Consider the following 117,936-nt stretch of genomic DNA (forward strand, 5'->3'; position numbering starts at 1 on the left):
ATTTGGGGAGGGTTCATGTTTTATTTCACTCCATTTTGTGGAGAACTGTTATTTATTTGCTTCTGTGAGGAAATCTCTAGAAACATAGACTGATTGGCTGAGTTCACAATTAAGTAAAAAAAAAATGTTTTTCTGTCACTCTGGCAAGTGTGAAATGGAATTGCTGTGTTTCTGAGTTTGAGGGCTGGGTGTAGTCAAACCGCTGTCACAACTCATTTCAAAGGACAATGCACACAAAGAGGTTAGGGCAAGAGAAAGCATTCAAGAGCATGCACATTGCAACATATAGCACAAAAGCTTTTAAGACAACTTAGTATTGACAATCTGAATAGCAATAAATACTATCGTATCATTATAGTTATCACAGCATCCAATGGTTTCATCTCTGATTAAAAAGCCAAGTAATGCAGAAATCCAACACTGAATGACTGACAGCTGCAAACAGCAAGAAAGGGGGCAAACAATTTTAGTTTTAAACTACCATTTAATAGACAAGTGAATAAAATAAAGTTTAGATTTTTAAAAATCTTGTTTTGCATAATTTTGCATAATTTTCATATTAAATGCATACTCTATAGAATTGCAGAAGGTTTCATTCTGTATGTAACAGCCCATGTTTCCACAAATTTACTAATGTGGTGCTACACTAACCGTACTTTACATCATAATTTCTCCTCTTGTTGTATTGGTCAAATACATAGATATGTGAAGGTAAGTAGATTCTTAAGGAACATATTATACATGCTACAGACAACTGATTTGTACAAGAGTATGTGTGATGCATAGTCTATGGTGTGACAGAGTTAGTAATACAAGAGATAAAACAAATCCCACAACCTCATATTACCTCTGTGGTTGAGCTTCTAATTCTGGATGGACATACAGTTTGCAGCCATGTGCAGAAGAAATTTCAAGTTAAAACAAGTGACAAAAAGTCCTGTGAAACATAAAGTGCAAATTATTGTAGATAATGACAAATTTTTGTTGGTTCTGCTGGGTGCTCAGTAAGATGCCAAATGTCCATAATGAAAAATAGTTATCCTGTGACTAAGCTCACAGTTCCACAGGCATTCACTCATTCCAAAGGGAATGTGCTGTTCAGCAAAGACCAAGAGACTGTTTTCTTATGACTCAGAGAAACCACTCACATTGGGAGAACATTTGGGCATGTGAGGATTTTCACGTTTTTCTCTATGGGAAAGAATCCTTGATGATCACCTATCACAAGACATTAGAGACTATTCACCTGAAATGTAAGGCATCCATCAGAATCGATAGATGGGCACAGAGGTTACAGCTCTACACATTTTGGATACACTACAAGCTACATTTGCTGAACCTAACCAATTCAACACGTCGGTTGATAATTAGACATTCGCTTCTTATCTTCTTTATTCAGTAAAGTGTGTGTGTACTTGAGAAGCATACAGTCCCTCTACCAAAATCAGCTCTCAATGCTTTTTCAGTCACAATGAGAAAATGTGTTCTGTGAAGTGAATGGAGTTCATACAGCATGGAGGTCATACCATAAAGGAGTAAGTGCTCCTGTCTTTATTATCTTATTTTAAGAGGTAACCACATTATAGTGCCACAAGCAGCTCAGCAAAAACTTTGAAATGAACTCACAGATGTTAGTTCACAGAGGTACTGGGCAAGAGGGTATTACTAAAGCAAACTTTCGACTGTGTACAAAGATATTGTGGCCAAGCATTGAGAGGAGGAGGCGGAGCAGCTGGTCAGGTTTTACTGTTAATGTGACTTGCATGAATGGCGCATCCAAACAGTTCAAAATAAACTGCAAGCTGAGCCTTGGCAATATATTGTTGATGTAGTCTTCTTTGTAGGCCTTTTCTACATAGTACATTCTCTTTGTCAAGATGGAAGCAGCAAGAACAAGCTGGCATTTGTTTTGGAGTTAGGAAATCTGGTTATTCTTGAGAAAGATGGTAAGAAGTGTGTGTGACACAGGTCATCTATATGTGTCATAACAAGTGAATCTCACCATGCACAGTACATGGGAAGCAGAGAGGACTCAGAGACTGGAGTCAGAGCTGGTATCCTAACTGGGAGCTCAGGAGAAGCACTGGGGAAGCGAAGCAGTCTATCATGGGATTACACCCCAGTATAACAGCAGACATCATGTTAACGGTTCAAAGACTATGTTAAAGAGAGAGAGGCCATAAAGAGTTTGTAACAGGGCAGTGCTGTGGCTAACATTTTGGCCAAAAAAAGGTTTTCAAATCAGTGAAATTTCATTGTTACAATTTTGTGTATGCGCCTCCACCTATTGCTGCCTATTGTATAGTTCAGTGATGTACTCATGAAATATAATAGACATCTCATCTAAGATATAAAGTATGTCTTAAAAGAATAAAAGTTTAAAGCATATTTTGAACTTATTAGTCTCAGCCATTATTAGTCTCAGTGTTCTGACATTGTTGTATGTCCACCTTGGTTATGGGTAATTAATTTGTTTTTATGACATAAATTGTTACTTTCCTTATTGACAGTATTCAAGGTCAGATTAAGAGCTATAGTTGATTTTATACAGAATGTCTAGTTTTTGCTATTAAGTTACTATTACTATTAGATTTAAGGTTCTAGTTAAGTAATGTTTATGTGTATATGTATGTTTTCCTCGAACACGCTCACGTTCTCTCTCTCTCTCTCTCTCTTTCTCTCTCTCTCTCTCTCTCTCTCTCTCTCTCTCTCTATCCCTCCCTCTCTCTCTCTCTCTCTGTCTCTTTCTCTCCCTCTCTCACTCTCTCGCTCTCTTTCTCCCTCTCTCTGATACCCCTCCAGTTACCATCTCTGCGACGTGTTCACTGTTCTGCCATACATCATATGCATCAATGCCCTCTGATAGAACATGACAAGTACAATAATGTCTCAATGTGAATCACATCCCAAAGCACAAGACAACAAGAGCAACATTACGGAAAAATAACATTGAACATTTACTGCCTCCTGAAAGCACAGTATAATATGATTCAACATGGACTGGGGTCTGTCTGGGCTCTGACAAGTTTTTTTGTGAAGACATGTTAGTCTTCAAAGGAAGCTTCAAAAGCTTCTTTACTGTCATCCACAACCTTTAAGAAGCTTTTACACCACAGAAAACAATATTCCAAGGTTCCAAGATCATGGAGCATAAAGCAATATAATGACAAAGCAGCTAAGTTGTGTGATTTTGACTTAAACGTCTTTTCTGCAAACTCACTCTTTGAAATCAAAATTGTGGCTTGCTCTGTAACTTTCATTATTACCTGATAAAGTCTTAAATTTTCATTTCAGAATCTTTGATATCCACAGTTTACCAGTGTATAATGGATCTTGATTCCATGTGATGGTTTTATGCTTGAGAAAATAATTTTCCTCAGAAGAAAAAAGATTCCTCCTTTCTCTCAAAAAAGTCTCTGTACCCTCACAAACAGACTTGTTTTCTGCAGAGTGCACCTGTTCTCATTTTAAAACTATTTAGCCCATTAACTAAATAAACCTGTCATTTACCTATAAATGTTCTTATTTTCACGAATTTGATCATTTAATTTAATATTCCTGAACTTACCACTGTATATCTGACCATGCTGAATAAGCAGTGGTAATGAGTGTCTATGAGCATCTATGTAAAGTTGACATTTGACTTGGACAGCAGTGCCTTGTGGGAGAGAGGAAATAAGATGTCAGGTTGTGATTAAGCATTCTGATTTGAATGCATTAGGGAAACTCAAGTTGAGTTATTCAGAAATGAGGCCACTTAAACACTTAAAATTCAAGTGGATAAGATGATACATAACCAAACAACACTCTGAAATTTTGCAATTGTCTCTTGTATTTTCTGTGATAACCAGCGATACATATTTTTGAAGAATGATTTAATGACCTTTATGCTGACATTCCCACATACTCTGAAGTGCTGACATTGTCCTTTTTGGTGTCTGGTTCTGGTCAACACTATGAATGTCACTTTTTTCTTGTTGTGAATACAGAGGCAGTTACTTGTTAGGGAAAACAGATGTCATTAACAACTATGCCATATCTGGGAGCCAAACTAAATAAACAAATGAACAAAGGCTTTTAACCATTTCAGATCTTATCCGTGAAACATTTTTAATTCAGAGTACATTTTTTTATCATTAATTGTTGTTTATTTTTTTAGGTTCGGGAAAGGGAGGTTAGCACACACTCCTTACTTAAAAGAGAGTTGTGGAGCTTGATTCCAGTTCATAGCTTTATATTTGACTCTGCTCACAAAAAGAGTCCTCCCCTCTCTGATAGAAGGAAGGGAGGAAATGCAATATTGATGTGATATGCATTGTAATTCCAGTTACAGAATAATTTAGAATTTTCGTAAGGATTTTTTAGGTTGTATGTTTGTAGTGTAGTGTACAGCAGACAATATGCATCTGGGGGAAAGTGAGTGAGAGAGAGAGAGAGAGAGAGAGAGAGAGAGAGAGAGAGAGCATGCAAGTAATGCAAAATATTGTAAGGCCGTAACCTTGTGACTACAGTGATTCAAGTGATTACTGTACACTCAAACCCCCTTAGCTTTTCGTGTACTTCAAAGTGAGAGGGCTCCTCTTTTGACTGAAACACTGACTGCAAATTGCAGCTGAAACTGTACTAAAGACCATCCTAAAGAAAAAAGAAACACCAGTATTTAGGGAGTGCTTACTGAACATCTTCACCGTATCAGTTTATTTTAATGAGTAGATTCTGTAGCTCATCAAATGCATGACTGCATGGATGAAAGAGAATGTGTAACTGATAGTTGCTCTGTAATTGCTAGCAGACATTCTTTTTCATTTGAAGACGAAATGATTACGGGTTGTGTCAAAACTGAAGGTCAGATTCCTACATATTTAATGAAAAATCCAAGGAAGCAGCGAGATCATGGGGAATCTCTCCATACATACTCCTTGGAGGTCCTGTCGACAACAAAAAACCTAAACAAGACACCATCTACTGCCTCTTTAAAGCAGCACAAAGTAGACAGACTGTCTATATTTCAAGGCCAGTGACAGAACGTACTGAGCACTATTGATAGGCATTTTTAATTTTTGTCTAACACTGTGTCATTGCGTGTTAGTTCATTTGTAAAACACTGTGTCTAGGCCTTAACTTCACAGATATTTTAAATTAAAAACTGCAATCCATATGTCCAATTTTTGGCATTAGGAGATACTGTGTTGGAAATCCCATTCAGACACTGCAAAGAACTTCAAACAGATCAGCTTCTTCATGTACTGAAACTCACCCCCCTCTGTGAATCCACACCAGTTGTCATGGGTGAATTTTTGAAATCTTAACAACACAACACTTTGCATATTAAATGGAATAACAACCGGTATTAGAAAAATACGGTGTTGCAGCTATTGCAGTGAATATTTACTTCAAAAATGATGTTTCACTGACAGAAAAATTAGAGACCAACCTGTTTGGGCCCCCTGTTTGCCTTTTACAAATGTTAGATGTAACAAATTTTTTGACAGATTTTTAAATGTGCAAGTGAAGGCTAACCATTCCTTGGCTTGTAGTAATAACTGTGCATTGTTAGTCTCAAAGGACAGGGAGCCATTCATACCGTTTCATGATTGAAAAGAAAATTGAATCCCTTTTGATGTTAGAAATATTTCTATTACAGCATTTGTTCACAAAATGTTTCCACAGAAATTATAGTGGAAAGGAACGATTCTTAGCGGGGGAAAAAAAAGAAAAAAGAAGAAAAAGCTTTGGTGATGACATACTGAAGGCTATTTGAGAACTGAATATAAATATACTGTATGGTGGCAGAAATAAAGTCCAGGCTTACATTATTTCTCATAGGACAGTGTGGAATAAAAGATTCTGAGGAACGTTGATTCCAGGACTGTACAAAAAGGTAAACCGTGCCTGTCTTTCCTCTTCTAAAAAGTGTTTCATTATGGACAACCTATGCTGTTTGCCTGGAGAGATTAAATATGATCCTGTCTTTTCTCTAAGGGCCATGCTGCCTGACCGCTGTCTGTTTAGTGGTCTGCTAGCTTAGTTAGTCTCAACAGCAGCTCTGTGTAGCCCTATAACAATTAAACCATTCAAATGATGACTGATTCATTTTGTTTTCTCTCAGAAGAGCCACCTTTTATTTTATCAAGAGTAGCTTTATCTCAATGTTGGGCACTTGCAAATATTTCAGTTACTCTTTAAAAGTGTAGCAAGAGGCCTGTCAGTCAAGAAACAGCAATCACCAGTAATGGATTTCAACACAAGCAATAAATAACATGCCTGGGCATCTATGACTGTACTGAGATGTGAATATTTTCTCAGTGGTTTAATAAATAAATAAATTTAAATCTTTGACTCTAAATTTTAATCTATTTTGTACTTTGAAAGGCTTGAACAGACAAAGTAAGAATACAACCTAAAGCTTTTTCAGAGGTCGACAGGACCTGCATGCCTCAGTTTAGAACTACCAAAAACCCCCTTTAAACGTCACGTTATTAACAGTCACCTCTAAAAGTGCTTAGCACAGCCTTTCTGTAAGAAAAATGGACATCATATTCACATGGCCCTCTTCCCTATCACAGGTTTTGTGTATTTTCTTATTAATGATTAAATGATTTTGAACAAGGGGACCTAAAAGCCCCACAAGGTCTTAAAAGCAGAGGGAAGAAAAGGGGAGAGGAGAGGCATTGCCTAATCATGTGAAGTATTTACAAGCAGCAGTCATTTGAGATATAAAATACATAAATAAATAAATAAATAAATAAATAAATAAATAAATAAATGTTTTGTCCTCTGAAGGACCTTCAGTCCTAACTTTGGAACAATTATACAGAGACTTTATCTTTCTCCCATCTGATGCAAAACAAACGTCTGTGAGAGAATATTAATTTGAAAAGCAAGTCTATCTCTCACAATGTTCACATTTTCTGTAGACCTATCCCTCACCTTCACTTACGAATTTTATCCAGTGAGAGTTTGCGTGATACAATGCTGTGATATAACACAGCATGAGCTTAAACAATTAGAAAAAAGTAAATACATTGCCAATGCATTATTACTGTGTTATTAATAATCATTGTGTTACTAAACACACAGGCTTTAAATTGTGTTTCAATTAATTTATCCAGAGAAATAGCGTCAATGTGACATAAATGTGACACAGCTCCACATTCAATCAAATCACCTATTTGCCATGAGAAATGATATGTTTTATGATTATCAATAACTATTTAGGATGTTACTACTACGTCTACTACTACTACTACTACTTTTGTAAATACATATGTCATAAAACTATTTAATATCCAAGATTTTGATTTTGAAAGCAGATACCACATTGGGTTGTTTGAATCTGTGCTGAAGTATTTGTATAATCTTGGATATTTGAAAGGAATACTAATTGTAAGCATAATGAGTAAATTATGAGTTCCGCTGCAACACTCAAATGCTCTCTGAAGAGCAGCAATACTACTAATTACTACTAATTGTTTTATCAAATATCCAGATCCTCCACGTATTGTTTATTTTAATCTATATGAATCATGAAGGCTGTGGGAATGCGTTAGATATTTCTACACCTTGTTTTGAACATGGGGGTTAATGTGTAACCTTCTGTATGCACATGTGCAGCGTAGAAGATGTCCAAATGAACATTGCACTTTGATAAGCCTGAAGGCTTGCTGACTCACTGGACACATAGATGGACAGGACACAAGAGATCAAAGGTACGCGATCAAAAAGATGCCACAGATAGTTCCAAAGTCATCTTGATGACCTGTTCTATAAAAAAACAAAAAACCTCAACAGAACAGGTAGCTACAGATGGGTATAACCTGCATCTGAATAAAGCAGAGCTGATTTGTTGATGAGAAGATATGGAAACTCACTCTGAGGTTCAGGGGAACAAACATCTGCACCTGGATGTGTGTGTTGCGGATAAGCCCCCCCACCATGGAGTCACGGAGCTCCTGAGAAGACTCAGACCCCAGTGGCGACCAGAGGACATCCAAATGAAGGCAAGTTAGACAGACGCAGTTAGACACAGACATATATTTTTTACGCTTTGAAAAAGACTTTAAATGATCGCTCTACGCTTAACGTTCTCTGTTTCCCCTGTCCTAAAAACCCCTCTTGAATGCCCTGTAATGAAACCCTCTATTAAAAAATCTATGGACCTTCGGTAGAGTACTTGTGAGGCTGGAGCATAAATGTCATTTCTCCTTGAATCTGTTACTACTAGATCAGTGACAGTGGTTTTGAAACCGGCCATAAAATATCCATTAATTCAGTTTGAAGTTACCTCTTAATCATATTGTGCACATTATGTGACTCAACTATATACAGCACTGGCTCCAGGGATGTGTATGAGTAGCACTGGCTCCATGCTGTGTAAGCCAAGAGGCATTTTAAAGCAGGTTAAAATGTCACCCCTGCACTGTTGATCATCATGTTTGCAAACAAGCTGTGTTGTATTCCAGAGGCAGTGGTGGTTGTATAATGTAAGGCCACCTTGCACACTGTTCGTATGATGACACACGGATACACGGATGACGTCTTAAATCATTTTGACATGCTTTGACCGTTTGCATCTTGCTGCTGAGAGATCATTTTAGAATGTGATGATTAGTTTTGTCTCTATTCAAAGCTTCAATCTGTATGGGTTCCTGTACGAGGCACTTTTACACAGAGGAAAAACTGGCAAGTCATAAGAATTTTAACAGGGTTAGTTAAATTTTGGCATTATTGTTAATTTCTTTAAATACTGTTTTGGCGCCTGCTTTGACTGGTTTTACCCAGTCTTGAATACAGTTCTTCTCTTCACTGGAAAGATAAACACACTGTGACACCAGGTTCAGTAGGGGTCTAGTGTGTGTAATGCAACTCCTGTCAACCAGTAACTTTGACAAATGATAGACAAATGATAAGCGAAGTTGGAACTGTGGTAATGATGCAGAAAACCAATATTCACAAGTTGTAACATATGTTAGATGAAAGTATTCTGAAGGCACAGCAGGCATATCACATAATATGACAACCTGGAACAATACAAGATACAGGTTTTTAGATAAAAGAATAAGAGCTCAGTAGCACTAAATGATATTTCATACAGGAATTTCGGCTGAAAAGACAACATTTTGTCAAATCATGTTAAGATTTACAGTGAAGTACAGAAATTTCAGTCCGTTCACGTCCCAGTGAACGAGAATTCCTATTTGATTTCATCAGAATGCTATATTCATGGCAGGGGTCATGAACAAGGCCCCGTAAATGTTGTTCATTTATAAAATAAATCATAATATTGTATTGAGGCCTTCATTTATCATGAGAGTACTTTGTGAAACATTTATGTGTTTGCTTTGGACAATTTGGCAATGTTTTACTTGGCAGTGGTGTGACATTAACTTACAAGACAGCTAAATATTGTCTGACAAGCTTGTAGCCATTCTCATTTTTCATAGTTACTTTCAATGTAGTATCAGCCATGCCAGAATATATTTTTGTATTTCCTTATGTCTCTTAATTGTGAATTGTGAATGGTTCTTTAGAGTCAGCAGAAGAGTTGAGAGAGTTCTTCAGATGATAGAACTACCAATCCGGTGGAATAAAACTATGCTTGGAGCCTGTTCCTCCCATTTGTGAAATCCCCCTTTTACCTGTAACACAGTGATACTGTTATACATATAAGACACATAATTTTGGCCTTTAGCAGTTCAATAATAACAGAAGAGTAATCAAGACACAGGCTTTTGAGCCTTCGGCATTTCAGGAGGCATTTGAGCCATCATCAGCAGAACAGCAATAAGAGCAAATAGATGAAATAACTTGTATTGGTATAATTGATATGCAAGGTTTTGTCATTGATTTAGGATCAAAGTGAATCATGTCCCATTGTCCCTGGGAAGGTAAAAATAACTGCAAAGTTTGAAAAAAAAAAGTAAATATATATATATATGTGTGTGTGTGTATGTGTTTGTGTGTGTGACATGTATAACAACATATATCATATTTATCAGGGGTGTAACGGCACACAGAAGTCATGGTTTGGTTCACATCAAGGTTTGGACTTCATGGTTCCGTAAAAAAAGCAACAAAATCGCACAAATGCATCAGGCTAGGTTTCTTTAATTTATTTTGAACAGACAGCAGTGCAAGTTACAGCTGATCCACCTAGTGCCGTACAGTACCCCCTGAGGTAGGTGGTACAGCCTGTAGTGCATTAGCCATAGAATGGAAATCACGATTTTCCTTGCCATTTTGAATTCACTGCGATGAATGTGGTATGGAAACATCGTCAAAGTATGAAAACATGTGTTATCCTCTGACAGCCTTATGATGTAGCCTACGTGAAGAAAACAAGCCTTTCTACAGCCTGCTCTGAATTCTGTGTGTTTGTGATGTCACAACTGCACATGGTTGCCTACAGCAGCGTGAAGCAGGCTATTGATAGCCAGCATTGCCATCTATTATTCATTAAAAAATGTGGTTTACTTCTTGCTACAATGTACCATTAAACTAGAGCATAAGGTCCTTGAAAACTTATGTTGTTATATGTTTGCACCACAATCAGATCCCAAATCTTCGACAGAAGAGAACAAACCAACTTTGAGAGAGTGAAATGAGAGACTCGCGCTTGAGAAATCTGGTTCTGCATTACGTTCATCAATCTTTGCACATAGGCTACCACGTATTCTCTGTACGACTGCATGCAACGTCACATCTGTACCGTGACAGTTCGGGTACCGTATATATATATATATATATATATATATATATATATATGAAAAATACATTTTGGGATAACCCTGAGTGATTTATTTGCTGGTATAACACCTTCCACTATGGAATGTTTGAATGTGACATGGTCTGCACCATCTGGTCAGTGCTACCTGACAAAGCAGGCCAACACACAACACTCTAAAGATGAGGTCAGTTCCCTATCAAGTGTAGCAGCTGTGTCTTGCGGCACATTTTTCCACACACAGTTCCAGCAACTGTATATAAAATTGAGTTTTGTAAAAACAGAGGAGACAACACATAACATGGCGTGGTTATAGTTTATCCCACATACTCAAAACCGCCTGGAAAGGAGACAAAGACATGCACTGTTCAGCACATTGGGCAAACGTAGAGGAGATGATTGTAGTCCCATCCATAAACAGTGAAGCACAAATAGTGTTTGATTGGAATCCCAGTGGAGAGGCAAAAATACATTTCAGTCTAAAACAGGTCTGCTGTTCACGCATAGAAATGCAGCCTATTTCTGAGACAACCCATCCCATGTGTACGACTCCACTTTTCCCCTGTCGGGACAAACACCAGGTCCTTGACTGAGATCATAGCATTGGGAGAGACACTGAATTGAACACTGTATATTCAGAGCTATTCTCAAGACACAGGCTCTTGGGTTTGGTCCTGCTGGACAAAAGAAGGGTGCTTATAAGCATTTTTCTGCTCAGGCATTCTTTTTTGTCAGGAGTTCACTGTTTGTCTGAATCTCTAAAGATTTTTTCTCCATTCAGAGCTAATTCTTTGGACAGAGATAATGGTAAATGGTGTTTAAATATCAGGGGAAATGGAGCCACAAAGACATAAATGGCATATGTCAATTCAGGAAAAGGAATTAGAATAAAATTAGATTTACATCATATTCAAGTCAGTGCTGTAATGTGGGGAAGGAACACAAGCCCAACAAATGTGGTCTGAGTACAAATGATTTTTTTTTCCAGTGCTGAAAAAATGGCATAGCATTTTACCTTTGGACACTGTCTCAGAGCTGAAAAAAAGGAATTTTAATGAAAAAGGAAATGGAATAAAAAAGATTTTCATATTTCAATTTTCCAGTGTATTTCAGTGTAGTCATTCAGCTTAACACAGAATGTCATTGCAAATGAATGGCTTATGACTGTTGCATTATCGAATGACCCTCTATCTATCTATCTATCTATCTATCGATCTATCTATCTATCTATCTATCTATCTATCTATCTATCTATCTATCTATCTATCTATCTATCTATCTATCTATCTATCTATCTATCTATCTATCTATCCAATCCTCTTCCTGGATAGGTGTATAAAGGCATAGATATGGATACAGAGATAACATGAAAAGTCAAAGGAACAGTGTCAGAAAGCTTGGTGCCCATTCTTATTATTATCAGATACTGAGATGAGATGCCTCAGCCTGAATGGTTTCTCCAGAATATTATGTGTAGAAAAGGTAAAGGCTGTGACATGTGGCTCTAAGCTGAAAGTGCAGATGTCCACACTGATGACAAAGGGCAAAGTAAACTCCATCACACTATCACGTGATTGCGGTGGTATATTTGTTTTTGATCAAGCACAAGCTGCAAAATCATAAATAGTTTATCAAACTTCTAGATGGTCATGTTTGTACTGTATGCTCTCGTGTAACAGTGTGTCTCTTGTAATCCTTTCATCCTTTGAGGGCATGCAGGGAGGCCTTGGGGACAGAGGAAAGATGGAAGAAAGACCAGCAGGCAGTAGATTATAACACCGGTCATTCATCTTAGCAAAGCATCTCAGGGCTGGGATTCTGATAGGCTTCAATACTGCTTGAGAAAGCACTGTCCTTAACATGGAGGAGAGATAGAATACCCGACATTTATTTCTTCATTTTTGGTTAGCTTTGACTGGACACGTTCATTTGACAAGAACATTTGCATTTGTAAAAGTGTGATGTGTCTCCCTTTTTTTAGCCTTTGAACACATGAGCAACCAGTGGTTCACAGTGTCTATCAACATGGTCAGCATTTTGAGTGACCAGTTCTGAACTTGCTTTTGTATGCAGGTCTTCACAGAAGGTATCACAAACCAGCTAATGGGCTTCTATGTGGGGTCTATGGCCGATTCAGATGTGGTTTTGGTGCGGGTGTACGGGCGGATGACAGAGCTTTTTGTTGATCGGGATAAGGAGGTGGAGATGCTACAGGTACTCAGCACCCATGGCTGTGGCCCTCAGATTTTCTGCACTTTCCAGAATGGCATCTGCTATGAGTTTATGAGAGGAGTCGCACTTGATGACACCCTACTCAGACAGCCTGCTATCTACAGGTCAGTTCATTTCCATAAAGGATCAAATCATGTACCGGCAGTGGATGACACCAAGAAATTTTAATAATTACAGTCTGTTTGTTTCAAGTAATAGTTATTTCAGTTAGTGTAATTATCATATCATGATAATATCAAATAATCTCTCTCTAAATAATCAATAGAAACTAAAAAGGTGAACTTTAAGAAATTCACTCTGTCAGCATACATTGTGACTGAATAAGCATTTAAACACAAAGGTGACTGAATTTATGACTCTATGTCTCTCTATAATTTCTTCATATTCTCTTGTCTATCAAATCCTATATTCAGACCATACTGTTGCACTTATACACCAGATTCATCACATTTCTAAACACTGGATATGTCCAAAATAACTCAGGAGTTAGGCTGGTATATACTTATGTTTCTATCTGAAGTCCTCTCAATCATTACTTTCTCAAGCACTAATGGTATTAGGCCAGACTTTGAAGAATACAAGGATCATGGGAATTGCTGACCTGGCCTGGCGTCTGGAGCCTGGAGATGAGCATGATATTGTGTTGTCTGCCTGTGGACTGTATGAGGGACAGGAGAATGACAAAGACCAGAACTCTAAGGAAGTGTTGAATTTGTTCTTTTCTCAGAGAGGGGAGAGAGCAGGTTTTTTAGACTTAAGTAGGATGAGAAATGGGAAAAAGAAACTCCTCTCTTTTTTTTGCTGAGAAGGTCATATGAAGGATTCATTTTGGGAGGACTGTTGTTTTTTAGACCAAGGTCACATTGCTTTCTGGTCATTATCTTGCTTTGTTCCGAACTATGAACAAATGTAATGGTTCTTTGGTCCAGACTGGCAGACAGTACAAGGCCATCCACAGGGCTCCAGCCCACTCTGTCTGCTTCAACGTCTGGTTTGAGCTGTTGCCATGTTTATATAAGAGGTCAATTGTGTCCTAAATCTATTCGGTTCACATTCTTAGATAGCTCCGAAGGATGAGTTTATGAGCAGGCCATTTTTGTATGATTTCATTAGGTTTATGCTGCAGTCGCAACAATACGTATCGTTTAACCGCGAGATAAAAACTGACGTGTCTTCTGTAAACCTTTCAGATTAATTGCCACAGAAATGGGAAAAATCCACTCAATAAAATCCAGTTCAAACTCACCTGCTGAACCAGTTTTGTGGACAAAGGTATCTCTGTTCCTGGAACTGGTCCAGAATTCTCAGAGCGACCCTTCCGTGCAGCAGGGGTAAGTGAAGAAAACACCCGTTATTGGTTTGCTGCATTGTGCCCTTGTACAGTGTTCTCCATATGGAAATAGTTTTAAACAGACACTGTGATTTGTCAGTGTTTTTTGACAGAGACATTATGCTCAAGGCTGCTGGGTCAAAGGTGAAAGGGACATTACAGGCACTACAAAGAAGAAAACATGAACTTCCTGTATCTCTGTCTTATCAGTGAAATGTTCACCCCTGTTTACTTTTAGTGGCAATGAGTCAGAAGTCCAGACAAACGAGAGAAAAAGTGCAATGTCTGCTTTTACTCCAGCGAGCAGACATTCAAAAGGAGACTGTGCTTTTAATTCCGGGAGTAATTGAGGCTAAATGGAACGTGCACTAAACAGAAACAGCCTATTGAAAAAGGAAAATAAATACATAAAAAAGGTTTTAAAAGCACTCCAATCCGCAGGACACATTATATATTCTAAGTTCAGATCACTACACAAAGCACATATTGAAGGGAAAGTTCATCCTCACTGACATATGGCTCCGTCTAAGCAATTAGCCCCTTTGTAATTAAATATTCAACACTCTTTTTTTCTGATAAGTGATTTCTTTCAGCCACAATTTGCTGATGATTTTTTGTTGTTTAGTTTTCTTTTTTTTTAAACTTAGTAAATATATCTATGCAAGATATATCATAGGCTAATCTTGGAAAAAAGCTACACTCTGTCTTACAGAGGCTGCTTTGTCCCATGTATTTATTTGTTGATTTGCCTATTTGTTTGTTTGTCCATTCATTCATTCATTCATTCATTCATTTGTGTATTGTCAAAGGCACAGTTAGAGAAGACAGTTTTAAAAGCATTTTAGATCATTACAGAAAATTTGTGTTTTTCAATTAAAAAAAGAAAAACAAAAAACAAAAAAAAACGAGAATCTTGATATCCGAGTGACTAATCAAAAACCAACCATAACATAGGTGTCCCATAAATGTATTAACGGCTAGAGAATGGCAATTTTCATACTACATTTACTGCACAGTCTTAAACAAGTCAGTCTATTGGAAATAACTTCGAACTGCGGGAATTGTTGTCTGAGCACTTTTCCATGTCTAACAAAGTTTCAATAAGTTATCTGTTACTTGGTCACTTCATAATGTATAGCCATCAAATGGTGTCACCTAAGGTTGGCAAATTGCAATGTATTTTATATGAGTAAACAATATATGATGACAAGGTCAATGGTTTTTCAATTTCACATATATTTTACTCTGATTAATACAGTCTTTGTGCATTACCGCTGTATCAATTTTATTTTTTCCAGTAACCTTTGGGATAAGTCATAAAAAGTATCCTTGAGGACAGAAACAGAATTGGAAACTTTAGCTTTTTTTGGCTTCCAAATTCATAGACCAACAATGAAGTTCAAGATTATCCTCACTTCAAAGTCACCTCACACATCTTGGCAGTTGCAGTTTTTCATTTTTTTAATTTTTATTTATTCATATTTTTTTTTATAAACCATCAAACAAGAGTAAACTGGGCAGTGCTGTGGTTGTCCATCCGTAAATGGGTTGAAGTTGGCAATTCCACCACTCTTACATAAGTTTACACTACGTCCGAAAAAATAAAAGAAAAGAAAAGGAAAATGGGTCACTGTGTAAGACGGAAACCTTGGGAATAAGGTTTAATTCAGCTGCCTGCCTCCTTCACCAGCAGTCTGGCACAGAGCATCAGTGTTCTGATGCACCCTGTGTAACGTGTAATCTCGGTTCATTTAGTCCTGTATGCTCATTTAAAATCGCTGATATTTATATTTCAGACAAAGAGGGGTCCAGTCAAATATCAACACATCGTTGTGCAGTGTATCGCTGTTTCCAACAGATGGCAGTGGATTGTGCTGTATGGTCCTTAAGGCATTTCAGTGCAACAGAATGTAGCAGGGTTTCTGTAACATACTTAAAGGGAAATGGTAAATGGAATGGAAATGTTTGTTTGGGTGACCGGACATACTCATATTCTTGTGCTTACATTGTGTGTGTGTGTGTGTGTGTGTGTGTGTGTGTGTGTGTGCACGTACATGCGTGCATGTGTGTGTGTGTGCGTGTGTGTGTGTGTGTGTGTGTGTGTGTGCGCGTGCTTACATGTTTGTGTGTGTGTGTGTGTGTGTGTGTGTGTGCGTGCATGTGTTTGTGAGGGAGAGACAGACAGAGAGAGAGCTCTCTTCACACATGCCCGTATGAGTTAGCAGAGAACACCTGCAGGTGCAGCATAAGCTCTCTGTGCGTAGGCCCCCCGCAGAGGCTAGCAGCAGAGCACACAGCTGCATCATTTAAGGAACTGAGCTGAAAACACAGCGAACAGCTTTATATGAGCACACACACACACGCACGTACGCACGCATGCACGCACTCACACACACACACACACACACACACACACACACACACACACACACACACGCATGCACGCACGCACACACACACACTCCCCTAATTTCATCCTTAATATGCTCACAAATAAAAGAACAGTGAGACAAATCATGGATTTAAATAACATTGTGTGGTAGCTGTCAACCTAATGCAAGGCATATCTATTAATGAGGAGTTCTAGAGTTGACAGACACTAGAGTGCCTGCAATTAACTTTTATACGCCATGAAACCATTTGAAGGGAATGAAAGACTCAGGAGGTGCACTCTGATTCCATTGTGACAGACAGTGATTGATAGAAAAGGATGATCGCTGGGGAGGAAGCTCGCAACAGTTATCATTATGTGGATGCAGGTGTTGGCACTCTTTAAGATTAATGGATATTTTATTAGTTATTTCTTTTTTTTGTCATGCATTGTTTTTGCCATCACCAATCTTGCTTAAAAATATATTGTGTACATGCTTGCATGTGTAACTTTGTAGTTGTATCAGAGAGCGAAATGAATTCAAAATATTTTTTCTTTGGTCTCATTTCCGAATTAATGCGGTGAAGTATTGTTCATACATAAAACCAAGTATCAAATATTCTACTTAACTAATGAAAACCTGTTTTCATTTTCTATGTGTTTTATAAATAACACATTAAGGCTAAAGGCCAAACTTGCGTGTGAGAAAAGCAAGCAAGAGACTCTGACTCCTTTCAATAAACAGGAAACTCTGTCTCTTCTGTTTTATTGTGCTGCGTTCAAGATGCAACACTAAATTATGCTGACAACTTTGTATAATACCACGGCAACAGTTTGGTCCACAGCATAAATAGGTATAACAGTGTTTAAATTACTGTCTTTTTTCCCCCTGTGTCTGAAAGGAAACATAAAAAATAATTAGTATGCCAACAATGCTTACACAGCAGTCCCAGGTGCCTTTTACTGTTTTGCACCATAAAATCTCTGCATGATGGATAGAGCTATCAGAGGATAGGGAGAAGGACATATCACATTGTGGAATCAACCAGAAGTTCTATATAGTCAGTACTCAGTTTGAAATAGACCTACCAGTGTGTGCGTAAGGAAAAATACTGCTCTTTCATTTTACATGGGGATGAATGTGGTTAGCTAGTCATCACTATTATGGAGAACTCGCAGCTTCCGAAGACACTTTTAAGGTTGAAGGACTGTGCCTTGAATCAAAGGTTTTAAGATAATTGATATCAAAGAGGTATTCTTGTTGCACCTTGACATACAAAAAAAATTCCATTCAGTGCTGTCTTTCCTATTCTATTCATTTTTTTTCTTTTCTTTTCACCGGTGATGATTCTTATGCATTCCCAAAACTACGGGTGTAGTTTTCATCACAGTGTCACAGAACCCTGGACAATATGTCACGACAAAATTCTAGAGGACACCTGTACTTATTCTTACATCTCTCTTTTTGTAATTAAACTCCACGCACTGCAGCCCTCATTCAGTGAAAAGACGCAGTTATGTGTGTATTGATATCTGCATCAGAGGACATGAACGTATCACTCTATCAATGCCATGGCAAATGAATGTCATAAACAGAAATGATATATACCGGCTTTTGTTTTCTGTCTGATATGCATAAACACAACAGACCCAGTGTATGAGTTTTAATGCTCCCTCATAATTTATGTGTCACCGTCAAGGTGCTGCTCTCAAATTTTGTTCATTTGTATGTTTGAATGATTTGACTACCCGAGCCTAGTTTCACGTATCCAGTTTATTCAGAACTGAGCTCAAGGCAGTCGCAGGAATGGAGACAGAAAATTTTATTTTCTTTCCCATTTCATCCTCAGGTCTGTGTCCCTGTGTGAAGTTCCAAGCTTAGAGGTCCTCTTCAAAGAAATGGAGGAACTCAAGAGACACCTCAGCCACATAGACTCTCCGACAGTGTTGTGTCACAATGACCTCTTGTCCAAAAACATCATCTACAACCCAGCCAAAGGTGTGTAAGACTGCCTGGGCAAGAGATCACACTTTTGTTGTGTCTGAGAACAGCGAGGTTTGAGTCTGTATTACTCGGAGAAATCCAGAGTTTATCTGGGGAAAGAGGAGTGAGTTTATCTGTGATATTGACCAGGAGGAGCAATGAGATTTAAACATCTCTGTTTCACGAATGTCTGATCAAACAAAATACCATTTGTTCAACTGTTCTTTGGCAGCCAACATTATCTATAATTTGAAAGCGATATTATCACATTTTCAGTTTAATAGTAGGACTGCTATTTCTCAGTTCAGTTTAAATTGTTGGGCAAGACATATGATCATAAGTCATTTAAAACTGGGAAAATGTGTTTGAAATATGTTAGATAGAGAGGTTTCGCTACCCGGTCATCATTTTCACTCCCCGCTGATCATATTCCCGTGCAGTTAGAGAGACGGCAAAAACTTTAATCTTTTCTTCTTTCGCCTCTGCTCTGGCTTGCTTTTTATTGCAATACTAAAAACTGTGTACACCAACTGAACGTTTAATGCACTTAGGATATTAAAATCATATTGGACTGTCAGATTTTCTGACGGTTTTGGCTTTGGCTTATTATACAGAATTATTTTTTATCATACTTTGTAAATAATGCAAACATTATTTGATATTCTCCTTGTTCAGAAATACATTTTCTCAAAAATTTAACAAATCTATAATGGGTTGAAAAAGAAAGAGATTACTGTATAGAAGAATTCTCTGTTTTTCTCTCTTTCTCTCAAATTTTAGGATCAGTAAAATTCATTGACTTTGAATATGCTGACTTCAACTATCAAGCATATGATATCAGTAACCATTTCAACGAGTTTGCTGGTAAATCTCTAAATCTCTCATCAAATCATTCACATCATGCTACACTGAACTTTCAGTTAATCACATTACCTTTCAAATCTGAATAAAACACAAACGTTTTCTTTTTCATGTTTTTTTTTTTTTTTTTTTACTAAATCTGAGGTTTGAGTAATGTAGACTACAGCCTCTACCCCAGCTGTGAACTGCAGAGGGACTGGCTGACTGCTTACCTAGAAAGCTACAAAGCCTGTACAGGTGTGGGGTCTTCAGCCTCTAAGGAGGAAGTCCAGGAGCTCTACATTAAAGTCTGCAAGTTCTCACTTGTAAGTGAACGTATGGTGTATTACATTAACAGTCTACAGTCTATTATTTCCAACATTACAATTTTGTATTAACACAGCATTGGAATATCTGATTCTACCTCTATGCCGGCCGTCAAATGATGATTGTCATGAGATCACAGTGAAAACAGAAATGTTTGGGAGAGGGGGTGGAGTTTAGAGGAATGACTAAAAGACTGTTGACTTAGTGTCTACTGGTGAGATTCAAGTGTCTTCCATACTGTTGCTACCACAGCTTTAGACATGTTATTATTGTTTCTATGGAAAATAATGTAGTAGGTTTAAAAGTGTTTTTTTCTATTCACCACAATATCTGATGTCACTGGCTTTTTTTTTCGCTATAACATCTGGCATTGCCAACATTACCAACCATGAATGTTCAAAATAATTCTTTTACTTTTAATATGAAATCAGTGAGTCTACACCACAACGTACCTAAATACAAATGAAGCTTTTGTTGTAGAGATACATGTTACTCTGTGTTTCTTTGTTCTAAATAGATATTCCCCCTCTTGTAAGTACATTCACAGATAACAAATTATAATTAATGTGTTTTAAGTGAAGACAGCTAACACAATGACCAAAACTAAAGAATGTGTTTCATTTGAAAGGCATTTAATTTCATTTCATTTGAAATGTACTATCAACAACGTGAGAGGGCATCAATATTTCTTTCTGATGTTACCACTGGCAATCAAAGGTTTGGTGGCACGTGAATACAAGCAACTAGCATTTTATGTATTTATTTATCTGTTTTGTCTTGTCTGTGTGTATGTAGACTTTCCACAATTTGTTTCATTTAGGCTTGTTATGGATGCTTATTGGACAGCTAATTACTCACAGTTTCTTCAGACTGAGAAGTGTCTATTTAGGTGACTAAATTATATAATTTTCATAATTTAAAGTGAAGTTGAACAAGTCTCCTACAGATTATAACTAAACTTGTGACGACCACGTTTTCCCCATCATTGATCTTCCCTGACTCTCTTTGCCGCTGTTTTTGAATAATCACGAGAGAAATGAATAGTGCTTTCCAAGCAAAGAAATTCCTATGTTTTTTAGTACAAAAATAGCGAAGAACCTATCCACAACACACACACACTTACAAACACATTCACATACTGCTGTTTGCTTTAAAAAGCAGTCTTCATATCACCAAAACATGGTGAGTAAGCAGTTCCCTTAGGCAAAAAACGTTTCTGCCAAAACCAAGAGATGAAAAGGAAAAACATCCCGCAAATTAACAAGATACCAAAGAACATATCTATAATTGAAGTCAGACTTCACTGACACATTTAAAAAAAAAACTAACTGGGTGTTTTTAAGAGAAGTCATCCTGAGTCACACTGGAAATTAATTGCTACATGTCTCACACATTCCATCAAGACAAATCACGTACACAGTTATTTACCAACCTGCATTGGGCTCTGTTTGTTTAATTGAAAACATAGAATTTCTTTTCATTGACCGTACGTTTAAACCAGCCTTAAGCCGATCAAAACACACTCTCCATACTCAACTCTGGGTTACTTGGTAACTTCGCAAGAAACAAGCAGACGGTCATGGTTCTCATTTTTACATGGTCTGACTTTATCATTCACAACAATGAACAACAACACAAAATAACGCAAGAGATGAGACACTGATCTGGAGATGTTTTCCAAACGTGAGGGACCAATAAGGCTGCCTGATGGAGAAGAAGCCTGCAGTGGCGTCTCTCTGGGGGTGGCTGGCTGCCATGCCGGGGTGGGGAGAATAGCTTAAGCCAGCTGAGCTAAAAGTTTTGCTAGGAAGCCAAAAGACAAAAGGGCTCCCTAAAGGCTCTCAGGACGTAAGGTCATCACTTCTGTCTCTGCAGAGTCTTGTTGTCTTTCAGCTATTGGGCAACTCCCTACCACTCACTGTCTCTGTGTAATGTAAAGCTAATGATTTTGTGAAAAGGCTAGATCCCATTCGTCAGATCAGGCAGCAGCCAATCCCCATATAAGAGACCATTTTCAGTGCAGAAACTGATCTAGAAAAAAAGGCTGTATCTCCTCACAGTGTTTGATTAGTAAATGAAACTATAATTACATCACTGAGTTGGATAACACAGTGCTGCCTGTGTTTCATTAGCTAATAAATTTTGGTTTGAGCAGAAGGACTTAATACCGGACCATGTGAGAGCTTGTTAGCAAATTTGAGATTTAAAGACTTAGTTAACTAATAGGTCTCTAAAAGGTTGGAGTTGGTTGAATTTGCTGTGCTTATAGAACAGACAGTTGTGATATTGTTCATGCCCACTACAATCCTCCCCAGGAGGATTTCAAACTTGCCGCGGATGTGGAAAGATGCAAAGCTTGGCTCAGTCAATGGGGAACTCACAATACCCATTTGCCAGCTCGTAAGCCAGTTCTGGTATGACTCATTGCCCAGTGGCTGACTTAGCACATATACACTGAACACACAACCTGTGTTTCCAAGCAACAAATGAAACAAATTCTATACCTCCCCCCTTTAATGACTGATAAACCTCATATGAACAGTGTTGCCTAGGATGATGTAACCAAAACACTCTCGATGTGAAGCATACACTTGTGCAAATATCTAAGCACATATGTATGAAGTATCTATGCATGTGGACGATTTTTCAGCATTTGTAGTCCATGTTTGAATGTGTAAATAGCCTGGCAATCTACCACAAGGAAAATGCATGACTAGAAAAAATGCAATCCATATCAACAAGGTACTACCACTGGAAGTGAGAGATTTTTGTCAGCACAGCCCCTGTATCATGGGTTTGGTTTGGTTACACCTCCAGGAAAAGTGGCAGAGTGTTGGGTGCTTGAGCCTCTCACTGCTGAGATGAGTCATGTATGCTGTAGAGACTGTTTGACAGCGTTTAGCTGTGGTGGGTCACCATGTGGCTGTCCTGGTAGATACGGTGTTCCTTGATCATTGTTGTCAGAGTCAGAGTGTTCACTGGTGAGAAAGGGGTTATGTGGCATTCATATTTCAAAATGAAGTAATGCCGGTGTCTCACTTAAGTTTAGCCATCAGTCCCGTATGAGATAACTTTTGAGGCTACAGAGCACTTTTAATCAATGTTTTTCAGTATGTCCTAACAACAACCCATTCACACACCGACTGTTTACCTCCTCTAATGTGACTGTATGTCATAGTGTACCTTTCTTCATTGCCTGGACATCATCTAGGCAGCTGACCTGTGCCTCAATATTAGGTGGTAACTGGTTTTACCAGAAGTTTAACCAGTTAGAAGAGTTGTGGAAAGTACTCCTCCAGTTAAAAGCTAGTCAGCAAGAAAGACAAAAAGCTAGAATGAGTTTGCTTTGTTTGTTCCAGAATGCCATACCGTTGAATTAATATTGCTGGAGCATTTTCCAAAGCTAAATTGAAAATGAAAAAAAAACAAAACATAGTCATCCACCACAAATCATCAGCAGTTGGAAACAGATTGTGTTGTCTGATAGTTTGCTTTTGCAGACCTTTTTCTCAGTCTCTGTGTACTACCTACATTGTATTCCACCCATCACTAGATTCTAGTAAATGTGCCACAGACAAAGTGCTAACAACTGAGGTGACAAGCTATGAGAAGGGTAACAATTTGTTTACTGTGTACTCCAAAAAAAAAAGAAGAAAAAAAAAAGAACAGAAGAAAATTGGAATTTTGCTGTGATATCACTATGTTTTATTTCAGTACTGTGACTTGCAAGTGACATTGATGTACAACTTCACAACATCCATAACTGCGGCCCACACTCTTTCTCTTGGATGGGTAAATTGTCCCTGACAATTAGGTGCTGTACTGACTTGCATTTGCAGTTTTTGCACAGACAGGTGTTTCCCACAGTTCAGCACAGGAAAGGTTACAACCTTGTGCCTACACTACTTGAAAAAACTTGGCTTCCAAAAATTTTTGTGCCGTTCAGCCGGGTTAAAAGTGCTGAAATATGACAGAGAAATAAATAAATGCTTTCTCTGTCAGGTTCAAACAACACAGCTGATGTTAGCCCTTATTTAAATATTTTTAAATATCTTTTTTATACTCTCATATTTCCCCACCAGTGCATACCCCTCGCATCTGTGCTAGAGGGTGAGATTGAATGATTGCGCAGGTGCCTAATCAAAGCTATGAATAACTGAGTCTGGTGGTGGGGAGCATATCGCCGTCTGGCTGCCTCTCCCATAACACACCAAACTGTTCTCTTAGCGACTCAGCTGGGGATGATGCTGGGATTGAAATTCTTTAAATGCTACAGTTTTAAAGTGTTTTTTGGATAATACACTGATGAAGACAATGAAGTAGGCTTTTATTTTAGGTACTCAACCAGCTGATATTGACTCTGAATGTTAATGGAACTGCCAGAGGTTTCCATGTCCTGTCCAGACCTGAAGGACTAAGGTTGTGCTGTTTTTTGCTTTCAGCTCTTTACTTGATAAACATGTTCACTGGCTGTTGGTTGATATGAAAATGGGCAAGACCTGGAGGTGTGTGGCTTATGGTTATGGATTAGACAGGGGCTACTAAATAGAAATGTGACTACACTCAGTTTTTTGACAAAATCTTTGCTTGTAGCTCTGTATTTATCTTCCTTGATATCTTATTTGTCCCAATCTCTGTCTTTCTTTGCCCAGGCCTCCCATTTCTCTTGGGGTCTCTGGGCTCTGCTTCAGGCCAGATATTCCACTATTGACTTTGACTTCTTGAGGTAAGTTGCATTCTTGTCTGTAAACTTACTCAGAATGCATTAAAGATTTATTATCAGGTTAGAAACTGCATCATGGTGTAGTAATTGATTCCAGTGACGTCGATCTTGGACTTGATTTCTGTTTCTGGGTTTCTGACTACTCTAGCTTTCAATTCTGGAAAAACCGAAGTGAAATTAAATTGGAAATAACTGATAGATGTATTTTTCCTGAACATTTTTGTATTTATTTTCTTGCTCATAATATCAGTCTGATCTGATCTAATATTGACATCCTTTCTCTTAGACACTTGTATTTGTATTTTATACCAATAAATGAACAAATACATGAATAAAAATTTGGTAGTTTGACTTTTACACTCATGACTAAGCCAGTGCTTGGAGATTTGACACAACATTTGACAAAACATTTAGAAAATTGTATTTCTTCATTCTTTCCAGAACATGTTTTAACAAAGATGTTCTGCAACTCTTGCGAGATTCTGCCAGACTAGACCATCCTCCAGTTTTTCAGGTGTTTTAATACTGCAGTTCTGAATGCCCAGAACACTGAACAGTTTGGTCTACCCCTGCACTAAATCACCCGATTAATCTATTCAAATAGTTGATACTTGAATCCAACGGTTTCAAGGGTTTATCCAAGCTGGGTTAAAAAAGGAATATGACAACACTAATTTAAGAAAACATTTATAACTCAAGTCCAACCATTTCCTTTCCCTCCACAAATTCTGAGGGGAACTACTTTATATTCAGATCCCATACCCCCATGGTTGAAATAATAACTTTTAAGTGAGGCTCTAACACAATCCAGCAATGAGGATTACTTGATGATTGTACTGGCACCACACTACCCACAGTCCAATGTGTACTTCCCACCCCCCCAATCATAGAGTTCTGCTTCCATCAGAAATGATGAATGGGAAACAGAAGCTGTATTGTGGTTCCATTTGCCTCTGCTGTCACTCACCCCTGCTTTCCAGGCGTGTGCTGCTGGTTGTCTACTGAACACTTGGAAAAGAATGTAACCTGACCCACCTAAGGGAAAACCCACTAAAGCTTATGGATCTTTGGAATATTTTTATAGGTCCTCTCATGTAATTAAGTGTAAAATCATATGTCTTCTCAAGTGGGTTATGTTGTGTCTGTACGGATGTGGCATTTACTCCAAAGAGACACGTTTTTCAAATTATAAGAGCACGACAGATTTCAGTGTTGTTCTAAGGCTGTGCGGATACAAATATGATTTAAACCTATCTTACATGAAACGATGTGTGGACAGAAAACTCTCTCCTATACATTTCAGAGAATTACTATGTAAGCATGATCAAGTGACTGCAGACTAATTAGTTAGAATTGAGGGGTTAATGTTCATTTAGGGCTTTCTTCCGTGCATTTAGAGTCACAGAAAAAGATGTTAGGAACTATCTCATTTTTGTATTAGTTAACTGGTTCTACATTATTGACTACCATATCAGAGATGGTTTTGGGAGCATTGAATGCAGAAATGCCAGATCACCATGAAACAGATGGCTGTTTCAAAGCAGATGATCTAATCTGGTTAGAGTGGTAAATGCTCATCACCGATGCAGATAATCACTCACCAAATCCAACCTTCTTCATTCAAATGATGTACAATCTACTACACTAATAGCGCTCAGGCAACTTGCCAAAGTGATTTAAAGACATTCAGTATAACCAGGTTGCTCTAGAATTTCAGTGACAACAGTGACAATGTTGCAACTTTAAACTTTTAATTTCATGTAACCCTTACTTAGATTCTTACTCTAACAAATACAAAGGTATGGAGGACAAAATTGTAAAAACAATGTATCTGTCATGTAAAATAGGAATTATTCTACAGGAATCGTAGAAACATGGATATCCCAAAGGAACCATAAAAGAAACATTTATACAGTGTGAGTGTTAAGTGGCCGATAGAACAATCACTGTGTTTGTAGTTTGATTCCTTTTTGTATTCCCCAGTGTGTCAATGAGATTATATATTTAAAAATGAAAAGAAAATAATAGAAACAAAGAAAACAGTAAAAAACTAACGATAACTTCAACTGATCAGGTGTTCATTTCATCAGTGAATATTGTACTGACATACATTTTTCAAGAGGAAGACCTTTTTTGTCAACACATAATAAGAAAAGGACAAAAAAAAGATTTCCCATATATTTTTATTACATGCATGCGCATATATTGCAAAATGTATGGAACCTAATGATGGCTCCTTTTGAAAGGTTCAGTGAAGTATTTTACTAAGAGTATAAAGTATAGTTTAAATCTTGTGGCTACAAATCTAGTAAGAAAAACAAAGCAGATTTGAAGTGGCACCCAAAAGCACTCAGCTGAGAAGTTCACGTCATGGTATGTTTGTAGACTGCAAAGGCAAGTTTAAAGCTTTCATTTGCAACTTTTAGGCAACTGGATGGCCAGCTTTCTTTTCACACGATTCATTTGCTGAAGTTAGTTTAGTGTGCATGAGTGTTTGGGCAAAAAATGAATGTAATGCAACAAAAACTACCCAGTCGTGGATAATTAGAGATTTATCAACAGCTTCTTATTGTCAGTTGATAAAAGTGGTAACATACAGTCTGTGTCACATTTTTCCATGTTGTATCCAGTTCTTTCTTTATCTGAATTACTTATTTCAATTAAAGGTTTGGAGGAAAACTACTGAAAATACAGGGAAAAAAACCAGGAGGCTAATAGCAGAGAACTGAAACTGTAGCTGTTACAGGCCCAATCATACCTGAGTGTTTGATACAAGGCCATTGTTGATTAAAGCTGACTGACACTTTTCAGTCAAAAAATCCACCTATACTGTTACCCTTTTTCAGTAAAAAAAAAAAAAAGAAAGCTAACCAAGAGTGATACATTTCCTCATTTTGATACTCAGTGATATTTTGTGTCAGCTGTAGTTGCGACTCTGGCACTGTGTTTCTTTTCTTCACTGTTCTACTTGCAGTCTGTCCCTCACTCTCTGTTCCTCACACGGCTGTGAAAAATGTCTGATTTTTTCAATCAAACACAAATTTAACCTAAACTGACAGCAACAGACTGTAACACATCTTGTTTGTAAGCAAGCTGATTGCTTTGACCACCTGCATAAACGAAATGTCGTCGCATCCGTTTCAAAAGGAGAAAAATGTCGTGTATTTTGTTGACAGAGAGAAATACAAAATTCTGTAATACTGGTACTGAATTAGATCGATTTTGAATTGAAAAGTAAATAAATAAATAAATAAATACATTTCAATGCATCGCTCAGGTCTACTGGTTAAAAAGAACAATGGGGAAAAGGACACATAATAACTTACAGCAAATCTGTTTTCTTGGGGCCGCACACCAAGCAGAAGAACGACACATTCTTTCTGACTGCATTTATCAGCTTTACACTAGCACACTTAAATCATTTCCAAAGAGGTTCATTTTGAAAGTCCCAGAATCTTTAGTTAAAACAAAATTATCTGCAGAAAGTATTCTGAAAAGAGACTCCGAACAATTGAACCTTCTCACCTGCATAGAAAAAGGTCAGCTTAAGCACATGAAGTATTTCCATTTGAATTCAGTCCCTCCAGTTATTCACGGTCATCCACTGTAGTCTTTTCACACGTCGGTTATGAAGCCAACTGCATCTGTGAGTTGTTGGTATCCATTGTTTTATCTTTGCTTGTTCTTGACCCCTTCTGCCCTTCCATTGTCATTATTTGTTATGAAATCTACCTTGACTTTTCACTTCTTCCTCTTCTTCTTCTCCTCCAAGCTACTCTCTTTCGAAACATCTTTGTGTGCTCTTTCTTCAGAGGGAAAAAGGCAGATAAGAATGGGGAAAACATGAACTCACAAATCACTTCCACTGTATTTCCGCATGATTTTCAAGGTAGTGTCTTTCAAAATAGTCGATAATAATAGCTTTAAGAATTAAAAACTCCCTCTTTAACCCCATGAAAGCAGGTGTCATGGCAACATACCATGTTTGTGTGAAATGTAAATGAACAAAGCTGATGCATGACCCATGGTAGCTGAAGAGGAGCAAGAACAAACAGGTGTTCTGAAGGTGTTTAACGGCATTCATTTCCAACATGAACAAACCATTGTAGGCTGGGTTTCAACTGCAGCTCCGTGGCAGCAATTAGTGGGCTCTGAAACATTTAGCATTACTGGATTTATTAACTTAAAAATGAAAAAGCATTGCAGAGCAACCCCTAATCAGCCAAAATATTCAATGGAAGTTTTTCCATTGTTTTTCTCACATTAGTTTTGCTGAGATTGCTTTAAATTGAGATGGGGTGCTGTAAGAACTTAATTGCAAACTTTATTTGAAAACATGGTACAAACTCATTGCCTTAATTTTAGCAAGTATATATTTCTAACTTTTTCCAGCTGACCATTGTTCAAATGTGTTCAAATGTGAGTTTATAACATTTGTTTGATTTAATAAAGGCAATATGTTAGGTTGCTGTGTCTGCCATCTTGTTGCCAAAAACCTGACCTCTGAGAACCAGTTAGCTGTATTCTGTTATACTGGATATAGTTGTGTGCATGTGCACATAAATTTGAAAGCCTGTGGACACATACATGGAAAGAACTTAAAATAATTGGTGGCTGCAACTTAAGCTCATTCCTGACAAAATATTTATGCTTCTCAAATCAGCCATAAATCTTCCCAGTGTAACTTTCTATGACATGTACAAGGAATTTAAATCCATCTACACACTATGGATGGCTACATAGCTAATCTCACGAAAATGTATTGAGGCTCATGTGCACTTTAATAAGGGTTCAATGGGAGTTTGCACAGCATTGAAACTCTCTACAAAGTCCTCTCAAGCCGGTTTGGTTCTACCTGATATCTCATAGTTGTGTTTTTCCAACTACAACATAGGACAATATAGGACATTAGCTCAAGTCACCCAGCCCTCGTGGTCATGTCATATCATATCATTTCTCAAACCTCTTCTTTTCAGGAGGTGATTGTTGTCTGTGAGACACCTGTGTAGTTGTGAAGAAAATTAAGTGATACTGTCCTCTTATAAATAAGATATATTGGTTAATAATAATATGGAGCATAATATGGAGATGATTTGGAGGTTTGCCGAAAATAGACCTTCGAAATTCATATTATTATGAAGATTGTCATACAAAAGCATTTTGCATTATTAATAACACAGGTAATGAGCCATATTTTATGCTGAAAATATGGGAAAGCAAGACACTTACTCAAAGAAAGTTTCTGTGTTTTTAACAATTGTATTTGTTTTTGTCTTTCCTTCAAAATATTCTAAGTAACAAAATCAACAAAATTAAAATGATTGTTGACTTAATGATGCTTTTTGAAATTTTTTATCTTCTAGTTGATTGTTGTTGCAGCTTTTCTGATATGTTATCTTAGTAGAGCAACATTTACAAATATTTTTGTTGTTTGCAGTTTGAATTTTATAAGTGTGCAACTTTTGAGGATAGACTGTATGATAATAGCCCTGTGATGGACTGGCGACCTGTCCAGGATGTTTCCCCGCCTTTCACCCAATGAGCGCTGGGATAGGCTCCTGCACCCTGTGAGCCTAATTAGGACAAGTGACTTGGAAAATGAATGAATGATAATAGTGTATATTTAACCATTTTAGTTTCAGCAAATGCCAAGAAAAGGGTTGTAATGAGAACATGTCAAACAGGAACTCTAAAGAACTATACTGTGGCCTTCCATTGCTTCCTCCTTCCCTTTTTTCCCCACTATTCCTGCTGCCAAAAATCTCCAACCTGCAAAACAAACACTAGATTTCTTCTGCACAGAACAAGGACACCCTATAAGAAATTAATCTGTTGTTGTGTGTTGTTGAATCTGATCGAAATATATGTGGGATGTGCTTTACCTGTAAAAAGCACATACAATGCATTTAGCATGCTTGTCCTTTAAGTCGTACTTTTATGTGATTTAGAATGCATTTAGATATGACCTTACAAGTCACCTTTTTTAAAATGCAATAAGAACATACATTTGTTTCATTTTCATCACAGTGATCAGCTGTCACTATTTCTCTGCCTTCTAGTGTTAAAGCAGCTCTAAAAAACTCATGAACTGAGGTGAAATTCAGGAAATTTATAACCAACAGAATTACACGATAAGCCCTTTTCACACATAAGATCCAGAATATTGCCGGGTAAATTTTCCCACAACAATGGTGGATACACCCTTTCACGCTTTAAAACCATTCTCAGAAAATTGTCAGTTAGTTACCAACACATTTTGTAAGCACTTGAAGTTGTTACATACAAAACTGGTTGACTTTTGTTTAACCGATTTAAATTTCCCGGGTCAGCATTCTGGAATTTTCATGAAGAGCTATGTCACCCAGAGGAAAAATGCCCATGACAGAGAATATTTGCATTCACAAGAGCAGAGCAGAGCCAGACCGTAGGCAGCCCTCCAGAAGAGCTGCTTCTTTTTTGTCCCGTTACATTCATCATGACACAGCTGTTAAACACAAACAGATGACTCCCTTTTGAGCCATCAAATTGACCATAACTCAGTGCCCCACCTAGTTATGTTATGATGTTAAATCCCCATATGCAGAGAACACAGTTCAAAAGCATTTAGTTACTATATGAAAAGTGAGGTGGGGTTCAATTTCAAATGGAGGGGCAATTTATGTTCACCTTAAGCTGAAATCTGACAGCATTTTAGTAAGGACCGTGAAACAGTACATTCTGAATCCACTCTTTTTCCTTCTTCAGTAAATCAATGAATGTCACCTCAACATCTTTCAACGAATCAAAAATCAATCTCTGGGTTTTTTGTTTGTTTGTTTGTTTTGTTTTGTTTTGTTTTTTGTTTTTTTTTTAACTTTGTCTTAAAGTGTTCTGTTCTTACCTTTCAGGTATGCCACGGCCAGATTCAATTACTACTTTGAAAAGAAGCAAGAGTACTTTGGATTGAGACTTCCTTAAATAAAACACTGTCTCCTATCAAATTTAATCATTCCCATTAAGGTGTATGTGCATGTAATCATTTCATCATCAGAGAAGAAAATAAAATCAAATATCTACTACAATGTGCACCAAACTGCGGTCATTTAAGGAGTACATGTCGTACCCATGCTGCTAAAGCTTTTCCAGATCAAATGCAGAGATTAGATTTTTATATATGTGTTAAATTATTAGGGGAAATATTTAGGGTTTTTTTTTTTTTTAACTTGTGGTTAAGGATTTTTTTTCTTTTTGATCCATGACTTTGCATTGCCCTGCCCCTGATCAGTTATCTTCATCAATCAACATAGTCTACACTCAACACCGTTCTACATGACTGTACCTTTTTCTTAATCATACATTTCTCAGATAGGGGACACACCAGATCTCAGTGGTTTGACTGAAATTAATCACATGCACATATAAGTACAGATTTGATTAAATTCATGTGTGTTTTAAACAAACTGAAAAAAAAGGAAATGAATGAAGTCATGGAGAGGGTTTTTTTTGTCATTTCTGCAGACACTGGCTCTGAGACTGGAACAATAGCAGAGGCGTGCTGAGGCTGAGCTGACAGAGTCAGAACTGACCGCAATGCTGACAGCTACCCAAGCAGAGGGCCGCCATAATTAAAACCATGTCATCAATTGGCTTCAAACAGACAAGAAAGAGCGTAGAAAGAGACAGAGAGAGAGAGAGAGAGAGAGAGAGAGAGAGAGAGAGAGAGAGAAAGAGAGAGAGAAATGTGGGATGAAGAGACTAAAAAAAACACCATTGCCATTTTGGGGAGTTATTTTCCAAATTTTGTCACTTAATAAGAAGCAGACAGGAGCATTTGAATTATCAGACTGCCTATGAATAGTGAAACTGAGTGCAAGGATTTTACTGAGTGAAAATATCGGTCATCTCAAAGGTGTTCTAGTAAATACAGCATTTCACTTACACTCTTTGGTACTGTGACTGAAACACAAATTGACAACCAGTAAAAGCATGCCTATGTGCAGGAGTCTAGCAAGGTATGATACAAAGACTTACATTCTAGAGATACAAAGACTTACATTCTAGAGCAAGATATTCTGGTTAAGATTGTCTTCAATAAGAGTTTGACATACTAAAAATACAAAATCAGGGAGATACCTTTTTCATTTATAAAACAGTTCATATCACAGCAACCCTGCAACAGGTGCACTAACTGACACAAAGTCAACTGTGACTGCTTCAGATATGAAGTACAATGTTATGTCAAAGATCCAAAAGATACAATAAAACTAGAAACTGATACTTTTCACTTAATGATCAACATTTAGTCCATAATTAATGATAACATACTACATCAATAAATGTTCTCAAAGCTACCAGTTATGCAAACTGTTAGTGTGAAATGATCTTTAACTATCAGTATGTGTTTAGAAACCTTTACGTAATGCGTAGAGATTTCTAAGTTGCTCAGGAATTATGTGTTAATGTTAAATGAATACCTCCACAATACTAGCAAAACACACATATTAATGTAACAGAGATATAAGAAAACATCCCATGCTTTGCAAAAACTGCACCACCTTTTTTCTTTTTATTACCTATTAAATGTGTTTGGTAGACAAGGTTGTGTGATTGCATAGCACAATGACACGAGATGGGAATCTTTTTTTCTTTTTTTTTTTAAATCTATCTCTGGCCATTTTAGAGGTCTTTTGTACAACTTGAATGATACAAGTTCTTAATAGCTGAAGAACTACAGTAGGACACAATTATGTTGATCAAGGCTGTGTCTGTGTCTAATATTTAATTAAAGGACTGTGCGTTAAAAAAGAAATCAAGGTCTTTAGAATCCTGTAAAAATGTCCTTTTTCCCCATTGACCATTTTTTTCTTTTAATGCAGAACTCATACACTTTGGCTTAATAGGATGAAATGACTCTTGTAGCTAAAGAATTCTATACACTTTCTCAGAGACGACTGGAATACGGGTAGAACTAAAGCTTCTTTTTTATTTGATGGCGATGTATTTTCTTAAAACTGTATTAATGCAGCTCACATTTTATATTTCCAATTGAAAGTCTGTGTTGTTGTGCTTAGGAATTTTAATTATTATCTTTTCTGTAATACCCCAAGCTTTGTACTTTTCAAATTTGTGTGTGGGAGAGAAAGTTAACCTGTCTTAAAGAAGTTCCTTTGAAAAAAAAAAGCAATTTTCGGTAAGACAGTATCTTAGCTTCACAGCCCCGCAAACTCTGGCAGAAATGTAGAAAGCGATTCCATTTACTGTGAAGAGGTTTTCAAGACACGTATAAGCCTACCTCTTGTTCTCATTAGTTTGTTCAAATATGTTTTTGCATATATGCACTCCAGTGACTACAAATTAGTAGCCTAAAAGGAGTCTGTGTGGAGCCTCTGGGCTCTCTATAATATGGTAACCCACCTCTTTGTTAAGAAAGCCCTTTGATAAAACACCATTCATGATTTAAGAGTTGCTAGCTCTGTTAGGTCAACCAAGTTGTGTACTTACTTTTAATGAATGCTGGTATGCTATCTGTCAGACTGAACACTACCTTTGATGCCCTCAACCAGAAGAGTCTCAAAAAATGTTTGAAGTATCTGCCTTTGTAATAATGATTTGTAATCCCCTTGAAGTTTAGCAATATTTAAAAGAGAGAGAAAAAATGATGTATAAGATGTGTTTTAGAATGATACTAAATTGTGCCCTGAAGGTCAGAGTCTCTTAAAAAGATCTTTATTAAGCCACTTGGCTCTCAGTTGGAGTAGAATTGTCAATTCAAAGTCCATCCAATCATATTCAGTTTGTACACATGTCAGTTTCTTTAAATTAATGTCTTGTGGGGAAAGAGAGAACCACCTGCATTAAAACCTGTGCTCAATGATTCAGTAATGAGGTTGTATTAGTGATATTTTTGTTTTTTCTTCTTTTGTTTTTTTCTTGTTCTTTCTTCACACACTTGGATCATTTTTACACCAAGTTTCACACAAAGTTCTATCTATCTATCTATCTATCTATCTATCTATCTATCTATCTATCTATCTATCTATCTATCTGTCTATCTGTCTGTCTGTCTGTCAAGCTATCTATCTAATATATAGTTACACAGATAAATAGGTCCATTTAGGATATACTTTTTTGTCCAAGAGATTACCCATGTAGTTTCAAATTTTCCATGTTACTTTTTGAAGTCATTATCAATTCAGACCTTATCTATCAGAACTAATTAATGGTGTTGAGCACTTGAAATACTCTAATTAGTACATGAGCCCCTTTCCATGTTGGTTACAAAATTTTAAGAGACATGACAGCAGTTAGGGGGGTTAGCTGTTTACTTTCTGTCGTGGGAGCTGGGTTTCCAGGCCACATGCATCTCAGGTACACTGTACCTTCAAATATATCTTATTTCAAAGTTTCATGCACATTCAGAGTTTTGTTCTTATTTCCATTAAAAAATAAAGGTGACTTTTCCATGAGTGAAAACTAAGTCATCATTTTTCCATTCAGCTGTGGAGGCCTAAGTGATACTAACGTCACTCACCCCAGAAGATCAGACAATGAACATGGGCCGCAGCCAAAATTATGTAAGAGGACAGATCCAGTGTGAGGAACCTGCTTCCAGAGTTTTAAACGAACATTTCCGTTGAGTTGCAGCCTACGGCATTCTTGGCACTGGCTATTTTGGCACCTGTTTTACTTGACTTGTTTATGACTGTACTGAATGCGTTCCATGTCTGTGTAACAAACAGCTTTTTAAGCACGACAGATTTCCTCACGGTAATCTGGAGTTCAAGCCACAGCTCTCTGTAAAAAACATCCATCTGAAAAACAATCTAGGAGGACATCCCAGGAAACCTACACTGAAAAAAAAAGGAACTGAAGTCTATAGCTGGACAAAAAGACAAATTGCACGTTATTACAAATCAGACAGATTTCAGACAAAAGTTTCAGATGACGCATTATATTACAATTACCGTTCATTACAGTGCTCTTTGATTTATGTCTTAAAAGAGAAAAATATGTGTTTTCATTATCGTACATGTGATAAAACTGAATAAACCCTAACCAGTCACACGGTGAGCACCGTCCTCATCCTCCTCACAGACTATCACAATGATACGACACACAGTCCAACTGCAGCTCTTAAAACCTCTGCCTTTGTTCTTTGTAGCTAAGCCTTTGTCTCTTTTGGAAACTTACGCACATTCAGTGTACCTTGACAGTCATCTGTGAATACGCAGAGCACATTTCTAGCTTTAAAACAAAATAAAAAAGGACACATTAATTATGTCAGGTTGCTGGCTAGATGTGGGAGTAAAAAAGCTCAACCTCTGAGTCATAAACACTTAGAGCAAAGTTATGAAACATGGTGAAACATCTTTGTTGGGAAATGTTGGCTTTGTCAAATGAAGCCCAGATTTATTACATGGCTGTATGGTGAATAGTGGGTGTTTTTTTTCTTCACTGGCTGCTGATAGTACTTGCTGATTTAGGAGAGAATCAGGCGCCATTAGTATACTCCACAACAAAACCTTTGGCTCTTGTCCAGGGTTGAGGGGCCTTAAGTAACAAAACACACGACCATACACAAACATATATGCATATAAACAAAGAAAAAAGCAGACAGTCATTATGATACGGCTAATGGGTTCAGAGAGTAAAGTTATATGAATTCCATTTTAAAATGCTCTTTCTGTCTTCACTGCTTTCAATTTAGGGGAATGTATGAAAAAGACTGAAAATTTGTCATATTGAAAATTACATTGTTCAGAGGAATTGACCGATTTTTATCCTTATCTTTGACCCCAGAAGTATGCTCTTTGGCTCCTTTGTTTGTTCCTCCTCAAGCGACATAGCTAGCTAACTATTAACACAGAGTTCATGTCTTCTTAGTCTTTTTTTGCAGTCCCTGGGAAATGCCCCGGAAGTCTAATAAAGACACGTAATGAGCAATAATGGTGGCAAAGACTTGACAGTTTACAAATCATTTTCTAAAAAAAGTTATTGTAAGTATAGATCAGTTCAAATAGTTGTTATATTCTATTCAGTCATGTTGTATGCCACCACTGTATGTACTGAGTCCTTCGAGAATAAATATCAGATGTTGCTTTATTCTATGATGTGCAGTTACTCGCAAGTAAGATGCAACTCACATAACTCAAACAAATGAATCTCCACAACTAGTAATTAGGAGTGACTGTGCAGTCACATTCAGCACATGTAAAGAGAGAAAGAGAATTCCAGACTTTTACATGACTTTGGCTCAGTCAAAGAGACTGTATGTTTTGTGTCTGCGTCACCAATATGACCCCATGGCCTTTTGACTGATAGTGATGGAAAACATCAGTTTTCCCAAAATCTTATGACACATTTTGGTCACTGCACAATTCATGTTTACAAACTATAATTAACAGTTTTGCCCTCTTGCACAATCCAATTTTTCAGTTACTGTCACAGGCAAACTATGTAACCTGTAGTACAGCTGTTTTGCTTTGGAGAGCTGTGGATTCACTCTGCTTAATTATCAGTGTTATTTTGTGTCAAGACTGACTGTAATATTTAACTCTTTAATGCTGACCAATGGCCTTCAGAATCCAACATGTGACCTGGTCAAAGAGACTGAATTGTCTGAAAAAAATCTTTTATCGATTACCAGCAAAGGGGTGAAAGATCTGCCCTTCGATGCCTCGACCAGTGGGAAGCTAAGTCAAACAATCAAGCACATCAGCTGGTGGCCCAAAAGAATACTGGAGGTTGATCCTTTTCATCTCTTTATGGATCGTTTGAAAATTAGATAAGATGAGCATGAGCACAGCTCATCGACTCAGGTTAAAGGGCAATGTCTGCTGCTTGAGAAGCTACCTCTGTCAGAGAAATGATGGCGAGACTTTAAACATGAATATGACATGTTGCTGCCCAAAACGTAACTGCAAAATACTGAGTTACAGCTCGACTAAGACATGGAAGACATGAGATAACTGAATAACAAGGCAATGGAATAACACAAGGACACCAGATGAAACTGATATAGGTGTAGTATAGTAATGAGGGATATACACAGTAACTACGCAAATATTCAAAACACACTGAAAGCTTTACTTACAGTGCCTGTACCAACTGGTCTGGTTTTAGGTTCATTCAGCTGCCTGAGACATTTGAAAACACATCTCAGGAACAGCACAATGGAGCACAGATTGACAGAGCAGGCATTAAGGAACATTCATAGTGATTTAAAATTAACATAGAGATGGTACTGTTGTATGGGTAAGCAAACAAGGACTGATTAAGATATAAAACTGAGTTTGTCTATTGATCTATCAGTAAGTAACCCTCACTGTTAAGGGGATTATGCCATACATTCATTAAATGAAAACAAAGATGTAACGGACATAAGACAACGGTGGAATACCAGAAATTAAAACTGTGACAGAGGATCCGTAACACATCAAGACACAAATATATCAATGCGAATATATCAATCCCATTTAGAAAAGGTTAGATATTTCTTCAATCATTTTTCTTTTTTTCAAACTTTCACACACACTCTATGCTTCAGTCCTAGTTTAATAGTGTGTCTCCAGACAAACAGAAAAAAAGCATTGGATGTCATGAAACATCATCCCCTTTAAAATTTCTATATAAGGCTAGAGTTACACTTACCTGTCCAGCTCTCTTTGTTTCTCTTGATATCTGGGCCACAGCCCAAACTGGGATGAATAGTCATTACCTCTGTGACCATCAGCTCTAGATGTAGAAGTCAGATGTCGATGCATTCAGTTCTCCTCGCTCACAGCTAATAAAGTCATTATGGAATTTTATGTAAGGAGGCCCAATATCTAAGTAAAAGGTAAAAGTGATGGTCTTTTATTGGTGATGGAAAATTTAATTTGTTGCCCACTTTTGTGCATACATCTGCCAGTGATATGCTGAGAAATATGACTAGGAAACACTGACTCCCATTGAATCCTAGCTTCAGGCTCAAAATTCTATTTACAGCAACAATTTACAGTGTTAACTAATTAGATATTGTACGTAAGCATTACTTACATTGATCTCTGTCCATATATTTATGTTGCTGATAGAAATTAGCCTCTTGTATTTTAAGAGAGGATCTTAAGAGAGGATTTTACCTATCAGTGAACTAGTAAAACAGGAACATAAGCCTCTTCTGTTTGTTCCTTTTTTTTGTGGAGGAATTTGGAGAGGCATACATAACCCGTTTCATTCTCCTAAAAAATGTGCGTCTAACCAGTTATTAACAGAAAGTTATTAACAGGTCTTCACTACAGTAACTACATCAGTTATTATGCTGCTCTATTCAGTTTTTGTATCCACACAACAACCAGGAAGTTTCAATAGGCTGTTGATCTTCCTTTTTTTTATTTATTGATTTTTTTTTCCAACGAGAAGAAATGACGATGGTGTATATTGAGTTGTTTCACAATGTGGTACACTGTCTAAGTGTGAAGACGAGTTAAGTATCTTGGTCTAAACGTGTATGTTAGAAATGAAGAGAGAATTTGCGGCTACAAGTGGAAGCGATTGTCTTGTTAAACCCTTTAGACATAACTGCCACCTCTACATCACATGAAAATCACAGTCTAGCTCATAATAAACAACAAGTCTTTCAGCATTTTCACTTCTTTCTTTATTTTTCTGATTGTCTTCTCATCTCAACGGACTGACAGTTTTAGAGCCGATAATGGCTAATAAATACAACAAAATGTTAAGATACACTATACGTTTTCAAATATAATATACAACACAAAATTTTTGTGGCCAGTAAAACTGAGTCAGGTAAACTGCAAGGGTGTGTGTGCATGTGCGTGTGTGTGTGTGTGTGTGTGTGTGTTACAGTTGAAGGGACACCCCAGGCAGCATAAATCATTGCTAACACTGAGGATATCTGCTCAAAATAAAACACATTAGAAACAACAAGAAGTGCTCACATGAATCCAAAAATTCTCTTTCGAGCCACAAGAAAAAAAAAACAAAAAACTATTACTATATGCTTTTTTATAGAACAATTTCACATTAGTCAGAATTCCTTAAAAAATACAATTTCTATCCAGTGCTTGGAACACTTATGACATCTCAGCCAAAATCTCTGTGAAAGTTCCATATTTTTTTCTCCTTTTTTCTGCGGGTCGATACAACATCAAGTCTCAGCTCCAAATTGTCTATGACCGCTCATGTCGCAGGAAATTGTTTGGCATAGTCAATAAAAATATATTAAGTCCAAAAAATCATCCAGCAAACTAGAAAACTAAAACACTGGGAAATATTGTCCTACAAAAAGTAAAAAATACTTGGTGTAACTTCATATATTTAAAAATACAAAAACACAAAGGATTTTAAATTATTTTTGAGGAAATCGTTAAGACTATTCACGTGAAACTGTCAACACAGTACCATGAGTCATATCAAGGTATGTCCAAAAAGACTGAAATTTCACAGAAAGACCAAAAATGAATGTATAATCTAAAGAAATTTAACACTACTCTCCAATACTGGGTATTTTAGGTTGTCCTAATGTTCAAATATGTAGTCTTACTGGCTTAAAATTCTGCACTTGTATTATGACATTCAGCTTGAGTGTACAAGCTATTTTATGCTATTTAAAGAAAAAAAAATTCAAGTGAAGTTTATACACTAGTATATTACACTTCTCCAATTCTGGCCATTGTAAAAGAATGTTCCTTGGATCAGTGAGTGGTATCCACTTGATCCCTCCTCTCCTGTCCCCTTAGCTATTGTTGCAACATTAAGCCATTAAAATTGCAAACAATATTTAAAATACGAGGAACAGAAAAATCATTAAACCACTCTGGAGAAAACAAAAGAGCTTTTCCATAAGTTATTGTATGAGTAACAGACATCATTTCACACTGAAACTACAGAGCAATTGAAATGCATCAGTTTGGTTCATTTTAAGCCAGCCACTGTAGCAAATGTAATAACGAAATTGTGAAACTTGTATCAATAGCTTAAATTTAGTCATTTAAAAATATTAATAAATATTTTTTAAATAGACAATAGCTGTTTTAGCATTTATTGACCATGGTAATGGTGCCACTGACTAGCACACACTTTAGAAAATAACATAATATGTTACAACTCTTCTTTTATTCAACAGCTCAGAAAATAGATTTGAAATAAAGGTATCTGAACACTAGCCAAACTCTACAATCTAGCTCTGATTGTGTCTATAGTGTATCCAAAGTTACTCAAAGTCTTCCTGATGGGGTGTTTGCCTGTACAACTGACTGTATGTAATCTTTCTGAATGTCACTTTGATCAGGTCTGCTTCACTCATTTCATTTGATGGCCTAAATATAATCTTAATTAAATGTAGCTGTTTGACTTGGTAAGTTGTCAGATTCAATAGGTTGTTAGACATTTGTTTACGATTGTAAACAAAATGGGGGTCTCACCTCTGGAGTATTTGCCAACAGTTGTAATTTGATTGGGTAGGAATTTCTGACATGAGATCTAGTCTTCAAGCCGAACTGAATACACCATAGAACCATTAGGAACAGTAGGAACCAATGGGAACAGTGCGCTGTATTTCTTACTCTTGTGTGCAATATGTAAAAAGCATGCAGTGCCCAAACATTGCAGTATGACCGAATGCAACTGCTATTAACTACATGGTAGTAATTAAGGTTTCAAAATGAATAAGCATACTGTATTGAATCTAGATAGTACACTTGTCTTTCAATATATCATGGCAAAGTTACTTTAAATATTTTATTAAGGAAACACTAATTATAAATACACCTGTAGGTCTCTCCACTAAAATCTAAAAGCCTTTGGAGCATAACATGACGTAAGTATCCAGTCAGAAAACAGCTTGCTAAGGTTTTACAGCCTGTGTTTCACTTTTTAACTTCAGTGTTCAATGTCTGTCTTTAACTGTGTTTCCCCATATCATGGTGGTCATATCTTGGGTATTTTTTTTTTTTTTGAAATGATGAAGGAATCATCAAAATATTTTTTTCAGTTATTATCAAATTTGTCAAATATACATGTCAAGACTACAATATTTATATTATAAACCCGCTAGTGTCTATGGTAGCTCTTCCTAGACTCATTTTTTCTCTTTTTTTATTTACACACTGTGAGTATACTGCTCTGCATCAGTAATATGAGGATGGTGTAAGCTTGGGAAGTCATAATATCTTTTTGCTAAAACAAAAACAAAAACAAAAACAAACAAAAATAACTATTTGCACATAACAGTAAGAATCACAGCACAGATCCCAGAGTACCCTGTGTAGCTAATCTTAAGCAGCTATATGTGTGACACGTTCCAGAACTCTACTCAAATAATTACAGAATTGCAGAGAATTCTGCAAAACTGTCAAAGTACCCAGTCTACAAAAAGAATCATATCCGAAGAATGCAGCAATGGGATGGCAATGAATAGAAATGAAATTGTGTAATTATATTAAGACAAAATCTTTTCAAATATCAATAAATTTGGCACATTCAAATCTGTTCAAAGGGAAAAAAACGTATGCTGTCTTTTTTTTTCTTTTTTTATACCAAAGATTTGATGCTGTCCCTTTGTGCTAAAAGCACCTTTGACCACTATTTTTTTTAGTATGCAGTATTCAGGTACACTCTCTTTTTTAAATAGTTAATTCAGAAACACATTCACAAGCTGACATAGCATTCCTGAGTGAACATTAAGAACTCCATCGTCAAAAACTGGGAAAATGTACACTTTACAAAGTTTGACTGAGAAAGCCAAAATCTATGCTTTATCAACAGGTTTCAAGTTCCGACAGCACAAGATTACCCAGACAATAGCTCAGCTGGACATTTCTGCAGAAGAAAAAGACTGAAATAGAAATGGAGACATCTTAACATTTTCACACATTAGGAAATACTTTAAGACCAATAGCTGAATAAGACAATTAGCCCCAGATACAAGTAGTCTCCAGAAGGAAAAAAAAAAAAAAAAAGCTGAAAAATGCAGAAGTTCTCTTCTCAGCGCCATGAACTGTCCTGCCCCTCAATGCAAAGTCTAACCAGACTCGGTTCATGGGGGACCCTTCTGACCACACTCAGGTCAGAAGAGATCTGTCAGGTCGCTTCCACACACACACTCAGTTCTGGGGGTCTGAGCATGCTCTGTCTGTAGGGGACTTTTTTCTGAGGAGTCTGACCATGCCCAGTATGTAGGGGTCCTTTTTGGGGAGTATGAGCATGCTCAGTACATACATCCAGAGGATTCTAAGCATGCTCAGTTGATAGGGTAAACTGAATCTGCTCAGTTAGCGTTGACAGTCCCTTGTGTGTCATTGTCACTACTGTAGTCCGATTTAGGCTCATTCTCAAAGTCGTCAAACACATCGTTTTCATCCCTGCCATTGATGGCATCACCTGTTACCATGGTACCAGGCTCCAATTTTACATCAAAGGTACTCTGAATTACAGGGATATTGGGTTCGGGGCTTACTGACGCACTTGAGCAGTCCGATGTCATATGAGGAGTGGGCGGTGTGGTAGTCATGGCTATACCACCTGGGTAGACTGTGCCTGCACTTGTGCTGATGGGTAACTGCGGCTGCGGCCTGTGGTAAAGGAGGAGAAAGGTGAGAACTGACAAGGTAAGGGCAACATTAGGGTGGTGAGAACTGACAAGGTAAGGGCAACATTAATGGTAGGTAAAAAGTTTGCTTGGATAGACTGGATAGAAAAATAGACTCAAGAACTATATAAATTTTAATTAATTAAAGTTTGGCCAAAGACATGGCTAGCTGTTTCTTAAATGTTCTGTTATCACAAGTAAATATGTCTGACACATAAATTTATGTACGTTGAATATAATTATTAGGGGATGGAAATTAGGACCAGACCTCTCATTATTTGTTTGATGACAAAAGAAAGATTGGGAACAGGTGGAGATGATTAAAGATCTTCACATATCCATGGGGGTCCCTAACATGCAAGCAGATGAAGGCAAATATGTCCAAAAATGTGTCAGTTTCTTTTACCCAACACTGAAGAACTGACGCATCTCCTGACGTCTAGAGCGCATCATTTGCTTGTATTCACTGATGCGTAACTTCTTCCCATCTATGATGCATGTGCGTTTGGGCCGTGGCTTATATTTGTAATTAGGATACTTTTCCAGGTGGATCTTGCTCAGACGAGCCTGCTCCTCATAGTATGGCTGCTTCTCTTGGTTAGACATGGCTTTCCAGCGTGAGCCTAGACACCAACACAGAGCACACATATACTATTAGAGGACCCCTCTGATACTGGGAGAATCTTTCCCCTCATGACGCTAAGGTTTATTTTGAAAAATTTAGAAACAGGGATTTTCTTGTTGTTGTTTTTTTTTTTTAATCATATTTCTCCCCCAGCATTTTAATGCGCAATTACCTATGGTTTTTCATAGATATATAGCTCACATGGCAACCACCTAAATTTACAAGACTGGCAGAGCCTGTTCTTTCTCCGATATTCATGAAGGCTGCCACTTCAGTGAACCTGGCTGATATCTGGGTCATAACAGAAAAGTATGGAAAAGGTGGGGTCTGACCAATGAATTCCAGATCAGGGAAAAATTATTTTAATTGTTAGTTTCTACACATATATGAACTCAAAAAAAAAACATTCAGGAGTATTTACTCTGACTTCAGAGATGGTTGGTAGTAACAGTCAATCCAAATTAGTAGCAATGCTGAAGTAAAGCTACATCACTTAAGCAATGCCAAAATGCTCTCTTTCACCCCCTCACCAAAGGACATAACAAGAGCAATGATGGCAGTGATGAATCACAAACGCCCAGTTATAACAGCCAATGGGACTAGTGTAGGACACAGAGAAACATCTTGTCCTTGAGGTTCACTGTTTACAGACGGTTATCTAAACTCTCTTCTTTTCAGCAGGAAACACTGAAGATCCATTTACGTTTTACAGTATTACACACAAACCTCACATGCAGCTGTGTTATTATACCGAGAAGGCGCGCGCTGCCCAAAGTCTCCTTTTCAAGCTTTTTAAGGGAGAGAATAGATTTAGTTCAAATCACATTGTAGAGCGAGACCTTGACTCATGCTCAGTCAATTTTAGAGTTTAAGAAAAACAGCCTTGCACCTATCTTGACCAATTTGATTATTCTCTTGGTTTTTAAAAAAAAGGGCATTTGATGACCATTTATTTAAATACATTGTTAACACTTTTAATTTTTTTTTTTTTATTGTGAATAATTAATGTTTATATTTACTGATCAAATGGCAAATCATATAAATATAAAGTTATCCTCATAAATGTTCCTCTTAACAAGCAGATCAGGATCTTGCCTTCAAAAAGAAGTTAAAATGGTAACCAAAAACAAACAACGGTACATGAATTGTTTATAAGGCTTACATCTTTAGAGTAAAATCATATCTGATAAAATTTCACGTCGCTAACGCAAATCGGGAAAACGAAGCAGCACCACCAAATGAGTAACATAACTCAACACAGTGCCAGGTTATGTTCAACTTAAGAACACACTACCTGATTCAGACACTGTTGCGTTGACCTTTTTTTTCTTTTTCTTTTTTTTTTTTTTTTACTCCTTCACAGAGTATTTCCCACATCCATAAGTTAAGTTATTTCACAGACAGTGGAGCAGTTCAGCTCTCATTGCCACCCTGCTTACTGTGTCCTGAATGGCCATCTGTTTCTTGTTCGAATTAACAGAGTGCTTTTAAACTCCCCACATCCATCACTGCTGCCATGGCCACACAGCAGCTGTCTTTGTGCAGCGCTCAAACTGGAAACAAACGTCACAAATGGCCTTACTGCACATTCACATTTATATCGAGTCACTACAGACTGAAAGGTAATAGAGCCCTCAGCTTAAGTGCGCTTAGAATTAGAGAAAATTTGACAGAATGCTCTATGAAGTTGTATACATTTAATTATGAATGAACAAGTATCTAACTATGATTAGATATTAGGGCTTGTCAAACAAATGTCACAGTTTAGAAACAGATGACCGTTGTTGGAATTTTGGAATGTTATATTCTAAAGCAAATTAGGCTGACATCCCAGCATCTGACAGAATGTGAGGAACATGAGAAATTACTTACTGGGATATCTGTGGCATTGAATATGAAATTCCATATGAGCCAACAACTAATACGTACAGATTTACAAGCAAGAACTGTATGACAATATAGTTTTCATGGGCTATACTTCAAATTAACGTTATATCACCATGTTACCATGATGTGATTTTATGCAAATTTAAGAATTTGACAGTGGCCAAATTATTAAAATCTTACACAGTAATTAGATTTAGAACACACTATGTAATTTCAAAATGGAATTTATTTGTCAAATATCATGTAGAGGAAACTTTAGATACTGATATATGTAGACCTCACTACCTCATCAAATCGTTAGAATGTAGTCTCCTCAAGACTACTGAATGAGTAGACTTGGCCAGTCAAAAAATGAAGGAGAGAACATTTTACCCAGTATTTTGCTGATGTTGGAATTGTGCATGTCTGGGAAGGCCTGCAAAATTTTCCTCCTCTCGTCTTTTGCCCAGACCATAAAGGCATTCATGGGCCTCTTAATGTGAGGCTCATTGCTGTGCCTCCCCCGGGACTCCCTGAAGATCCGCGCCTCGGCCGCGCTGCTGCCCCCTGTTGGCCAGACATAGAAATACCAGTGAATCATATGCTGACAGGAAAAGAAGCATACTTCTGCTGTGAGGAGACGAAAACCACAAAGGGAAGCTAAAGAGGAGACAAGGCCCTGTACGGTTAAAGGAGGAACAGGAATGGTTGGTTCAGACATTTCTGTCTCTCAGTAAACATCTTAGCCTCATAAGAGCCCCTCAGGAATGATTAAAACTGCATTTTTTAGCTCCTCTGTTTATGGATCTTATTTCAAACTAAACTCTGATGAATGTTTCCGCTTCTGTATGGTCTGTAAACGGATGGAAACAGGTGCGTTTAAACCTGTCTGAGGGAAATAACAGGCCTGTTCTCCGTTGCGCTCCTGTTTGCACACATGCTGGACTAGTGTAAATTGTCTGAAAGACAAACGGCACTGGGAAAACAGGATGTCACGTTTCCCAAGCATTTTTCGTTTCTTGCCAAAAAAGTTTCTGTTCTATAATAAGTGCTTCTCATTTAGTTGTACACTAAGCAGTTATGGCCCTGGCTGTAGTGTATGCCCCAGAAAGAAAGAAAGAAAGAAAGAAAGGAGGAAAGGAAGGAAGAAAGAGAGAAAGAAAGAAAGAAAGAAAGAAAGAAAGAAAGAAAGAAAGAAAGAAAGAGTGGGGAGGAGAGGGGACAAGAGTTGGGGAAGAAGAAGGAGAGCTCACCATCGAGATCCTCGGGTCTGGTGAGGTCTATGACCCTGTGTCCAATTTTGAAGTCTTCTCCCAGTTTCCCTAGATGCCCTAGAGCCTCAAACTGGCCCCGTTCCTAAAGATGAAAATATCAAGGTTTTACTGGTCAATGCAATACTGATAACCAACAATGCTACAACAAATACATTCAGCATCCTTACTGAAGTAAAAGACATTTAACAGTAGTTAATTAATATAACCATGCAATGGAATAGAATAGAATAGAATAGAATAGAATAGAATAGAATAGAATAGAATACCTGTACTACTGGTGTACAGTATTCAGCTGCTGGAGCTACACTAGATCAAATGATACATGGACTAAATGTCTGAAGAATGAACCCTTAATAAAAGAAATAGTTAATGCACTGACAATGCCTTCCAGTCTTTCCATGCTGAGACCTAAATGTGGGTTTTGATTAACCTTAGATTGGTTCTTATATTGACTTTGGAGGTGGCTTGTTAAATATTTCTATTTGACAGACACTTTTTTCATACATTAAGTAAACGGATGGTGTGGCATCTAGAACAAATAATTAAGAGAGCCATGTTTTCTTAATGTAATGGACTAATAGGCTAGTTTGAAAAATTTGTGATTGCTGTCTACTGGGGGGCACATGAGTGACTTTGGTAACAAATGAAGGAGATGCAGGGGATCATTCTGAGTTTGCAGAATAGCCGCACACATATGTATATATATGTATGCATACATGAAGTTTCTGTGGCTAAACCGACATCAGTTTGTTGTGATAAATCTTTGTTCAGTGTCACATGATTGTTGTGAATGTTGTATCTGACTATTGTTTCATCAATGTGGCTGTCTAATTAAAAGGAGTAATGCAATTCTGATATGAAACATCGGTTATACTGTGGTGCAGGACTCTTCTAAAAGTCAACTACAGCCTTTTGCTCTAACAGAATCCAGCAAAGTCTCTGGAATAAGTGGGCTGGGTGTTCCTTTGAGTATGACCCAATAACCTTAAATCAACTATTGCTTGAAAATCTGTTCTTTCAGGCATGTCACAAAACACAAACATCACACAGAGTCTTCACCTGCAGGCATAATTTCTTCATAATGTAAAGGTGTACTTTGTGATATGGAAATTCAGCCTGTCATTCCATATCACTTCTCATTCCACTTTATTCTGCATATTCTTTCAGAAAGTCCTGTGTCACTCAGCTGGTTAAATTCTTCCACGTGAAGGTTAATGGCTTGATATTATAAAATTGAAAATAATTTATGATATTCACATTTAGTCAAGCAACATCTGAATCGTTGGACAGTGGACGGATTTTCCACAAAACACTTCAGTGTTGAAAATCTAAATAAATAAAAAGATAAATAAATGCATTCACAAAGGAGTGGTGTTTGAAAAGGAAGCTCATTATTTAAGATGGGTTGGCACTAGGTACATTAAAGGCTGGGGAAAGATGGGCATTAGGAACTTAAAGTAAGCAATTTTTCTTCTTCAACATAACCTTCCTTACATTTCAAAGTGGAAAGAAAAGAAAGAAAAAAATATAATGTTTTTTCTTCTTTTTTTTTAAATGGGGGGGCCAAAACCCAAAAAAAAAACAAAAACAAAAACAAAAAAAAACAAAGATTGCGCAAGAAAAAAAACAAAAAAACAAGGAAAATAAGAGAAGGGACAGAAAAGCTATACCCACAAAGCAACCTTACCCTCAGCGCCCCTCCCATCCTGCTTACTGCCTCTGATTAGCAGCTGCCCAATCTCTTAAATGAGTTCAGCATGTGGCTCGCCACCCCATATCTAAAATTATAGACGACACACTCCGAGCAGCGGTGGAAAAAAGAGAGGCCCCCACAAAAAAAAAAAAAACAAAAAAAAAACCCCAGCCTGCTCTGTTCCACTTTTTCTCCCCTCAAATTTGGTTTAGAAGCATGTTCTGCTGGATGGTGAATGGTTGTTGCTTTAAGTCATGCCAAGGTCGCCAGTAGTGTACATTATCTGCAGAGGTTTTATATTGCAAACCATGCAGCTAAAGCCCATGTCAGCACTGAACTGGAAGCCCTAATCACGCTAACCGCAGAACCGCGCGGGACAGAACGGCTGCCTGCCTGAGGTTTGTTCCTCGCATTTATAAAGGACTTCTTGCAAAACGTATAAGGAACCTGGATAGATCCTACAAAGGCAGCATGAAGGGATTACAGACGACATTCATGTGCATGAAAAAAAGAGTCACGGCTGCGTCTCTCTCTCTCTCTCTCTCTCTCTCTCTCTCTCTCTCTCTCTTCACTTTTAAAAACAGATTCAAAGGAGACAGATCTTCTTTCTTTCTTTCTCTTCTTGTCCACACCCATCTCCCTCCCAGTGAGAACTTGGAGTAGGGCTGTCCGCCAGGGATCCCTTCCACCTCAGTGGGAAAAATATGTGTGTGTGCATGTGCGTGTGTGTGTGTGTGTGTGTGTGTGTGTATATATAAATTTACGTCATTACTTTTAAAAAAATCAGCATATGGGGCATTTGGTTTCATCCAAGTTTTAATTTGGGGGAAACCATAGCAAATCGATTCCATGAAATAATGGGCTTCCCTGCTCCCACTGGTTGCAACATGCTTCATCCTTTGCCACAGCTTGTAAACAGAGAGGCTGCCATAGCAGTGTTCAGAGCTTTGGTGAATGAGGATCCTCTCTCCCTCTCTCCACCATGTCTCTCCCTCTCTCCAACGATGTCAGTTTGCTTGATCCTGATGTCTTTACTGTAAGAGATTCCAGGGCTAACTTGTCTCAGATTCTAGGTAGCTTTTTTCAGTGAGAAATTAACTGAGAGAAAGGAATACAGAATAGAAAACCTAGTGTGTTGGACACTCCAATACCAGAAAACCAGGTCCATTTATGTTCAGTCATCTTTTGTTCTTCTTCTCACTGACAAGTCATACATAAATATGAGCACTTAAGCTTTTGAGGTATTTGATCATACTCTAGTTTATTCACTTATTTTGAATTAAACTAATGAACATTTTACAATATGTTTGTTGGTTTTACCCAAAAGGATTTAAAGAAGTTTTAGAAAGGGATTTCTTTAATCATTGCTAGACATCTGTACCCATATTTACTTGATACTGACTCCTTACAAGAATGGGTACAGGGAAAGAACATTGTTAAGGTACAATCCATATGAAACCCACTCTATTAACCCATTTACTATTGTTTGATAACAGGCAACAGATGTCTAAAAGTGGGGTTCTACCTTCTGAGCGTAGTCAAAACAAGTCAAAATGAATTAATTACATGGACAAAGTGTTTTGGGATGTAAGGGGTCAAACACTTAATTTTATTATAACACTCTCAAAAATTGTATGAAAACTGGGTGCTATGAGTAGAACAGAGCCTAACAGAACAGAATGCAACAGTTTGTTGGGAGTTCAAGGGAAGTAAATGGGTTATTCAGCCATTTAAAGCACAGCCCAACTATATGAGGTGTTTAAAGCTGATCAGCTATCATCATATCTTGTCAGAAAACTTGGCATCTTTAAGACATCATCTTGTTTTAAAGGATGATGGCACCCTGTTACAGAGGACTGGGAAACTTTAACCACGTGCTATAATGTAGTCATGGGTTAGTAGAATGAGGTGTGAGAGAAAGACATCAGAGGAAGCTTGGTCTCTCTCAAAGACGAGTGAGTCAAACCTCCTAGTTCTCTGAGAGTGGGGGTGTGTGTGGGAGCTTTAGTATAAAAAAGGTATTGTGAGAAACCACTCAGCAGGCTGAGGAGAGCATCTGAGTGCAGGTTCCGGTGACTCTTGTGTAGCCGAACTTTCACACGTGCCTGGATCCACACTGCAACCCGAGAACGACTCAAACTCTCATTTACAATACAGCAGCAGAAAATTGCTTACAGCCCTGCAGCATTCAAGGGACTGAACCAATGAGTTGACCGGTAGCTGATTCAAGATATGGCCCTAAAATATACACACACTCACACACACACAACCTCATAATACAGGATAGGAAATGTCTGCTGTGACATCAAACTGAGAGACATTCACAACAGCAGCATTCCAGACGTAGGAGCAAAAGTGTAAAGGGGTCAAAGGGTAGCAATAAAGAAATGACTTCGTTTCAGACTCAAACTCGGTACACATTTCCAAACAGGTGATTTCTATGAAAAAAGACATGATCCTACACCTTACTGACTTGACAGGGTATTTAACAACAAATGACCAACATAGTGATTTGTCCCAGAACCATTATTCACTGATAAGAAGCAAGCTGATAATATTGTAGCCATGTAAATATTTCCTCATTTACATCGAGTCATTTCTGTTGGTCTTTGCTCCTTGACTGAAAGGCGACTCGACTATGTGTTCACATTTAAAAAAAATTCCCTTTCAAAAGAAAATAAGGCTTAAATGGTTGTTAGATAATGCTTAACAAAGGACATTAAATACCTCCTGCCACATTTAATAGAAGTTTTTATGAATTTATGAATGAGCTTTTTACTTCAGACCTGAAGCGACATGTGTCTGAGTGTTATTCATGTGCGGGTTACTGATGTGACAGTGTATGTGCATGTGAGACTAAATGCACGGGTTAAACATACAGCATGAATGCCGCTAACCTTATCTCTGCTGTTGAGAGTCATGTTGCTAAGTGCTGAAAGTTTGACCTCCAGGCTCTGCTGTTGCTGCTGAAGCTGTTCTCTCTGTACCTGCTCCCGGATCTTCCTCGCCTCCTGGATGGCCTTCATCACTGTGTCCTGGTCCCTGAACAATGATGCTGAGTTCAGGCTGGACAGGATGTCTGTAAAGAACACACAATAAACAAACTGTTCATCAGGTAGAGTGACACAACATCCAGTCTCACTTAGGACCTGATCATGGCTTTGCAATCAGCATGAGGGGAATGGAGGGTCTTTTCTTTTTACCAAGTATAATTATAATTTACATCCTCTCAACTTGTTTGTGCATCTTCCTTTTGAAAGGGAAGACACAGGCTGCAACTTCTTTGTAGACTTACTTTATATAATTAACAGATGAAAGGGAGGTAAGCTTGGGTGGCCAGTACAGGATAGCGAGAAACACAAGTTCCTCAAAGCAAAAAGGAACTGCAAACCACAGAGCAGTGAAAATGCCTGGGCGTAATGAGAGGGCCAAGATTGAGTTTAATAACAGATAACAGAGACTGGGTGAGAAAAAAAAAGCATTAATGTGGACAGACAATGATATGTGGAAACTCTTAAAAAAACAAAATAACATGCCAAGGCTTCCGCACCAGAGCTTTTCATAGTTTTAAACATAGGCTTTTGCCTCACAATAACAGTTAAGACCCTGTTTGACTTGTCAAAGCTTATCTGGTGTGCATATACAGTAAGGTGTGTCTGTATGTATATAGTACCCACCCAGCGATGAGCCTCGTCCCATGTTTGGTATCGGACTTTCGGAGCTGGTCTTGTTGCCTGGAAACAGGCTGTGCTGGGGGGAGCTGGGGGAGAGCAGCGGCTCCATGGTCTTGGGTCGGGCCGAGAGGTTCAGAGGCTGCGTCCCCTCATCCTACGGCACGCACAACAGGACAAACTAGTCACTCACGTGGCAACAATGCAATAACACCCAGACAGGTAGACGACACATGCAAGATTTTGTTCCAGACATTCACCCCTAGGAGTTACTGTTCAGTAGCTCATCAGACCTTTGTACTGGAGAAAATATGACATAAAATAATAAAAATAAAAAATAAATTAAATAATAAAAAATGATAATATAGTTTAACACCCACCCAGTGGTGCCAATACTTCCATGCCACATCACCTACTGTGACCAGAGTCGTTAAGATACAGTTTAAAGGGAACTCAATCTGGGGAGACTGTTTTTGTGTTGCTTTGATGCTAATGAATTCAGGGAATCCAAAATAATGCTTGTCTCTGACAGCAGAACATCCCTGTGCACACATGACCCTTAGATCTTTGCTAATTACTGTTAGACGTTTGGTACAAAATATGTGGACACTGGAGTCCGTCATTAACTGAGCAATGTCTGTGAAGTCAGCCAACATGATGAACATTATTAAAGGTACGTGACCGCCTCATACCACAGTCGGTCTCTTGAAAAATCCCAGGAAAATCAATCTAGTAAGGAGAAGATGTATCCAGCATGTCAAAACAGCTATTGAACCGTTTGTGTCGAGATCCTGACAGGACTCCCTTGTTTAGGAGGCCCGCTAACTAGAATGGATCTAATTTGGAACTGATACTGGGGGTTGTCGTAATACAGAGGAGGGGTGAGAACCTAGGCATCAGGCCAACAGAGGGAGGGAGTAGACTCTCTCTCTCTCTCTCTCTCTCCGCTGCAACTACTGTTTAATAGCACTGAGTTATGACCTCCATATTCTCATTTAAGCCATTCCAAACAAACATGTGGATCTCATTACACTGTTGTCAGGCTACAATGATCTGATGATTTGAACTCTGCCTACACTCAGACAATGAAGACTGGTTCTGCACAGAATAACTGTTAATGTAACCAAATGACTCCCTTTCATTTATTGGCAAAGGAAGGATTTTTAAAAAGAGACGATTATCCTTCACAAATTAATTTTCATTGCTTAGCATCTCAGTGGTTTCACTCAAAAAGAGAAGTTTTTTGCAAGAGCTTCAGTGTCGGAATTTTTTCGCAAAGTACAAACTTAGGCAAGCGCCACTGAGGTTTTGATGTAATGTACCTTCATTTGAGTGACAGGGCTTGTGGACTGTTTCTCACTCTTGAGGCCTGATGGCGAGATGGTGCCAGAGGAGTTGGGAGGCTGTGGGAAGGCGGCCATCTTGGTTCCTGGTGAGATTTGCATGCTGGCCAGCTGGGCGGCATACAGCTGCTGCACAGAGAGAAAAAGAGAAGGAGAGAGAAAGAGAGAAAAGAGGAAAACCAATATACCATTAACAACAGTATCAGCCAGCCCGCCGCCATCCCCCTTCCTCTCCCCTTTTCTGTCTGTTCTGGTCTCTTAAGCTTAGGACAGAAGCTCCGTTTGAGCATCTACGTCTGTTCCAACCACAGAAGCCACAAAGAACCACCAAATGAAACGGGTTGATTGCAAAACCATGATTGGTTGCCAGCGTTCTGAAGGACTGGCCTCAATCAAGGTCCCATCACAGTCAACCTTGGATCCAGAAAGTTTGTTGTGAGATCCAGTTTCTCTTCCACAAAAAAAACCCAAAAAAACTGTGAAGCTTGTTGAAAGTTCTGAAGTATGCTGTGAACCGCAGCCACCAGTGTGAGGACTCCTGAAGTGCGGTCAGATTGACAGGGCTATCAGACAGAGAGCGCTGGCCAGACCCTCCAGACATTATTAAATGAAAACAGAGATCTTCCAAGCCTCTGAAACTACATGACCCAAATGCCACGACACGCATTCTGCTCTAAGGTAGAGCATGGATATTTGAATACATGTATGTAAAGATATGGGTTGGTTTGACTGAATGGTGTGGGGCAACCTACCAGTCAGCTGCCTGTTTAGGCTACTGTGAGACAGAGCATATTCATGCTAGTCAGGTCATCATCTCAAGGGCTCTGTACGTTACGAAACTATTTGCAAAACCTTATGCTTATTTGTTTGCATCAGATCAATGGGAATGTGAATTTATTAATTAGCACAATCGTGTTTAGCAAACAGAGGAAGTGTCACACAAACAAAACGCCAAGTCTCTTCTTTTTTTTCTTTCCTCCCCTTTTACTAGCAAATCCCGAGAAATCAATGCCAGGCTAGAAGCAAAAGTGCAGCGTAAACAAGCCAGAATCGGAAGGCTTTGCCTTTCAGCATCCCTTTGGGAGGACAATGCTGCAATTTCCCCAAATTACAAATTGACAAACCGCCTCCTAAAAAGACTCCTGGCTGCCCTGCTATTTGACAGGGTCTCCCTCCATTAGTGTTAATTTGATTTAATGTAAATGATTAGCCCAACATTTTCCTCAATCGGCAGCGAGTGCTGTAGCCTAGCTAGCACAATATTATGCTAACTGAGGGGCTCAAACACCGGCTTTCTAAATGAGGTCAAGCCCAGTGGCCACTCAGCCTCCAGAGGGAGATGGAGATTCCCCTTAGCTAGCTACTCCTCAGCCTGAGCTGTCTGCTAATCTGCCAGCCGGGAAAACAGTCAACTGAAGTTATTGTCTTCGTCGGCAAGCGATTGGGATCTAGAGTAAAATGGACTGCTTGTGTTGACAAATCCCCTCTGGACGAGTAAAAGACAGAAATGAAGAGAACATGAGTTTGTGTGTGTGTGTGTGTGTGTGTGTGTGTGTGTGTGTGTGTGTGTGTGTGTGTGTGGGTGGGTGTAAGTGTGAGTGTGGGTGGGTGTGTGTGTGTGTGTGTGTGTGTGTGTGTGGGTGGGTGGGTGTAAGTGTGGGTGTGGTATGGGTGTGTGAAGTAGGTGGAGCAGGCATCATGTAGACCAAACATCCCAATGCGCATATAAATTTCTGAAAAATTGACATTCTGTTGGTCAACACTTGGGGGAAAAGAAAAAACAAAAACATTTTTCTCAAAAAGATTAAAGTACTTTTGGTTAGGCTTAGGTTATTAATCTTTAGTTATACGGAAATGAAAGTCAGAGGAACGTTTCCACAGGGAAGATAAGCATTGGTGTGTGTGTGTGTGTGTGTGTGTTGGCAGGGGAGGGGGGGGTCTTCCATGCTCATATTATCATATCATTTGTGCCATTTAGATATCATTCAGGAAGGATCCTTAAAAACTGCATATACTCATACATCTAGTTAGATTTTCATATTGACCTCAGTTATTAAAATAATGTATTATTAGGAGAGGTAACAAATAATAGTACTTTGCATAGTACTTGACCTTTCAGCTTTTCAGACAAACCATGCCAAGTGCTCATGAGAGAGAGATGTTGCCATGAAACTGTGAACAGTATGTTTTACAGAAGACTTATAGCTCACAACCATTGATTGTGAAAAATGTCACCAGCATGCAGGAGCAGGAGAATCTTCAAGTGTGTTTGGAAACCAGACACTACTCCGATACACAACAACTGCTATTTTATCAGTAACAGCAAAGCCTGGGCACAACTCTGTTCAGACTCTGAAAAGAATGTGAACACTACCCAGCAAAGAGGCATTATGAGGCATTGATGCAACATTAAGCATTTTGGTAATCCATCCATGATGTTCACAGATTTAATGAAATATATGAGATTTTTGACAAACAGTCAAAGTGGGCTGATCTAACAGAGCATGATATAAATAATTAATTTACATTTTTATAGATACATTGGCATCTTGCACTTTCACTGATATGAACAAACATTCTTCTTGTATGTGTATATATCTACATATGCATGTGTTTATGTATGTGTGTGTGTGTGTGTGTGTGTGTGAGAGACAGAGAGAGAGAGAGAGAGAGTGAATCATGCATTTACCCTGCAGGTCTAGCTCTAGCTATGGTTTTAGTCAAGACATGTTCTACTGTACAAAAAATAAGAACACTGCATGCATACCCCCATGCTCTCATAACTGTACAAAGACTTTTACTTAAGAAGTACTTATTTGATGAGATCATAAGATCATATTCTCAGGCGCTCAGTTCAGTGTTGTAGGCTCCTTCAGAGAAGAATCTGGAAATGTCACTCTCTCTCTCTCGCTCTCTCTCTCTCTCTGCCTTATTGTTTTTGGCTGAGAGCAGAGGTCCATAAGCCATCTATGGTGCTCTCATTAACTCTCCATAACAAATTACACAATTTCTCACTGCTTCATTCATTCCCACCCTCTAGGCTGTGTCAGGTAATTTAAATGTGGCCGGAAGAACATACACATACAGTTTGAACTTTGTTGCATCTCACTAAAAATTACTTTTGTAAAATGAGTATGAGAGATAACATGACATACATACACTAGGCATTCTGCTTCTGACATTAGACTTCCAATCACACTTTTTCTTTCTGTATCTGGATGTTTGTTTAATAGTCCTTTAAAGGCTGTTCAAGCTATATTAGACTTAGATTAACGTTAGGCTTGACTATTAAATAACTACTCTCCAGGGCTATTGTTTAGCTAATTCCATATGCGGTGTGTGAAGTTAGAACTGATGGTCTGTGTGAATGTGTGCATGTGTGTGTGTGTGTGTGTGTGTGTGTGTGTGTGTGTGTGTGTACCATGTATTTGCATCTTTCTGAGGACCGGAAGTCCCCAGTAAGATAGCATAATCTGACAAAATTGACTTGTGGGGACCAAAATGCTGTAAAGTAATAAGGGATTACAGTACATACCTGTAGCTGTAATGGGCTGAGCCCTGAAGCTGCTGCAGCTGCCATTGTAGAAGGAATGAACTGCATGGGGTAGTTATCTCCTATAAAGAATGAGAATCCAAATTGTCACTCACACACTCTGAGTTTATTGTGACGGCAAGAAAAGATGCAAGCAAACAGACATTTCACAGAACCCTATTACATACAGTTCTGTGCATGTACAGATCTGTGTGTGTGTATGTGTGTGCACGTGTGTGCACGTGCATGCATGTACGCATGCAAATATCACAGTTTATTCACTCTACTGTATTAAACATATATAAAAAGGCAGGTCAACTTCTGTTCAGCAAAATGTGATAAATGACATTGTAGCATAATGGCTATAACAACTGTTCCCCTGGAGCAGTGCTTCCAATCCTGTGCCTAGAAGTCTACAGCTCTGCAAATTTTAAGTCTCTTTTAAAATTCTCAGCAGTGTTTACAGTCTTAATTCTACAGTCTGAACTAAAGTGAAGAGAAGAGAAACAATACATTATGGTCTATGTAATTCAGACAAATGACTGTTAATACATTTCTCTGTTTTCTTGTCAATCTTACAATAAATTAAAAACAATTCGCTTGAACATCCTTTTTCTTTTCACTTCCTTTTTTTTTCTTCTTTTATTTGCTATAAGATTGACTAGAATTGTATTTTAGGACTAAGGTCCTTATTGGTTGATTATTAGGAACTATGCATTTCCTTTACATCCAACGTCTCTGTACTCAGGAATGTATTGGAGAATGGAATGTAACAAAAAGGTGGGAGAATATCTCTAGAGCATGTGGTGACTAGACTTTTACCCTGGGAATATTATGTGCCAAAAGAAAAACTCTGTGTGTGTGTGTGTGTGTGTGTGTGTGCGTGAATTCATGCACATGTATGGCAGATGCTTTGTGTAACAGCCATGCTTTCAGCAGGTCGTTATGGAGGTAGAAATCCTTTCATGCTGACAAGCTGTTTACATTCCAGCGGAGCTATATCCACTCTATTGTTTTTTATGTGTAAAACTGCCAGGAAGTATCATGCACCCTTTGGGTTCAGCTCTGCCCTCACACACTGACTCCCTAATAAATCCTCCCTCAACAGCACAAGTCATTTGACAAAACAGGAAGTGTTTTGATAATTTATGAAATAAAATGTGTGTGTGTATAGGGCTATGCTAGGCATATATCAGCATACAATGCAGTCCATTGAGCGTGAAACATGTTGATCCATTATGTGAGCATATGTCTTTTTTTTTTGGCGTCTTGATGCCCCTGTGGTATTCTGTACACAGTTGAGTGATAAAGGAAAGGGGGGGTGGAGAAAGAGTGAGACGTGTACCTGGTTTGTATGACAGTCCTGGGGGGTAGATGAATCCCTGTTGTGCAGCTGCAGCAGCCGCTAGCGAGCGCTGATCAGAGGGAAAAATGGGGATCATGAGAGGAGGCATGTGACCCTGGACCTGCTAAACATTCATACACAGACACATAGAGAGGGACACAGGGGGGGGGGGGGGGGGGGGGGGGGGGGGCAGACAGAGAACAGAGATCAGAAATAGCTAAAAACATAGCAGAGACAACGGATTAGAAGTACCCTACACACCGATGAGACTATAAAGATCAGAGACACTGTATGTACTACAGAGATACTGCATATCAGAAATACACCCCAGCCACACAACAATAGAGAGAGTTTGGAGACCTGAAATATCAAGCACACACAATGGACAGTTTGGATCAATTAATGATACATATGATTTTACACCTTTTATATTTTAGATTACAATCAGGCTAAATTAAATGATTGCATATATGAGTAGAGAGAGTGTCATGTTTTGTTTTTCTTGAGCTAACCAGGCGCTGATTCAAAATTCAGCCATTTAAAAAAGGGAACCTAAAGATTAATCATTTGAATTTGGAAACTCTGACTCTATATACCAAAAGGATTATAAATCATTACAATCCATGTTAACAAATATTGTATTGGTTTATTTAGAAGAAATAATGAACTTCACAGTAAAAAAAAAAAAAAAAAAAAAGATTCACTCCCACCCTCTGTATATTCCTAAATATCTAACTGATATTTAATCTTAACATTTTCAGCATATACTTAATTCTATAAGAGACAATACATAAAATAAATGGCACTCATCAGTTTTATACAGTGGCATTAAGGGATTCCAGAATGTAGACAGAGTGACACAGAAAACTGACTAAAGGACAGAAATTAGCATAAAGGCACTGAACACACTATAGACACCCATAACACACAAATACAGCAGAGATTAGAGATAGCAAACTGAGAGAGGAAGAAGATAGCGTGAATTACAAGGCAGCTAAAAAATCAAGACGAGATGAGAAACAACATTAGAAAAAAAAAAGATGAGAGGAGCTAAACATAGGGTTCACAACAAAGAGATCTAACAAAACAACATCTACTGCTAGATTCAGAACAACTTGCCCTGCCCTAACTATACACTTATTTGATCTGACTTTTTTGATCTTAGTAATTCGCCAAGTTGCATGTTTGATTCCTAGCATGGTTAATTTAGCACAAAGGCTTATTCTATAATGGCTACAACTAAAATAGATAAACAAATAATTATATCAGTACATAAAATCCATAAACTGAGATTCAACACTGCAGAGTGAAATATTCAGATATTTGTTAGTGTGAAGAACTAAGCGCAAAAAAAATATTCTCATCCCTGCAATTAGAGAAGGTAATAGCGAAGCGAGACAAAATGTAGACTCACTGGCCTGCAGCACTTGGGCTATATCCTGAAAGAGCATTTAAGCTCAAGAAATGAGATTTAAGTTTGTAAACACTTAAAACTATAAGGTTTGTACTCGATAGAACATATCAAAGGACAGCCCTTGGCGTTGCTCCCTAGAATCCCTTACTAGCATAGTTGATGGTTGTTCGGCTACATAATGAGTCTGTAAAAAGCACCCCCCCTTTCTCTCTCTCTCTCTCTCTCTCTCTCTCTCTCTCTCTCTCTCTCTCTCTGCCTCTCGTCTGTCTCCATCTCTCTCTATATTCAGCTGCTTCCATTCTATCCAAAGATATTTAATTTTTTAATGAGCTCTATAAAATATCTTCAGTGTTTTTCCACACTAGTGGTACGACACATCAGGTCTGAGTTTGTGGGGTTTCGTATTTCATGTAATAGTAAGATTAGATGAAAGGTGTAAACTAGTTAAGTAAAATAGTGGCTAAAAGAGCATGACACAGCAGGGGGAGAGCAGGCAGAAACAAGCAACCCCCCCTACCCCCAGGGCTCTAAGAATTACCTTTGCACTTACTCTTTCTCTCTCCCTTTCCAAATGTCTTTCTGTTTCTCTCTCTCTCTCTCTCTCTCTCTCTGTCTCTCTCTCTCTCTCACACACACATACACACACACACATATATATATATGTATTTTTTTTCTTCATGGACAATGATTTCACTTGCTGTTATTTTATTAGAATGTGTTTGTCTTGAAATGTGGGTAACCTAAATGAACAGTATAAATATGAAATGTGGTCGCAATTTATTGTGAATAACTGTAAAAAGATTATACATCCTGCATCCATACAGCAAACCTAACCTGTAAGGTAGTTGTATATTATTTCTTGCAACTGAGGTAGTCTTTCTTAGAAATGATGGCTCCTGGTTTTGTTTATTTGGAGTTGAAGAAAATTAGAGGCAAGGTCCATTCTTACAGCCTAGATACAAATGGACACTCAACCATTCAGTGATACTGGATGCCAAACAAGAATGAGAGGGAGAAAAAAAAAGATGATGTTGTGCCTTAAAATGGTGAAAAAAGGGGAACATAGCAGTCTATTCAGGTTGATCCTCTGGGAATGCTGGACCTCTCATTCTGAACAGCAAACAGAGGGGCTCCTCTCTGGGCTTCTGGGAGACAAATGGTTTGCCTCGCCACTCTGGCCCTAAGAAAACACGGACCCCCTCTTCGACTGTTCACCGACCTTACATAGAATATATTGTTTATGCTCCCCACTTTGGAGGGGAGAGGATGTGGAGAGACTTTTTGTGTGTTTCTGTGTGTGTGTGTGTGTGTGTGTGTGTTATAATTAAATTCTGTAAGGCCTCTCCTTTCCATGTCTTCTGGCCTAATAAGAACTCTGATACAGGTGATGAAAATTATTTGCAAGACAAAAATGAAACTAAAGAGAGAAAAGTAATGGATAATATCATTCTACCAGTAAATGTATTTGTTTTTAATGACGTGTAACTTTGTCGGGTCCATCATGTTAAGAAGAGGGTAATTAGTTAAAAAGAGAATGTGAGAGAGGGAGAGGGGAGGGGTGGGGTATATGTGTTTTTACGAATTTCTGTACATATTCCATTAAAAGCAATGAGACCAGGAGTTTGGGGGTTTTTGTTTGGCAAGCAAAGCTGCAGAGACATTTCTAGCCATTTTGGAACACCACAACTTTAAAAATATTCATTGATTATTTCAATATGTTTTTTTTAGCGACCTTTCGTCAGTTCTAGTATAAAGGATGGTTACAACCAGATTAAAAACACTTTATTTGACCATATTTCCTATGGTTCACCTAAAAAACTGAGCTTTACCAAATACATTTTGCAACTGAGCAGTCGTTTCTCTTTTTTTGTGTGTGTGCGGCCTCAAACACACATATGTGTCTAGTCAAAAGACAGGCCATAGAGAGTGGTGGAGGAGCTTGGGTATGCTGCAGCGCTGCAGTTGTTCATTAGCTCTCCATTAAGGCTTCAGTGTTGTGGTTGTTCCATGATGTTCTGAGCCCAGGGATATGCTGCACATGTGAAAGCAATTAAGCCATCAGGCCACAATGACACAAGCCTGTCAGCCACAGCTGAGCAGAGAGACCCTCCCACCCCCCCTCCACCCCCATGTTACCCCTTTAACTCCAGAACTCCCCCTGGAGCGTGTGTGTGTGTGTGTGTGTGTGTGTGAGAGAGAGAGAGAGAGAGAGAGAGAGAGACGGGAGCGAACAGGACAGTTTAATTATACTCATCTCCCAAAAAAAAAAAAAGACAAACTGTCAGAAGGTTTCATTTAACCCTTAGAGGAAGCCAGCTGTTGCTAAGCACCATTTAAGACTACATGCTTGTTTCATTTTGAACTATTAACAGACACAGGCCAAAAAAAAAAAAAAAAAGGTTGAGAAAAGAAAAAAGAAGCGGGGTAAACAAGAAATCACCGTGCTGGTGAACACGTAAATAATCAAATACACAGTTAACGTACGCATTATTGCCTATGAGCGATACACCCTGCCAACAGTTTAAAAAATTGAACACATGAAGAACATGCTGAAACAGTGCCCAGTTACTAATGTGAAATTTGATTCACTTCACTGGCACGGAAGGAGAGAGAGGCCCAGAACAGCAGCCACAGCGTAACAGAGTGTGCCTGAGCGTGGCTGGCTTGAAAAGTAGCTCTGGATTTGATAAATGAAGTCAGGCCAATTCTGAGAGGTTACATTAAAAGTCAAACAATTTAAAGGAGTCGCATAAACAGTTTTTTAGACTGTCACCGATCTGCCGACAGAATCTCTGGAAAATTAAAAATGACTTTAAAGAAAAAAGAAAAGAAATACAAAAACGATAAACAAACAGGCTCAGGGAGGTTGTTATGCCCATTTTCGTCCCACGGTCACTTCAGGTAACTTTGAACGTTTGCGTACACAGAAGGCTTAGGTCTCAGTTGCATTTACTGTCCTTTACAGAGTGGGCCAGTTTATTACGGAGGTTAATGGAATCTGATGCTCTGTTTATTAAAAGTAAGAAAGAGAGCTCTATAAAAGAGAGGAACTCTATAACGCTGCTGCCGAATGTTCTCCTACACCCAGCCTCGGCTCTAAGCTAAAGCTGTCCGCAGTGTGAACAGTGCAGTTAGTCTCAGTTCACTGATATTAGCTCAAAGGAAGGAGGCAGAAGGTGATCACATATCTCCAAGAAGTAGGTCAGTGGGACAGAGAGGAAAGAAAATGGAGAAATAAAAATCATAAATGTCAAATTGGAGAAATTTGGGTGTAATTACCATTCCTTTGAACGGGGTGACTGAACAGTGGGTCACATTAAAATATTAGCAATTGCTCTACTTTACACAACTTACACAGGTGAATTTTACACTTTTTATCATTTGAAATCTGCAACACTACTAGCAAGCAATTATTTGAATGTAGATATCATTTCTGATGTTTCAAAGGTAATGAAGAAATGGATGAGAGTGACAGACACATGGATTGATGAAATAAGTTTGCATGTATCCAGGAACACTGTTGGCCGATACAGGAAATCTAGGCTTCATCACCAATTAAGACTGAACAATCCACTTATTGAGGCCTTCATGAAGAATCCAGTAACAAGACTGATTCTGAAAAGCCTCAGTAAAATATAGACAGCGAAAACCCAGACGTTAACAAAGTGTGATTCCACGGCCCGTCAGAAAGGGTGTAAAAACACACGGCACTCACCTGGATCTGCTGCTGAAGAACGTTGATCTTGTGCTGCTGCTGCAGAAGCTGCTGCTGTTGCCGTGCAATCTTAAGATAAATCAGAGAAAGACAATACCGAACCGTCAGAGGACGAATGAGCCAAATCGATCATTACACTAGTGTGAAACAGGCAAATTCAACTTGCACTGAAGGTTGGACTAGTTCTAGACAACAGACACCAGAAGACTGGCAGCAGACTAAAGCAAATGAAAACAAGTGAAGAGGGAGTCGATATGAGATATGACATAACCAAAGGGAGACAAAGAATAGAGGAGGAACAAGATGAAGGGATGAGCTGGTTTAGGTAATGGAGTGAAAGACATTAAAAAGTACATCCTTGGAAAAAAAATAAGAAACTGAAAAGGTTTATTATAGCAAACTACCTGCTGGGAGATGACTGCCTAAAGTACAGCACTGGAGCAGCCACATTATGGGGCTTCTGTATTGTACTTTACAGAACAAACAAGTCTGACTAACCCATAGTTAACCCCTGCGCATGAACTCTTCTTGACTGTGAGCAAGCGTAATCTCTTAATACAATCTTTGTTGAAGTACAGTGTATACCCTTGTTTTTTACCTGCAGGTGGATTTTGATGGCATAGCAGATGACATTTATTGACTATCATAGATTTATTCCATCATATCCACTGTCACTTCAGCGCTTGATGAGTAACTGTCAGGACACAACTTGTTTTTTCCTATTAGCTTGTGGCCTCAGAAGATCTCATGGTGTACTTCACTAAACCCTCAAGATACTTCAAGAGTTACAAAATCGTCCTTCCAGATGTTTGGATATTATCTTATTTTCAGATGCTGACTACTGAGCAGTCAGCATTCTTTTGGTCCAGTAGAAAAGAGGCACCTATATCTGCACTCTAGTGTTGAACAAAGGACTTCTTCTGTTTCTTCAAATTGGCGCATGACCCCGCAAACCTATGATCTAGTCTGTACTCTCTTTACCTTTGTGTGTGTGGTAATTATGTCTCACTTAATGAGTAAAGAAAAATTGACCATAACTCCAAATCATGAAGTAACTGGTCCTCTTTTTCAGTTGCTCTCACCTGCTCCTGCTGTTGGCGGGCTAGCTCCATTTGTTGCCTCTGTTTTTCCATCTGAGAGGCCGCCATCTTCTTCTGTTCGTCGTGGGCGGCCAGGAGCTGCTCCCTCAGGCTGATAAGCTGTGTAATCATAGTGGAGAGCTGTCTCTCTTTCTCCTCTAAACTCTCTGGAGTTCCTGCCAAAAGAAGAGAGAATTTGTATCGGGGGAGAGAGTGTTTCCGTTTCTGAAACTAGAGCTATAAATTAAGGTTACTTGTAAGTTCACCTGATCGGTGCACAGTACACAGTGTGGATACATGCTATAACATAGTACAAGTCACTGATTACAAACTGTGTACGTAAATGTATGGATACCGGACAGTTTTATCAAAGAAAAACTCCCCCAAGAGTACAGGAGGATCATATTATAAGAACGCATAAACTTTCCACCTTCACAAGGAATCTTCTGTTGAACAAAAGCTGGGAGCATTATCAATCATCATTCATCCAACCTTTGTTCCTGATACTCATGAGATGGATTATATTGTCAAAGCATTTGCCACAAAAAAAAAGAAGAGAATGCATCTTTTGAAAAATTAGGAATAATGCTTTCATGCCCTGATGAAAGTTAAACGGAAGCATCTGATTCCAGACACCTGATTCTGCTGAGGTCCTTTTGATGATGGTTAATGTGCTGATTAAGTACATCAAACAATCTTTTCTCTTGTCTCATTTCTCTTTGACACAACCACAGGGAGCCAGACATTTCTCATAACACATAAAGTCTTCGTGTTGTATTCATATTTGATGATCATGATCTTTGGTTTGTTTGAAATGCTGGAAGACGTCCTGTGAAAACGCATGGACAGTTGAGGATAGAGCAAGGTGCATGGTTATCATTTGCAGGAGGTACATAGTAGCATTGCATATGAATCTGACATGATTTTCAGGTGTTGGTATGATTTCAATAAACATTTTTGGAGATTGGGCTGCAGTTGCAGTGCAGATTGTTTAGAAATTAATCTTGGATGCTTACAGAGATCACAAGATCAGAGACCAGACAGTAACAAAGACCTGAAGCTTGACAAGTTATTGGCCTTATATTTTCCCTTAGGGTATCCTCCTTTATTCTCCTCCTCCCTTTGTACCCTTGTTCTTCATAGGTTCATTTCTAGAGTCTCTAAGGGATGTCCTTCCCATTCTAGAGGTCCGTAATCAAACCTAACTCCTGATTTGTGTGATCTCTCCAGTGAAGTGGGTGCTTCATCTTAACAGGCCCTGTCAGCTTCAAGTCCCTCTGAGTGCCATTTACTTAACGGTCATCCCGTGAGTGACTGTGAATCAGAGCTATGCTTTTCCATTTGTCCGACTGGAGGTGCCTTCAGTTCACCAGCCGAACTGACCTCTATTTCACGTGGCTGCACATGGCCCCTGTACAACACATCTGTTAAAGAGATATATTCAGCATTGATTTGCATTAATCTCTGCCCATACTGATTAATGTCTACTTCTTTAGCAAACCCCAAGAGACCACTACATTCACTATCACCACCACTACTGCTGGACTGCAAAGGGGAAAAAAATACTTGGGCTGAAATTCCTCTGTCACACAGTCAGAAAAGCTGTAGTTTTTTAAGGGTCTTTTACAGGTGTGTATGTTTGCGTAAGACGTGTGCCATAGAAGAGGGAATATGTCTTCTTATGTGTATGTATGCGCCCGTGTGTGTGTGTAACTGTGTGTGTAACTGTGTGTCTGTGTGTGCGCTGGTGTGTGAGGGGGCTACATTGAGAGCTGTGGGAGTTAGCCCTGGGGCCATATGTGGGGATTGCGCGATGGCACAAACTCTGGCAGAATACTAACAGTGGCTGCATTGTGTTGGTGTCAGGGCCTGCATTGTGCAGGGCCTAGACTACTCCCTGGGTGGGAAGAGAGGGTCTGTGTCCACTGCTTTTTCTTTATTCTTCCTTTACTCTGTTCCTTTACACTCTCTTATTCCTTTTTCTTCTTTTCTGCTCTTCTCATGCTCTCTCCCTCTCTATTCTTTTCTCCCTCATTCCTCTGGCTTCCCCATGGCTCAGTTTCCTCTGTATATTTCCATCTTTTGAGTCAAATGATATTCTCCTTTAAAAGATTTTTTTTCTTTACAAAATTCTTTTACAACATTCCAGAAGTATTCTAATCATTCTGCTTTTCAGATGGCAAAGAAAATCAATTAAAATCCCAATTTTAATTGGGCAAGATGTTTTTCTCTGTCTGCTTTAGGAATGTGCTGCATTCATTTACCATCTTAGCAGCTCTGCTGTTACAATAGCAAAAATCAACATCCATGCCAGAAACAGGCTGGTGAATTTTAGTAACACACCTCACAAAGCAGACAGATCATAAGGATGCCTTTGACTTCTGAGGGCCACCAAACAAACACACTCAGAGAAATGGGAATGATACCATGAGAGACAGAGGGGAAACAGAGGAGGAATAGCACAGTAAGGTAAATAGTCTGACCCAGAATGTGGCAGAGAGAAGATATAAATTTGACTGGTACACAACACCACTGATAAGTATCCTTTACGTGCTGCCCTGACAGAAGTACAAGCATAAAATGAGATGCCTTCTCACTCGCTAAATATCCTATGATCAAGTGTTCTTTAACTGGCTGCTTCCTTGCAACAGGCCTGAAACAGGCTTTTTTATTTTTATTTTTTGAGACAGTTGATTCAGGCTAAATGAGGGTAGTACATTGATGTGTCCTCCTAAGAGCCCCCAACCAATGTTTCCTTCCCTGCTCTTTTGACGCCCCCTGTGAAGATGTAACGTGTGTAAAGATCCACCTCCACTGCTAGTGACACTTGCATCATCTGGCCCAGTATAAATTCCCAGCCTCAGCTTCAAACAGCTTAAAACAAATTAAAAACTAAAATGACTGGCTGAAATTATGAAAACACTGGGAACAGAGCTGCCAGAAAGACGTTTAGGTTTAAATGTCCGACGATAAAAGACACCTTCACGGATTGTTTTACACATGCAAACAACCTGAAAGTCATTTTAATAAGAAATGTAAATACATCTTGAACAACGTTAAACATTTACACAGCAGCATAACTAACAGATTTTTTTTCTGTGAGCAGAGCTCAGTACCCCATAAACATCTTAACTAAAGAATAAACATCTTTATTAAAGCGTGACCAAATGTTTTTAAATGTGCAAAACCAAAAACATGTACATCGCAAAGTGTAACAGGCCAGCAGAAAGCTTTGTCAAATGAAAACAGCACAAAGAACCCAGCACCTTACAAAGAACATCACTCCCATTTGATGTTCAGTGCATGTTACAACCTTGGATTCCTAACGTGACAAGATGCAACTGCATCTACTTCCCTGTGTCCTGAGGCTACAATATGACATAATCCCTGCCAAAAAACATCAATGTTAAATATGAAAACAAGTCAAGTTATGCCGTTATTGATCCTTAAATGACTCTGCTGAGACACGAATCGTGTCTCTTTGGGTCAACTTCAAGTGCATGAACAGAAACAAAAAATAATCAAATAAACTAATAAACCTACTTCTCCATTTTAATCACTGTTAGGTTTTAACTCATTTACAGGTGCAAGCGCAAGCTTATATTTCAGCTGGTTTACTAGACTATGAAGCTCCGAAGTGCAAAGAGTTTCCTTTGAAGAAATACCACAAGGTCTTTCAATCAAAATAAATCAGTGAACATCAACTTATTTATTTTCAAATTACTAATGAGAGGATGACTACAGTATCAATGACTGATAGTGACAAAGCTGTAGAAATATTGGAAGAGGCAAACTGGGACTGAATGTATCCTCATGCTAATAGGCACGTATACAGAGTGTAGCCCTTACGTTACCTGGACTAAAATAATCAATGCTTTGGGGCAAGGTGAACAGAGAGAGCCCAACAGATTCTGAAAAACAAAACAAAACAAGATAGAGCAGAATCTCCCACCAAATAAACATTTTGGTGATGGATATCAGGTCCAGTAATTGTCTGTATGTCTCTGTATTACAGGAGAAGGACTGATTCTTGAAGTGTCTTAACCTTATTTTGGGTGAGATACCCATATGTTACAACAAAGGCTCCCCTGCTGGAAGACAGACATATTTTGGCAGAGCTGCTCGGGATATCTTTAAACCACCCCTTCAAAACAGGGTCCAAGTGGTCTCACAGAGGAGTCATTGCCCAGTCAGTTCTATCACTTTCTCACGGACAGTATGAAAAAAAAGTCAATTGCTCAACCCAACAAGGATCCATTTGCAAGTTCCAGTGAGGCTGAATCAAGTGACTGTTCCATTTTGAGTGTTTGGAGGTGTTTCTTTTCCGCAAAGGAAATGCTCATGATTTTTCGAGGGGAGGTCAAAATGCCCTTTCATGGAAAGGTGGAGAAGGGCTGGATTGTTTGCGAATAAGCATTTGATTCAAATTGCACAGCATCAACACGGTTGAGTTTCAATAAATCGTTTGTTGACCAGCATCTCGGCTCAAGGGAAATTTACATTCCTGTGTAAACAGAACAGACACACCCCTCCCCTCCCTTTCTCTCGTCCCGTTTCTTTTTGGGAAGGCACAGTGGAGAAGTTACATGAATAAATAAAGGTTCTATTTCATTTGTCAAATACAGCATAACAAAACTAAATCAGCACAACAAGATCTAAACATTTACTGTCTAATGGTGTCAGCAAAGGCCCCAGTCATCAGCAGGGCTAAATACACAAAAACCTTCAAAAACAATCAGTCTCTCTCTGCAGTATTTTATGTCAGTGGACCAGTGATAACCATAACACATTCAACTTTCAACGTAAAACTAGGAACAGTCCGATTTTAGAATTTGGGACTGATTTAATTGGGGTTGATTCAGCACAGTCAAGAGACAAAAGCAAGATCCTTCTTTTTCTTCTTCTTCTTCTTCTTCTTTTTCTTCTCCTTCTATCATTATTATTATTATTATTATTATTATTATTATTATTATTATTATTATTATTATTATCAGAACAACTGCACAAAGCCCATCAAAGGAATGACTGAATAAATGAGCGCACAGGCAAAATGTGCAGGCTGGTTCAAACAGGCACTGAAAAGTATGACAACGGTCGACTGAACCATAATATGGCACAACATAGCATGATTCAATGTGAGATGTTAACAAGCAGATATCTAGGTTGTATTTTTCATGAAAATTGATCATAAACTTAAAATAAACTTTAAAATAAAATTTTAAATAAATCTAAAATAAACTACATTGATTTACCATCCTATTAAGGGTGGTAGCTGTGTCAACAGCGAATTTCCAAGTTAATGACTTTTTACACACCAAATCGGCTAAAAAAAAAAGGGGGGGGGGGGTTGTCAGAGATGGCAGTGGTGAGACAAGGCAGTAGTTTCACCATAGTAAACTCTCCTCATCGCAGGCAAATTTGACTTGTGCTTTTGTCTCTTAAATCAGTTGTCAGCATAAGATAAACGAAACCTGACAAATGATGAACAAAGCACAATTTGACCAATATTAGTTAGTTATACAGAGGGACTGAGCACTCAATTCTATTTTAAAAGATGGCACATAAAAATATAAGACATCTTCAAAATCTCAATAAGGACATACAGTTAGCACAAAAAGAGAAGTCCTGGCATTAAAGTATATCTGAAATAACTTGGCCATGAAGCATAGTAAAGCAGGCCTATAATATGAAGTACCTGACTTTAGTCAATGATCTAGACAAATTAAAAAAAAAAAAAAACTCAACAGTTAGAAGTCAATTTAAAGTTTGATTTGAAGATGATCTCAGGTCACCTCTGTTTTGCTTGTGATTTTATTGTATGTACAGAAAAGCAAACGCCTGCGTCGTATACATTACGAGACGTCTCCATTCTGCTGTTCTGTTTTTTGTGTGAACATGCGAGCACAACAATATGTTTGAAATACTGTATTATTGCTCTATAGATAGAGCTAGAGTAAAGAGCCCTGGGTTCTCAGTGTAAACTCAGTGACAGCAGTGCAAGGCCAGTGTGCAGCAGGACGCTTTTCATCTGTGAATGTCAGCAATCCTGTGCAAGCTCATTCGCCATTCATCTCCCAGCCCGTTTGCTCGTGTGGCCTTTCATATCGATTTTAATCCCACAATTGAGGACAGGGGCGGGGGGGAGGGGGGATTTTTAGCCCAACGCTGTAGGTCTTCAGCGTGCGGTGCTTTCTGTTGTGCGCCTTTGTTTGCGTTTTAATTAAGCAGACCTTGTCTGTCTCTGACGCTGTGACTCCTCTTTAATTGCCACAATTTGAGTTGGTTAGAGTTCAAACACAGGGGAGAGAGGAAGCAAAGGTGTCTGCATGTATATGCGTGCGTGTGTGTCTGCGTGTGTGTGTGTGTGTGTGTATGTGTGGGTGCAGAAGAGAGAGAGACACACATAGACAAAGACAGAGAGGAGGAAGTGATGCATATATGATGCCCTTTCAGTCTGGCTCAAAAATGAAAATCGTAACCTGTTTAAATCATAACAAAATTATTCATATCAACATGTTTTATGATTTTTTTTTCTGTGAAAAAAACAATTGAGCCTTGTTTGGTGCTTCAAGGGTGCTCCAAAGCCTTGTAATAATGAATTCATTTTAATCCTTACAGAGATCTTTTTAAAACATCTGAATTCGAAATTTTTGAGCAAATTACAAACTACAGCTGTATCTTACAGTAAACAGACTCATAACATTAAAATCTATGCTCTGCGGTGCATCTTCAGCCTCATACAACAGATTTACTGATCTTTCGATTTTAACATTCAACATTATAGTTAAATTGGACAAAATAATTCTAAACAGTGTCTTCAAATGGTTACCACAGTAAGTTGCCTATACTTGATGTATTACTTGTGAAATTCAGGCAAACAAATGACAGAGGAGATGGGGCTCGGTCTATTGTTGTAAAGGCATCTGTGACTGCAGATATGAGAAGCATATTTTGAATAGGAATTTCTTTTATCGAGAGGAACAGTTTTCTTCTCCATTTGTAATTGGCGTATTGAACAAAATGTCCATTTATGTCTGCTTGCATGATCATCATCCTTTCATTTACATTTACTTTTCAGCATTCTTACAATTGACAATTCATGTCATCTTTCAGCATTTATGAAAAGCACAGCATTTGACACGACATTGTGGAACATGTTAATCAACCTCAGTCTCACCTTTGACTTCTCCCAGCAGCTCATTGGCATTCAGTCTGTCAACTCTCTCCTTCCAATCTCTGGAGAGTAACCGATCCACGTTCGTGTCTGCATAGCCGAACACAGAGAAAGAAAGAGACTTAACAATGCCAGAAACCAAAAGAAAAAAACCCTCAAATTCACTTACTTTTACTTATTCACTTCCATGACACATCACAGAAATATTATAGCTTGTTTTTAGATTTACCCATGCAATGGGTAAAATAATCTGCTTGTAAAATCCAGGCAGTTTATAGGGCTGTTTTTTTTTGTTTGTTTGTTTGTTTTTAAATCAAATAAATAAATAAATAAATCGATATCATAAGTCACATTTTCCTCAAGTTGTCTACTTCTTCAAATTTAATCAAAATGAAAAAATCAAAGCCCACAAATGGAGCTGCCCACAATGTAGCTTTAATCAACCCTCAAACAGTGATGCCCCATACATTTTCAACCAGATTAACCAAGGGCTTGTGAATAAGCCTTATAGTGTATAAGAAGGCTATTTGTTTATTGTGGGACTACGCATGTGAAGAAGTGGGCATTCTTTTGTCTTAAGGGAAAGAAAAAGAAAGCTCTGGGATTTTTTTCCAGATTAAAAATGGTTATATGGACAATGGTTCATTTATAAACTTGATCCTAACAAAAGGTTCAGGCTTCCCAAGCACATGGGTATTGTGTGTGGCTTAGAGTTTGGCTAACATGTAGGCTATTGTGGTCATGGGGTGCCTTGTGAGAAGTACACATTGGCTATTTCAATCCACTTAGACGATAGATGTTTACAGTGGATTATGATTATTGTAAATAAGTTAATGCTGCTATGAATCACATGGGGGGGGGGGGGGGGGGGGTGTACATAAACAGAGCTGTTCTAACCATTTGTAAGGACATGTGTTTGGGATGTATGCTTTGTTTGGGATGAAAAAAATGCAAGTGTACTTTCCAAGTTTCTCCATCTTGGTTCCTATGACTGGTCATAAGTTCTTTCTTTCCCTCCACTTTTCAATTCTGTGACTGTTCTATGAGCTTTAAATCTAGAGTAGTAATATACACGACCTAAAATTTGTGTTTAATTTATCTCAACGGCCTGAAAGATGAACATGAAGGAGGCACAATATGTGATTGTGTATGCTCGGTCCTAATATTTACTGCCTTGGGACAGAGGAGCTCTTGCACAGTTAAAGCTAAACACACTCTAGTAGAGCACACATATATTAGCATTAGGTCTAAGATTTACAGACGCACTTAGGGAAGAAAACACAACCTGTAACTCTACGCCACATCTGTGTCTATTTCCCAGTCCTCGCAGCACAGTGACGGAGAATTTATACCCTCCTCTGATAAACACATTCGAACAGAGAAGTAGAGGAGCAAAGACACTCAAAGGAGCAAAGAGAGGAGCATTGTTTGCCTAAAATGGATTGGAATGGATCAACACACCCAAAGATGTTAGAGACACACAGGTTTTTATCCACCCTTCCTAAAATATCACTTTTTGAGGTTTTCTTTTTAATATAACTTTTTGATACTTAAGTAGAGGAAAGGACTACAGGTAAGGGAACTGAACAGTAAGGTCAGTTATGCATGTCTACACCACACCTGACAACTGAATTGTGGATGTGTTACCTGAAGAAACATGTACTTGGATGAACTGAAATGATAATTGATGGGTTGGAAGTTAATAAAGCAGTTGAGGTACTTAAATCAATCTTCATCCCACTGAAAAAGGTGGCACGGCTGAAATATGAATGCTTCTTGCGTACAATTTGAAAAGAAAGATGAAGTGCAAACACCGCAAATCCTCCGACATACTTTGAGAAATAAATGCTCTGAGAAAAAAAAAACAATATTAAAAAAAAAAAAAATTGGTTGGTATGTGGCTCGTCATGTAAAGACTATATTTCCTCTCTGAAAAGGAATTCTTTACCTCTTCTTTAAAGAACATAGATAATGATCAATTTTACAGAAAATATCACCCACTCCTACTACTCTATCACAGTCATATCTTCATATCTTAAACAGGATTAACTGCTTCTATTTACTCTCTGAAATAGCTTAAAGGAAGAATTTGAAAGACGCACAGCTCAAGCATCTTCAAATGGTGAGGGCGTCTATAATACTACATAATTAACTGCAGTCAAATACATTTTTGTGCCAGATATGTCTATCAAGAAATTAATCTAGTGTAGCACGTTCTTTCGTGACCCATAATCAAAGATTAACTAGCACTGGAGCTCTCAGTGAGTGAATCTATACTGTACAGACAAGCGTGTAGTCTGCTTATTCCATTAATGTCATATTCTGGATAAACATTGCAAGACTTATCGAAACACTCGAGATAGGGACACTTCAGAGAGATTACGCTCTCGCTCTGATCAGAATGTAAACTCTTGGGATCATTTTCATTATGAGTCTCAGGGAAGGGGCAGTTTTGTGGAGAACTGTGTTTAGCACTAATAGACCGTTTATCACTGGGCTCAGTGCTCCGCCAAAACAAACTGTAGAGCAGAAACCACATGCATGTTAACAGTAATAGGCAGGCAAGAGCTATGTGTATGTATGCCAGCATTACACCGCCTGAAGCATTTTACTCTCTCCTTACCTGTTTTCATTTCATTCTTTCACTTATACAGCTCCAGACATGTTCTCCTTCTCTCTGATTCCCTCTAGCTCTTTCTGTCTTTCTCTAAGTTTTTCTCTACTCATCTTCATTGCCTAATTTAAATATCTCTCTAAGACAGACGTTTCACTCTGTACATTTCTTTTCTGATTTTCTCTACTTCACTTGCTTTCTCTCTTGCTCATACAGCGGGGGAGAGTCTGTCAAAGATCTCTGTTTAAGTAATTGGTCATACTTTTCCCAGCCCTCAGACAAACTACAGATCAAATAAAAGCACTAGGTATATTTAAAAATACTTACAAATAAGTCAGAATGAGAAATCTTTAATTTTTTCTCTTGTTTCAAATTACTAAAACACATTTGTCAGCAACAATCAAATCTCATCCCACCTTGATTTCAGATCTTCAGCTGAGTGATGAAAAACCAATGGTTTTATTTGATTATCCACAGCATGTCTTTCAAATGAAATGTCACTGAAAAGCGCTGGCAGTGGATGACTGTCCAGAGGCAGATTACGGACACACATATTCCTGAGGTCTGAGGAGAGGGCTTTCCCATTGCTGTCAGGTACCGAGCAGCAGCGTTATCAGCTTCTTAACAATGAAAAAATGAGTGACATGCATGTAAACTTGCTCTGTTATAATGTCATAATGTCAGACCTGATCTGTCATAACGTGGCAATGTGTACATAGCATTTATTAAAGGTGGTCCTTGGGAAATGAGTCCCTTCTTTGATACCCACCCACTGAAGATTTTTTTTTTTCATCCTTTTTTTTCTACAGTTGAATTTTCCCAGAAATTCGTTCAAATCAAACTGTGTCCTGATGTTTCTTGTGGTGAGGGGAGAGAAAGAGAGATTAAATAAAAGTCATCATTTTGGTCTGACTCTGTGTTTGCAGCCAAAAGGGCTTTGACCAGCTGTTAACTAAAGTGAATAGACATTTAGCCAGTTGTGGCCTTTAGGTTTTGTTCTATTTATTTCTTTTCTATGGAAAAAAAACATACAAAAAATGCATTTTATGTGGAGTTCTGTGAAAAATGCATGAAAAAAATCCCAGTGAGTATTTTTAAGTCCCTATAAGTATTCGAAAGTCCCAATAATATAGTGGAGTGAGGCAACACCAGAACAACATGTGAAAAATCATTCAAGGTGGTGTAGACTTTCAATAGAAATTATATCTGAGCAGTATTAATGTCTGAAGAGAAAGTTTATCCTTTATGCATCCTTGTCCCTCTATGTTTGCAACACTATACACCCTCCGTGTAACCTCTGGCATTATGTGATGCAAGAGAACAGCAGTTTAAGATGTTTATGCTGCCTGCTGCCAGAGTCCGTTTACACACGTCAGAGCCCCTGCCGTTCCCTCTGCAGCTTCCACAATACACACTCCAGTCCAAAGGTCAGTATTTTTAGAGCCCCTCTCCTCCTCAGCCACCTCCCACCCCAAACATACACCTCCAAAGTAGATACTATTTATTAGACATTAGCTAGCTCATAATATACCAACAGACATTACAACACACACGCAGAATTATACACACACACACACATACACACCATCATGACAGTAATAAAAACACTGAAAAACAGGACTTGCCTCAATACATTACAACTGTCATTACTCTACTGTAAATTTACACCATTGTAAATCTCCAATTTCATGGACCAAAATAAAATGGAAAAAAAAATTGCCTCTGAAAATATCTGAATTGAAACAACATTGAAAACAATGAATACCTCTGTTCTGTTTTTCTCAGGGGAGGTGTGTGCGTGTGTGTGTGTGTGTGTGTGTGTGTGTGTGTGTGTGTGTGTGTGTGTGAGTGTGATGGGTTGGGGTATAATGGTGGGTGTTGGGGGTGTGGGTTAACCAAACATCAGTCACTGAATAACTGCTCTCAAAACACAAAGAACAGTATAAAAAGCAAGCATATATTTCATGCTCTAATGACATACCTGAAAATTGATTTGCAGTCAGGTGACAAAATGTTTTGAATCAGAAATGATTTTCAGTCCTGCCTATGCCCACTAACTGAAGTTATCTACTATCAACACAGGGCACCAAATCACATTTAAAGAGATTGTTTTCCATACATCACAAATCACTAAATAAACACCTTTTTGTTATTTGATGTCTTTTTGTTATCTGATGTGGTCTAATTTCATCCTTGCTTTATCTGATGGGCTTTGTGAAGGGGCAGGACATTTCTGGGTGTCCCCTATAAAGAACTACTGTCCATAATGCCAGACAGTAATGTTTTTAGACTTTATTACCACATACCATACTGTTACTACACACAAGCAGACCAAGTCAAATACACACTAAGCTGTTTTACTACACCGTCCTATTCTGTTCACAGATGGGTGCGTTTATGTCTCCACTCAAATCACAGGGCAAGGTGTGGGAACAGCAGTGAAATACTGCAGTAAAATGCCTTGTGCCCTCTGTGAATTAACCATCCATTTGACCAAAAGAATCTAAAAGATTTGAAAGGGATTTTCTCCCTCGCCATCAGAATATGAACCATTCTCCACTCCCTAAACAAAGAAAAGGGGGGAAAAAGGGCAATGATTATTCTTAGTGAAATAGGTTTACACAAAGCCTCGCACTGCTCAGGAAGTGGGGCAGGTACAAGGCCAAGCTCCACAGTCAAAAGCTTTGGCTAATCAGCCCAGTGGCTTGGCTAATTCCATTCTCTCATGGAGATTTCAAATTTCTCCTGGGTTCAGCACACGCCCTGGGCCTTGCCGGGGTGTAATGGGACAGGACAAGTCACACAATGCAACCTGGATTAGCCATGATGCCAATTACCACCCAGGATTACATCCTGACATTTGACGGGCCAATAATCCATCACTGTCAGAGGTCAACTTGACCAGGAGCCAGACATCTGATATCTGTTGTGAGAAGGATGGAGGAAGAGAGAGAGAAAAAGAGAGAGCTTTTTTTGGTTGTGGGGAGGGGAGCAGGGGTGCAGAAGGGGCAGGGAAGTGTGAGATGTGTATAAGAATTGAACGCACTGCTTTTGTTGAAGGGCATAAACATACAATGCCAAGATTAACCAGGCAACTCACACACACACACACACACACACACACACACACACACACACACACACACACAATAAAATAAAATTCACTCATATTGCACTCTATACAGAAATGTACACTCAAACAGAAAAATGATCCTGTTCTTCACTTTTTCAAAAACAGACACACACCACTCACACACACACACCACACACACACACACACACACCACACACACACACACACACACACACACACACACACACGCACTGTACGCGGATCTCTCTAATAAAAACACTCTCTGTGGACTGGGGACACCAGTAGCAGCTCTTAGCAGATGTCCTGTTGAGTGTCACTCAGCCCGTTAAGTGTTCACAAGCTTTGAAAGGCAACAATAGCTTCAGTGAAATAACTTGTCATCACTCAGCACAACAAAGCAAGAGCTCACAGAACGAATCCATTCTCACATTGCAGGGCTCACAGGTCCTTTTGATGTGCCTAACAGCTGTTGCAGCCACTGCACTGATTGGATCCCCAGGCTCTGCTGGGGAATGACACAAACCAGGAAAGAAGAGCTGATGAGTACTCACACACTCACAGTTCCTGGTCCAGGGCTCAGAAGTGACAGAAACACAAAGAGGTTCAAAATGAGGACATCTTAAACAATTTTGTGTGATGTCAAGTCATCTGTCTGAGTCAGGTCACGGATTCAAAGAGTCTCAAAGGTCAAATGACCAAAGCAAAACCTAAATGAGCGAGTGACATCTTTTGCAAAGTAGTCTTTTCAAGTCATATACCATTGCTTGCACCCAGACTCAAATGGGTGTAAGCACATTTTTGAGTAAAACAGTAGAGACACTGCTGTATAGATGACAACTCGACAACTCCGGTCTAAAGAATTTGGAGCAGTTGGCAAAAACTTTCCCATTTGGTTCACATACTATTGCATACATGCAATTAACAATGGCAAAAGCACTCAATTTCCTTCTCAGTCCATGAGTATAAGTAGAAAAAAATCACTGTCAGATCAGAGGAGAGAAAGGGTCAGCTAAGTTCATATACGATCAGATAAGCCTATGTGAGCAATGCTATGCGATACTAATCAAACCATGGGGCTGGAGCCAGCATAAAATGGCCTACATGTATGTGCTTGTTTATTGATTGGTTTTCATGTCCTGAACTGTTAAAGAAAGCCTTATTCCTCCATATACGTGAAAATGACAAAAGCGTCACCTCTTCACATTACTCAGTTCTACAGGTGAACAGATACAGTGTGAAGGTTATTGACACATCCAGGTTAGAGTGCACCAAGTTTTTTTCAAAAAAGATTGAAATTTCACCGCAAATTTTATTGCTAACCTCCATGCTCAACAACAAAAAGAGGAAAGCCAAACCCAAGAAAAAAAAACCTGCCGATGCCCTGGTAAGGTTAATTAGGTTATGCAAAGTTTGTTCACAAGACTGGCTAACTTGGCAGAAGGCAAGCTTTAGTTAAGAGTCCCTGGCAGTAATTAAACAGCTTGGCACAACAAGTGCCAAACTGAGGAGTCAGGGTAAATGCTTACACAGCAGGACACCGATGTCAAATGGAACTCTCCTGAAAATTAGCAGTGACTACGGAGCTGGTCAAAAGAAAAAGCATAGTATCAAAACACTGGTTCAGCCATTGGGAAATGCTGCCATGACTTTGTGAATGTTGTCGCAATGTTACAATGAAAAGAAGAAGAGCACTTCAGCCTTATGGCTGGTATGGTAATCACTTTTTTTTAATTAGAAAAAAAAGTAATCATTTTACGTCATTATATGTCAGGTCGAGATAATTCTCTTTTTTTTTGCATCTTGTGAGAAGAGGTGCACAGGTGCACTACAATCAGTAAAATTCAAATTTCATTTGGATGGAATAGTCCCAAATTTGTTCTACTGCGATGCATGCAGCTGAAGCTTAACTCCAAAAGGACATCTAGTAAATAACCCATTTACACCCGCTCATCATAAATTTAAAAAAAAAAAAAAAAAAGGCAAAGCAATCTTAATAGAGTTTCTCCAGCTGAGGCAGTCACTTTCCCTCTGGTTAGGGAAGGCCATTTTCATTCATTAGAGCACTCAAAAGCACTTAAGGCACTTTAGGAAGCCAATGGCGTATGGCAGGCTAAAGGCTAATGACAGTGACCTAGCACTGCCACTAACCAAAGGGGAACATCAGTGGTCATTTCTTTTGTGCCTGCTAAGCACTCTCTGAGCCAGTACTGTTTATTCCATCTGAACAAAGCACAACCTGCACACAAAACCTTAGGTGAAGTTTGAGGGAGTAAAGCATACCAAATTTTTTTGAAGAACCTAAGATTATTTCAATCGAATGAGACAAACTCTTTCCTTTTTCTGTGATATAAAAAGTGCACCTTCCATAAAACTTCCTTCCATAAAACTGTCTTCCTGCCACGTACAAATCATCCCAAATAAAACTCCATTCCATACAAAATGAATGAATGAACAAATAAAAGAGTTCCACAGCATAGGTTTCCTAGTCACACAAAAAATGAAGGAAGAGGTTTCACACACTGCTAAGAGTAGCCCTCTTCATTCCATTTTGAATAATAAAAAACCCTGTGAGAACACATACACTTGACCACTGAAACATTTCAAACCACAAGCCTACCAGATGTGCCTCAGTATTCCAGGATCCAACCTGCACTGCATTGTCAACACAAAGACCTCCAGAACAAGAGACATGCAAGGAAGAAAAGCACTTGTCCTTAACATTGTGGAAAACCCCATCAAAAAAGGCTAAAGACGGTAAAGGCACAAAAGTCTGGCCTTAACCTTTTGCTCCCTTGTACCTTCCATTTTCTGTGGTATGTGCAAATTCAAAGTAACAAAAATGTGCTCAGTAAAAAAATTAATATAGACATCACAATAATAGGAATGCACTATTGACAACAGACTGGCAATCTCACATTTCGCAGTGAAAGAAAAAATATTAAACATGAAGTCGTTTTTAAATGACTAAGGCTCAGCAAAGAAGAGAATGGAAACTCATTTCACAAACTCAAGAATTCATACAGTCATTATACAAGAATTAAAGTAACCATCCCATCTTAAAAGTTCATACACAAAATGATAACTCTGTAGAACCATGTTTTGAACTTGTATAACTTTTAAAATCTACTTTTAGGTGTACTAAATTTCTCCCTGAATATTTTTCATTAATTTTCATGAGTTTGACTGGAGCCTGTCTACTTCTACACTGACACATGTGTGACAGATATGGAGGTCAGCACTTGGATGCTGTTAAACCATTGCTTGAGCAAGAAGCTGTGAATAAAGTTCTTTCACTGTAACTGCCAAAACCAAGTAACATTTACTTTAAGTAAGACATTTGTGGTTACTTTTTTAGCATAATACTTGGTCATTTGCATTAGTATAACTATCTAAAATTACCATGTAATTTAAGTTAAATTTATGAAACTAAACTAATTGAAGAGGAAAATGTGTTGAGAGCATAGTAGCAAACCAGATAACTGTATGATACTGTAACAAACACATTATCCTTTGCCAACAATAAAGAAAATAGAAAATATGAATCGAATGAAGTTGATGCTTTCAATGAAGTTTGTCAAACGGACAACTTTGTAGGCTTATATTAATAAAGGATATGTGCCTTCTATGTATCAAGAGACCACTTGGTTTGTCATGCTCCTTTTTAACTCTTTAAAGCCTGAAGTCTCCGTCCTCTCCCACAGTGTTCACACAGTCTATGTGCATGCAGCCATGATCATCACTGCTTTGCCAAATGAAAACTGCAACCTGTAGCTCTATGGATATGTAGATAAAAAATACATTTTTGGATCAGTAGAACACTAATAGCAACAAAAAAACAGTGGAGATAATCCATGAAATAGATTTACCAGTCGAATCTTTGCTCCTTTATTAAATGGTGAATGTTAAACTTATGAAAGAACCTCACATCCTTGTCATGTATAAGTGAAATACAAACATAGACAGAATACCTGTAATCATTGAGCAAAGCCAAATTAACAGAAACTGGATTCATACTCAGCCATTGCACTAACTGAAGAACACCTTATAGTTTATTCCAGATAGTCAAAGGATAATTGAAGGGGGAAAACCTTTTTTTATTCCTTTCGTGGAGCCTTACATGTGCACACTCTTTCCTGCAATTACTAATCAGACCAGATGAGGAGGGGAAAAAAAGAAAAATAAGCACAAAGAGTAAGAATTCCTGATTGTTGAATTTATTTGTAGCCGACAGTCTGATTTATTTTGCTTTGTAAGAGAAATCCAGAGAAAATCAATATGACATGTGGCTCATGAGTGGACCAGGGCTTGAGACACTAATTAAAAGAAGAGCAGATTGGCACAGCTGTGGGTGTTTGTTTTCACATGTACGTTTCTTACTGGGGCTGAAAACCCAAGGGCACAGTCTGTGCTGAACGTCTGCACACGCTCAAATCACATCATGTCAGTCAGGCTGAAGATAGTGCCCCTCACATCACACCCTTCATAAAGTTCAAATCAGACATCTGATGTGTGTGTGCGTCGTTCAGAGATTGCTTAAGTTAAGGGCTGATATTAATCTCAGAATGCTCTTCATGTGGTTGGAGTCAAATGCTTTTAAAAATCTTTGAGAATTGTCTTACATTACGTGCAATCACAGCTATTCCTGTTATCGTTACTATTACCATTATTTTCTTCACTCTTTTTTTTTTTTTTTTTCCTTAGTGAAATGGAGCCCCCAGATAGAGGATGGACACATAATCACAAAAACAATAATAAACCAAGCACTGGATTTTGAAGTAAACTTAGATTTGCACCTGTTTGTTTGAGCTACATTATAAATTTTGTTCAGGGACCTTTGATGTGGTTACATCAAAAATACATCTGATATCATAGTGCAGAATATCTTATAGACAAAGCAACAAAATTTAAGAATCAGAGACTACAAAGTACACACATGTAGGAGCCTGTTGGGGTATTAACCACTTAAGAAAGTCTATCCAACATTTCTCCTTAGGGCTGCAGGGTTCAAAAACATATGAAAGCAGTGATTTCTCAAACACACCTGTATAAAAGCCTTTGGGGAAACAACTCATTGTGTAAAGATTTACGAGTTCAAAAGGCTTTAAATACCTATGAAAAGGAAGAGAGAAATAAAGATTTTTGCTAAAAAAGCTATCATTATATGATCCCAATATCCAATTAAAGGCCGTAATCATGGACAGCCGTTGAGAAATGATACGCGTTTGCCACACTGAAACTGAGGTAAATTACTTTCATCTAAACCACTACACCCTGCCGCGAGGTTCCTTGGGAGCAGGACTGCTGAATAGCTGTTCATTTGTAGATGAACAATATAAGTCGGAACATCGTTCACGTAGGCCAAGGTGAACAGGAAATATCCTAAGCTAAGTCAAAGTGTTAATTGCAGAGCACTGTAGTTAATGCCACGAATGGTATTTTATTCTTACATATTTCAAGGCTTCCAATTGAATGAAATCCTATGGACTATGGGGTTGAAAAAGGCTGTGTTAGAAAGTACAGATTGAATGGAAGGGCTGGAAGTGATTTCCCATATTTCTTATAAGCTATGCTATTTGTACCGCTAGCAAATGTTCTTTTGACTCTTGTTTATGAAAGTCAATCAAAAGAAAAATCAGTAATGTGGGAGAACTCAATGAAGTTTCTGAGCTTTTTCCTCACACTAACACCATTTTCTTGACTTAACCTGTGCAAAAACCAAAAAGTTATACTTGCTTTGCTCTTTTCACAAATGACAATGGCTGCCTTTCACACTTACCATCCTGTTCTGTCTTGGTCATCTCCTCCAGCTTTCTCTGTTTCAACGTGTCCACCACGTCAGCCAGACTGCCTTTGCGACGTTCAGGAGTACTAAACACTGATGCACTGAGGTGGTCGCTCCGCTCTTCCGCTTTGTGTGGAGAGGTTGAGTTATTCCGGTAGACATATGGAGAGCTTAGCTTACCACTCTCTGAGTCCTGGGAAGGCAGACGCGGACAAACAACCATTACTCACACCACTCTTTGACCAAGCGATGACTTTAGCACTTCTGTTTTTTATGTTTGATCATGCCAAGCCTGCGTTTCTTTGTAAAGATACATTAACATTATGGATGATAAGCACAATGCACTGCAGATGACTATGTATTTGAGAGTACTATAGTGTTCCTGAGACCCTTTGCCCATCTTCAGGTCTGGGCAAAGAATCTACGGTATAGCTGACACACATTTGTTTTTGGAAATTCTGGAATAGAGAGGTTTGGCAGGGCAATATTAAACTTGAGGATTTTCCGTAACTACAAGGTTTTATGACCCTGGCAAGTATTCTTGTGTTTGACATTAAAGGGGCAACACAGAATTCTCTACCTGATTAGTCGCAGGCACATCCACAAAAATAAACACGTTTTGGATGAAGTGGATTCTTTTTTCTGATTTTGTTATAGGAGCCAAACATACGTCGAAGCCTCTAGGCCATCATGACTTTCATAACCGCTCACAAAGACACCTGTGTACTTAAAAGATTTAACAAAGAAACTGCTGTTTGGTCCAAGTTCTCAAAACATATATTGCAACTAAAAGGAACCCTGTATACAGGAGTGGAAGGTGAGAGAGAAAGGCAAGGGGGTGGGGCAGGAGAGGTAAAAGGGAGAGAAACAGCTGGCAGAAAGTAGAGACTGAGGGGTGACTGAGAGAGTAAAAGTGATTTAATGATTTTTGAAGACTTGGACCAGTTGAGATACCAGAGGAAGCTGCCAAGCACTTGCTCCAGTCACACCTGCTTGCCTGAATCCTATTACAGCTAAAGTAAAAGAGATAGTTAACTGCTGACATGAAGTTAGAAAGAGGAAATGTTTCCTTTAAAACATGTTCACGAACCGCATTTTTGCATCTATGATCTTACTATCTCTGCCGTGAGATCTGATCATACAGGTGTGTGTATGCATGATTGATTCATGCCCAGGCCTTACATTCATCCTCCACATGGATTATCTTTACTCTATCCTCCTTTATTTATCTTTATCCACCACATCTTATCTTTATCTTTCAGTGAAACAGATAGTCACAGACTCCAGTGTTTCACAGCAACATTCTTTGCTGTGAAACAGCAAAGCAGAAAAACAGAGCAATTTGTCCAACATATAAACTTGCTGTTGTCTGTTGTGGTAATAGCTTAGAAAGTTTAGATTTTGACAAGTCTTACAGCACAAATTGAAATTCCTCCAGGAGCTCTGTTGTATAACTAAATGAACAGGTTGTTTTCGTGTATGGTATTGGAAACTGACCAAATAGTTTTTAAATTAAATTTCTGAAAACCCACTGAACAAATGTATCTTACTTTTCATTGTCCAGCATGGGCATAACCTCGTGAGTACTGGCTTTCTAAGATATCACCTGCAGAACATAATATTCTACATTCAATATATGCCAATATAAAGTATACCTCTCATAGACAATGGCCTTCACAAGAATCTTCAGTTTAGAACAAATAATCTGAAAACCAGAGAGAGGATGCATGCATGCTCTGAGCAGGAATATGAAAAAAAAGCAAGCATGAAGTATTGTTTCCTGTGCCTGTCAGCACCGCCTGCAGCAATGCCCACAGCACTGAGGACCAAATACTGCTACAGGAGGGCAAAGATCACAAAAGACAGACGCTTAAGAACCAAGGGGACTTGACAATCTCATGCACACATGCAACGGTCATGGGGTTGCCATGTTGTATAATGCATGTGAGTCTATACACGTGACTGCATGTGAAGGAGATGACTTTGATGGACAACACTGACCTTTTTGAAGATTTAGTGTATGTTATGTTTACAATGATATTTTTCTCTACTTACTTGTTGGGCTGAACTTCCATTGTCCAAATCTGACTTTGGTGGGAGGTTGCTGATTGGCTGACGCTCCTCTGTGTGGTTTTTGTTGTAGCCTGGGGGTGTGCCTGAGTGGTCCATGACCTCTTTGTCCTCTTTTTCCCAGGTCTCCATATCTTGACTCATCTCATCCTCTCCTCCCTCGTTCTCCAGGGAAAAAATAGAGGAATCTTGCTTTGAAGACATTGCTCTGGAGGACAGAGAAATAAGGAACTTACTTAGGAACTGCATACTTCTACAGCACTGAGCTGCTTGTCATTTCATCATGACCATTTGTTTACAGTTCTTGGGGAAGTTTGGAGTATATTTGATGGTAAAACATTAAACATATTAAAGGTAATACATTTGGCAACGGAAAAAAAAAGAGTACCACCAGTGGTAGTTTGTGCTAATCACTCAGTGCCCAACAGCTGTTACAGCAGAATAGCTGAGCTAATGCAGGGACTATGGGCTGTTCTCTGACAGCAAGCCCCTAATATCCTACAGCCATGATATGACCCTCGTAAAGCTTTATAAAAGAACGATCATGTTACCTGTACCCACTAATCTTTTGTCAAAGTCAAACTGTAGACTTAGAAAAAAAAAAAACCATGTCTGTCTGCTGTGTTGGGTCTATGGCAGTGCAGCAACAAGAATGTAGAAACATGCCCTGGTGGTGATCCAGGCAAGACATGCAGATTCTGTGTAATACTTTTTGTCAGCTGGTCTGAATAATTCATTAGAGTGTTGATGGTGTGAGATGTGAGTGCTGGCTACTGGAGCTGGACCAGGCTGAGGACAGGAGGGAGGAGGGGAAGCATCATTAAGGGCACAACTACGCAAACCATGCCAGTCAGGATCATGGGGAACACTCTCTCACCATGTAATGCACTTTCAGAAGAGTGTCATTTAGCTATGTTGCTGTCTGTCATCCTGGTATGATATCAGCAGCTGGGCAAGATGACAAGGGTCTGACTCCACCCCTGTCTTCCTCTCCAGATCACTGTCATTCCAAGGCCCTCAGTGATAATACCAGTTACCCAACCTGGTCACACTCAACACATGTTACAGTTCATTGCAGGAAAAGGCTTGGGGAGAGAGAGAGAGAGAGAGAGAGAGAGGGAGAACGGCTAAAAATACAAGTGTGGAAAATAATTTAGTTATGGTTGAATGAACCTGGAGGAGAGACTTGTACAGAGTCACCAGCCCATTGCGCAGTAGCCATTTCAGCAACTCGTGATCTTTCTTGATAATGGAATGATAATCAATAGCCAGTTCTCTGGAGCTCCTGGTCCAATATGGAGCTTTTGTGCTTGCTGAACAGTGCGGGGGTTCGAGACGGGGTCGACTTGACCTTTAAAAAGAATTCTCCTGATGTTATTCGGACTCACGCTTGATTACACGATTACAATGGGCAGCTAACAAACCCATCGAATCGATGAGTGCATGAAACGCAGCTTTTCCTTTCCTCCTCCGATATTCACAACTCCCCTGTGTACTTCCATGCTACAGGGGGAGGCCAGGGACAGAGAGACCCTATATTTAGCTCACAATATTGCTGTCTCTTGTATTTATGGGTTCAGGAGTTTGCTTCTTGGAACTGAGGTTCTTGTATGGCCAGGAATGTTTGGACTCATAAATTGTTGCCACTGATAAGGTTTCTTCATGCAACAGACACTGCACCACGACTTAGCCTGACTAAGCCCTGACCTCACAAAACAGGTCTGTGTTTGCAACATCAGAACTTTTGTGTACGGCAGATACCGCTTTTTATGGAAAGACAATATGGGAGAGAATATTTTTGCATGGAAAACACTTGTTTTGACTTTGGGTTGTTCATCAAAAATCTTTTTTTTTTTTTTCAAACTAAAAGTGAACGGCAGTAAACAGTATTTGTTTCTAAAAGTGCGAATGAAGATCTATAAGCGTGTGAAGATTGATTATCATTGCACCCAGGGGCGAAGATGGTCGTATATGTCTGAGATTACATGGAAAGAGAAGGAAACTCTTGATAAATGAAACACATCATAGGAGAACAGGAGTGAAAAAAATTACTCATTATTCAACCAGAAGCATAATGTAGTTCTGGTCTTCAGTTCCCTCTAGAGAAGACCAGGGAATTCAAGTGCCTGTTAGCCAAGAACAGCATTTTTATCCAAGACATCATAAACACTTCTATTCATATTTTCACATGATAACCAGTCTCTTATGTCCCTTCAACCACAACACATTTTCACTTCCTCCCTCAAGCCTTTAGCATCTGCACTTACTCCAAAACGCTCCAGGAAATTTCTAGGAACAGGGAGGAAATGCTTGATATGACTCATACATTTGGCTCAATTTGACACGGGGTCCAAAACAAATAAAGTCAGTAGGCTTCACTGTCATGTGTTTTTTGTTCATTTTAAGACTGGTTTTATATACATTACCATGAAATGCCAGTTATTGAGTTATTATTATGCACAATGACACATTCAAAGACATTCAAAAACAAAAAATGCATTCAGGGAGGTGTAGCTAAACCAAATATGATACAGCCACAAGATCATAAACTTTGACCTTCTGGAAATGTGTGTAATATGTGGTCTGACATCATTTCAATTACCTTTTAAGGTTGAGCTATACTAGATTTTCTAGATTATGAAAAACCAAACAAACAAAAAAAACTTTCAGTCATTTTAGTTATTAGCTTGAAACTCTCCTCTATTTCTCACTGAAGGCAGGATGTAGTAGTAGTAGTAGTATGAGCCTTGCTAAGGGAAAATAGCCTTTGGAATTTGGCAGGAAGTATCTGGAGAACCTTATTTTGTTCTCTCTTTTTTTGTAGGAACAATCACACATTGTTGAGCAGGAGAAGAGCAACAGTGACAGATGAGATGGCAGGACCACTTTAGGAAAACAGTATACAAAGCTCCATTCAGATAGAGGCCTTTGTCAACCAGAGAAAGAAAGAGAGGGAGAAAGAGAGAAAGAGAGAGAGAGAGAGAGAGAGAGAGAGAGAGAGAGAGAGAGAGAGAGAGAGAGTTTCCTCTGCTTGGTCACTTCTCTCTGTCTGATCCTGGTGAAGTTTCACATTCACTGACTCCCCATCAATTCAGATTGGCACAGAGAAGAGAACTTATATCAGACAGAGAACTAAAGAGAGACTGAGAGAGCACAAACCAATGACAAAGGGCTTGACAGACAGGGAGAGAAAGAGAGAGCAGTCAAACCCATGAGCTGTTTATCTGATACAAATACAAACTCCCCAAATCTTACCAGATTCCTTTCAGAGGGCGATTATCATGAAGTGTCTGACAAAAAGCGTTGACCAGAGAACAGCATTTTCCAATAGATTCAAAGTGTTATTCTTTCCAAATTCAAGATTTTACAATGTTTATATAAAATATTGACGACTACATAGGGAGTAATGACTGTGGGGCATTACTGTAAGGTAACAAAGTACAGTGCAAAACATGGTTGTATTTTCAGGTATATTTCAGAGCATTCAGTGAAACACATTACAGTAAAATGTAAAAAAATCAAATAAAATAATAATTAGATACTGAAAATAAAAGGGAGTTCAGAGTCAATTTGCAACAACACTCACACTAACATAAGCACAGTTCCTCGCTGGTTCTAAACAAAATAAGCATTGTGTTGCAATGCCACAGTAAGTCACTAAGTCTCACAGCTGTTGGTGACAGACTACTGCCACCCTTTCGATTAGCTCTGGTGAACAGGGCACGGTGAGCATTGTGTTAAAAAGACTCGAGCTGTACGTGAGGATCAGTGATGGGGCTTACACAAAACAAAGGCTAATTTTTCAATATTAATAGGGCTGAAAGGTCGGTATTAGAAAGGCTGAAAACTTGCAGTATGGTTAAATATTTGGTGTGCCCCATGAAAAAAAAACACTGGCACCGCTGATTTAGACAAATAATGAAAAAACAATGTGTATGTTATAACGTTTGTTCTGTTAATTGCAATTACAGCATATACTAAACTGTTGAGTTAAAGATTATTATTCCCCTCTCATTCATGTGCTGTTACTGACAAACAGGCCTCCATTAAGGAGATTCTCTCCATCAGCTTTCATCATCCTCTTTCCCTCTTCCAAATGATGCGTTCTCCTCTGTCTTTCCTCCTTTATGACCTAATCCGTTTCTTTCTTTTCCCTTCCTCTCATGCATCTGTCCCTGCTCTGCACATGTGTCCATTTCTTTAGAGTATTCAGGAATTTGAAAAAGACTAGCAGTGGATGACAAAAGATCATATCTTAGACCTTTGCCCTGCACGATTGTTGCCTTGGTGCAAACATAATTCTGTTTAGACAGGTGGTCGTGCAATGCCTGGCCAGCGATCCATAGACGGTCACTACAATGGCACTTAAAATGTGCAAATAAGCTCATTACACAAGTGTAAGCTCGCTCTATGACCTTACCTTATCTTAACAGTTGGTGTAAACAAGTCCAATCCTATTACCCTAATAATATATATGTAGCTGAGTGCAATGGCCACAGCTCTGTGGCTCTAAAGCCCTCACTAATTCCTAAACAGCCCAAGTTGGGCATCCAAGTGAAAGACACAGCCAAGTCCTGGCAACCAATCTACTCAAAGGCTTAATAGGCTCAAGGTAAAGAGAGATTAGGATAGATAGATAGATAGATAGATAGATAGATAGATAGATAGATAGATAGATAGATAGATAGATAGATAGATAGATAGATAGATAGATAGATAGACAATGAAAGAACGTTATGCCTCTCTTTTTAAAGTAGGCCTGCTGGTTACTACACAGGTCCAATGCTGCAGCCAAAACCTCCTAAATAACTGTGAGTTTTCAGGGGGATTTTCTTTCTTGTTCCCTTTCTTGTAGATGACTGGTTTTCAGAGATTGTTATGTCAGTTTTTGAAAGATAATGTGACCCAGAGATAATACTCTCATTTCACATCATCTTGAAAGTGCTTGAACAACAGTAAATGTAAACATGGACTGAGTCCAGAAAATGCCTCCGCACTCCTGTCAGAATGAAGGAGCCTGAGGCTGAAACACACGCAGGGGTCTTTATACACCATTAAAGTTACGTCTTTGTATTTAACTGCTACTTTACACATAATGTACACACACACAACTCTTTAAAGTTTAAGATTTCAAATCAAGAGTACCACCCAAGAAAGGTTTTTGTTCCAAAGCACCCTAAAGCACTAATTCGGGGACAGGCAACGTTGGCCAAAACTGCAGTGTATGGCGACTTTTGCTCTGACCCTAATCCTGCACACCTGACTCCACTATTCAGGGAGTCATCAAGACCTTGATTGGCTGAACCAGGTGTATTTGACAAGCCTGCACAAACTGTGTCTCCGAAGAAGAAGTGTTCCTTCTTTCTAGATCACTGTTAAGGTCTTACAAGAGAATCACAGAGATATCACAACGGGATAATTTTGTGAGCAAAAAAAGAAAAAAAAAAAGAAGAAGAATCTACATCCAAACATACTGTGTAATATTTCACTGGCATAATCAAACAGTACAGGACAGAAATAGGACAGTGTGTAACTGAATCCTAACAGCACTACACTTTTTGGCCGTGTCAGAGAATCTGTAGGAGCACAACTGGTTGTCTGCCTTTTGTGTGGCTAAGTCTCACACAGTGATAATGGTCATGAGCACATGCAGTTTAAGGTAGTGTAAGACAGGTGTGATGCTGTTTTCTATTACTACACACAGCAGGTCAAGCAGTTTTTTTGGGGGGGGGGAGGGGGGGTTGTTTTTTTTTTTTTTTGACAACATTCCCCACAAATTTAAGAAAGGGCAATGAATTTCAGATGTCAGTAATCACCTGACTGATACCTTCATAATTCATAGATAGTGGATAACACAAAATACAAGCTCAGGATTTCAGCAACACATGCAAAACACAGAACAGCTTTCTTAAATACGGCTGAACACAGATCCGTTAAGCCAGAGAAAGGATGGAGAGGGTTTGTGGACATTTTGACAGACACGGAGACATGGTTTATTTGGTCACTCTCAGGGCTGTTATTTGGGATAACGCTTTGCTATGATGTGCATCATCGGCTCACATTCACCCTTAAATGTTTGTTTTTTTTCCACTGTTAATTCACAGAGTCACGTATGCTGTGTAGTCTATGAACAAGTGAAACATGCACACACACACACACACACACACACACGTATGCATAAATTCTAAAAAGGACCAGTGATTTCCAAATTTGTCTCTTTATGCTACTCTGGGAGAAAACCAAATATCCTTTTTCATACTGTTCAACAAATGTTCACCCTTTTTTGTTCTTTTACCTCGTTTAACCACAAAAGGCATATATATCCCCCAAACACATGCCACGCTGCTAATCTCACCTCATTCCCACTGTGTGAGTGCTACATGTGAGATGACAAGCACATACTTCTCCCACACAATGCCGCTGTTGTCCGGCATGGGCACACACATCGTATAGGATGTAGACGTTCTAAGGTCACTTTCACAGCAGCTAATAAGACTTCACAAATCACGGTCCTTTGTTCACATGGCAACAAGGATTAAAACTTATGAAAGGTACAAGCAAAGAAACGTGTTATTCGTTTTTTTCTTTCGCTTCATTGCTACACATCTACACAAAGTGTGCCAGCTATTAACTCTGTTAAGTAACACTTGAGTAACCTCATCTAGAGAGGCCCTTTCCTGATAATACTGCTGATATGAAGTTTTATTCTCGCTCATTACATGGTTACGCAGTTTGATAGACTGACTTGTTGCCTGTCCAACAGAGCTGGGGCTAATGTGTTTTAAACTAAGATAATTGAATAAATTATATCCACTAACAAAATTAACACATTAGAGCTATTCATTACAGTAATACGACATTTTCAAGTTACTAAGTAACATGAAATAATGTTTCTGTTAACAATTTATTAATTAACACAATCGTTGATAACATTAATTAATTGATTCTTCTTCTTCTTTTTTTTTTTTTACTTAAGATCACTGTCATTCAGGTTTATTACACTCCATCGTAATAAAGTAGATATAGTAGAAGCCTACTGAAAGGTAACTGAAATGAAAGGTAAATGTTACACACACAGTACCAGTTTCACAGTGAGGGCAGAGGAGAATGGCAGTAATCAAGCACAATATGTGTGAAACACTCGTACAACAGTGTACTGTATTACAGTCTCAGACAAAAGGCAACATCATAATGTGATCAAATGCCAGGCGACTGTGTGTTGTATCATCTAACAACATTCGCTTTCAGAGATTAATGTTTAGGGTTCCTGGATTAAAGCACAGACTTTTTTTATCAAATATTATATTACATTTTTGAAAGTAACTAGTAATGTGTAATATATCATTTGTTTTAACTGAAACACCTTGTGAGGATGTCACTGTAGAGAGCAGTAACCTGGCTTTCATATATCTAGTAATATTTGATTTTCTAGCACTAAAATGAAGGACTTGTTATTCTTGCTCCACAGAGCAATTAGTGTCTACATGATTAAACAAGTAAATATGTGGACAACAAGACAATAAACCATTCCATAAAAGAGGTATTATGACGAGTGGTTTTACCATGGACTGAGGACTAACCTTTCACTTTTGCTCTGGGATTTACATCCAGTCAAGCCTCTCTCTCTCTCTCTCTCTCTCTCTCTCTCTCTCTCTCTCTCTCTCTCTCTCTCTCTCTCTGTCTGTCTCTCTCTCTCTCTGCTTTTCTTTCTTTCTTTCTTTCTCTGGGCTAAAGTACTGGAGGAACACAAGTTTATTGTTTTCTCTCAGGTGGTGGCTACAGTTACTACAGCAACAGCTCTGATCCCTCTTTTGACCACCTTCTGTTGTCCTATTGGTCTATTGAGTGCCACCTTTTAACTCATGGGAGCAAAGCGGCGCTGAAGGGCTCCCTGCCAACGGCGCCCACGGTTAACGACAACCAATTCTCTCTGTGATGAGCTAATCGAATTCTCACAAAATAATGGCCAGCTCCCCACTCCACAACAACTTCTCCTTACTCCAGACGTCTGGTCCGAGAATAGCAATACGAATGCATTATTGGGAGGACAGAGAGCACAGCGCCTGAACAACCAACTCATCCATGCCACCACTGTGATAACTGATAGCCAATCTACGGAGTTGACACTTCTCCACTAACTCAAAACCGAACAACTGCTTAGAGCTGACCTAAGGTGAAATTGGACTGAGGGAGTAATCAGATATGGGGTACACTCTAAATACACAGCAAATAGTTAATCGCATAATAGACATGATGTAAATGGCAATGTAAAAGTTATTTGTAAGTATTTGTGCAGGCTTGATAACTCAATAAAGACTTGTTAAGCTGACAAAGGAACCAAAATATTCTGAGCAATAAACTTTTTTAGCCAAGTGACGTGACACATTGAGAGAGAGAGAGAGAGAGAGAGAGAGAGAGAGGGAGAGAGAGCAAGAGAGCCTGAGTGAGTGCAAGAGAGAGAGAGTGAGAGAGATAGAGAGAGTGAGAGAGAGAGAGAGAGAGAGAGAGAGAGACAGAGAGAGAGAGCTGTTCCCAAAGTCCAAGTTAATGTGCACAGTAACACAAATGAGATGGGTCCAGCCACCTCACCAGATGCAAATATGAAAGTGTCACCTGAGAGTACATATTACCTCCCAGATACAAAGTCCAAAAAAAATTGACCTGGTTAACTCACTAAAAGAATTACAAGTTATAAACACCAACACAAACAAACATTATTTAAATAATTACATTTAAGTAACTCTGATAGATAAAGATTAAGCACTGACTGCTTGTCTTACCAGGTACATAAACTGTTCTTGATAGAGCTTCTGTATAAATGCTCCATCCTGATACACTACTTTGTCTAAAAAGGCTTAAAAACATGTCGCACAACAATGTAAGGAGCTGATTAAACCATTCAGATGTCTCTAGCAAGAACTGTGAGGAGGCCAAGCTTTAAACCAAGATTAAGATCAGATTAAAGGGTTCGACTGAGTCCAATTCTACAGAAGAGCTCTATATTTAGCACGTGCAAAGAGAGTGGGTTCACAGTTGGATGGAAAGACAGACAGCGATATAGAGGTGAGAACAGATTGAGAGCCCTTAAGTGATCCTCTTTACCTTGTCAACCTCCTGCACTTAATCCTACCACATCATGTTGATTATCGAAAAACAATACTCTTAATAGCACGTTTGAGCACATTAAGTGTCAAACTAGCAGGGAAAAGGGACAGGGTATTTTAACTGAATGTTAAACTGCTATATACAGAGTATATAGATTTTGCAATGTTTTTAGGGCAAATCTTGAGCAGAAAAAGTTTATTTGATCCCTCGGCAATATTCTGACTTTAGATTCAGTTCTGTCAGAAAAGTTAAAAGTCAGTGCAAATCCTGCATGGATGGTAAGAGATCATTAATAATGTCTTCAATTAACATCTGCACACCTGCATTGGAAGTAAGAATTTGATTATAAATATAAACCGAGAGGATGCACAATAACTACTGAAACAAAATGTAGTAAACCACATAGAAAAGTTACCTTCTTTTTGTCTCCTGTGTCACTCTTTTTCCACGTCATCTTTCATTATATTTTGCTCATTTCATATTTTTAAAAATCACACACAAATATAAAATCAATTATCAGTGAATGCTGACAACTAAAGCCTAACTATCTTCTCTGCCCTTATGGCTTGAGTACAGATACATTCTTTTCACTCTAGTTACACATTCTCATATGATGAAACATTCGCCTGTACTCGTGCAAATAACTTGCTTAAACATATTGTTCAGACATCTGCTTACAATAAACTAAAAGGCAACTGGCTAACTTATTTGACCAGTTGTGGCACACCTGATTTGTAAAGATGCCACTGATTGGATCTAAAAGGTCACACCCGGTCATGTGGACACCCTGCCAAAGAACAAAAGAAGATTATTAGAAGCTTGACTTTTACATTGGCTCAAGTGCATCCGTTGTATCAGTGTGAAGTAGTGTCAAAAGCTTTCCTCTAGCCAGCAACAGATGTGTAACCCTTACACCCACTCCATGTAGACAACTCAGGATCATATGTCAACTGCGTAAATGTTCATTCCTCTAAATCCCTTTCAGTAAATATCTTTGCACTGGGAAATGATACAACAAGACTAAATTCAACACAACAGAGCAATAAACGAGCAACTGTTCTTATTCTTTCTTCGCAAAAGACCAGAAACATGCCAACCCCTCTAAAAGACTACAGTCAATATCAACATATCACGTTTAAGCAAAGAGGTAAATGATCAGTCACAGACGAACAGACATGTCATTTGTCTGTAATATTATACACCATTCAGTGTTTGAATGGAACCTAAGAGGCTGTTACTGAGCACACTATAAGCTCTATAAACACTACATAAACTGTAAAAAACTACATACGCTTTTCACTGAAAAAAAAAAATTATAAAAGCCTTAAAAATGTACTCAGGATTTATACACAGAAAGGCTCAAGTAATCACTATTAAAAAAGTACCTCATTGTCTGGTCTGGGTTTTGGGGATCGCTCAGATGTATAAATTGAATTTATCTACTGAAATTCTCAAACAAATGGCAGATTTGATACAATGATTTGACATTCTTTTTTCTGATTAGAGAACTTAGATCTTCTACAAGTATTGTGTCATGACTGGTGGAATCTTGCAGAGTTCTTCTTAAATTACATTTACAGTCATGACACATTTACTTAGGTGTTTCTGTGAATAGAAACTAAAATTGTATACACCTCTTTCAAACTAGCATGTTGGCAGCGATATTTTCATGTCGTGCCTGCTTCAAAGTTACCACGCCTATCTTGAGTGATATTGTGATTTTCCTCATAGTCTTATAGGTTTCAGTGACTCTCTTAGTTAATCTGTCCAATCACAGACATTCCCACAGTTAATCTGCCCTATCACAGACATTCCCACAGTTAATCTGCCCAATCACAGACATTCCCACAGGTGTCAGGGACCATCTCTCAGTATATCCATTGCAAAGACTTTAGAAAGGACAGCTGGAGCTGGCCTTTGACCTCCTTTGCCATTAGGCATCTGTCTGATGAGACAAACAAACAATTTTGGGCTATTTTTTTTTTTTTTTAATATCTTATATAGCTGCTAATCTCTCACCAAGAAACCTCAGGCTGACATACAGCAGATTCTGCAAAAGGTGAGTTCTCCAGAATCAAAGAGAGCGTTGTGGAGATTTCCTTTTCGATGTCACAGAACACTGGCACATGCCAAAAGGTATTCCAGAAAGCAGAGCTTCAAGACTGAGGGTGATTACTGAAAATGAGAACACGGCCACCTGCTTTTTGACATGACGTACATTAGTATCATGTCTCAACATTCCAAACGCAGCACAAGCACTGCTGCCGTGTGACATAAGGATCTCTTTGCTGTCTCTCTTGGCCTTCACAGTTCCTTTTGTCCTGCATCTGTTCCCCTTTTCCTTTGATCATCTCGTTTCCCATCTTGGCATGAGGGAACTCCCAAAGTTACAGTGGCATTAGATTTGAGGCAAGAAAAGATTCCAAAGAAGTTGCTTAAGGTGCGGTTTGGAGGGCAGTTAAGGAAAAACTGAGTAAGTCACATAGATGTTCTCTTTTCTCTACCGAGTGAGATGAGAGGATTGCGTTTAGCACAAGCCACAATTCAAGGGCAGTGTGGATGAAAAAAAAAAAAAGCAGGAGGTGAAAGCAAAAGGGACAGAGACGGAATGAGAATTCTGTGTTGTGAAACAGCATGACATTGCACTGTTACCCCACCTATTCCACAACACATGTTCATAGACATCAGGACGCAACAAAAAAATGAGCTCAGCATTTTCCAGGGTAGTCAACTCATCAGTGTCCAGACACACTAATGTTTAATGATCCTAAATTAAATGATTTTTTTCCCCTGGAGAACTCAATGTGGTCTAATAGTTTTAAGTCATATGGCCTTCCTCCAGTACGTTGCTTCTTTTTTTCTTGGACCATAGCCCACTCCACAAAAAGGCCAAAAGTTAATTTTGGGGAAATGAGTGCATGTCGGCATAGATGATATTCACAAGCTCCTCCAAAAGCCAGTTGAACAGGCTGGACAAATTTCACTGATTTACATTAGGCCTTTCAAGACCTGGTTCAGCACAGCACCAGGTCAGGGTATATAAGCTCTTAGGAGGCTTAATTTGGATTCTGAGGAAGACCATTAGTTCAAATTCATAGGTACTATATTTAATGACAACAGGATCACAATACAGGCGTTATTACTAAGAGTATTATGGCTTTATTACAGTTGTCATAAAAGTTTTATAATCTCACTTTATGGTAATTTACAATATATTTTAGGAGTACTGAAAAGCTGTACATAACATTTGTAAAAAGCACTAAATTCAGTGGCAGAAGAAGAAAAATCTTCTTTTGAAATGTAAAATACTTTTGTCCTATGAAGAAATACTCAGCATAAGGGTTATTCATGCTCTTTACATCAGATATATATATATATATTTTATCACTTTCTTATTCCATGAGTATTACAGTCAATATTTATGCCTTTCTATAGGTAACGACTTGCCAATCATTTGCAAGGATTTTCTTTATATTCACCTTTAAGGTAAGGAGTGAAATTTAAATAACCTTCGAACAGTCAAAAATGATAAGCTGAAGCATGTACATTCTCTAATGGTGTGATTAAGTGTGCTGTCGAGACCAGAGGACATCACCAGAGACACAAGCATAGTGAACGGCATAGCCCTCTCTCAGACTGCCACAGGCAAAACTTCTGCAAAGAGACTTCCCAGAAATTCACTGTATGAGATGTCGACAAGGCAGAGGAGCCATAGACTATAGTCATAATATGAAGAGAGATCCAACACAGAGTGCAGTACTGTCTGCAGGAAACACTGTGCCATTATATACTAACTGAAAGAGGCCATATACATGCAAACATACTGTGCATTCTGTTGTAAAAGCATTCACTCACACCTCCTAAAGTGTAACAGTGTAGTGTTATCAAGGATTTCTCATCTAAGTCATTTAAAGGAGAGATGAGTCTATGCAGTAATCACTTCACAGTCATTAAGTTATAAAGACTCAATTTACAGATCTGCAGCTCAACTAACATTCAGAGACACAGATGATACTTGGCTTCTTATAGAATATATTTCAATCCAAACATGTTTGTGGATTTTTCTTTCATTTCAGACATTCAGTTTCTCTTTTTGATGAAGTATTGATTCACTCATATTCTAAACCACAAAATTATGTTTCCAATTACCAAAGATCAAGAGATGATCTGTTTTCTTGTTTCAGTTTTTCTGGATACTGCTTATATAACGGGAGACTCAATTAGCTGAGGAATGCAATGAAATTTGTAAATAAAGAGATCATGTAAAGTCTGAAATTATATTGGTCTCTGAAATGTTTTTAACTTTTTATACTTATATGCATAAAGAAACTGATTCAAATTTAACTTATGCAGAAATGGGACATGAATGTTATATGAACAACAAATTCAAGATATTGCACAAAATAATGTACAAAAAATATGTTTAGACACATACAGGCATTTTGCAGTGGAATGTGAAGACTGCGGTTGTCTTAGATGTGACAACACAAACAAAACTGAATAGAGTTGTGTACATAGTAATAAGAACATCCTTCATGTTGTCTCATCTTCTGAGACAGATAATGAATGTGTTTAGTGCTGTACAGCTGAACTGGCAACTCTGCAGCTCAGGAAATATCAAACAACCTATGGATACACAGATTCAAACGCACTGACAAACTCACAATATGCTTCTTCCCTGGTTTTCACATCACATCAATATGCCTGTTTGAAACGCAATTATTTCTGACGTCACGAAGCGCAAATGATTCATTTGAAGACTAAATTAAGTCTCAAGGAGTAAAAAGAGAACTCTCACATGTTACTGTAAGCTTTAAAGGGAGGTTTCACTCTGTTTGACATACGTGTTCAATGTAACACTGACTTCAGGTTTGACAGGGCATTTAACGGTTTACCAAGCCAACGCAAGGATTCATTTATTTTCTATTTTCAAAGCTGGCACATAGCCCTTTGTAGTCTGATGTGTTGAATGTAGTTTGTAGTGTTGCACATTAAAAATGGTTGTGACAAGCAACAAGTGGCTTTTGTAATTGTGACCAAGGACATGTCCATTGATGGGAGTATAAACAACCCTTCACTTCAGTGCTTGGACTACAACAACTACAGGGAGCGCTCTCACTATTCTCACTTAATTAGCTCAGATGGTTCAAGTCCTCCAGTTAAACTGATATGATACATTAATACCATCCCCAAAACATCAACTCTCTCCAGCCTCTTCTTAACACCCATGGCTGGACACTTTCAGTGTCAAAATCCACAGTGGAATTGATTGACATCTAAAAACAAGACAGTTAATGTTAGTTTGCTTGTAACTATAGTAACAGCTTATTTCAAAACAACAAATTCAGATGGAGATATCAGCCTATTATGTTCTTGTCCGAGAAATGTTCAATATCTGATTACAAGGAGGGAATTCATGAAGTGATGAAAAAAAGTCAAATTTCCTTCGATGAGCTGGAAGAGTCTAGGTGGCTTGTTCATTCATTCATTGCAGTCTGTGGGTGAGGCCCAGTAAACAGGGCCAAAAGTATAAAGGTCAACCTTAATTGATCTCAAGACATGCCCGGTTTCCACCTCTGGAGCTGAGATCAGCTGATAAAAACTTCAAAGGAACAGGGGACATGAGAGGGAGAGAGGGAAAGGATGCAATGGGTGGAGAGGAGGAAAGAAGGAGGCTAGAGAAATGAGAAGAAGAGAGAGGATAAAAAGCAAAGCAGAGAAGCTAACTCAAGAACTGGCCTTTAGTGGAACTGAGTGATATCCTGCTCGCTCTCTCTCTATCTCTCTCTCACACACACACACACACACACACCCACACACATACACACACACACACATGCACACTTTCAGACACACATACACACACACACACACGCACAAACACATACATGCATTCTTTCTTTTCACTCTGCAACAATGTAAACTGTGGCGAAAGGGTTTAAATGTCTCAATCTGAATCATTACTGTAAACTCATAGGTGTGTCTTTGAATGTAATGCATTTCTTGGACAGATGTCATTTGTGCTGTGCTCATTAATTAATGGGGAGAAAGAAGTATGACAGACTGTAGAAAAACAGAGTGGACATTCAACCAAGACACAGTAATAAGACGTTCATTCAACATAACCTCTGACAAATACGGATGTGAACTGTGTTCTGTCTGATGTTTTGAAACATTCGATGAATCACACTAAAATAATGATGCTAAAAACATACTTTAAGATATTAAATTCTGTGTTAAATCTCTAACTTTCCAGCTAACTTTATGCATTATTATTATTCTGAATAGAAAGTGGTGTGGTTGAAATATTGAGATATCAAAGGTAAAGTGAAGCTGATCGGCTCATGTGTGTACAGTTTGATTTAACAGAGTACAGTGCATCTGGCTATGTGCTTTTCAGTTATGCGGACAAGGCTTTTGCTGACACTGATCTTTGATTTACAGCAATGCATCACCTCACAGACTTACAAGGATCATACCTATGGCCCATCTGAAAATGCTGAGTAATGTATCTTCAGGGCTGCTATGATAGCTGTAAATGAAATGCACTATGTGAGGTGTTTCAAAGAGGACAGAATCATTAAGTGGTTCAGTACAACCCTGGGTACAACATCTCTCTAAATAAAATATTGAGTGTGGATTTTAGATTGAGAGATTGATCTGACAATTTTGAACAACTCTTGTTATTTTATACTTCAACTACTCCAACTCCATTATCTATTTGTTAACAGCGAGATTTAAGTTTAAACTGCTTCTTTAACAGATAGAAAGCCAAAATCAAAAAGACCAATGTAACAGAAACGCTTGTCAGCTAGCATTGTATTTAAAGGTAATATATCATTCTAATTGTTGTATTTTTTCTAACCTTTGTTTACTACGTGAACCACAAGTGTGAGTGTCACTCACTCCAAGATTGGCTGCTAGTCTGAACAAGTTTCAGAATTCAGCAGAACCAGTTATTCTAACAATCTCCACCCCCCCCCCCCCCCCTTCTCATTCTTTGAACATCGGTGTCCAGCACCTGGTAGAGAAAGGGTAACGAGTGAGAGGCAGAAACCTGATCCATAATCGTCCCCATGCCTTTTTAACACATTTGAAATGACTGGATTGGCATGAGCGTTATGTCAAGCAGGAGATAATGTAGACAAGTTTCTGTGTGCCTGATACCTACTCAGTCTTTTCACATTGGATGGTGCCAGTGATCTATCCTGTGCCGGGCCAGACAGTCAAAAGAAGGTGAGGAAATCTGAAGACGGACCCCATACGTAGGTATTAGTAACTCAGTATGATCCATTTGGGATAGACCCTGGACACAGTCCATTTGCAATAGCCTCTAAACATAAGCTATGCACCACGCTTCCCTATTAACTTCACATGAAAACAAGAAGCTCTCTTATGGGCAGTGAGACAGTCATACACAACAATTATTTCATGTATTATTATAATCATACAGAATCATATCAAGTGTGCAGCTGATAAATAATTGTTTATTTGATTAAAAAAAAATTGTACTAGATGAAAAGCTGACCTGCCTTTCTTTTTAATAACACCGAAGGAGAGGAGGTAGAATCGAATCATACTGTGATAATTCTGAGGTCGATAAATTTCTCCTGTGCAGAAGTCTGTGAGGACCTGGCTCAGTATTACTGGCCCATAAAGACAAGCGTTCTCCACAGAAGACAGCCAGTGTGTCATTGAGTTACCGAGGGCTGGCAGCCCTCCAATCACAGCCAAGCACAGCTGTTAGAGTGTTCCAATGACTGTCACAACACACACAAAGCACAAGTCAAACAGACAGAGATGAAGCTGTTTCAAGCATTTCAAAATACAATAATAAAAAAAAACAGCTGTGAAATGGTACCTGTTTGGCTCAGTCTATGAGTGCCGGATAACACACAGGCCAGTGTAACAGAGAAAGTGTTAACCAAAGAACATGGGTAACGAGGGAGAGTGTAAACTGGAAAGAACATGCAGCCTGGCAAGGGGTCCGTTCTCCAATCAAAACGCCCATCTTACGTTGCCCGACGAAAACTGATTCTGAAAGCAAGATTAGAGAGCTGAGCTTCACGGCACATCCCTACAGCTTTCTTTGAATTATGAAAAGCCCATTGGAGAAAAAAGGGAGAAAGGGTGGTCAGACGAAGACCACAAATGAAGCACAAAAGAGCCATGGGTTCCCCTGTGTACCTGCCTCCCCCAGTTTGAGCTTGGTCAATGCGCTTTCAGGCACACACACAAAGCCAACTTCCTCTATGTTTATGTGACACTCTTAAGATAGTGAAACTTTATTTCACATTTCAACAGCATGGGCAGACAGCACAGTCTCACTGGCCCCAAGCAAGATGCTGCAACACTTCTCATTGAATTCTCATTGAAGACATTTCTGTTTGGTGCATGTCAATGAAATTGGTCAGCCGGTAGAAATTCCCTTGCATCAACTTTCAGCACAACATTCGACAGTAATTATTAAATATTTGTTTATTTGTTTTATTTTCTTTCCAAACTTTGAAAACAACTGTTTTGAAAAAAAAAAAAAACATTTTTTTCCAGATTTCTACCTATACCTAGATTATTCAACTCACAGAAAAAAAGAACAACTAATAAATTGCCGTATGTTACGTTTCTTAGCACTAGCCATATAACAAATGTGAAAATATTAATCCAAACAGGTGTTTCTTGTCATTTATTTCAATTTCTGTCCTTTGGCTTCCAAGGTCAAACTTCACATGAAAAAGAGATGCAAGATACAGCAGAGAACAAAACTCTGTTGGATTTCCTGTTACTGTTTCACACATGGCTCCTATCTGGTAGGCATTGTTAGTTACAGTAATATTCATATAGATAAGCACAGAAAGGGTACCAGGAAAGGGAGTGGGGACTTGTGTCTGCTTGTCCATCTATGCCTCACCCCATAGTTAGGTAATCACTCTCATTCATCCAGCTCAAACTCCACACTATTGTTGAACATGACAAAGACAAAGCCTGTTCCAGACTGAAAATGTTTTTAAACATAAGAGATGCATGAACAAGTAAAAAAAAAAAAAAGGTTCCTATTCTTTTGTTTAAGTCGTGAGTTATTTGAAAAGCACGTCACCACTTGTCAGTGTCAGCAAGTTCACAAGTCATGAAGAATATAGTCTCTGCACACGTGAGCTGCACTTTTCGTGAGAAGAGGCGTTTATTTATGAAGCACTTATGAACATTTGATCATCGACACACACAGTGTTTCAGGTCATCATGTCTTACTTTTTATATTTTTAAAATGATCAAATGTGGAACCACTGCACATAAAATATGCATGCATCCCAGACAAGACTGCAATGCACACATCCCGATATTTTCATTTAGAACAGCCTGGGAACAAATCTTCTGCAGTAGGTACATACTATATATTAGACTATATTAGACTATATATTATATATTAGAGGTATATTAGACTATAGCCAGTCTCAGTATTCAAAGTAATTCTATTAAAATAACAAAACAAAAAATATTTACAAAGTGGATTTTTCTTTAACAGGTCTGGATCTGGATTCCACAACTGCTGTTCTGATTCAATTTCCAGCATAAAAGTTAAGAGCACCAAAGCTTGACAAATGTGTGAACATTGTCAATAATAATATATAATAATAATGTATAATGAAACTATTAATAACATTATTTATTTGCAATAAAATATATAATTGTCATAACTTGTCCTGTTCTGAGGCCAAAGGTTTGACATTGTGATAGTTTTCTAATGCAGGCAAAATGTTGGATAAAAATGAGCTGACATGGATAATATTTTTTTTAGACCGAGATGCACCCAGCTGAAACTCCTCTACCTCCCCTTCCATTTTTAGAGCAGCAAATTTGCGTCCTGTAAAAAAGCGGTCCTCACTAAGCGAGAGGTTAAGCCAGCTAGTATCTTAAACAGGTCAAAGATTCAGATTCAGTTTAGAGATTTGGTGAACTCTACTGAGCGGTCCTCTTTTTTTCACTCCTTAAAAATTTCCTGTGCCCATGGGGAGTTAACCTTGTTGTCTATTGTTCAGTAATGCCTGCACAAACACGTAAGGTAGGGCAAGAATCTTTCAACTCATAGTAGCCAAACAATGGAGTGGTAGATGGGCCATAGAGGAGATGTCTTTGCCTCATGCGCCACAAACACATCTTTAAGGCATACCCTCTTTTCACTGGAAAAATGATGTGAAATTTTCCTATAGCACAAATCCAGCAATAACAATTGACATCACAAGCCTGTTTAACTGTTCAGGGTATAATGAGAGCACAGGCTTACCAATGCAGGCATTTCCACTCTTAAGAGGCCCCTGAAATGTATGTACCAACTATGAAAGTCCTCGTATGAGACAGAATGCCATCTCTATTCAACATATTACACAACTGCTGGCTTGAGACTGGCCAGAAGCTGCTGAAAGTGAGTAAATAGCCCAAAATAGTTCACTTGATACCTGACTGTGTTGATTAAGAATGGCAGATGTATGTGAAAAAATATACATGGCCAGAGATAAATTTCCCCTTTGAGTTCATAGTACATTCCACTTTGTTTTTCTTCTTTTTTTGATGTTTTGTTGTTGTCTGTTTTATCAATGGCTCTCTATACCTTTAGCCTTAAAAAAAAAATAGGCAACATCGGCTATAACACACAATTGAATTTTTATGTTTCAAGACAGCCAGAACTGCAATGACAAAAACAGGAACAAAGCTCTGAGTTGGCAACTACATTGCATCAATTCGAAGTTTTGACACACGTACTTAAGTAGCTTAGAAATCCCTCCGCTTTTGTTGAAGATAACTGGAAAAAGGTTTGGCCTTAGTTTGGCAGTTAGCTCTCAAACATAATAACATGAGGCTGGCATTATGGATGTTGACAGCACAACAGGTGGGTCACATGAAAGGGCTCTAATTCTCCTCAGACAGCCAAACACATGGTTCACGTTACTTGCCAGGGGGAACATCCAACAGGAATAGCAAAAGGGAAGTTATGCTGTTACTACTGGTTGTCATATCTTGAATTAGATTCAGGTACAGAACTTCATCTGTAGCTGCCTTGGTTACAGTTCCCTTACCTCTCTGTCATAAGACTGATACACCAAAATGATGAGATTATCATAACAACTGTTAGTTGGGGGAAAAGGCAAGTCTGAGACATGTTGTGTGCAGACCCACAGTTTCTTTAGCTTGTCAGTTTTATGCTCAGTATAAGTTCACCAGTATAAATTTTATCAACTTGGAATCTAACATGTTATTTAGTTGCAGTCTCAGATTATCCAAATTCAAAGCTATTAAGAGTGTTTAGTAGATCTGTTAAAATAACTCACAGGTTTCTAATATAGTTTCAAAGTGTTCACTGTTTTTCTGCTGAATGGCCCATGTGAAGAAAACATGTCAACACTGATTTCATTTGACTTCATCCTGAAGAGTTAGTGAGAACTAGCCCAAATTCCCCTCAGACAGACATTAGCTCTGACATAGACATGCATCCAACACGTCAGCTAGATATCTGAAGATTGTCTGTCAAACAAATTTATTTCCTCCACATTCGGTGAAGCAGTCATGAACTTTCATAAATATGACAAAAATTGTCGGTAATTTAAGACATTTTAAGAGTTATTAAACCGTAGAGCTCATTCATTATGTGTCTTTCTACCTAGCCCATTTATCAATGTTAAATTAACTAAATAAACACCAAATGCCATTATAGGAGCATTCCAAAACATCACCGTTTCACAGGCCATTCTGGTAACTGAACATACTGATACATTTCATACTTTTACCATGTTCTTCATTTAGACTATGGAAGTTTCCTTTCCTTCTCATAGAAAAAAGGAAAACACACTGGCATGCAGTTATCTGGGGTTTCCTCCTCCTTATAGCGCTCTAATGGCAGACTGCATTTTAGTGCCAATTCCTCAACATCATCCTATTATCACGATAACCGATTAATTAGAGACGTTGTTCAGAAACACAAGCCACCATGCAATCTAGTCATGAGCTTTCACGGAAAGCACGGAGAAGTCCTTCTCCTCTCTTTGTCCACACAGAGCTTCTACACTCACAAACCCATGCAAATGCTCCCCAAGGCCCTTGGGAACTAGAACATATGAGAGTTGATGAGAATGAGCAGCTCTGTCTTCATGACCTCACATTTAGATCTGGTACAACAAACATTTCAACAGTGCCCATTTTTTGGGAGTGCTTCGTGAGGAAATTTCACATGTCTAGTCAGCCATTAACGCCAATCATGTCACAACTTGCAGTTAATAACTTTGTTCAGGAGAAAAATGTAAGCTATGTTACAACCCGTCAATTAGAATTAGGGGAAAACGTGGTTATGTTTTACACATGAATGTAAGAAACTATACGACTTCAGTAAGTAGCTTGTATATACTGTTGTCTTTATTATTACTCTAGTGTTGTAAAATGCTATCATCAACATTTTACTTAAAATGCATTAACTTCACTAACAATGACTGCTTCTGTTTCCAGTTGTTAATTGACAGCTTCATTTATTAAATTCTTTTAAAGTTTATAATGTATAAGGAATGTTATCAGTCTCCGTGGGATCAGGATTCCTGTCCTGTGCACTGGTGCCTCTACTGTGTACACAGCTCTCCTACCGATGAACAAGCCTGAGAAACTCTACTCAAGCACTTCAGACACAGAGGAGCGTGTGTGCCACACTGTTGCAACAGTGAATGTCCAGTGCATGTACTCAATGTGTTAAAGGGAGGCATAAGTGAAGCGGCATCTACAAGTGAATACCTCGGGCTTGCCTTCTATTATCATTATTTTTAACTGTTTCTGTTACTGTATGCTGGAGTAACAGATAAAGCATTTGTTACTGAGCAGCAAGAGACACTTTGTGTTTGACTGATGTTTTGGGGAGTCTCTGAGGTGGATACGTCTGTCAATGGATCGCTCTGAAAGCCCTCCAAAAGTCATTATTCTGCAGCCAGAGGGGCTCAAGTCAGCAATCAGAACACAGCGGTTTGCTCTCGTCTGCAGGAATGATTGCTCCGAGCTGCGATCGTGAGAATGTCTCTTGGATCAAGCTGCCCTGTTTTAACATCAACTGAGATTTTTTTTTTCCCCTTGTTTTGTTTTTGCCTTTTTTTTTTTTTTTAAGATTGAGCCAAAACAGAATTATGTCTTCATGGTGATTTGATCTTTTTAACTGCATTTATAAAGCTTGAATAATGGAAATTCCATTTGTCTCTTCGAGGCAGCCAGTGAAGGCAGCACAGTGATGAATGTGAGCAAGTGGCATCACTTGTCCACTAAGCACTCATCAAGCACACAGAGGGTATGCTCCTGTTTAAAGAGGTCTTACTTACTCTGGAAAAGAGTTACATGCATTAAGCACAATGTCCATAAATGTCTAATAAGAAGTGACAATCTTCACAGTGTACTCAACAAATGGTACTGACCCAAAAGGGATAGCCAACAGGCTGTCACACATGGAATAAAAAAGAAAAAGAAAAAAAGGATTTTTTTTTCTCATATTGTAAAATTTTGCTGTAAAAACTTTTGCCCAAATATTTTTAAAGGCCCAGTCAAGTAACACATATTTTGGTTTTGCTTCATTCTGAAGTTCACAATCAAACTTTAGAAGCAGCACTTTCAGAAAAAGTTCACCCATAATTAAGAAAATACCCTTGGATAAAAAAAATGACCTCACTATCCACATTTCTTGAAATCCATCTACTTCCTATTTCTCTCATATTTCTGCCTATTGATCAATGAGTCCACAAAACCTACCTTCTTACAAAGGTCCAAGCTTAGAATTCAAAACACAAATTCCAAGCGAATAAAGTCACGAAGTACTTTCACAAACACTTAGACATCTATTAAGTGCAGGAAAGTGAACTATAATGAAACAGCGTCACATTCCACTGCAACAGGTAATTAGATTCTGCAATTATAGCCACAAACTTCACTGATGTATATAAATACACATGACCACCAATTACTTATGACTCAGGTGTTTGCAAACATTTTATAAGATGTTCCAGCTCCATGGTTAAATGCCACTGCTTTGAAGGTGTTGATTCTGTCAAAATGTCATTTGAGTAAAGCTGTAACACTAAGCTGAAAATACTTGTTTAGAGGCCCTGACTATGGGAAAAGATGCTCTCAGCCAGTTAAAGCAACCACAAAAATATACAGGCTGACCATTAAAAGATGTTATGAAGGGAGAGAACACTGTAACATTTTTTAAAACGCTCCAATACCTAACCGGTATGTTCTGAAAACTTAATCTGAAAACTCTATGAAGAATGACTTTGAATGTTTATTTTTGAGCATCCGTGGTGCACAGACATCCTCTCTGCCTGTCTGACTGAGAGGCAACTGTCACAGTGTGATGTACAGGATATCATCTGGACCACAGCCCACGACTTATGCCTAACGATTAAAGACGGATTGAAATAAAGAAACAGACAGTAGACTGCAAAAAAATTGTTTTTAAATAAATAAATAAAATAAAGATTTTTATGAAACTCATGAAGGTACAAACTTAGAAAAAAATTACTAAATGCTTTAAGTCACTGATTAAAAAAGTACATTATGGGTAATTTTCCTTCAGTACTGCAAATGTTCATGCACACAAATGTACATCCAACTGAGCATATACACAAAATTATACACATTCAATTTTAAGTTAAATCAAGTCCGGGATTTCTGTGCTTCTCTGGTCCTATATGAACAGCAAAGTCCTTCAACGATGCTAAACTTAAACCTCCTCTCACTGTTTCACCTGTGAGTCACGACAGTAGAAAAATTATTTCAAAAGTGAGAATACGCATAGAATAAATCAGTGAGACATTTCTGACTTTCCACCACGGCAACACAACAAGTTAGATATAGGTGCTTAAAATCCTTAAAGGCAGAAAAGTATGCAAACGCATATTAAATTGCCCAAATAGCTCTCATAATTTCAAAAGTACATATATTACAGAATCTTCTAAATCATCAGTGTTTTATTAGAGAGAGTGGATGCAATTATCTTCACCATGGAAAATGAGTGAAAAGCTGTCAAAACTCTGCTGCATCTCTCACACTGGCACCCACACTAACTTACCCTGTGCTCCTGTAACTCCTTTTAATTGTGTGTAAGCCTACTCCATGTGACCAAGCAATTCATTTACTATAATACGGGTCTCAAAGAGATACATCTAAAAAAAAAAAGTCCACATTTAGAGAATCAACCCAAAGAACACATGCATTCACAGTTTTACGTAAGAGACTAAAAATAATTGAGTCTAATGTGTCGATGCAGCTTCTTCTCAGCCTAAATGGTCAGTAGGCTATGTCACTGATCTGGTCAGTCACACAAAACGTATAGTTATTACATAAGCCATTCCGCATCTCTGAGACATAATCACAAGAATGGTGAGAATCCCCCCTCAAAAGTTGCTGCACGAGAACACATAAAGTCTGACCTATGTTGTATTCATTTTTGTAATGCTTTGGATATTGAATTTTAATAATCTACTTTTAATCAATTAAAAAATTACTAAATTAGACAATTATAATGTTATATTCCTGCGCATGTTCTCAGCTGATCAACACATGAAATTTAGACTGAGAGGATTTATAAGGATTTATTTATTCATAACTATTTAGCCTCTGTATTTTAGATTTTATAACGAAAGAATGACCTTATTAACGTCAGAACATGTAACAATTTGACAATATGGTTGCTGGAAGCCATAAATTCCAAGGAGCATCTTTAAGAGACAAAAGAAATGAAATGAGAAAAAAAAATGTTGCATTGTTGCGAACTTACCGACCCTCTTTGATGATAAAAGTGTGCACAAGAGACGAGGAAAACGGGATTCTAATCAACTCTTGTACATTCCTTGTATCACTTTAACATTTTTTAATCATTATTAATTAGAAATAAACAAACTTGAATAGCTCTAGATTTTTTTTTTTTTGAGGTGATATAAAGTAAACAATAATGTATATTTTCCTGTTTACAGTTCTAAATAATGTCTGAAAAGCATCTACGCTACGAGTGGGCTACAACGGGATGAGAACATAAGTTTCTTGTACAAAGCAAAGTAAGAAAAGAGTAAACCCCGGGTGATAAATTAGGACACATTATTATAAGACTGAAGAAACGATTGAGAAATGCTTGCCCTGTCGTGCGTCTTCAGATTTTTTTAAGGAGCGCAAGACACTGGAACCCGATAGTACGGTTTCAAACAGTAGCCTACAACATCACTGTGTAGCAATTGGAACAATGTGCTGAATGGGCAGTCTAATTATAAAACTGCCATTTAGACAAGGACGGGACTAGCAGAGCCGCTTTACCTTATGTGGGAACTTCAACTAAGCAAGTGCTCCAAACAAAATGTCATATAAGATCTAGCCAATTTTTCTCTGACAGAAGATACAGCAGCAGGTTATTTTACTGAGACGCTTGTCACTTGGGACAGGCTGGTGACAATTTAACAACATGCATAGCCTGTCCTTTCAAACCAAATGAGACATGACATAAAGGCTGTACCAGAGTCATGCAGGCCACGCAGAAAACAGCAAACAAGTCTGTGTTTACAGCGAAAGAGATGTGGGTTTAGTAGTGACTTACTCATGTGATAACACCCCAAATATTGTTGCATCTCAAGCGTGCAACAGCTGATAAATCTGAATTAAAAAAAAAAAAAAACTCCAGACGGTGTATATGCTCTTTTCTTAGGTTACATTAAAGTCCCTGTAGCGCATGTATTGTTGTTTCGACTGTTATCACTAGGCCCGCTGCGCTTCAGGACCAGTTATCTGAGTGCATGTGTACCTAATTTTGGGAAACACCCTCGAATGACTGCTCTATCTTCAAGTTCCAGGCGAACTTCACGCAAGCTGCATTTACGTTTGCGACGTGTCCTCTGATACACTGACAAGTAAAATCGTCATCCACATCACCTCATTTATCCCCAAAGTGAACTTTATAGAATTTGCCAGTGACTGAAAATGTTCTGTTTTAAATGCAGTTAGCGGCATAGTTTTGAGTCAGAAATGAAAGAAAAACACTCTTTGTTTTATATAATTAGACTTTCACCCGAAAAAAAGTTTTTTAAAAAATACTAATCGTGTAATAGGCCTTCTAGCCTTAAGTATGACACATAAGATTTGAGGTCTAACTGACAGCTGAGTATACTTGAGTGTTCAAGAAGCCTCTTGACAGACTTACTTCATGTACTTTTCTCGCACTTCCTTACACTGAGCTGGAACAAGGGTCTTGTTGTAAACGAATTGATCCGTGAGAGAATTTTGTGGTCTGAAAATAATATACAGCCCATGCATTCCATATGGGTTACCTTTACGACCCCAAGGCGAAAGTTTCGTTTACGGATATTTCAGGACTGTAATGGTAAATATGTCAATCTGGATACTGAAGGATTATTTTAAACAATGTGGGTTCACAAGCAGTGGGAAGGTTCGTTAAAAATGGGGAAAATAGACAACTTGATGCAAACTTGATCTAAAGTCTCTGGAAATAGTTCATTGTCTAATACTACTGCACGTGTCATTGTAGAAAAAATAGTACCGCTTTGTGGACAAATTTGAAACTGCCGTGCTCACTGGTCTAGAGATACTGTGTAGCTACGCTACTGGGAACAGACAGCAAACAGTTCTGAGTAGCAACGTTTGCCAAAACGTATTTTTCTCGCACTTAAAATTAACTTGCCAAGTGGATAAGAGTTCTCGTTTGGCTCTTGTATGTGCTTTACTACCAGCATACAACTGTCCATCTGAGACGTTAGGAATGACTGATACCCTGTGTTTATGACTTGATTAGTATAAATTAGCCTAAACCTCTCAAGAAGTTGTGTGAGCCATTCTTAACTTAGCAAAATAATAACCCAACTTAACATTGTAGGCAACATGATCCTGCTGTCAGGTGCAACAGAGTTACGAAGCAGCAAAAAATCACAGACTACGATAGCTACACTGAAGACAACATCAAAAATGAATCTCCAGGTTAAATTCCGGACTTACCTTCAAGAGGGTGGTTGGTCAAAAGTCAAAGTTGGTCCAACCAATGGTGTAACCCGATGCAGAAACCAATTACAAAACACAAATTTTAGCCACAACCGTTAAAACCTCTACTGTCTACTTCTGCTTCCAAGGGCCATTGCCAGGGAATCCCGCAACTGTAACAAACTTTTCCTGTCGCAACGCGAAGGTTAAAAGACTCTGTTAAACTCTATCAAATGTTGAGTATCAACTGAAGGTGACGGCAAGAGCTGTCAATCTGAGCAATCAATATGAATCAACGTGAATGGCCATGTCGTACGTAAAAGCATTCCCGTCGTACGGGAACATCTAAAAGTAAGTGGCCAGGGCACTGATATGGGGGCAGGCGAGGAAGAGAGATTACCCCTCCCTGACAGTAGGAGAGAGAGAGAGAGAGAGAGAGAGCGAGAGAGAGAGGGAGAGAGAGAGAGCATTTCTTTAAGAGTAGCACTGACAGGTATACATAGCCAAACAGAGTATGCAAAGGGTCAGCTCCTGTTAAAATGGAAATAATAACGTAATTGTGACTGTTAAGGTTAACAATACGGAATACGCCGCCCTTCTGTCAAACAACTTCAACTGAAAACCTGTTCAATTAATTGTTGACGACGAAGGCAATGTGTAAGTTATGTTTTATTACCAAGTGAGTAATTTTTGCTTAACTGTTTACTTAAAAACTCTCTCTCTGTGTGTGTGTGTGTGTGTGTGTGTGTGTGTGTGTGTGCATGTGTGCGTGCGTGTGTGAGGGGGGGGGGGGGCGATTGCCCATGAGGACGCATAATAAAGAATAAAGACATATTTTAATCAAATAATCATAGTAGGTCTCTGTTAGTTCAGGTACACTTTTTAGTGTTCACTTTACATTTCCTTTGACATAATAAAGTCAGAAAGTGGTAAACCATTTAATGGCATCATCACATGGGCTCTAAAAAAAGTGTCATTATCAGGCCCTTTACTGGTCCATGTTATTTTACATACTCTGTTCATGAAACTGTCGTTGTAAAATACCTAACTGTGACAGAAAATGAGGTTTGATCTACTCTGTGAGGCAAGCAAAATAAAAATTATATTGAATAGAATGTGTAAGATGTATCCCTTTTTACTCTGGAATTTTGAAACTGGCACTTTCTTTCAAAAGGAAGTTTAACTTTGAAATTAATTAAATAATTACATAGACTGTTGAACTTTATTGTAAACATTCAAATGAAATAATGAGTAGTGCACACTGGTACACAGCAAGAATGACCCTTTGTAAGTTTAGATGAAATTCAGTCATCTTTGGTAGATTATCCAAGCAGTGTTAATGTACACTCCCCAAATAACATTCTTACCTTAAATGCTGCATTAATCCTAATAATGGAAAATGAGATGGTGTCTCACTTGCAAAAGAAAGAAAGAAGAAGAAGAAGAAGAGGAAGAAGAAGAAGAGGAAGAGGAAGAAAAAGAAGAAGAAGAAGAAGAAGAAGAAGAAGAGGAAGAAGGAGAAAAGGGAGGATAAGATACTCTTTGCACTTTGATCTGATTTCTCATAACTAAACCCATTAGTTCAGTTCACTTATACAAAAAATGAAACTATTTTTGACATTTTCTATATCTAGGCTATAGCAAAAATAAATAAATAAATAAATAAATAGGACATGAACACAGCGACCTGTGAGGGACCATTCAGACATAAACACAAATGCTAAATATTAAATTTGTTTCTAGAGAAAGTAATTAAAACTTAGTCAAAAATTGCTGTTTGTAGGAGACAATGGGTGAATTATGCTATAACTCACAAACATTAAATATGATTGCCCTGTAACTTGTATTTTTTTCCAGTTTTGTGTGTGTCTGTCCATCTGGCTCTGTGTGTGTTTCTAAAACAGCTCAAAACCTATTGTTCTGACAGTTAAGGCATATTAATATCAAATATGAAAATTTCTATGGGGTCAGAAAAATTTATACAGAGAGTAAAATTTTTGTTACCTGCTACCATTAACCACCTGTAACTAAATCTGTTTAATACATTTTGTTGCTTAATGAAAAAGGACTTAAAAAAAAAGCCATCATGTTCTTACCTGAAAATAATTCTATCAATGGCGATTTGATACATTCCGGTGGTTAGGATAGCTAAGATTTATGAAATGTCAAAATGAGTCTACTCAACTGGAAACAATTTGAATATATGAAACCAGAATTGGGTGTGTTCTTGTCTTTCGCTCATCACTCTCATTATTTCTACCTGTAAGTATGATAATACTATCACAGCCAGCAGAAGGCTTCAAAATCATATTTAAGAGGGTTTTTTTCTTCTTCATTTTTTTTCTTGTGGAGTGGCAAATGTAAAAATGCTTTAAGGGACAGCACAGAGGAGACTGTTCACATTCCATCACAACAAGGTACACATGCCGCTCTCTCAAACACAGGTCAGTTGAATAATTATCCCTCTCAGGAGTATGTGGTCATTAGCATTTGGAGGCTTTTCAAAACATTTTTGTATGTACCCAGAAAAGAGTGGTAGAAATTTATGTTCAGGCACAATATTTCCCACAATCTACAACAGCTTGCGATAGTATAAAGTTTTTTGCAGTAATGTTGTCTGTTGGCTGTATCAGCTTTTAAGTAACAATCAACAACAATCTCTCTGCAATTAGTTGTACATAGCAGCGTGGACTCTTACATTTCTGCATAGACAGGAAAGGTCTACAGAGATTTTATATTTCCACATAGAGAGACAAAACCTAAATCTCCACAGATTTTCCCTTTTTTTTTTTTTTTTGGTAGAAATTATTATAAAAGTACTGTTGGTACTGTCGCTTCTGTCTTTATTTGGTCTACTGCTTGGTTATTTCAGTTTAGAGTACAAACAGTACAAGGTACTAGAGTTTATAAAATGATCATCACTGAAATATTGTAGCCTTTTTATACACAAACTTCAAATAGCCTGTTAAAGTATTTTGAACAATTCTAATCTAAATAGCTCATTCACTATACAAAAGAAAACCACAATGAAGAGTTTCAGTCTTTGTCTTAAATATTCAAAACATTTCTACATGTGCTACACCTCAGTTCTTGCACATGAAAATGCAGTAGATCCATATGTATTTCTTTTTATCCTCAAAGGGGGGGGGGGGGGGGGGGGTTAATCGTGGTTGTGAGTGTGTTTCTGAATTTAAATTCTATATTCTTTCTTCAGTTTCTTTAGCTGCTCTGAGTAACGGTAAAGCTTAAGGATGAGGTTATTCTGTTATACACTACCGTCCGCAGAACGCTTTAATAATAAAGAGTACAGTACACGGAAACACCGTAATAATCGTTGTCGTGACAAACGTTTTTTTTCTGTCTTGGTGAGTAAGAGTAAAACCATTTCGTTATATGAACAATCTCTGATGGACTTGGTGCTGAATTATTTAAATAAATAAATAAACTGGTTTGAGTGGGATATAAAAATGAACTTTTAATTTCTCATGCTGTCATTCCTCTTAACAGCTATCTACTGTGGTGACTTTGTTATTTTTGTCGAAACACATTCCCCACCAGCGTCTGGGCAACTTCACTCCTCTTGAAATATTCAATGACTCCAAACATTGAGTGTAGTGTAACTGATTTTCAATCTTAGAAGCTTTGTCGCCACCATGAGGAGAACGTTATAATGACATGTTAAGTATATTTTCGAACTGTTTCTCTCTCCCTACTCTTGGCTTGTTCACTTGCCAGTTACATCAGTTAAATTAGTGAAATAGAAGTTAGACAAATATTCACTGAAAGTGGAACATCTATTCTCATTACTCAAGTATGTATGAACTTAAAACTATTTGAGTTTCTTTTTATAGCAGAGTACATTGAGGGTTTTTGAAACAGTGAAACTTTACACAGTATTTCCAGACATGTTAAAATCTAGGTCTGAGCTCAGCACTGGCATTTCAGGTCCCTTGGTTTTCATTAGGGCTCCCACCAGATCTGCAGTCTCATCCTCTCTCTCTCTCTCTCTGTCTCTCACCCTCCTTCCTGCCTCCTCCTCCTTCTTCTCCTCTTCAGCACCTCTGTCCTTTTGAAACTTTTTACTTTGCTGTAGAAAAAAAATATGATCTAAGCTTGGACATGTTGCCCAGGCTGATCCAGGTCTGCCCCTGCTCATGTCCTCCAGGGAAAGATCCCAGGCAAGCACCAGCACTCAGTGAGGGACAACAGGCAGAGTCGGCCACATTTGTTCTTTAATCAGGAGCAACTGATCTAGCCTCTTTGACCACTTTTCTCCTTTCCAACAAAAGCTCCATAACAACACCTGCTCAAAACATTCTGCTGACTGGGGCAATTGAATCCAGAGTCAACTCCAAAGGCCCTTCAGTTCCGTCTTTGATGACTTGGTGTCAGAGGAAAAGGCGGTTGAAGTGTGTCATGAACCTGCAGGTAAACAAATAGACAATCACTCATACACACACAAACACACACGTGCACACACACACACTTGCACACACACACACAAACAAACAATTGTTGTAATCTAACAGCTACCTTTGTTTCTCTGTTTACTGTTCTAATTCCCTAAGCTCATCATAAATGTATTTGAGCTATCTGGATTCACGTAAGGCTTTTGCTGTCTTGCTCCTTTTTCTCTGATTCACTCAGGATGGGGGGCAGGAGCAGTTACACGGGGAGCAGGAGAAAGCTAAGGACAAATCTGATCACTATTTCACTGGCAAACATCAAGTTCATCATGGAGCCCTTTGAGGTAGTTAGGAAGGTAGGTGGGAAGATGAGTCCATCACACATGAGTCTATATTTGAGTCTATGGTGAAGCTGCTGCAGAAACTCTTCAGGCCGCTTTGTAGACTGCTAACTGCTTTCAGCAAGGACTTAGACTCTCCGGAAACGAAAGTAACTCACAAGTGGATTATCACAGCTACAGATATGTGAGAGGCCTACTTTAGATCATTGAAATCGTCCTATAATCTGTACTTGGCCATTCCTGGCATACTGTATGCTGTGACCATCTAAATGAAAGTTTCTGTCCTATCATTTTTACATCATTTTACATCATATCATAGAGGTGATGTGTTCAGTGTGGAACCTGGGTCCACCATCCCATCTTCAGTAAAATGTTTTTTTTTTTTTATTTCATTTTGTCCATAGTTGTTTGGTAAGTGTTATAACGTGAGTTAAATGCTAATTTTATTAATGAATATTTTCTTAGAATAAAGTCATAGCTACATGCTTCATTTTTCTTTCTTTTTTCTTTTTTTTATGAAGTCCCTCCATTCTACTTGGGGGTAACTCTAGAGTCAGTGATATGTCACGAAACAGGAATGTTTAAAAGGCAGTATGGGGCTAAGCTGGGACAGAGGCCACCTCAAAGCCCGTGTGTTACTTAAGTAGAATCGGACAATTAATGTAATGGGATGTAATGGCATGCACTTCAGACGCAATAGTTTGGTC

General features: G+C 38.4%; 2 protein-coding genes across 5 annotated transcripts; one reads left to right on the top strand and one right to left on the bottom strand.

The window, feature by feature from the left end:
* Positions 1-7,679: 7,679 nt before the first annotated feature.
* On the top strand, positions 7,680-34,377 carry zgc:113516 (ethanolamine kinase 1). 4 transcript variants are annotated; one of them, XM_030785685.1, is made up of 9 exons: positions 7,680-8,000; positions 12,797-13,059; positions 14,146-14,286; positions 18,507-18,655; positions 19,421-19,504; positions 19,646-19,806; positions 24,144-24,226; positions 24,460-24,533; positions 32,028-34,377. In XM_030785685.1, the coding sequence occupies exons 1-8, from the start codon at positions 7,860-7,862 to the stop codon at positions 24,530-24,532; spliced, it is 1,095 nt and encodes a 364-aa protein (XP_030641545.1). In that variant the 5' UTR covers positions 7,680-7,859; the 3' UTR covers position 24,533; positions 32,028-34,377. The 4 variants fall into 4 exon arrangements, with proteins under 4 accessions (XP_030641545.1, XP_030641544.1, XP_030641547.1 ...); XM_030785684.1 differs by lacking the exon at positions 32,028-34,377 and adding an exon at positions 31,418-31,695; XM_030785687.1 differs by lacking the exon at positions 24,144-24,226.
* An 8,400-nt stretch (positions 34,378-42,777) lies between these two features.
* LOC115813811 (transcription factor SOX-6-like) lies at positions 42,778-112,535 on the bottom strand. The gene is made up of 15 exons (XM_030776448.1): positions 112,501-112,535; positions 85,375-85,597; positions 83,314-83,512; positions 71,833-71,919; positions 64,659-64,831; positions 63,577-63,645; positions 58,448-58,568; positions 57,106-57,185; positions 53,550-53,699; positions 52,234-52,384; positions 51,454-51,635; positions 46,843-46,945; positions 45,983-46,156; positions 43,505-43,721; positions 42,778-43,081 (listed from the first exon to the last, which is right to left on the bottom strand). Exons 2-15 carry the CDS (start codon positions 85,591-85,593, stop codon positions 42,778-42,780), a joined length of 2,229 nt encoding a protein of 742 aa, XP_030632308.1. The 5' UTR covers positions 85,594-85,597; positions 112,501-112,535.
* Positions 112,536-117,936: the final 5,401 nt, after the last annotated feature.

The sequence above is a fragment of the Chanos chanos genome, chromosome 1, assembly GCF_902362185.1.
Source record: "Chanos chanos chromosome 1, fChaCha1.1, whole genome shotgun sequence".
Classification (NCBI taxonomy): domain Eukaryota; kingdom Metazoa; phylum Chordata; class Actinopteri; order Gonorynchiformes; family Chanidae; genus Chanos; species Chanos chanos.

Bases quoted from the DNA above. Each gene is read 5' to 3' on its own strand.
- zgc:113516 (XM_030785685.1), top strand. From the start codon at position 7,860: ATGGAAACTCACTCTGAGGTTCAGGGGAACAAACATCTGCACCTGGAT. The intron at 13,060-14,145 runs GTCAGTTCATTT...TAAACCTTTCAG, and splicing joins AGACAGCCTGCTATCTACAG to ATTAATTGCCACAGAAATGG. The intron at 14,287-18,506 runs GTAAGTGAAGAA...TTTCATCCTCAG, and splicing joins GACCCTTCCGTGCAGCAGGG to GTCTGTGTCCCTGTGTGAAG.
- LOC115813811 (XM_030776448.1), bottom strand. From the start codon at position 85,593: ATGTCTTCAAAGCAAGATTCCTCTATTTTTTCCCTGGAGAACGAGGGA. The intron at 83,513-85,374 runs GTAAGTAGAGAA...CTGCCTTCCCAG, and splicing joins ATGGAAGTTCAGCCCAACAA to GACTCAGAGAGTGGTAAGCT. The intron at 46,946-51,453 runs GTTAGCGGCATT...TTTCATCTTTAG, and splicing joins CTCTCAACAGCAGAGATAAG to GAACGGGGCCAGTTTGAGGC.